We start from the raw sequence: 144179 nt of genomic DNA, 5'->3' as shown, positions 1-144179 counted from the left end.
TATCCTTACACCAGTTATATCTACAGACATACTCACATCCTCCGAGAAGGTGTTGGAGTCTGATGGCTCTCTTATGGACTGATCATCAATACAGGGATGGTCCCGGCTGGAGTTTTCCCATAGGCAGCTAAATTTTCCTGCTCTGGCACTCCTTTTTATAACGTGAGTCTGTCTATATCTACATGCTGTGCATGTACATGAAAGTGTTAACCCTCTTTTTCTTATTGGTCTGTGTCCCCTAGAAACATAATGGACCCTGAATTCTATAGGCTATGTAGGTTCTCTTTATTCTCATTAACTCTGAGGCACCACCTGCAGCCTGTGATTAAGACACATGTTGGAGACAAGATTCGCTATTACCACATTTTTATGATTTAAAATTAATTTTCTGGCTAAATTTTTGCAATATTACCACTTGGTGTCTCTTTCCCCATAATTTTAGGGCATCAGGTTATTCTTCGGTCTTTTACTTGTGTCAGCATTTCTTATCTCCAAGGCCTAAAATAGCTACGCTAACATCTTGCAGGCCTCAGACCTACAGGTTCTTGCATTTCAGCTTCTCTTACTTATATCTAAATATTGATCAGTCTTATACTTCTACATACAATGAAACTATATATAATATAACGTTGATTAATCATAACAGTACACAATAAATAGGTAATAAACTAAACTCGTTGGCTACACAATGGACTACACCCATTACTAAAGAGATGTAAAATTGTTAATAATGAGGCAGAAGTGTTCAATAAATATTTCTGTTCTGTACTCAGACAGAAGCAGGATGTAGTGCATGTGATGGATTTGGGGCTGCTATGTGATAGTTTTGAGCACTGTGGTTACCTGGTCATTGGGACGTTTACTGTATGAATATTTTGGTTTAGTTTAATAGCAGACTGTACAGAAAACAGAGAGGGCCTACATGTATCAGACAGATTTGATTTGAAAACAGAGGGTTGAGATGATGTCACCTTTAGGAAAGCACATTTTTTGTCTTTTATCTTTCCTGCAAAATGTCAGCAGAATTTAAAATTCAGAGCACCCAGTGCATAAGATAGCATAAGAGAGCAGAAACAGAAAGAGTCCTGTTGTCTTCTCCTTTCATATAAGAGCACAGGAGTGGTATGTCCTGTTTACATTTCAGATGTTACTCCTGTGCACTGGCAGGCTTTAAAGAGGATCCTTCTGCACTTTTGATAAGAGTAGGTGTGTTAACCCTGGAGTCCTGGCAAAATGCCCATATGGGTGACTCCTCTGTGCCTCCCTATATGCCCCTTGTGGATTCAGATGGAGGAAAGAATGAATCATCTGGTGGTTTTAGCATAGGAGTACCAGCCAGAGGCACTGGGCTATGTTCTCAGCTTGGTGGAGACACCCTGTGTGATTTTCAATGTCATTTTAATGTCTCTGCACCTCCATTTCCCCATTTGCAATATGGAGCTCATAGTAGTGATCCAGTCACAGGGCGGTTATGAGGCTTAATTCATTGTTTATCATGTATTTTGATAAAGGATCGAAGGTGTAACAACAGTGCAAAATATTGTGATCATTGAATGCAGTGATGAGTACCATTGAACTATTACTCAATAAAAACTATAATCAACATCAAAGATAGTATTTGCTCTCAGCTTTTCTCCTAACCTTTTGCATAGTATTGCTGTGCACTGTTACACAGCTTCCATATACCACCCCAGAACTGAATGCATTTCCAGTTATTGTAACAGATACAATTTGCAATGGACTTGGGGGGACAGGGGCTATTGAAACATACTATATGAAATAATTCTCTCTCCTTTTCCTGTCACAGAATCATAGAATTGTGGGACTGGAAGGTGTCATCAGACGTCACTGGTGTGGTGCTCTGCTCTGTTCAATGTTGATAACAGTCGGCCGCGTGCATGTGTTCCCTCTGTGTGCTGCCCTGGCTCTGCAGATCGCTGACACAGCAGACCCCGAGAGAACCCCCAATGACCAAAGACTCTGATAAGGTATGAAGGCACCTGTCCAGGTTTATTGTCAAACAAAGCACAGTAATAGTTCTCCGCAGACTCTACAGGACGTACGATGAATATGTGCCCCCTGACAATGGACCAGCTCAGTCAGTGGTGGGATTCTCCACTGCCCCCTAGGCCAGACAAAGACACCATTCCAGGGATGTATTCTTATACACAGGTACAAACAAGTTACACATCACTCCTGACGTATCAGGGTAGAACCCCTCTGCGTGTTGGGGGTGCTGCCTCTCTCCTGATACAGGTTGGTTTGAACAAAGAAGTCTATCCATCATATTATCCTTTTGACCCTGTCTTTAAGATGGGTCAGCTTGTTCCTCATTATCTCTGTGGAATGTGTTCATACCGGGGTGCTCTGGTGCTATCCTGGCACATGTATATGTGCAATTAGCAGCCTTCTTCTTGCCAACTTCTGAGAGCAGGGCCTGCCTCTGGCTCACTGCTTAACTTTGCTTTTTGTTAGCAAAGTCTTGACCATTACTTTAGTTCAGGCCTCATGTCTCATACTGGGCCTCAGGGCCTCATCTTACCACAGAAGGGATCTCGAGAGGTCATCTAGTTCAATACCCTCACTCATGGCAGGACTAAGTAATAACTAGATCATTCCTGACAGGTGTTTGTCTAACCTGCTCTTAAAAACCTCCAACCACAACCTCTCTAGGCAATTTATTCTAGTGCTTATCCACCCCATAGGTCATGTATTCTAGACCTTTAATAATTTTTTTGTTCTTCTCTGGACTTTCTCCAGTTCTCTGGACATCTTTCCTGAAACATGGTTCCGAGAACTGTATGGAGGAGAGTGGAAAATTACTTCTTGTTTCTTGCTTACAACACTCCTGTCAATACATCCCAGAATAATGATTGCCTTTTTTGCAACAGTGGTACACTGTTGACTCACATTTAGCTTGTGATCCACTATGACCCCCAGATCCCTTTCAGCAGTAGCCCTTCCTAGGCAGTCATTTCCCATTTTGTATGTGTGGAGCTGATTGTTCCTTCCTAAGTAGAGTACTATGCATTTGTCCTTATTGAATTTCATCCAGTTGACTTCAGACCATTTCTCCAGTTTGTCTAGATCATTTTGAATTTTAGTCCTACCCTCCAAAACACTTACAACCCCTCCCAGCTTGGTATCATCCGCAAACTTTATAAGTGTACACTCTGTGCCATTATCTAAATCATTTATGAAGATATCGAACAGAATTGGACCCGGGACCAATCTCTGCGGAACTCCCCTTGTTATGTCCTTCCAGCTTGACTGTGAACCACTGATAACTACTCTCTGGGAATAGTTTTCCAACCAGTTTTGCACCCACTTTATAGTAGCTCCATCTAGGTTGTATTTCCCTAGTTTGTTTATGAGAAGGTCATGCGAGACAGTATCAAAAGCCTTATTAAAGTCACATCTACTGATTCCCCCCATCCACAAGGCTTGTTGCCCTGTCAAATAAAGCTATTAGGTTAGTTTGACATGATTTGTTCTTGAAAAATCCATGCTGACTGTTACTTAGCATCTTATTATGTTTTAGGTGTTTGCAAATTGTTGCTTGATTATTTGCTCCATTATATTTCCGGTCACTGAAGTTAAGTTGACCAGTCTGTAATTCCCCAGGTGTCCTTATTTCCTTTTTTCTAGATGGGCACTATATTTGCCTTTTTCCAGTCTCTCCTATCTTCCATGACTTTTCGAAGATAATTGCTAATAGAGATATCTCCTCGGTCAGCTCCTTGAGTATTCTCAGGTGTATTTCATCAGGCCTTGCTGACTTGAAGACTTCTAACTTATCTAAGTAATTTTTAACTTGTTCTTTCCCTATTTTATCCTAGGATCCTACCTCATTTTCACTGGCATTCACTATGTTAGACATCCCATCGCTATTCACCTTTGTGGTGAAATTGAAACAAAAAAGGCATTTAGCACTTCTCCCATATCCACATTTTCTGTTATTGTCTTCATTGAGTAATGGGCTTACCCTGTTCTTGGTCTTCCTTTTGCTTCTAATGTATTTGTAATATGTGTTTTGTTACCCTTTATGTTTATTCTTATTTTGTGCCTTAGCTTTTCTAATTTTATCCCTACATGCTTATGTTGTTTTTTTATATTCATCCTTTGTAATTTGACCTACTTTCCAATTTTTGCAGGACTCTTTTTTGAGTTTCAGCTCATTGAAGATCTCCTGGTTAAGCCATTATCTTTACTCTGTTGTTTTACCTCCTGCCCTTCCTTAAAATCATGAAATCTATCATTTCATGATCACTTTCATTCAAGCTGCCTTCCACCTTCAAATTCTCAACCCTATTTGTTAAAATAAAATCCAGATCAATGGTTCCATGTCTAGTTGGCAACTGTATCAAGCGGAGTGCCCCAAGGGTCGGTGCTCGGGCCAGTTTTGTTCAATATCTTCATTAATGATCTGGAGGATGGTGTGGATTGCACCCCCAGCAAGTTTGTAGATGACACTAACCTGGGAGGAGAGGTAGATACGCTGGAGGGTAGTGATAGGATACAGAGGAACCTAGACAAATTAGAGGACTGGGCCAAAAGAAATCTGATGAGGTTCAACAAGGACAAGGGCAGAGTCCTGCACTTAGGATGGAAGAATCCCATGCACCGCTACAGACTAGGGACAGAATGGCTCGGCAGCAGTTCTGCAGAAAAGGACCTAGGGGTTACAGTGGATGAGAAGCTGGATATGAGTCAACAGTGTGCCCCTGTTGCCAAGAAGGCCAATGGCATTTTGGGATGTATAAGTAGGGGCATTGCCAGCAGATGGAGGGACATGATCATTCCCCTCTATTTGACATTGGTGAAGCCTCATCTGGAGTACTGTGTCCAGTTTTGGGCCCCACCCTACAAGAAGGATGTGGAAAAATTGGAAAACGTCCAGCGGAGGGCAACAAAAATTATTAGGGGACTGGAACACATGACTTATGAGGAGAGGCTGAGGGAACTGGGATAGTTTAGACTGCAGAAGAGAAGAATGAGGGGGGAATTTGATAGCTGCTTTCAACTACCTGAAAGGGGGTTCCAAAGAGGATGGATCTAGACTGTTCTCAGTGGTAGCTGATGACAGAACAAGGAGTAATGGTCTCAAGTTGCAGTGGGGGAGGGTTAGGTTGGATATTAGGAAAAACTTTCTCACTAGGAGGGTGGTGAAACACTGGAATGCATTACCTAGGGAGGTGGTGGAATCTCCTTCCTTAGAAGTTTTTAAGATCAGGCTTGAGAAAGCCCTGGCTGGGATGATTTAGTTGGGGATTGGTCCTGCTTTGAGCAGGGGGTTGGACTAGATGACCTCCTGAGGTCCCTTCCAACCCTGATATTCTATGATTCTATGGTAGCCTCTCCCCAGTAGCTTTCTCTACCATCGGAAATAAAAAAATTATCTCCAATGCATTCTAAGAACTTGTTGCATAATCTGTGTCCTGCTGTATTATTTTTCCAACAGCTGCTTGGGTAGCTGAAGTCCCCCATCACCACCAAGTCCTGGGCTTTGGGTGATTTTGTTAGTTGTTTAAAAAAAGCCCCATCCACCTCTTCTACCTGGCTAGGTTGCCTGTAGTAGACCCTGACCATGACATTATCCTTGTTTTTTACCCCTTTCATCCTTATCCAGAGACTTTCAACAGGTCTCCTTCCCACTTTCTATCTTGACTTCAGTGCAAGTGTACATCCCTGTTATACAAAGCCACACCTCCTCCTTTTTTGCCCTGCCTATCCTTCCTGGGCAAGCTGTACCAAGCTATACCAATATTCTGGCCCAGATTCAGGGGAAGGCAACACAGGGAACTGACTGGCATGCCAGGCTGTGGGCACGCTGGGCTCAGGGTGTTGTTTTGTTAGCAACAAAAAGGAAAATAGAATGTTTGAAGTAACTTGTTTCAGGTATTCCATATGTGGATTTATTTTTCACTGACTTAGAATGTTCTGGCCCTTTGTAGAATCTTGTGGAACCTTCCAGACTTTGAGAACTACGCTTTCCTTGACCCTCCTAGAACGTTGTCAGCCATGCTCTTGTGGATCTATAGAGGGCGGGGTGTCGCCAGTCAGTCAGTGAGCTATAATAACTATGTGAAGAGCGAGCCCAGCTGCAATATTGTGAACCTTGTTTTATTGTGTAATTGTACATGTGTTTTAAGACTTGAAGAGTGTAAGTAGAGACTCATAAAGGACGTATTTCATGAGACACCGGAGATGTCTATCGAACCCCTATTTATGTAACACTATGAAAGAAATGCTGTTACTTCTTGGCACAAATAAACGCAGATTTACAGACCCTGGTGTGAAAACGTCTTGTCTTATAGGACAGGGATAAATCATGCAAATTGTGCATCGAAGTTGTGAAATGGGTTACAAAGGCAATTAAAAATATGGTATTTAGAAATTTAACAAATGGAGCGGGGGCACCAGAGACACTCCTTGCCTGGGGTGCCATTTGGTCTAGGGCCAGCCCTTCCAATATTACAGTCATATGTATTACCCCACCAATTCTCTGCGATGCCAGCTGTGTCATGCATCTATTCCTGCTGCCCAGCAGGGGCAGCATTTACTAATACCGAAAAGCATTGAGATAAACATGGGCATTTGGGAAATCCAGAGTAAGCTGCCTGTAAACAAGGCTTTGCTGCCTCAGTAAGGAGGCCACCCTTCCCCAGACCCTCTCTTCTTTCCCTGGGCAAGGCGGGAGCTGTGTGCCTTGTCTGCACGTGTAGAATTCACGGTAGGACTGAGAGGAGCAAAGTGCTGTCCATGTACCCCGGGGACAGACACACATTGGCTTTGGAAACAGCTTCCCTGGCGAGTGTTTAATGAGAGGGGAGGATTGTGGGTTTTCTAGTGATGGGGTGGCTGGCTCTGAAAAGGCCCAGTAGGTGGCTGTACATTTTGTCCCTAAGGGACTCCAATCCTCCCCCCATCCTCACTGCACACCGTGCTGTCTGGAGACACTGCAGTCACTGGAAGGACAATCCGAAATAGGGAAAACCACAATGGGCCTTTTCATTGCGGTGCTTTTCTCCATTTGAAGTATATTGGTCCTTCCAGTGTGTAAGCGGGGGAATGGTCCCGCTATTGTGGGGAACTTTCCTGGCTTATACACTACACTGGTGGAATGGGCTAGCGAAAGGATCTGAGTCCTCGCTCCCGCTCCCTTTACCCAGAGGCCTGTCTGACCTCGAGGGCTCCCTCTCACTCTCCTGGGTGGCAGAGTCCTCGTAACCCCAACAAGGCTGGGCCCAGGATTCCTGGGGGGCTCGACCCCCACACACCTTGTTGTGGTCACGCAGGACAGGGGCTAGGGTGCCCCCACTCCGGGGTGCTCTCTGTGCTCTGGATGCTTCCCTGACCCACTGATCGTTCCATACAGTTCAAAGCAAATTCAATTTATTAAACAGCAACCAGTTCCAGCTCCAACCCCAGCTCCACTCTGCCTCAGCACGGCTCCGGCTCGGCCTCCAACGCAGCCCTGGGCTGCTCCTCTGGCTCCCGTTGCTGTGGCTCTGCTCCCAGCACTGGCCTGCTCCCTGGGCTGCTCCTCTGGCTCCCGTTGCTGTGGCTCTGCTCCCAGCACTGGCCTGCTCCCTGGGCTGCTCCTCTGGCTCCCGTTGCTGTGGCTCTGCTCCCAGCACTGGCCTGCTCCCTGGGCTGCTCCTCTGGCTCCCGTTGCGGTGGCTCTGCTCCCAGCACTGGCCTGCTCCCTGGGCTGCTCCTCTGGCTCCCGTTGCGGTGGCTCTGCTCCCAGCACTGGCCTGCTCCCTGGGCTGCTCCTCTGGCTCCCGTTGCTGTGGCTCTGCTCCCAGCACTGGCCTGCTCCCTGGGCTGCTCCTCTGGCTCCCGTTGCTGTGGCTCTGCTCCCAGCACTGGCCTGCTCCCTGGGCTGCTCCTCTGGCTCCCGTTGCTGTGGCTCTGCTCCCAGCACTGGCCTGCTCCCTGGGCTGCTCCTCTGGCTCCCGTTGCGGTGGCTCTGCTCCCAGCACTGGCCTGCTCCCTGGGCTGCTCCTCTGGCTCCCGTTGCTGTGGCTCTGCTCCCAGCACTGGCCTGCTCCCTGGGCTGCTCCTCTGGCTCCCGTTGCTGTGGCTCTGCTCCCAGCACTGGCCTGCTCCCTGGGCTGCTCCTCTGGCTCCCGTTGCTGTGGCTCTGCTCCCAGCACTGGCCTGCTCCCTGGGCTGCTCCTCTGGCTCCCGTTGCTGTGGCTCTGCTCCCAGCACTGGCCTGCTCCCTGGGCTGCTCCTCTGGCTCCCGTTGCGGTGGCTCTGCTCCCAGCACTGGCCTGCTCCCTGGGCTGCTCCTCTGGCTCCCGTTGCTGTGGCTCTGCTCCCAGCACTGGCCTGCTCCCTGGGCTGCTCCTCTGGCTCCCGTTGCTGTGGCTCTGCTCCCAGCACTGGCCTGCTCCCTGGGCTGCTCCTCTGGCTCCCGTTGCGGTGGCTCTGCTCCCAGCACTGGCCTGCTCCCTGGGCTGCTCCTCTGGCTCCCGTTGCTGTGGCTCTGCTCCCAGCACTGGCCTGCTCCCTGGGCTGCTCCTCTGGCTCCCGTTGCTGTGGCTCTGCTCCCAGCACTGGCCTGCTCCCTGGGCTGCTCCTCTGGCTCCCGTTGCTGTGGCTCTGCTCCCAGCACTGGCCTGCTCCCTGGGCTGCTCCTCTGGCTCCCGTTGCTGTGGCTCTGCTCCCAGCACTGGCCTGCTCCCTGGGCTGCTCCTCTGGCTCCCGTTGCGGTGGCTCTGCTCCCAGCACTGGCCTGCTCCCTGGGCTGCTCCTCTGGCTCCCGTTGCTGTGGCTCTGCTCCCAGCACTGGCCTGCTCCCTGGGCTGCTCCTCTGGCTCCCGTTGCTGTGGCTCTGCTCCCAGCACTGGCCTGCTCCCTGGGCTGCTCCTCTGGCTCCCGTTGCTGTGGCTCTGCTCCCAGCACTGGCCTGCTCCCTGGGCTGCTCCTCTGGCTCCCGTTGCTGTGGCTCTGCTCCCAGCACTGGCCTGCTCCCTGGGCTGCTCCTCTGGCTCCCGTTGCTGTGGCTCTGCTCCCAGCACTGGCCTGCTCCCTGGGCTGCTCCTCTGGCTCCCGTTGCTGTGGCTCTGCTCCCAGCACTGGCCTGCTCCCTGGGCTGCTCCTCTGGCTCCCGTTGCGGTGGCTCTGCTCCCAGCACTGGCCTGCTCCCTGGGCTGCTCCTCTGGCTCCCGTTGCTGTGGCTCTGCTCCCAGCACTGGCCTGCTCCCTGGGCTGCTCCTCTGGCTCCCGTTGCTGTGGCTCTGCTCCCAGCACTGGCCTGCTCCCTGGGCTGCTCCTCTGGCTCCCGTTGCTGTGGCTCTGCTCCCAGCACTGGCCTGCTCCCTGGGCTGCTCCTCTGGCTCCCGTTGCTGTGGCTCTGCTCCCAGCACTGGCCTGCTCCCTGGGCTGCTCCTCTGGCTCCCGTTGCTGTGGCTCTGCTCCCAGCACTGGCCTGCTCCCTGGGCTGCTCCTCTGGCTCCCGTTGCTGTGGCTCTGCTCCCAGCACTGGCCTGCTCCCTGGGCTGCTTCTCTGGCTCCCGTTGCTGTGGCTCTGCTCCCAGCACTGGCCTGCTCCCTGGGCTGCTCCTCTGGTTTTCTCTGGCTGACATGGCTCTGCTCCCCGGATCAGCCTGGGCCCCTCCTCTCTCCTTAGCTCAGTCCAACGCTGTCTGACCCAGGCAATTCCAGCTCACATGGAGGACAGGACCCCCCTGGTCTCCTGACTTCCTCATTAGCCTGCTCACCTTGTCAATCAGGTTGACCTGGAGCGTTGGCCTCTCCCCATTGCTCCTGGGGGTTCTGATTTCCCATCTTCCCTTCCCCTTCCTTTGGGTACTGGGAGATGGCCAACCAAAAACCACACTGAGTTTTAGCAAGGGGCCAACAGTCCCCTTACATGTGCAAACTCGCTGTTGCTGCTGCAGCAGCCAGGGCAGATGGGAAATACAAGGAACAATTAGAGGCCTCAGCCAAAGGCGAGCCCTGTAACAACACAACAGAGCCGCAGTGTCTAACCAGCAGAAGGCATGTGCTTTTATCTCTTTTTTCCCGTTGTAAAGGAAAAAATACCCTTTCAGTCCTAAGTAGGCTGCCGTTGTCCTTTTGAAGCGAGCAGCAGAGGTACCATTTGGTGTGTAGAGCAGTATGCCAAGTCTGCTCAGCTGAACTAAACCGGCCTGCGAGGCATGCATTTATACAGGGGCCAGGTGCACCTAGCTAGCAAAGCTCTGTGCTTCGAAGGGTTGGAAGTAGGGTTGCCAGGTGTCCAGTTTTCGACTGGAACATCCAGTCAAAAAGGGACCCTGGCGACTCCAGTCGGCGGCGCAGCAGGGCTAAGACAGGCTCCCTGCCTGCCACAGCTCCGTGTGGCTCCCAGAAGCAATGGCATGTCCCCGCTCCGGCTCCTAAGCGTAGGGGCAGCCAAGGGGCTCCGCATGCTGCCCCAGCCCCAACCACCAGCTCCACAGCTCCCATTGGCCAGGAACCATGACCACTGGGATCTGCAGGGCTGGCATCTGCAGACGTGGCAGTGCGCAGAGCTGCCTGAACACAGCTATGTGTAGGAGCTGGAGGGGGGACATGCCACTGCTTCCAGGAGCTGTTTGAGGTAAGCACTGCCCGGAGCCTGCACCCCTGACCCTCCCCAGAGCCTGCACCCCCAGCCAGAGCCCTCACTCGCTCCTGCACCCCAACCCCCTGAGCCAGCCCGGTGAAAATGAGCACGTGAGTGAGGGTGGGGGGAGTGAGCGACAGAGGGTGGGGGAATTGAGTGAACAGTGGCAGGGCCTCGGAGAAGGGGCGGGGCCTCAGAGGAGGAGCAGGGCAGAGGGCGGAGCAAGGGTGTTTGGTTTTGTGCAAATATAAAGTTGGCAACCCTAGTTAGAAGTGACCAAAAATCAAGAGCAACTGACGGCTTAAGTGGACTGTGGCAAATGAACTGGTTATCTCTGTGCAGGTGCCTGATCTGTGCTCAGCCAGGAGGCCAGAGGAGCAGAAGGGCTGAACACTGCTCTAGCACTGCCCTGTTCTGGGCATGGATGAGGCATGTTGGCCAGGGGCTGTGGTGAGGAGACTCTTGCCCTGCAGCTGTCAGTGCTGCATTGTCCTTATCCCGTGCCTAAGGAGCATTAGTCTTTAGGACGGTCCGCTTAAAACAGCACTGCATTCACCTTACCACTGTTGTCTTTGTACACAAGCCAGATCCTGGCTAGCTCCATTTCTGCCAATAGCTTGTGAGCAGAATCATTGAGTAAGTGCACAGACTAAAATCCTGTGCAGCATAAAGTGTCCTTGCTGTTCTCCTTCCCCTAAGCACCCTGTCCCAGATCTGATGGGGCTCCACGCCTACCACATTGCTGAGGGGAGAGCCAGCCACTGGATCCCTGGGTCTCTTAAGCTTCCATAGTCTGAACAAAGCCCAGACTCTGCCCCCATCTTGGGGTCCCTAGACACAGGCTCCAGGCGCAGATCTTCTATATGCCACTGTCATAAATATAAAGGGAAGGGTAAATCCCTTTAAAATCGCTCCTAGCCAGAAGAAAAATCTTCTCACTTGTAAAGGGTTAAGAAGCTAAAGGTAACCTTGCTGGCACCTGACCAAAATGACCAATGAGGAGACAAGATACTTTCAAAAGCTGGGAGGAGGGAGAGAAACAAAGGGTCTGTGTCTGTCTGTATGCTGCTTTTGCCGGGGACAGAACAGGAATGGATTCTTAGAACTTTTAGTAAGTAATCTAGCTAGGTATGTGTTAGATTATGATTTCTTTAAATGGCTGAGAAAAGAGTTGTGCCGAATAGAATGACTATTCCTGTCTGTGTGTCTTTTTTGTAACTTAAGGTTTTGCCTAGAGGGATTCTCTATGTTTTGAATCTAATTACCCTGTAAGGTATCTACCATCCTGATTTTACAGAGGTGATTCCTTTACTTCTATTAAAAGTCTTCTTGTAAGAAAACTGAATGCTTTCTCATTGTTCTAAGATCCAAGGGTTTGGGTCTGTGGTCACCTATGCAAATTGGTGAGGATTTTTACCAAACCTTCCCCAGGAAGTGGGGTGCAAGGGTTGGGAGGATTTTTGGGGGAAAGACGTGTCCAAACTATGTTTCCCAGTAAACCCAGATAAAGTTTGGTGGTGGCAGTGGAAATCCAAGGGCAAAGGGTAAAATTAATTTGTACCTTGGGGAAGGTTTTCATGCAGGTCCCCACATCTGTACCCTAGAGTTCAGAGTGGGGGAGGAACCTTGACAGCCACAATGTCCCAAGAGCTGCACGCATCCAGGCCCCTGCCCAATCTCTGAAACCAAGGCTGACTGCGCTGACTCCCTCAAGGCGCTTAAACACATCCTCTCCCGAACTCCACCAACAGTGTAAGCTGGCTTCAAGCCCTTGTCTACACTGTGGGGGATCGATCTAAGTTATGCAACTTCAGCTACGTGAATCACATAGCTGAAGTCGACATACTTAGATCGACTTACCATGGTGTCTTCACCGCAGTGAGTCGACGGCTGCTGCTCCCCCATTGACTCCACCTGCGCCTCTCGCAGCGGTGGAGTACAGGAGTCGACAGGAGAGTGCTTGGGGATCGATTTATCGCATCTAGACTAATCGCAATAAATCGATCCCCACTGGATCGATTGCTGCCCATCGATCTGGTGGGTAGTGTAGACATAAGGGGCATGTGGCAGGCGTAGCACAGAACACGCAGGCACTGCACAGAATTCTAATACATTACTGCTCTTTACTTAATCACAAAATAAATATGCAGAGCTATACAAATAAAATAAACCCTACATGGATACACAACACAGTGGCTTTGCATGATGCAGCAGTTTTATAATAATAACTGCATGGTAACTTCCACGTATCAGCCAGAATTCATAAGTTTCACACACAGCTTTCCAGAATCAATGCGCAGGGACAGTGCCTGGGCTCTGTTCAGACTGTGGGGGTTAAAACACCCAGGGAGCCAGCAGCCGGGTCTCCTCACAGCAATCTGGTGAGCCGCGAGCCGGGGGAGCCTGACTGGTGCTGTGACACACCCCAATTCTATCACCAGATGCAAGCTGCTGCTCCCCCAACCACTGCATGAGGGCTACACATCAACGAGCTGGTACCAGGATCCATTCCTTGCTGTTGAGCAGGTCTCCATTCATCACCATGCTCATCTACTCTGGCGGAAAGCTGTTGAGAAGGCTGTGGTGGGGCAGCATCAACAGTACTTGGACTTCCCCAACCTCCTTCAGCCTGGACACTAGATTCTAGCCCTGCGGCGGGCACAGAAACCACTCTGACTCTGGATTTCTTCTCGACATGAGATGAAGGACAAGAGATGAAGGATCAGCTTGGCTTAACAGTGAAATCCTTGCTGATCTTAAACACAAAAAAGAAGCTTACAAGAAGTGGAAGATTGGACAAATGACCAGGGAAGAGTATAAAAATATTGCTCGGGCAAGCAGGAGTGAAATCAGGAAGGCCAAATCACAATTGGAGTTGCAGCTAGCAAGAGATGTTAAGAGTAACAAGAAGGGTATCTTCAGGCATGTTGGCAACAAGAAGAAAGCCAAGGAAAGTGTGGGCCCCTTAATGAATGAGGGAGGCAACCTAGTGACAGAGGATGTGGAAAAAGCTAATGTACTCAATGCTTTTTTTACCTCTGTCTTCATGAACAAGGTCAGCTCCCAGACTGCTGCACTGGGTAGCACAGCATGGGGAGGAGGTGACTAGCCCTCCGTAGAGAAAGAAGAGGTTCGGTACTATTTAGAAAAGCTGGACGAGCACAAGTCCATGGGACTGGACGCACTGCATCTGAGGGTGCTAAAGGAGTTGGCGGATGTGATTGCAGAGCCATTGGCCATTATCTTTGAAAACTCATGGTGATCGGCGGAGGTCCCAAAAGACTGGAAAAAGGCTAACGTAGTGCCCATCTTTAAAAAAGGGAAGAAGGAGGATCCGGGGAACTACAGGCCTGTCAGCCTCACCTCAGTCCCTGGAAAAATCATGGAGCAGGCCCTCAAGGAATCAATTCTGAAGCACTTAGAGGAGAGGAAAGTGATCAGGAAGCATGGATTCACCAAGGACAAGTCATGCCTGACTAACCTAATTGCCTTCTATGACGAGATAACTGGCTCTGTGGATGAGGGGAAAGCAGTGGTCTTGTTATTCCTTGACTTTAGCAAAGCTTTTCACATGGTCTCCCACAGTATTCTTGCCAGGAAGTTAAAGAAGTCTGGGCTGCATGAATGGACTATAAGGTGGAAAGAAAGCTGGCTAGATCGTCAGGCTCAATGGATAGTGATCAATGGCTCCAAGTCTAGTTTGCAGCCAGTATCAAGTGGAGTGCCCCAACGGTTGGTCCTGGGGCTGGTTTTGTTCAATATCTTCATTAATGATCTGGAGGATGGCGTGGACTGCACCCTCAGCAAGTTTGCAGATGACACTAAACTGGGAGGAGAGGTAGATAGGATACAGAGGAACCTAGACAAATTAGAGGATTGGGCCAAAAGAAATTGATGAAGTTCAACACGGACAAGTGCAGAGTCCTGCATTCAGTATGGAAAAATCCCATGCACTGCTACAGACTAGGAACCGAGCAGCTAGGCAGCAGTTCTGCAGAAAAGGACCTAGGGGTTACAGTGGACGAGAAGCTGGATATGAGTCAACAGTGTGCCCTTGTTGCCAAGAAGGCTAATGGCATTTTGGGCTGTATAAGTAGGGGTATTGCCAGCAGATGGAGGGACATGATCATTCCCCTCTATTCGTCATTGGTGAGGCCTCATAGTAAATAGAGTAAATATGGCAGGTGACCAGCTTGGCTTAACGGTGAAATCCTAGCGGATCTTAAACATAAAAAAGAAGCTTACAAGAAGTGGAAGGTTGGACATATGACCAGGGAAGAGTATAAAAATATTGCTCGGGCATGTAGGAATGAAATCAGGAGGGCCAAATTGCACCTGGAGCTGCAGCTAGCGAGAGATGTCAAGAGTAACAAGAAGGGTTTCTTCAGGTATGTTGGCAACAAGAAGAAAGCCAAGGAAAGTGTGGGCCCCTTAATGACCTTCCCTTGGTGAATCCATGCTGGCTGTTCCTGATCACTTTCCTCTCATGCAAGTGCTTCAGGATTCTTCATAAATGATCTGGAGGATGGTGTGGATTGCACTCTCAGCAAATTTGCGGATAATACTAAACTGGGAGGAGTGGTAGATACGCTGGAGGGGAGGGATAGGATACAGAAAGACCTAGACAAATTGGAGGATTGGGCCAAAAGAAATCTGATGAGGTTCAATAAGGATAAGTGCAGGGTCCTGCACTTGGGACGGAAGAACCCAATGCACAGCTATTCCCCATGTTATGATGCCCAGTGCAGCAGTCTGGGAGCTGACCTTGTTAGTGAAAACAGAGGCAAAAAAAGCATTGAGTACATTAGCTTTTTCCACATCCTTTGTCACTAGGTTGCCTCCCTCATTCAGTAAGGGGCCCACACATTCCTTGGCTTTCTTCTTGTTGCCAACATACCTGAAGAAACCCTTCTTGTTACTCTGAACATCTCTGGCTAGCTGCAGCTCCAGGTGCGATTTGGCCCTCCTGATATCATTCCTACATGCCCGAGCAATATTTTTATACTCTTCCCTGGTCATATGTCCAACCTTCCACTTCTTGTAAGCTTCTTTTTTATGTTTAAGATCCGCTAGGATTTCACCATTAAGCCAAGCTGGTCGCCTGCCATATTTACTATTCTTTCGACTCATTGGGATGGTTTGTCCCTGTAACCTCAACAGGGATTCCTTGAAATACAGCCAGCTCTCCTGGACTCCTTTCCCCTTCAAGTTAGTCCCCCAGGGGATCCTGGCCATCCGTTCCCTGAGGGAGTCGAAGTCTGCTTTCCTGAAGTCCAGGGTCCGTATCCTGCTGCTTACCTTTCTTCCCTGTGTCAGGATCCTGAACTCAACCAACTCATGGTCACTGCCTCCCAGATTCCCATCCACTTTTGCTTCCCCCACTAATTCTACCCGGTTTGTGAGCAGCAGGTCAAGAAAAGCGCCCCCCCTAGTTGGCTCCTCTAGCACTTGCGCCAGGAAATTGTCCCCTACGCTTTCCAAAAACTTCCTGGATTGTCTATGCACCGCTGTATTGCTCTCCCAGCAGATATCAGGAAAATTAAAGTCACCCATGAGAATCAGGGCATGCGATCTAGTAGCTTCCGCGAGCTGCCGGAAGAAAGCCTCATCTACCTCATCCCCCTGGTCCGGTGGTCTATAGCAGACTCCCACCACTACATCACTCTTGTTGCACACACTTCTAAACTTAATCCAGAGACACTCAGGTTTTTCTGCAGTTTCGTACCGGAGCTCTGAGCAGTCATACTGCTCCCTTACATACAGTGCTACTCCCCCACCTTTTCTGCCCTGCCTGTCCTTCCTGAACAGTTTATAACCATCCATGACAGTACTCCAGTCATGTGAGTTATCCCACCAAGTCTCTGTTATTCCGATCACGTCATAGTTCCTTGACATCACCAGGACCTCCAGTTCTCCCTGCTTGTTTCCAAGGCTTTGTGCATTTGTATATAAGCACTTGAGATAACCTGTTGATCGCCCCTCATTCCCAGTATGAGGCAGGAGCCCTCCCCTCACAGACATTCCTGCCTGTGCTTCCTCCCGGTATCCCGCTTTCCCACTTACCTCAGGGCTTTGGTCTCCTTCCCCCGGTGAACCTAGTTTAAAGCCCTCCTCACTAGGTTAGCCAGCCTGCTGGCAAAGATGCTCTTCCCTCTCTTCGTAAGATGGAGCCCGTCTCTGCCCAGCACTCCTCCTTCATGGAACACCATCCCGTGTTCAATATCAGGATGATTGAAGTCGCCCATGAGAACCTGGGCGTGCGATCTAGTAGCTTCTATGAGTTGCCGGAAGAAAGCCTCGTCCACCTCATCCCCCTAGTCCGGTGGTCTATAGCAGACTCCCACCACGACATCACCCTTGTTGCTCACATTTCTAAACTTAATCCAGAGACTCTCAGGTTTTTCTGCAGTTTCATACTTGAGCTCTGAGCAGTCATACTGCTCCCTTACATACAGTGCAACTCCCCCACCTTTTCTGGCCTCCCTGTTCTTCCTGAACAGTTTATACCCATCCATGACAGTACTCCAGTCATGTGAGTTATCCCACCAAGTCTCTCTTATTCCAATCACATCATAATTCCCTGACTTTGCGAGGACCTCCAGTTCTCCCTGCTTGTTTCCCAGGCTTTGTGCATTTGTATATAGGCACTTGAGATAACCTGCTGATCGCCCCTCGTTCTCAGTATGAGGCAGGAGCCCTCCCCTCTCACACGTTCCTGCTTGTGCTTCCTCCCGGTATCCCGCTTCCCCACCTACCTCAGGGCTTTGGTCTCCTTCCCCCAGTGAACCTAGTTTAAAGCCCTCCTCACTAGGTTAGCCAGCCTGCTCGCAAAGATGCTCTTCCCTCTCTTCGTTAGGTGGAGCCCGTCTCTGCCTAGCACTCCTCCTTCTTGGAACACCATCCCACCGTCAAAGAATCCAAAGCCTTCTCTCTGACACCACCTGCGTAGCCATTCATTGACTTCCACAATTCGACGATCCCTACCCTGGCCTTTTCCTTTCACAGGGAGGATGGACGAGAAGACCACTTGTGCCTCATACTCCTTTATCCTCCTTCCCAGAGCCACATAAGTCCTCAGTGATCCGCTCAAGGTCATTCTTGGCAGTAGCATTGGTGCCCATGTGGAAAAGAAGGAAGGGGTAGCGGTCCGAGGGCTTGATGAGTCTCGGCAGACTCTCCGTCACATCACGAATCTTAGCCCCTGTCAAGCAGCAGACTTCTCTGTTTTCCCAGTTAGGGCGGCAGATAGATGATTCAGTCCCCCTGAGGAGAGAGTCCCCGACCACCACCACCCGCCTCCTTCTCTTGGGAGTGGTGGTCGTGGAACCCTCAACCTTATGACAGTGCATCTCATGCCTTTCAACTGGCGGAGTCTCCTTCTGCTCCCTTCCCCCAGACGTAACTTCTGGGCCACTCCCCGCAATGGTACCTGTGGAGAGAACATGAAAACGGTTACTTACCTGTATCTGCGTTGCTGGTACATGGACGCTCCCCTTTCTTCTTCTGGAGGTCATATGCTGCCAAATTTCTTCACCGTCCTCCTGTCCCCGCTGCGCAGCCTGCTCTGAATCTTCAGAACCTTGTGCCTGTAGAAGCATATCCTGATGTCTGTCCAGGAAATCTTCAGTTTCTCTTATGCAACGCAGGGTCAATACTTGTTGCTCCAGACATTGAACCTTCTCTTCCAATATGGAGACCAGCTTGCACTTTGTACAGACAAAGTCGCTTCTGTCCTGTGGAAGAAAGACAAACATGGCACATCCTGTGCAAGTAACAACAGCTGAACACTCCCCATCCATATTACCTTCCTACTATGAGCTTCCTCAGAAGATGCAGTAATTACTCAAAGAAGCCATTAGGGTGTAAGCCTCAGTGGGCTCACCCAAGGCGAACTCCCAGGCAAACTCCTTCTGTTTGCTGCTCTGCTGTCCCCCGCTGCTCAAGAGGATGGATCTAGACTGTTCTCAGTGGTAGCTGATGACAGAACAAGGAGTAGTGGTCTCAAGTTGCAGTGGGGGAGGTTTAGGTTGGATGTTCGGAAAAACTTTTTCACTAGGAGGGTGGTGAAGCACTGGAATGCGTTACCTAGGGAGGTGGTGGCATCTCCTTCCTTTTGAGGTTTTTAAGGTCAGGCTTGAGAAAGCCCTGGCTGGGATGATTTATTTGGGGATTGGTCCTGCTTTGAGCAGGGATTGGACTAGATGACCTCCTGAGGTCCCTTCCAACCCTAATAACCTTTTTCCATGGCCCATTGTTTTAATAGATGTGCCATTACCTTAAATAGTTAATCACAATATGCTGGCTAGACTGGATGTAAACTACTTTGTGTCTGTTACCCAGGAGCAAACACAAAGCCCTGGCTGGGATGATTTACTTGGGGATTGGTCCTGCTCTGAGCCGGGGGTGGGACTAGATGACCTCCTGAGGTCCCTTCCATCCCTGATATTCTATGATTCTGTGACAAAGGCCCAGTTACAGATTCAGCCAAGAGGAGAGAGAAAAGGGTGTGTCAACTACGCAACTCACTTTATTGGGGGCTGGACTCCAGCAAAAGTTACAGCCAGTTGCTGATTCTCCCACAGAGGCTTTTCCAGCAGCTGAGACCAGCTAGCACAGAAGAGGGCTCCACCCATGTCCATTATTAGATGGGTGACAGTAGGGTTTTGACAGGGCAGTCTGCCTCTTACAGGCAGTACTGCCTGCTGGTCAGTCCTCCCCAGCACGTGGCATGGCCCTTTAACCATTTGGGGGCTGATACACAAAGCGTGAGGAGCTATGGGGAGAGAGGAAAGAGGTCCCTGAAAGAAGTTACTGCATCTTTAAGGGCGCAAGACCTGGAGCCCTGCAGATAGGATGGGGAGGGCTCCTGTCTCACTCAGCCAATAAGGAATGAGCTGGGAGAAGGGGTCAGCATAAATGCTGCCTCCTTTTTTCATAGCAGAGCAGGTGCCTACATGCATGAAAGGAGTAAGAAGGCTCCTGCAGGGCCCTGAGTTAGCAGGGTGTAGCCAGGGAACCCTCTGAGGGCCAAGTGGAGCCAGCTGAGGGAGATAGATAAATTACAACCCAGCTCAAGGAGGTGTTCTGGGGCCTTCTGATAAGAAGAGGGATAATAATTGCTTGAGTTACCCAGCTGCAGCAGGAGGGCTGGGGACTCCTGCCCTAAGGAGAGACTAAAAGACAAAGAGAACCCTGAAGGGACTGGGAACAATGCTGAGAGGGCAGGCTGCAGCAGCAAGTTTTGTTTATTTGGCCCCTTTTGTCTGAGACTGTGTGACAAACAGGCCCTAATATTCTTCATATGATTGAGGCAAGAGTGGCTGAAGTTAGTGGCTTCCTGAGAACAGAAACAGAGGCAGGGAGTATTTGCAATGCCTCCCTAAGTACAAGGTGCTACAGGACAGATATGCCCCACATCAGAGGTATTTCTCTATGGACAGAACACAAAGGGGCTGAAGGCAGCAGAGAATGGGCCCAACACCTTAGAGCTGGGTGTGGTCTTAACCTGCCTTGCAGAGTCCCTGTTTTCCTTTCTCTGTTGTGGCAGTCGTGTTTGTGCAGAGTGGAAGTGCTGCTGATCAATATATTTCACTATAGGCCGGCGTTGCTGCTGGAGGCGGGGCACCTCACACCATCTAACAAAGGCAAAAATTAAACTCTGCAACAGAATTTCAGATATTCCAGTTTCCTGTGCCTTCACCAACTAAACTTCCCACAATCACCTTGGAGCTAACACACCAAACATTAAAACTTCAACTGTCCCCTCCCAAATTTTGCAGTGACCCATCACCTTTCGCAATAACCCAGGAAGACAGACGAGCTCACCAGTATGCCCAGAAAGCCGACAACTCGGTGTGGTGCAGCAGCTGTGTGCTGTATTATTCTAGAACAGTGGTTTTCAACCTGTGGACGCCTGGGGGTTTGCAGACTATGTCTAATATTTCCAAAGGGCTCTGCACCTCCATGTGAAATATTTCTAGGGGTCTGCAAATGAAAAAAGGTTTAAAACCTCTGCTCTAGCATGCTGCCTCAGGCATGGTAAATAACCCTCAGGGAGGCCAGTTAAAATTACTATAAAGCAAAAAGAAAAGGAGTACTTGTGGCACCTTAGAGACTAACCAATTTATTTGAGCATAAGCTTTCGTGAGCTACAGCTCACTTCATCGGATGCATACTGTGGAAACTGCAGAAGACATTATATACACAGAGACCATGAAACAATACCTCCTCCCACCCCACTCTCCTGCTGGTAATAGCTTATCTAAAGTGATCATTCTCCTTACAATGTATATGATAATCAAGTTGGGGGGGGGGTGAGAAAACCTGGATTTGTGCTGGAAATGGCCCACTTTGATTTTCATACACATTGTAGGGAGAGTGGTCACTTTGGATGGGCTATCACCAGCAGGATAGTGAGTTTGTGTGTGGGGGGGAGGGTGAGAGAACCTGGATTTGTGCTGGAAATGGCCCAACTTGATTATCATACACATTGTAAAGAGAGTGATCACTTTAGATAAGCTATTGCCAGCAGGAGACTGGGGTGGGAGGAGGTATTGTTTCATGGTCTCTGTGTGTATATAATGTCTGCTGCAGTTTCCACGGTATGCATCCGATGAAGTGAGCTGTAGCTCACGAAAGCTCATGCTCCAATAAAATGGTTAGTCTCTAAGGTGCCACAAGTACTCCCTTTCTTTTTGCGAATACAGACTAACACGGCTGTTACTCTGAAACCTATAAAGCAAAAGAACCTTGAAAATGGAGAGAAAGGAGCTTGTGTTTGGAGTAGAGCCTGGAGCATGGAACCTGGTGCAAGAGCTGAGGCCCCAAAGTCAGGCCATGGCTTAAAGCAGATGCACTGCCCAGTACATGAACTTGGGAAAGCTGTTATTAGTGTCCCAGGCACTAGGTATTTACGTAAGCATATTCCAGCGAGCAATATATCCCATTGTAGCACAGGATGGATGGTTTGTCCAAGATATCAGGAACAAGGGGCGGTAGCAGACAGATGTCAGGAAATATGTCTGGTGGTATCTATGTGTATGCTAGTGGTTTTCACCTTAATTCGTTGTGTGGCCTAGGGGATGGCAGAAACTCCCGCTGCCAGCTGAGCCATTCCTTGCTACTAGGCTAAGGTGCCAATATTTCCCAAAGGGAAAACGAGACACAGCACAGGGCTGGCCCGATCCCTGCCTGCCCCGCTGTGCGAGACTGGGGTCGCCAGTGTCCCCTGCACACATTCCTCCGCACCCCGCTTTTTTGACACCAGTGGTCATTTATCCCATTTACTCTTGCTAACTGACAAATGCCCATTTTTGCCAAAAAAGTTGGAACAGCTGGGACAAGGCTTAAAAAAGGGACTGTCCCGCCCACAGCAGGATGTATGGTCACCCTAATCCGGGCACTGACGTGTCAGTGTACCTGTAACAACAGAGCCAGGGCGCTGAGACTGTGTCTAGGGGCAGTGAACCTGGCCGAGTGCCTTTGTCGCTGAGCTGTGGCTGGGGTCTTTCTTCCTGAGTAACGCTGAAGAGCAGCAGGTCAGCAGGCTCTCTGCTCATCACGCTGAAGCTGCAAGGACAGAAGCACTGAGCAGCCTAAGCAGCGCTACAGGGGCAATAATATTCCAGCCTCCAGCACTTCCCCACACTAGGCAGTGCTGTCCACGTCTGCTGGGCCAACTCGCTGTGCAGGGCGGGACAGCACACGGCATGGACACACACGCAAGCCAGCTGGCAACACTGTTTGCCTAGTGGTTAATGCTGCCCACTGACCCAAGGGAGCTGTGGGCGTGATTCTTAGTCCTGGCCCCTCTTCCCCTGAGTTGCAGGAGTGGAAACTGGTTTCATTCCTAGCTCTTGTTGCTGGCTCTGAGGCTATCGGGGAGTGGGGATGGTGGTCAGACAGCACCACCAAGTGGGTGGAGTGTGAATTGTTGGTTTAGGAAAGACAAGTCTACACTAGAGACATAGTGGTGGAGAGGAGGGGAATTAAAACAAAAGGGCTCTGGGGGTTTCTATAAAGGAACCCCCTTGTATTGTCACTGCAATCACCTTGGACCTAGGGACAAAGACAGTGACAAGTCTCCTTTGGCTGAAAGGTCAAAAGGTGGCAGGAGGATGCAGCTAGGTACTGTGGTTCTGAAGAGAATCACCCACCTGTGCATGGAGCTGCTGTGCAGCTGAGAAGTGCATCTGTCTCCCCAGGAGAACCACAAGGGCTGTCACCGCTTAGCCCTTCACATGGCCATGTGGTTGGTAAAAGGACCAATGCTTTTCTATAGATCGTTTAATGCTGTCACACAACAGCTCCGGCCCCTGGGGCCCAGCACTCGGGCTTGTCTCCCCTCTGTAAGAGCCCTGCTTTTCTGCTGCAGCACTTCTTTGACTGCTGCAATTTTAGAAATGTTAAAAGTCTTTAAACCTTCACTGGGCACCAAAGAGCAGATTTGTCACGTAGCACTTGGTTATCGTGTTAGTAACCAGGCAGAGAGAGACTGTATGAAAAGAAAAAAGCTTTTCTCTTGCTTTCGCCAAAATGTCTGTTTTTATTAAATCACATCTTAAAACCTATAAACTTTCATGTATTTGAAACATGGTTATCATACACAAAGCAGCAAATAGTCCCAAAGAAACATGTGAACGTACCCAGTGGATATGGTAGATCTAGCCCACCTGGAAGGAGGCCGGTGTAACCAATCACAAACGGCATTTAAGGTTGTGGGGGGTGCTCAGAAAGATTCTTCTTTCAGCCTTTTGGCAGATCTGCCCTGCTGGCTCAGAGCCCAGGATCTGTCCTTTGAAACGCAGCTTGAATCCCCCACAGAGGCAAGACCCACACTTCAAAACTCTCCACTAATTTTGGGTGCTTCAGATCTTCGGTAGTCAACTTGTGCACCTGAGCTGTCTGACATTGGCACTCGAGAGCAGCAGTGGTCATTTTTGGAAATTTGGGGGTGAAGAGTTTGGAGCTCTCTGCATGGGATTGATCCAACTGTAATTTTCAGTTGAAATGGGATGGGAAAAGGAAAGATTGTTCCTCCCCCAAATCTATTGCCTGCCTGCTGAAATGAAATCCTCAGCTACTGCTATCTGCTTTGTTCAGTGCCGTGGTGAGGAGGCCACACAATGACTTAAACATGTGGGAAGCTGGATACATACACTCCTCCTCTGGAAAGGTTTGATTTTTGCAAGAAGCTGTATGCCCTCAACTCCCATGGAAATCAGTGGGAGTTAAGGGCACTCAGCACAATACAGAATTGGGTCCTACGCATTTGATCTTTTACATGGCATTGTCAAGTAAATGGTTATATATTAGATTTTGTTGCTTTCATTAACGCTGACAATTGTATTTACTTTTTCTCCTTCCTACTGGGAGAAAGGTAATTTGCCCACCTCCTCCATATTCCTAACAGATATACACAAATATAAAAGGACATAAGCTATGATTACTCTCTCTATTCTTTGTAGACCTGTGATTGTTTTTCCAATCATTGCTTGGGGCTTTTTTCTTTAAAGAAAATCAATGCCAGGAACCCAGGCTGTGCTAGCAGCTCTGATAACAAACTAGTCTGTGGTTTTGAGGGAAATAATTGGTTACAAGAAACAATGGCAGGATTCCATGTGTGTGTACACATGCATTAACTTATTTATACAGATGCATGTGTGTAGTTCTCCCCACTCACCAACAGTCCCCCTCTCCTACGCTAACCTGGGTCATTTTTATGACATCTCAAAGTTGAGGATTAATCTCTGGGGTGGCGTCCCTTGAAACCCTCACGTAAGAGTGACCAGGATGTTTGAAGAGGGATGCGACCTCTGTGTCAGAGTTTGAGTCAAAACTCCAGCTCCCCCATCTTCTATTCAATTGTGTGTAAATCCCAACACCAGCCATGGTTTAAGGGTTTAAAGCCAATTGCCAAAGGCCTGTCAATGCAATAACATTGAACTTTTCTCCCCATAGGGAGAGAGCTGGGTATATCAGTAGAACTCCACAAACTGATTTGCACAGCCGTAGGCGAAAGGTTACATTCAAAAGCCGAAAAAACATGTATATCATGTGGGGAATGGGAACTGTGGAGGAGAGACGGGCACATTATTGCTATATAAACTCCAGAAGGGGAGTCTCATGAAGGGCTCACAATTGTACACAGTAACAAATCTCTCCAGCAGCTGCTTGAGGTTCTATGCAAAAGTTTTCATGTTACTGAGACCCAGACACAGCTCCCGTTGAAGTTGATGGAGAGACTTCCAATTAGTTCAGTGACAGCTGGACTGGGCCCCAGCTGCAGAGGGAGCAGCCAAATATCGGGATCAGTTAAAGACACCATCACTTTGCAACATAGAACATAAGGAAGAAATGTGAGTGCTAACGGAATGGTAACCAAATGCCCTCAACTCCCATGGTATGGGTCTCTTACCAAAGGTAAGAGACTCATACACCAATCTTTTTCCTTTCATTGGCCAATTTTAAATATATTTTAATAGCAATGGAATAGCAATCATTATCTTTGAACTCTGACCTTTACTAAATATTTAAAGAAAATGCAATGTAATTTTCCTTCACATGGGTTCTTAGAACGTAATATCCATTATTTTCACCTCTAAATTCACTATTTCACATATTCTCTCCCATGTATCGTATGTCTGAATCAAAACTTCCAGTTGTGTCTCTCCAGCACAGGTAAGAGATTGCACTCTAGCTTTTATACCCAGGGCCCTGACTCCGATCTCACACAACTTATCATCACTGGTTTCACAGCAGGTTGACAGTGGTGTAACTGAGTTCAAAATCAGGCCCATCATCTCTAAGTCTCACATGTATGTATTAAACTCCCAGGAGCTAGACAAAGCTATCAGCAGTCAGACTGACCCATAGCTGTGGGTGAACTGGTTTCTGATTGCCGTTGGCTTGCACTTCCTCCTCCAACAGAACAGCTGGAGGAAAATTCGTACTAGACAATGGTGTCTCATTCAGCCCCCCGAATCTAAGGCTGTAGACCCCTGGCTGCCTGTCTCGCAGTGGGTGAACTCCCTGGTTTACTGCTTTGGGGCTGCAACAAACCTCGGCTTCAGCAGATGTTTGCTGCATCAGTCCAGGCCTCCTGTAACAAGTCCATCCAGCAGGGTTTGAATGAGGGACGTTCTGATTCTGATCACGAATGCTCATAGAGTTGAACAGTTATTTTAAGAGGCAAGGCAGGGACAAGATGAATAAACCATTTCTGGGATCACATGTGCATGTGCTACTCTAGTTTAGTGCCAAACTTTGTTTTCAGTGATCTTTGCCTCCTGTAATTTTTGTTTAACTGATGGGAAACAAATTCAAAATAGACACCAGCCAACACTAGGCCAGAAGGTGTTCCCATTTACACCTGTGCAACTCACCTGAACTCAAATGGGGATGAGGGGGAAGGGAGTCATTTAGATAGGATTTCACCCAGCATCCTCAAAACAAACAGATTTGTGATCCGGGAAGGAAGGGACTTCCTCTAAAATCTCTGATGCATGGTTCTGACAACTCCTGCCAATGCCATTCCTGTTATAGTGACCTAGAAGGGTTCATTATTGTGCAACAGGCCACCTTGTATTGGACCCCCAAACAGTGAATCCCAAAGAAGTGTTCAGGCCAAGATGGGCCTTGCTATGGTGGTGCGTGGTTAGTTAGGCTGAGTTAAGAAGAGGAGTTTGTGGATGTGTCTTCGTGTTTGCCTTTTCTGGAGACACATTACCATTCGGTGACTGGACAGTTATGCTGGAGAGGCCAAGGAGACACTAAGAGAACTCTTGCATTCTGCTGGGTGGAGCAGAGCAGATGGGAACAAACGGGAACATGCGTATCTCACACACAATTGGAGAGAGGCGGCCTGTCTACAAAAACACACATATAGTGTACACACCATCTCTCCCAAGGAGCATCACAGGAGGCAGAACTGGGTTCAGACAAGCCCCGAACAAGCAAGAGGGGAGACCCAGGCTGAGCTGAGCCAGAAGAATTCACTCGTTCCTGGAGTCTCACCCAGGGAAGCAGCAGCCCTTGGAGGCAAAGTGGGCTGAGTGCAGACTGCAGGGGATGTGGCTCAAACCACTCCTGAGGTCCCTGGGTAGGGGTGGGGGAGAGGAGGGCTCTCCTGTTCATGGGCAGGGGAACCCTCATGTGGCAGCAGGGCGGGTGGTTGGTCGGTTTCCCACACAGAAGTGTCACTGTAAGTGGAGTTGCACTGTAATGAGAGAGGGCCTGCCTGCCAACCCCCCTCCCCGCCCCATGAGGGGGGGCTGGTAGCTGCAGTGGGAGTGGGGTGGCTTTCTATGGAAACCCATATCTTGGGCTTTGTCTACACTACAGACTGTAGTGCTACAGCGGTACCCCGTAAGGTTTCCCATGGAGCCGCTCTCCCGCCAGTATCATTAAACCACCCCAACGAGCAGCAGTAGCTAAGCCAGCAGGAGAGCGTCTCCTGCCAACAGAGCACTGTCCACACCGGCACTTCTGTCGGTGAAACTGATACCGGGCGGGGAGGGAAGGGGGGGTTCACACCTCTGACTGACAAAAGTTTGACTGACAAAAGCGTTAGTGTCGACAAAGCCTTAGTTTTCTCTTGGAAGCAGCTTCTACAAGACTCCTCCCTACTTCTCCATCCAGGGCCCAACAAACTTTTCTCTTGCTCAGCCAGAGCAGAGGAGGAGGGAGAGATGACAATCCCATTAGAAAGCTGTACTGAACACTTACATGGGAACTGATAACTGTTGGATGCACACACGCTCACTAGAGTGGAGTGATGTTTCTCAATAAACTGTGTCTACCACATGCCGGTGTGTGATCTTTGTTAAAATTGCCAACCACTGCACTGGCCCAGGTGCACTTCCACAGAACAAGGACCAGAATAACCTGGATGCTGGCATTTTACCACTGTTTGATCACAGCAGGTCTAGACAAATCAGGTGTTAAAATCCCTGTGATTGGGTCTATACTAGCATGCTCCCTTCGGTGGGAAATCTTCACTAAAAGCTTGCTGCAGACACAGCTCTTAAGGGCCGACAGCCAAATGAAAAGTAGCTAAGCAATTAGGGACTTTCCCCTGAGTCCACTATAAACTGAGTTGCACTACAATCACATTTATTAGAAGTGGGCTCCACGAAAAGTTTCAAAGAGCAATTATAAATAAGAGGACTGTTAGAAAGGGGACCAATTTGGGGAACAGATTGCATGGCTTAATACAGATTTATAGCTAAAAAAAAATTTAAACTGAAAAGAACCATTTTATAGGTGCAATGACACACTTTAGGATGTGCACATAAGTCAGTAAACATACCTCTGGGATCTCATTGTGCTGCAATGGCTACACAACAGAGCATGCCAATACCTGGCCTATGCACCACCCAAAGCCCATTCCATAGAGCTTAGGTGGGCTTGAAGTGGCGCACAGAAATGAAGCTGGCCCCCTGCATAGGGTGAATTTCGCCTTGTGTGCATACGATATACTGACTGGTGAACGCAGGCCCCATTGTGTGCACCTGCTGACATGTTGATTCCAATGGAAGATGTCACATCTATGTTTTCCTCTGAGGCCTAAATAGCGACAAAGTTTTTCTGCATCCTATATCCTGCTGACTCCTTCCTGTTCCACCAGGCATTCTAAAGGATCAGCCAGTCTGAAGTCTGAAGGCTAGGACTATAACAGGGTTTAAAAGAGAACTGGATACATTCATGGAGGTTAAGTCCATTAATGGCTATTAGCCAGGATGGGTAAGGAATGGTGTCCCAAGCCTCTGTTTGCCAGAGGGTGGAGACAGATGGCAGGAGAGAGATCACTAGATCATTATCTGTTCGGTTCACTCCCTCAGGGGCACCTGGCATTGGCCACTGTCAGCAGACAGGACACTGGGCTGGATGGACCTTTGGTCTGACCCAGTCTGGCCTTTCTTATGTTCTTAGCCAGCTAGGAGTGGATGAAAACACAATTTCTTCCTTTCAGAATTAACTTCCAAAGTGATACTAGCACACAAGACTTTAAATGGTTGATAGGCAGGAGGTATAAAATTCCCATACTGTCCTTCCAATTATAGCTTTTAGAACATTTTTTCATCCCTTTAGTCAAATGATCACTGCAAATACAAGAATCTGCTCATGTCATAATACCATAAAACTACATGGGATAGATCTTTGGAAAAGAGAGAAATGCATTCATTATTTTCAATATACTATACTATACAGTCAATTGAACCAGTAAAACAGTCTGAAACATTCATTCAAACTTACATCTCCATATAGGATAGGTTATGCAACCGTACAATCTACCTTTCTACTGCAACTCTAGTTCTAGAAGTGCTCAATCATAATAGATATACAATAGTTATACAGATAAATGATCAAAGTGTATATATTAAAGGCCCTTTCAGAGTCACATAGTATTTTCAATAGTTTCCACAATGCTACATTTATGCTACCACATTCACTGAAGTGGGGCTTTACTTGAGACGAGAGAGCATTTTATCATTCTTCACTTAACATTGTAAGCAACAACCCAAATCACACACGCAAACTGGAAAGTGACAGAGTCAAATATGGATGTGTTTTTGCGTCAACATCTTAATGCCGTCACTGTCATTTCATTTCTAGGCTGTCACAGAATATCCAACTCCCACCTCCTCCTGAGGAGCAGAGAGATATTAACATGCCAAATGTTAGTTCAGTGACATATAGCTTTAAACAAATCTGCTATGACATTTTCTTCCAAAACCACTTATGGTGGTGCCAAGAACCCTCTTAGTCTGCAAATCTGAGCATAAATCAACTGGAAGAAGAATTGTGCCCCCAATGACCAGCAGCCATCAGAGCATCCTGGTGGCCGCCTGGAGAGGCAGAGCAATGTGCTCACCTTTCTCGACAGCTGGCTGCGCTGGGGCCATGTCATTCGCAAGCAGATATTGATGAACTATTTGGATCGTCATGGTGATTTCTAATGATCAGAAACTGTCTCCCTCTCCCCCACTTCTTACTGTACGTGGATTATTTCATAAAGATTTTACATAAAAGGTCATTAATGTACATGGGTCAGCAGTTTTAGCCAGTGGCCTGCTCCCCGGTATTAAAACAACACATGGGGCACGAAAGAGAAAGGGGATTTTCCACAGATCAGAATTAATGTTCTTTTTTTTTACGATTCAAAAGGTTTATACATTTTTTTTTCTGCACTGCACAGCCAGGTACTTTTACAAAAGAACACACCAGGAGCCCAAACTAACCCTCCATGGTTATTCTCCTGTATATTTTACCTCTCTGAAAGAGAAAGGATATAATTGCCCCAAATGGCCAGGGTGACCTGTGCAGACTACAGTAATATTTAGCCCCTAGACATTCAGGAGACTAGAAGACTAAAAAAAAAAAAGTCAATAAATTCCACAGTATATCCTTAAAGATATTCAGCACAAATCCAGATTTGAAAACCATAGCTACTCACAGATGAGAGCTGTATAAGCCGTGTGTCTCAGACAAAAATGATTTGGAGGGGAAAGCTGAGAACTACAAATGGCTCAATAAATTGCTGGAGAAAACTGTGGTTTGCAAGTCAACAACTGGCAGGTAGGTGAATGTGGGAAAGATTCAAAATGCTACTCACCAGTGCTACATACTTCAAGAAACATTTCATTCTATTAATTCAAACACCTAAACCCCCTCGGAGGATTTCTCATTCTCAAATAATCTTCTATTCCATCCTGCAGTCTGCAAGAAGAGCTCATCTTTCTAAAATGTAACAATATACTGAGTGAACAATTACCATAGCTATTAATTTCTACTTCATTGTTATATCTTAATGAAACTGATGAAGATTCCACTCAGTCATATACTGTATTTCTAACCTAAACTTACAGCAAAACTAAAACCATACAGTTTTGCAAGTAGCCGAGATAAAGTAACAAAGTTGTGTCTAATTGGAGGGGCAACATACATTCATAAGAGCACATACAATTAGTGTAACACAACTACTCTGAAATTAAAAATAAAACCAAAACCAAACAGGATTGATCAATGCAGCAGACATGCAGGGTCTGCTAAGTAACATTAAAATCATATTGCTGGTGATTAAATATGTCTACAGAAGATATATTACGATTTTGAATATATTTTCAAGCAGACTAAAAAATACCTCATCTATTGATTATTGATGTGTTATTTGTAACTAATTAAATATTGGGAGGGTTTTCCCCTCTGTGTATAAAAATTGCACTTATTTTCTATTAAATCAAAATACGTTAAACTTTAATTCTGTACTTCAGTGTGTGTTGACATTAGGTTGCTGAACCTTGCCTGTCAAAGCTTGCAGGATTAAGTATGGCGTTCCTTGCCTTCCAACATCCCTAGCACAGCCAAGAGAGCCGCTGGGGTGCACCCGTCAGTACAATGCCCTTCCTGCTCTGGGCTTCAAGTCACTGCTTTACTATAGTGCAAGGATTATTTATTTAAATTTTTTATAAGAAAACCTGAGCCTTAAATGTCTTTAAAAGGACCTGGAATTGATTCTGGCCCATCATGACCTGAAACAGCTCAGTCCTGCAAGGAAATTTCCCATTTGACACAGCTCCCTCTGAGAGACAAAGGCTCTGCGGGCAGTGTCTGCGGAGTCACATCATTCGCCTTCAAGTCTCTGTCTTTACCCAAAAGCCTTTTGTCCTGACAGCCCTTCCTTCCAGCTCTTCGGCACTGCTGCCTCCTGCAGGGCTCCCCGTGCCAATGAAAAAAGTCTCTGCCACAAGCATGACTTGTGAGACACTGGTGATCACCCTCCTCGTGCAATGGCTTCTCCAGCTCATAAAATGTCATCGTAATCCAACAGTTTGGAATGCTGGCGAGTCTTCCAGAGGCGGTAAAGGCGGAAGTCAAAGTAAGTTTCAATCATTTGCTTCCCTAGGATGAGAACCAGAACAAAGCACAGAGGTTACCCCAGTGACGCACTGGGTGAAGCAGAGACCAAGCAGCCTGCAGCAGCCAAAAAAGATCAATTCTCACTGTTTCATGGATGTGCACAGGAGAGTCTGTCTGAGAGTCTCAAGTAGGGACACTGCTGACAGCTGTCACTCACTCATGGCATCATTTGCCCAATCTGAAACTGCCCATAAAAGGTGTTGCCTTGACAACCCCAAAAATGGGTGATCATATTATTCATACTCAACATTGGAGAGCCCAGACAACAGCAAGGCAGGCTCCCCTCCTAACAGCCTGCCAGTGTGTACCCACCCGCACCCAGAAGGTGAGATACAGCTCTGTTTCCATGTCCCATTCTGTTCTTGGCCTCTCTGTACAGACTGCCAGCAAAGGTGACCATCAGTGGCTGCTGAGAGTCACAGTACAACTCACTCCAGCTCTGTAACTCCAGCTCTGGGAGACACTAGCGAGAATGACAGCAGGGAACTCAACACTGACCTACTGGAAAGTTATGGACCAAAAGAAGGTACAGTCAAACCTGTCAGGCAGTAACAGAGGCCCCTCTCCTTCATGCTTATGAGATCTTCAATCTCCATGGCTGCAGCAAGTTTGGTAAGGCAAAAGTTCACTTTAGCTACCCAGATCTGCCTTTTGCCATAGTGAAAAGTTCAGCAGAATACTTTGGAGGGAAATGTGGACTTGGGTGGTTTCGCTACTGGTGTGAATCCTTTTTGCACCTGGTTGACTGAAGTATTTCCCTAGGACAGTCACTTTACAGAAACCATGCAAGGGAGGTGGCCAGTATAGCTTCACAAAACCCAAATCCCCACAAAGCATAAGAAAAACAAACAAACGTAGATTCTAAAAAGCAAAACAGAGGGAGGGACTTTTCTCTTTTACAGCTGATTAAGATCAGTTTGAAATGTCTGCATGACAGGTAGCCAGGGATTAAAGTGGTTACATTGTGTGTCCTAGATTTATCGAGACGAAAAAATTGCAATGCATTCTCGAGCCCCGCTCTCCTGCAGAGCCAAGAACTGCTCTGCAGGGCACTACGTACAACAACATGTATTGTGTGTAGAAGACACAATCTTTTCTATTGAATTGATATAATTAACTCTCTGCACAAGGCCATGTGCCACTGCATGGTTTTGTTGTGGAACTTAGGCATGCACTTTGAAAATGCAGGGCCCCTCCTATGAGGTGCATAGTGCCTCTGGCAAAATGCTGAGGACCCTCAACTCAAGTCAGTGGGAGTTGAGGATGATCTTGTTAATGTCAAACAGAGTTAGGGTGCTTAGCTTCTTGCAGATTGTAAGCTATTCGAGGCAGGGACTGGACTGTCTTTTTGTTCTGTATTTGTACAGTGCCTAGATTCCTACGGGCTGCAGTAATACAAATAAATAGATCTAAAACACGTGGACACAGTACTACATAGTAAACTATTAGTTACATTAGGGAAGATGGGGATCATTACAAAAATTGTAAGGTGGATAAGGAACTGGCTAAAGGAGAGAAGGCAACAGGATACGCTGAAAGATGAAGTATCCGACTGGAGGGTGGTTAATAGTAGAATTCCTCAAGGATCAGTCTTTGGACCAATCTTATTCAATATTTTTATTAATGACCATGGCACAAAGAGTAGGAGTGTGCTAATAAAATTTGCTGAAGATTGGGAGGCGTTGTCAATACAGAGGAGGATTTTTATACAGGAAGATCTGGATGACCTTGAAGACTGGAGTGGCATTAATGGGATGAAATTCAATAGTACACATTGCAAGGTCATGCACTTAGGGTCTAATAAGAATTTCTGCTACAAGAGGAGGAGAGAGAGCTGGGTGTTGGGTCAATCGCAAGACTACTATGAGCCACCAATGTCATGCAGCTGGACAAAAGGCAAATGCAATCTTTGGATGTATCAGGTGAGGCATACGCAGTAGAGAGAGAAAAGTATTAATGCCATTGTACAAGGCACTGGTAAGACTTTGTTTGGAATACTCTGTACAATTCTGGTCACCCAAGTTCAAGAAAGATGAATGTGAACTGGAACAGGTGCAGAGAAGAACTACTATGATCAGGGGAATGGAGGACCGATCTTATGAGAGGAGACTGGAAGAGCTTGGCTTGTTCAGTCTAGCAAAAGGAAGGCCAAGGGGCATACGATTGCTCTCTCTAAATACATTAGGGGGGTAAATACTAGGGAGGATGAAGAGCTATTTAAACTAAAGGACAGTACTGGCACAAGAACAAATGGATATAAACTGGCCATGAACAAATTCAGTCTGCAAATTAGAAGATGGTTTCTAACCATCAGAGGGAGGTGGTTCTGGAACTGACGCCCAATAGTAGTTGTGGGGGCAAAGAACTTAATTAGTTTTAAGAAAGAGATGGACAAAATTTATGAGTGAAATTGTTTGATGTGGTTTCTTGCGATGGTGGGGGATAGGGCTCAGCAGCCCTGGGACTCACTTCTGGTTTTCAGCCAGCCACCGGCAGGGGTCAGGAAGGGATTTTTTCCACCCTCAGTGCATTTGGATTTATTTTAAACCTTCTTCCGCTGAAGTATCTGGGATGGTGACATCTGGAGATAGGACACTGGACAGGGAGCGCCAGGGCTCTGAGATGACATCAAACATTCTCTCTTTCAGGTGCTTGGCTAGCTGGTTCTTGCTTACATACTCAGGGTCTAACTGATTGCCATATGTGGGGTTGGGAAGGAATTTTCCCCCAGGTCAGATTGGCAGTGACCTTGGGGTTTTCTTTGCCTTCCTCTGCAGCATGTTGGTGCGGGTCACTTGCCATGATTATCTGGGTAGATCTCACTTAATCAGTTCCCTGCCATTGCAGGGACCTCAAGCACTGGTGCACCTCAGTCCCTGCTATTCTCTGCCTGTGGCACAGAAGTCTAGTCTCCTGAGGGCCGTAATATTTGGTCTCACTTTGGTTGATGGGTTGATTGTGCGGGTGCTGGGAGGTGTCAATGGCCTGGGATATCCAGGAGGTCAGATTAGATGATTTGATGGTCCCTTCTGGTCTTAATCACTATGATCCTTGCAATGGCAAACCACAGTGGATAACTTCAGCAAGGCCAACAATGCATCCCTTGTATCTGTGACTGTTTAAACTGTGAAAATCTACCAAACAGAGCAGGTGGCTAGAAGCCACAAACCAGATATCAACCATACAAGGAAAGAAAATGTGTCTACAGCCTCTAAAGTGTCTCAAACTATGGACAAGAAGAGACTATAAAAAGATGGTTTCCACTCAGCTTTCCTGTTAGCATGGGCAGTCTGTTCAGAACTAGTGTTGTTGTTTAGCATCCTCTGGAGGAGAAATACTCACATGCATCATTAAGGAAAAGATTCTACTCCCAGATGTGCATGTGCTTCTCTCCTATTGACCTCAGCGTGCTCTGGTAACTTACCGAATCTCCTAAGCTACCTCTGCCCAGAAGGGTCAGTATTAGTTCCACGTAGAACTGGGCAACATTTTTTGAAAGAAAAGTTTATTTGACAAAAAAAATGCAGTTTCTGTTGACTTGAAACATTTACAAATTTGACACAAAGCATCAGTCAGTCACAAAATAGCTAGAGGAAGAGGTGCCACTTTCCCACCCCTTAAGCCCAGTGGCTAGGGCACTCACCTCCTGTAGGAGCTCAAGGTTCAAGTCCCTGCTTTGGCACAGACCTGAAATGGACTTCTTTTGAGTCACCAAAAATTTGGAAATTTACAGATTCGGTTCAACACAAACTGAATTTTTTTTCAATTGTTTGGAACTGCCATCAAACCAAAACATGAATTATTAGCTCGGCTCTTGTTACAGGCCCTTTTTGTTGATCTGCATTAGCTCTGGAGAGCACTGTCCAGCTACAAACACAATGAAGGGTGCAACTGAAAGGCAAAAAGGGGAGGAAATGTGAAAGGGGAAAAGCCAGACCAGGAGGAATCCACCATACAATCAATGATAAGGTCATTACAAACAGGAGAAGGTTTCAGTGACTTGGCTTTTTGGGGCAGGGCTTCAGGAAGTTGAAGAGTGCTCCTTTGTGAAAGGGGCCCATGGAGGAGGCAGTGATGTTGGAGGAGTGCACACTCAAGTTTATAGCAGAAGAAATTACCTTGAGCTGAAAGTTCCAGTGGCGACTCAAAGACAACCCTATAAGGAGTCATTAGGTTTTTCAGATTCTGAAATAGCTGAAATGAGATGAGATTTAAAAGTTAGTAGCTGAATCAAAAGAGGAACTCCAGGTGCTTCAAATTAAACAACGGATGGGCAGGCACAGGGCAATGGAAAAGGAGAGAACTCAGCACTCTTCAGAATAGTCAAACTCAAACCTTTGGGTCAGCCCCTGTCAGGAGAACAGCTGGCTCCCAGCCTGGTCGCTAGGCAACCCAGCAAGCTCAGCCAGTCTTTGCCAAACGGCCATGCTTCCTGATCGGGCCGGGGAGCCAGCAGCCTGCTACTTGAGCCTTGCCGTGGCCGCAGCACAGTGGCTGCTTAAGGCATGCCATGCTGCAGCTGTGCTGGCTTCCACTTCCTTCTCTAGCCCTCGCTCCAGCCCCGGCTTCCAACCTGATCCTCCCCACTCCAGTCTGTGCCTGGCCTCCTTGCCCTAACCTTTGGCTTGGCTTCTTGACCCTGACTCCAGTGTTACCCTCTGACTGGTAGGGGACTCCTGGATCTGTGCTCACTAACATGCTGAACTGCCACCACAGCCACTAGGCAGGGTCCTGCTCCACCCAGGCCCCAGCGGCTCACAGCTCCTGTGCTGGACAATAGAGCCCACGCACACAACCACTGGAAGAATCCTGCCTATAATGGGCAGCTGAATACGGCTGTGATTTTCAAAGACACCTAAGGGAGTTAGATACCCAGCTCACGTTGACCCTAGCTCCCTCTGAAGATCCCAGGTTAACTCCATCAGCCCTTTTGGTTATTGGTAGGGACAGAAGGTGGGAAAACTCACTAGACAGTAGCACTGCTGAAAAGGATGTGTGGGTTATAGTGGATCACAAACAGAGTCTGAGCCACCAGTGTGATGCAGTTGTGAAAAAGGCTAATATCACGCTGGGTGCATTAGCAGGCGTGTTGTATGTAAGCCATGGGAGGCGACTGTCCCACTCAGCATGGGTGAGGTCTCCGCTGGAGAACTGTGTCCAGTGCGGGGCACCTACCCTATGGGCACGTTTAGTCTTGAGAAAAGAAGACTGAGCGGGGACCTGACAACCGTCTTCACACATGTGAAGGGTTGTTACAAGGAGAAGAATGATGAATTGTTTCCCACATCCACTAAAGGTAGGACAAGAAGTAATGGGCCTAATCTGCAGCAAGGGAGATTTCAGCAAGGTTAGTTATTAGGGAAACTTTCTATCTAGAAGGATGGTTAAGCACTGGAATAGGCTTCCCAGGAAGGTTGTGGAATCCCTGTCACTAGAGGTTTTTAAGAACACATTGGACAGACACCTGTCAGGGATGGGCTAGGTTTATTTGGTCCTGCCTCAGCACAGGGGCTGGAAGTGATGAGGTCTCGAGATCCCTTCCAGCCCAACATTTCTATGATTCTCTGACCTTTGTCTAAGGCTTCAAGGAAGGGGCTTGTGTTCCCATTCTTCACTTTTCCTGAAAGGCTCTCACAGGCCAAACTGAACAGTCCCCACCTGCCTATCTACTATATGGCCCACAGGGTGGCTCATCCTTTCAAAGGCACACACCAGCTGAGCTGCTCTCTCCCTGAGGTGGGATGTACAGCACATGTCTGCAAAGAAGGCAAATCCTTAGAGAAGAGGGGCTGGGGAAAGGGCAACATGCCCCTCAATATTAGAGAGGAAAGCCCTTTAATCAAATCTCCCAACTCTGTGACACACCAGCTGACCTGCCCATAGAGAGCTTCTGGCCATGGCCCAGGGCCGCTTACCTTCTCCCCATTGGGGTTTCCCAGAACATAGCAGCCCATGATGTGAATGACATTTGGCTCAGGGTTGATTTTGCTCATCAATCGGCTCAGCCGCTTCCAGAAGCTGGAAGTAATAGGAGAAAACAAAATTACCATTTAAAATCCACCCCCTCTGCAGTCAGGCACCCTGACAGTGGACACATGCTGTCCAGGGAGACCAAAGTGGGACCACCCTGCGGGAGACACAAGCCTCTCTCCCTGAGCTCATTTACAAGATTTCCCATGGAAATCCCCCCTGCCTTACCTGTTCCATGCCTGTAAGGTGGGTTGAACCTGCCTGCAGCACCATAGGGCACCTGCACTCACATGTGGTGGGTTGCTGATGCTCTACTGGGATGGCACAGTGGTGAGCTCCCAAAGCAGAGCTTGGCCAGTTGATTGTTGTGAATAATACTTGCTGCAAATGTTGGAATTTCCCCCCATAGAATAATTCTTTGAACTCTCACCCTCATCTCTGCCTCTGCCAAGCAGGGCAGCACAGTTGGACTCCTCTCCCCTCAATGCTGGTCCCAAACCTTTTACATTTTACATCTTCATAGTTCCCAGCATTTTTAGATTTGCTTTTCTTTTATCTTTTCCCTTCCGATTTCCTCTTTTCTCCCCTTCTCCCATTCCTGTCAATTGTGCTGCATGATATTACCAGCGTTAACATGTTTAAAAAGACAATGTAGCATTGGTTCATGCTGAGGGCAATAAAGCAGCAGAAAGCAGTTGTAGTGAGTAAAGACCCAGACAGACAATGCCAGTAGACAAAGTGAGAGACTCGAGGAGCTCAAGCTAGCCTGCTTAACAAAGAGAAGGTTAAGGGCTGACTTGGTCACAGCCTAGCTAGCTACGTGGGGAAGTAATATTTGATAATGGACTCTTCAGTCTAGCAGACGAAGGTGTAACAAGATCCAGTGGGTGGAAGCGGAAGCCAGACAAATCCAGACTGGATCTGAGGTGCACATTACAGTAGTGAGGGGAATTAGCCATTGAAACAATGTCCCAAGGGTCATGGTTGATCTCCACCACCGGCAATATTTAATTCAAGCTGGGATGTTTTTCTAAAAGCTCTGCTCCTGTTCAAACAGGAATTAATGCAGGGCAGCTTTCTGGCCCATATTACACAGGAGGTCAGACTAGATTATCACAATGAATCTATTAATAAAACTTTAGCCTGCCCACCTCCATCTACATTAAATAGACCAGAGAAAGGGCACCCAGGGTTGGGAAATAAAGCGACTCACAGGATCATATCTTCCTCCTTCTCCACTTTGGCAAAGGTGGCAACTTTATTCTTCAACAAATATAAGTGGCCAGGACCTCCCTGCATGGAGAAGAGAGAGAGACAGTAGCACACCATGGAGAAGAGAGAGAGATGGTAGCTGCCCTGGCCTCAGAGAAATGGACTGGCTTTTTCCATCTCTAGTGACTAAGCTTCTGCGGTACTGTTTGAGAAGCACTGGAGGGGGCAGAGCAGACACTCTCCAGTCTGTGAGTGACACTAAAGTCATAAAGCAGGTTGACTTTGCTCCAGGCAGATGGATAAACAGCCCTGGCCTCCACTTCTCACCTTAGGTGGGATCTTGGCCTCAGATGTTGGTTAACCGATTGGCAAATATAGTGGTCGGGGCCAGCTGTGTGGCTCACAGATGTGCAGCATTCTCACCATATGGTGATGAGGAATTCAAAGGGCACCTGTATCCGTGTCACAAATAAGTTTTCACTCTGTCCTTACTCAGGAAAAACTCCTATTGACTTCAATGGACATTTTCGTGAGTAACAGCTGAGTGAAAACTCAGCCAAGGCTTCAGGATTTGGCACAGTCTGCCCATCCCCCACCAGGAGCAGCATTGGAGGCAGTCTGCCTCAGCAAGGGACCCCCCGATCTCTCCCTGTAGATGGCCAGTCAGCTGGGAATGGAGCCCTGGCTCAGCCTACATTACACCCCCCTGGAGCACCAGGAATCCCGAGGGGAGCCATTAGAGAGCCATCCTTGTGCTCCCGACAGTGCTCGGGCTACAGCTGTGCCCAGCTCTTCCATGGCCACATGCAATGGGGAAGGCTCCTTATGGCCACTGCTTCCCCACTGTGCACCTGCAGCACAGCTGCACAGAATCCTGCCCTGAATTTGGTGTGAACTTGGTCCCGTTTTCAGCTGCCGTCTCATGTGAGAACCACACTGGGTTTCGGGAGCTCGGCCGTTACATTAGGAGTTGTTGAATCATTTTCAGCTTTTAGGTTGTCCACAAACTTTTAGCTTAGAATATTCCCTCTTTGCTATGCATGTGGAGTGATACAATTAACTTAGGCTTGAATAAAGACTGGGAGTGGATGGGTCATTACACAAAGTAAAACTATTTCCCCATGTTTATTTTTCCCCCTACTGTTCCACACACATTCTTGTCAACTGCTGGAAATGGCCCACCTTGATTATCACTACAAAAGATTTTTTTTCTCTCCTGCTGGTAATAGCTCACCTTACCTGATCACTCTCCTTACAGTGTGTACGGTAACACCCATTGTTTCATGTTCTCTGTGTATATAAAATCTCCCTACTGTATTTTCCACTGAATGCATCCGATGAAGTGAGCTGTAGCTCACGGAAGCTTATGCTCAAATACATTTGTTAGTCTCTAAGGGGCCACAAGTCCTCCTTTTCTTTTTGACTGGTATTGCTACTTTAAGGATCTCTGATGGTGTGGGGTTGGGAAATAATGGGCAAACAGAGTCAAGGAGGCATGGAAAACCATCATTACTCTAACTGTAGAAGACGCGAGGATTGGACATTTATATGGATAGTGAGAAAACCCACAGTTATGTCAGCAAGAATTAAAAACAAAAATCTCAAAAGTTTGGTTGGATTGCCACATTCCTGCTCCAGGGAATGAAGAGACTCAGCAGAAACCTCTCTTTGGGCACATAACTGCTTACGGCAAGTTCTGGTCCTGGCCATTGGCAAGGACTGGAACCCTGGCCTCATCCAGTATAGAAGTTCCTATGTTCCTGTATTAATGCTGCAGGATGCTTTATGAAAGTAATCAATAACTATCAAGCTCCAAATCCCCGCCCCTTTGTCTGTGAGCTTCCTTCTGAAGTCAGATTGCATGGATTTGCTAGAAAGCTGTTGAAAAGTTGCCAAACCCTGCATTTGCTGCACTAAGCCAAATTTCCTTTGCTGCCATCACAGTAAGGTGAGGATGCTCAAAGGTCGACAAATGAGAAATGGGAATTGAATAGATGCGATTGCTTTAATAAAAGCCTGCTGCAGGCTGGCTTTGGAATATTGTTTTCTGGAGTTAATTTGTCTCTGGAGAAAATACTGGCTTTTAACAAAGTGCCAAGGGCCTCAATGCCTTTCACATACCTGACAGAAAATCAACATTTTCCAAATCTTGCAGCCTTTCCGATAAATGTTCAGCTTCTTCTCTATTTCCTCTGCACAAAACAGTGAAGGGAAGATGAGTGAGCCACATAGAAGGTGAAACGCTGGCTCTTCTACGGAGATTTTCACTAGCTCTCATTTGTGTTTATTCTGTAAGGCATCATGGGCCTAACTTTCAGAGGCGCTGAGCACCCACAAGTCCCACTGATTTCAAAATAGGCCCCAGACTTTAGAACTTTGGGAGTCAGGAATCCATGGCTTCTTCCAAAGAACAGAACAGAACACTGGATTACAATGAAATCCCCCATGCACTCAGCCGCTGGAGAGCTACCAGTTACTGCTCACGTGAAACTCGGGGGGGGGGGAGGGGAGGGAGGGACAAAGAAAATAACACTCACGTACCTAGAATATCTTCAAAGGTGGCATGTTCGTGATCCTGGAACCGAACAGAAAGGGTGTTTCAAAACCTAGGGGCTGCTAGATCAGGGGTGGGCACACTTTTTGGCCTGAGGGCCACATCAGGGTGCAAAAGTGTATGGAGGGCCAGGTAGGGAAGGCTGTGCCCCCAAAACAGCCCTGCCCCCTATTTTTCCCCTCCCATTTCCCACCCCCTGTCTGCCCACCTCAGAACCCCCAACCCATCCAACCCCCCTGCTCCTTGTCGCCTAACTGCCCGCTCCCAGGACCCCCCCGACCCAATCCGCCCCCCAGACCTCACCTGCTATCTAACCCCTCTGTCCCCTGACTGCCCCCCCGACTCCTAACCACACCTCCGCCCCCTGAAAGGCCCTCCCGGGACTCCCATACCCTATCCAACCCCTTCTGTTCCCCGTCCCCCGACCGCACCCCCCCAGAACCTCCACCCCATCCAACTGCCCCAAATCCCTGTCACCTGACTGCCCCCCCAGGACCCTCTACCCCTTATCCAACCCCTCCCCCCCCGCCACCACCTCTGCTCCCTTACCATACTGCTCAGAGCAGCAGGAGCTCACAGCCGGAACCAGCCGCACTGTCCGCAGGGTGAGCTTAGGCTGCAGGGGAGGGGGGGACCGCAGGGGAGGGGCCAGGGGTTAGCCTCCCCAGCCAGGAGCTCAAGGGCCAGGCAAGGATGGTCTTGTGGGTTGGATGTGGCCTGTAGGCTGTAGTTTGCCCACCTCTGTGCTAGATACTCATCGTTTAAAGAGATTTCCTCATGCGACAGAACAGTGCTACACTAGGTAAGCACATACTTTGGGATTCAATTAAACCAACTGGTGGTCTCAGTCAACATCACAGGCAACATTGCCCTTATGTTAAGACCCATGTGTGACAATAAACATAACATTTGTAAGTTACAGGAAGTAGATGGACTTCAAAAAGTAAATACTGCACATTGTTTGTGTGTTGAATAGGGAAATGTGTTGGGTGAGCCCAGGACAGAGGTCCACTGCAGAGATACGTGGAGTCCTGAATTGTCTAGGAACGGGTCAAATGCAGCAAAGAACTTTGTAGCCTTCCAACACACAGAGCTCTGCTAATGTGCCTCAGTCCCAACCTGCAACCCTGACTATTCAACTCCTGGTGCCATACAGCACGGACGATGTTCCTCAGTCCCAGCTCGCAGCCTCCTTGTTATTCTCATCCCAGGTCCCTAGACACATGCTTCGGATGATGCCCTTCATCCTGTCCTGCAGTCACCCCACTATTCCAATCCTGGGCTCCCTACAGAGCTCTGCCAATGAACCTGCATCCTGACCTAATATGTCTGCTGCCAAAATTCTGGGCCTCTCTTGATCAGGTATTTGCCAGCTTTACCCAGTTGTGTGATGGTTCTTCTGAGGCATTCTGATGCCATCTAGGGACTAGGATACAATCACTAAACACATTTCCAATTGTGAGCCAACCCAGCATTCCAGTACCCAATGAATATGCAAAGAGCTAGGCTACTCACGTAGAGAATGGGGATGATGGAGGGGTCATCCCTGCGGATAATCGTCGGGATGTACTCAGCTTTGGGGACCTTGGAAGAAATAAGCTAGGAAGGGAAATAAGAAAAAGAAATGGGTCATGAGCAGAGATACAAAGGGACTGTGGGCAAGCACTGTACTCCGGGAGCGATGCTGTCTGCATCCTTTCTCCATAAGAAGTCTTCATAATCCCCCTGGATGCAAATATTTCTTCTTTCAGGTCAGAAATAAGCTGCTAAAAGAGGCTATTTCCATTCTCTCTCTGAACTTCAGAAAGCAAATAGCAGGGACCCTTCGCCCCGCTAGAAAACAGTGGTATGGCCAAAGGCAGCCAAAGACATTATGCAATACAGCTGTGATTACAGCAAGGGCCTTGGCTTAAAGGCACCCTCCTGACATGGTATCAACTAGACCCTCAAGCCAAAATTTATAACTGGTATCCATGGAAAGCTGGGATTCCTCCCCCTGCTGGTAACTAAAGCAAAATCCCTGTTCAGTCGGAATATCCTGGCCATTCCTCTGCTAGGCCTCCTGTAGCTCCTGGGCTCTTTGCCTGATCACTTCATCAGCCATACTAAGAAGCCCTCTCCACTCCTGGCCTGTCCTTTTGCACCCCAGCGGTAGCAAGGGAACAGCTCAGCAAGCCAGCCATCAACAGCACTGAGGGAGGCTAGTCAGCTTCACCAGTGAAATGTTAACTAAGGGAGTGCCTGGAGCATCAGCCCAGGGACAAAGCTCAGTGGGCGCATTTGCAGAAGTCAACAGCAGAGTGGGAGAACATGGCAAACGTACCATGTGCAAGGGGCCTCTTTTGGCCTCAATTGGGCATGAATTCTAAGGACAAGATGCCAGTTTCTGCTTGTTGCTACCAGTGCATCTGTAATTAGATACATTCTTCCAGCCGCATTCACGGTAGATGTCACACCCTGTCATGGCTCCGCTGACACAACTCAAGTCCCTCCTTACCTAGACCCAGACAGTAAGTTAAAGCATCAGGCCCCATATTTCCACTTCCTGTTAAACCGATGGGGAGATGTCTTTCCCTGACACCCCCACCCCTTGGACTAGGAAAATAATCTGCTTTGGTGGGGGGATTCCAGGGAAAGAATAAAATGGAGGAGTCCAAGAAAAGACAACCTCACTTAGTACCACTGTCCTCTGCATCAGCAACCCAACGGCATGCCAGAGCAGTGGCCCATTCAGATGAAGCATCAGCAGTGCCCTAATGGTTCTGCTGCCCAACTAGCCATTTGAGTAGGGGTCAAACCCAGAGTTCTGTACTCCATTTTTGCTCAGTCAACCGTTCTTTGCCTGAGTGGGGGCTAAGGAAGGATGTCAGGATTTGACCCTCCGTAAGGATATCACTAAACCAGACCAGCGAGAACAGAAGTAAAGAGGAGGGAAGGCTGAAGGGCCTAGCCTATAAGAACAGGTTAAAGTGCACAAAGGGCATTGTGGAGCTGCAGTGTACAAGTCAAATGAGGAGGCGAGAGTGTTTCTAACTGCCAGCCCTGCACACTTCCCCTAGGATGTGAGAACCAAGCTGGGTCATTTCCTTTCCATGCCTCATCACAAATGGCATCCTCTCTTACCCCCGAGTAGCCCCAAGAGAGATCTGAAGAGCTGTGAGGCAGAACTGGAGGTTCTGCCTTTCTTCCATGAATACCCTAATCAGCAGCTGTGAAAAGATGAACGAGGTTCATGGGCAAGGGTGAGAACATGGGAACAGCCCTCACCATTAGTTTTGGTGGAATAAAGTCATCTCCATCACACGCCATAGCTTCAAGTTCCTTCTCTGTTTCCCAGTTCAAGTCAAAGTCATCATCCAGAGCACAGCAGTAGTCCTGAAGATCATGGCCTGCCAGACAACAGCAGGACAGAAGCATTACACCAGGCACCAGGCCACAGAGCTTCTTGCATTCTCCACTCCTATCCTCCTGGCAGGGTGACTAACTTGTTCAATGTATCACACACCACCAGACTTACAACCTTCATTCCCAAAGTGACAGGTCACCACAGGGACCATTCCAAAGGGTTCAGTGCTTCACCCCCGACCTCGGGCCATTTAACCTGACCGATAATGACAGGGTCTCCCTGTGCTGCAACTGGGGGCTGCCTGCAGCATGCGCAGGCAGAGCCACGCTGGCCTGAATCTAGCTAGCAGGACTAAACATAGCAGGGAAGCCACGACAGCATGGGCTGCAGCGCAGCCTGGCCCAGCTCGTCTGGGACCCTGGGGAAGGACTCGGGGAACGAGCCCACGCTAGCGTCCATGCTGCTGCAACTTCACCGCTCTAGGTGCCCGAGCTAGCTCAATGGAAGCGAGTGTGGGGCTGTCTGCACATGCTGCAAGCCCACTCCTGACCGCGGTGCTGCCATACCCTGAGAAGGAGCAATAATGCCCAGAGCTCCCTTATTTCAGCGGCAGCTTGAGGGCCGTGCTCCCTGGGCGCTGCATTCAGTCACTCTGGAGTTACTCAGTCAGTGCTAGATTCAGCTCCCACATGCTACCCACATGGAGCTGGAATCCTGCGGTTCACGAAACCACGGAGTTTGAACTGGCATGTCGCAGGCAGGCTGTGGCAACGTGGCACCCCAGGATTCAGAGTTTCTTGGCAGGTCAAAGAAACTCATTGGACTTTTAGGCCCCACCAGACTGTAATGGTGCAGCCCTCTAAAGTCACCCAGCAGCTGTGCCCCGAAACCCCAGCGCTGCTACTAGAATCATAGAATCATAGAATATCAGGGTTGGAAGGGACCCCAGAAGGTCATCTAGTCCAACCCCCTGCTCGAAGCAGGACCAATTCCCAGTTAAATCATCCCAGCCAGGGCTTTGTCAAGCCCTGTCAAGCTTTGTTAAGAATCATCCTTCCATGGAGTGAGGGCTTGACTGGGGCTTGACAGCACAGCAGTGCCGGCCTCGATCTGCTCCCATAAATCACTGCCTCATGTTGTCTGATGCTCCTTGAGGAAAACATACTTCAAAATCAAAATCAAATAATCGCACACGAAAGGCTAAGAATGGTTCCTGAAGCCACCGACTGAGGCAAGAGAGCCAAGCTGCCAGTGCTGGCCTGTGGGAGCCAGAGAGACAGTGACAGGTGCAGAGGAGAACATACCCCTTCTGAAATGCCCCCTTTCCATTAGTATCAGAGATGGCTGGGGAAGGGGTAGAATTCAGATTGCCTTGGAACAATCAAGTCATGTTTTGAACTTGGTCCTTCTAGCACTTTCCCCACCCACCCTCTCCCATGATGCCCTCTGGGTTTGGAGAGTTGGTTTCTTGCTTATTAGTTTAACGATTACACAATATGATCCACCCCTAGAACAGGAAGGCCCAGGCCTACCTGATCATGAGAATAACTCCTCCACCCTGGAATACGTCAGTAATCTATAGGAATCCAAGGGTTTGCAGTGGTTTCACCACATTCTGGACTATTTCTAACATGCTGAGACAAAACAACAGCCCCATTATAAAGGCAGGGAGAGGACACTGGGGATCCCTGGGGACATCTGCACCCAAGCATCTGATCCCCTATGCAGAGCGTTTACACAGTGTGGGCGGGGTTACCTATGTGAATCCTCTGCAGGGCCATGGGAGCCCAGGTCCCTCCAGGAGACCATCTCTGCTGTAAAACTTTAAATCCAGACTGTGCCAGCTGCGGAGCTGTTAACCAAAGACACATCTCAAGGGTCACCTCTCCTGTGCTCCGAGTTCCTGCCAGCCTGGGATAGGTAGGCACTAAGTGCGGGGCCCGCATGTGCCCCAGCCTGCCTCACTGCAATCGACTGACCCCTGGAGTGCTGACTTGTGTGAACATGGCAGTGCAGTGCCGTGGTTGGCCCTCATGGAACACGGGAAGTGGCGACAAGTCTATGGGCCACACTTTGCTGGGCACTCATTCTGCAACCAAAGAGCATCAGAGTAAGGCGACGTGTGCATATGTGGAGCGTTAACTATTTCGCTCTAATGAAAGGAAGCAATCACAGGGGGCAAGAACGATGGACAGTTCACTCCTAGGAGATTCCAGTCCATGCCTTGGTTGGCAGCTCTGGCCATGGGAAGAAGCTCAAAGGTCTCAGAACTCACTTTCTCGAGAGTCATGGAAGGAATCAGCTTTGATGGGAGTTGGGTCACTCCAAGACCTGCTGAAGCTTCTCTCTCGCCGCTCACCAAATGCTAGGATAAAACGAAACCAGGACATTAACAGACTCCAAAGCCACCGCTGCTCTGCCAGCAAAACAAAACACCCAGCAGGGTTCCATCAAAGCTAAAGATCACAAACACCCTTGCTTATTTGTTCTTCCATGTGACAAACAAGTGCCCAGCTTATGGATGATGGCATGCAGAGGTGTTAATTTCTGCACACAAGTGCGTGCTGGTGAGTGAGACATAGAAGAGGAATTTGGTAATCTGCCCCTAAATGTTATTGCCCAAACTTGAATTTATTAATTATAGTTCCAACATCTCCAGGCACATGCACTATAGAGTATGAGAAGATCCTTGTTATGTGTTGGGGTGTTTCCCAAGATGTGGGGGGCACACCTTTGGGAGAGATGTAAAGGACTAGCTGGGAGGTAGAGGGACACATATAAGCTTTGCAATTGTTCTGCAGCCTCAGCTTTCATTTTTAAAACATATCCCTTGAAAACATGACCTGAGTGTCATCCGCAATGTTGTTTGCCTGAGTCTGCAGAGAGCCTGAAACAACAGCTCTGAGATGAGGTGTTCCCAATGCATTTCAAAGGGCGCTAACACTGTTCATTATTACACTACTTGTCAAAGGAAGCGTCTAGACGGCTATTGGGGCGTGACTGCAGTTTGACATGACACACTCAGACTACTTTAATCTGGCTAGTTCAGGGGCCGAAGCGGAGGAGCACGGGCTGGACCCTGGGTAATCTCCCGGAGGCTTAGGCAGTCTCATACAGCCCACGCCAACATGCATGTTGCTGTAGCTTCACTCTTCCGGTAACCGAGCCAGGTTAAAGCTAGCTCAAGTATGTCAGCTCATGCGGCAACTACTCACCAGGATGGCATGTGACATGCCCTCAGTGTGGACAAAAGGAGGGGAAGGGTCATATTGGGAAGACAGCGCCCCCCGGAGTGGTGGGTCATTCTCGGCAGGCCTTGGCCAGCAGCACAACAGCACCAAGAGGGAGCACAACTGGTATCACCTGCCTGAAGGGGAGCTCAGCTCTTGAGAGCTTAGTAAATCCTGGATGACTGTGTGCTGCGCACTCGATTCTTGCCCCAAAGGCAATGGCCTCCCTGGAGAAGCCCCCAGGAGAAAACTGGAGCAGGCCATCATGGGTGGCACACACATGCTGGGCTGAGAGCTGAGCTGCCCTTGCTGATAGGGCTTGTGGGCCGGGAGTAAACGGTTCACTGGCAAGAGAAAAATGTGGCAGTGTGACTGCAAAGGGCACCACTTCCCCAAGGATCGTCCAACGCTCCCCTCTGCTGCTGACTAGCTCACCAGCCCCTAAGACCAGCCATCTTTCATGGGGTTCCCCTCTTTTGCCTCCACCTCCTCCCTTCCACACATGGCCCATTTGGTCATGCTCCTCACATCTCTTTTCCTTCTGCATCCCTACCCATCTCACACCTCCCCATGAGGGGTTCTCCCTCTGGGTCCTGGTCTTGGAGGCAGCGAAAGAAGCAGGTGATTCGCGGAACCTGGGCTCAGCAGTGGCAACAGCTGGGAGGGTTGGTAGGAAAGCAGCCTTCTCTGTGGGGCAAGTGCTACTGGGCTCAGTGGTAGGGGAGAGGAGAGAGAAGGTACCATAGGGCTCAGCGCCGGCAGAAGGGATGGGGGAAGAAAGCTGGAAAGCAACTCCCTCTGAGTCTGGGGTGCGGGCGTTCGTGGGCCCCCACCACCATGGTGCGTATAAATGGCCACTACTAGGAAAAAGGAGGGTGAAAGAAGGGGCCAGGGGTCTGTGCCCAACATCTGAGCTGCAACTCAGATTGCCTTGATAAGTGCAGAGGGAACTGCTGGCCGCAGGACAGGGTTCCAGCCCATACGTTTGCCACCCCATCTGATGGCTGTCTTGTCACCAAGCCCTTCCCGTCACCCTCCAGGCCCCCTGGATGTAACTCTCTTTATTTAAGCACAAACTATCACACTCCCCAGCTGCCAGAGCCCACTAGTCACACTACAGTGGCAGAGCTGGATTTTCCTCTTAGCTTAAATTCGGGCAGGCAGGAGGTGAGGGCGTCAGGTGGGGAGCGGGGAGCGGGATGGGAGGAGAGAGGTGGAAAAGGGACAGCTCAGCCCTGTGAAAACACAAAGCCTCCTGGGTTTGTAGCTGTGCCCCATGAAGCAGTGAGAAGCCTGGCAGCCCTCATTACCTGCAGCATGTCTCTCAGAGTGACTTAATTAGGGAGTCTAACCCTGCAGTGCAGTGCAGCCCTCTTACGTACCCATCTCTAGCATTAGCGCGTACAGGAGACATATGCACCTGTGTCCCACACAGAGCTGCGGACCCCTTCCTGACTGCCCCTGCACGGCCCTAACAACAACATGGACTCTGCACGCTGGGGCTCCTACCCAGGCAGGGGAAGGGGCCTATGTCACGTCACGCTGCCTGCTATGCTATGCAAACACAGTTAAAGGCCAGTGTCATACATGGGGGGAGGGATAGCTCAGAGGTTTGAGCATTGGCCTGCTAAACCTAGGGTTCTCAGTTCAATCCTTGAGGGGGCCATTTAGGGATCTGGGGCAAAACTTGGGGATTGGTCCTGCTTTGAGCAGGGGGTTGGACTAGATGACCTCCTGAGGTCCCTTCCAACCCTGATATTCTATGATACATTGGTGTGTATGGAGGCTTGGGAGACCAGCTGGCCTTCTCTTCTCTACACACAGCAGTGTGAGGGAGGAAAACCCCTTCCCAGCGCCTGTGCCAGGTGCTTTCCAGTTCTCTGCTAACAACAGACAGCAAAACAATGACTAATTACAGAGGAATCTGGTTCCTCAGCACCTTTCTCCAGCCCCATGTCCCATCAGCATTAATCCTCTGCCTCCCACCTCCCGGCCACGCCTTGCAGCTTCTCACTCACTTTGTGCTTTCACCCGGCGGCTCCCCACCATGCGCAAATGCTTCCGAAAATTCCTGAAAGAAAAGGAACATAAACCCAGTGATCAGCGCTGGGGTCAGTAGCCAACTGGCCCGAGCAGTAGCAGCAGGGGGGGGGTCCCCTTTTCCAGGCATTTAAGTGCAGTCACGCACAGCAGAACTCCCAGAGCAACTCCAGCTACATTTGTTCAGTGGCCAGGGTGGGGCTCGTCTGCCAGCTGAGGGAAGCGGCTGTGTTCCCTTTCAATCCCGGTGCCACAGAGCTGCTGTGCATCAGCCATCCTCACACAGCTTCCTCTGGGCTGTTGCCTCCATTCTCCCTGAGTCACGTTTCCCCACCTATCTCCCCACAGCCCCAGAGCCCTTAGCTGGTAAAGGGCTCGAGGAGCTGCCAACTCTTCCCATCCACTTGGAAACCAAAGGCAGGTATTGCACTCCTCCCTGCCCCAGACACTGCAGCAGGAGTGCAGAGGTCCTCTTCACCCCCCATGCTCGCGCCATACTCACAGCTCTGTCCATTCCCAAAGCACATGTGGGGGTGCTTCCAGTGGTAACATTCACTGACATTAGTGACTTGAACGCTAGGCAGGTAGGTTTCTGCGCCGACCCCAGGGGCCTCTTCCGTCTTTAAATTCCACTCCAGGGTCAGGGCAGGTGGTGACAACCCCTCACTGGTCTGGATTGCCCCCAGAATGTGACAGTCATGAAGCAGGAAGGTTCCCTATGGGCAGGTGTTTTGCCTCTACTTGCTAATAGTGCCTCTCTCAGCATGTACCTTCCTGCTTGGGATTCACAGGCCAGGGGATGGGTGGGGATACAGAGAAAGCAGAGACCCCAGAGGTAAAGGATGCCACAGGATGGCATCTTGATACATGGCAACTTCCCCAAGGGGAAATCACCCCAGACTCAGTTCTACACGAATCAGACTTGAGTGTCAGCAGCTGCCCTGAGAGGATAGCTCCACAGCCCACGGCAGGGAGCCTCCCAGCACTGCATGATAGAGGGGCTCAGGCTAGCGCTCTTACTAGCTGTGTAGACAGCACTTTAAGCTACAGCTCGAGTGGGGGCTGAGTTTGGGAGCCCAGCCCCCTCCCCATGCTTCAGAGCTCAAGCCTCAGCTTGAGTCGCAACTTCAAGGCGCGGTCTACACAGCCATTGTCAGGGCTCTAGACCACTTCTATTGGCCCAGGTTGGGAGCTTGCTGCCGCGGTCTGTGTAAATACGCCCCGAGAGAGACCAAGGCTGAGGCCCAAACGCAGACGGAGCCCCGAGGGTATGCTGTGCCATCTCTAGGTTCCCCAAGACTGACACGGGCCCACTGAGGCTCTCACCTGCTCACCACAGTGAGCATGGAACAGTACGTCAGAGCTGGCTCCAAGGGGACTCAGCGGGTGTAATTCACACATGTGGGAGGGGGCAAAGAAAAGTCTCCATTCTACTTCAACTTGCTTCTCTGTCTGGCTCCTTGGTGTGTAAATTACTCTCATCTGGCACCTGGCAGGACTGATCAGCGTTACTGGGAGGTCACAATATTCACTATCCTAGGTCAGGCCACAGGTCCCTTTTAGATGGGTATCCAGTCCCTGGCTCTGACCTAGACTTGTGGCTTCCTAAACACATACTGCCCCTGGCTATTGTGCAGTGCTCTATATGGAGTGGGGGCAGGATTCCTTCCTGATCCCTGTGGCAACTGGCCAGTGCCTGGCCAGAGATGTCAGATCTGATTACACGTGAGATGTCAGTGTAACATGTCATTCTCAAAAGGAAATGGCCACATTTCTGGAAGGGAGCCCAGTAAAATGCAGCTTTCAAACCTACGTTGTACCAGGTTAATGCCCAAATGTTTGGCCTTCCCTGCCAGAGCTAACATGCACTTGAACCACTCAGTGCTAATCTCAACCACTCAGTCTGCTGTAACCAGCTGTGGCATTAGCAAAAACATTCCATCAAATGCTCAGCTCCCCTTGCAGGGTGGGCCCAGCCCCCTGGGAACAGGGCTTTGCAATATGATAGCATTCTCTCACTGTGCTGAAAACTACAAGGACAGCATGATCTGTCCCTAAGTGAGAGCTCTGGGCTGCGCTCCAGAGACATCCCCTGAGCAGTGCTGAGAGCAGCACTAACAGGCTCTTGTAGGAGCTATAGCCCACTCTCCAGAGCTGGAGGGAAGGTCACCATGACACAAAGCCCGTGGGAGATCAGGAGAGTAAATGTGGTAGTAAAAGGACCCCTTCTTCTGCCCCTCTAGAAAGAAATGCTCTGGAAAGGAGTGACATGATCCCACCTAGCTGCCTTCAAGGAAGCAGTCCGGGCCCCTCCATCCTTACTGACTTGTGCAAATGTGTCACTCTGTCTCGTGTCTGACCTCTGTCCTTATCCATAAGGAGCAGCCGAAGAGTCAAGGAGCAGCAGCATTTACCCTTGGAGGAGCGGAAGTCACCTGAGATATGATGAGCCCTACCCAGGCCTCGTGGTGTGGGCGCTTAGGGCGAATTATCAATACCTGCACTCACCAACACAACACAATCTGATCTTTTAACTTGTCAAAAATCTCTTCATCCATCCAAATGCAATAAGCAGCAGTTAAGTTAAAAATGGAAAGAGACGCTATTTGTTATTTCTCTTCCTAAATATAGCTGCCACTGCCAGCACCAACTTGCCACCACAGTCTCTACTGCCACAACTCCATACCCTGGGAGGCATTCCGTCCAACAGATTCTTGAGACAGATGCAGCCCATCCCAGGGTACAATTTCCTACACTACACAGCAGGCAGGTCTGTGTGGATTGAGGAATTTTCATAGAATCATAGAAGATCAGGGTTGGAAGAGACCTCAGGAGGTCATCTATTTCAACCCCCTGCTCCAAGCAGGACCAACACCAACTAAATCATCCCAGCCAGGGCTTTGTCAAGCTGGGCCTTAAAAACCTCTAAGGATGGAGATTCCACCACCACCCTAGGGAACCCATTCCAGTGCTTCACCACCCTCCTAGTGAAATAGTTTTTCCTAATATCCAACCTAGACCTCCCACACTGCAACTTGAGACCATTGATCCTTGTTCTGTCATCTGCCACCACTGAGAACAGCCGAGCTCCATCCTCTTTGGAACCCCCTTCAGGTAGTTGAAGGCTGCTATCAAATCCCCCCTCACCTTTTCTGCAGACTAAACAAGCCCAGTTCCCTCAGCCTCTCCTCATAAGTCATGTGCCCCAGCCCCCTAATAATTTTTGTTGCCCTCCACTGGACTCTCTCCAATTTTTCCACATCCTTCTTGTAGTGTGGGGCCCAAAACTGGACACAATACTCCAGATGTGGCCTCACCAGTGCCGAATAGAGGGGAATAATCACTTCCCTCAATCTGCTGGCAATGCTCTTACTAATGCAGCCCAATATGCTGTTAGCCTTCTTGGCAACAAAGGCACACTATTGAGTCATATCCAGCTTCTCGTCCACTGTAATCCCCAAAGTCCTTTTCTGCAGAACTGACACTTAGCCAGTCGTCCCCAGCCTGTAGCAGTGCATGGGATTCTTCCATACTAAGAGCAGAACCCTGCACTTATCCTTGTTGAACCTCCTCAGATTTCTTTTGGCCCAATCCTCTAATTTGTCTAGGTCAGTCTGGACCTTATCCCTACCCTCCAGTGTATCTACCTCTCCCCACAGCTTAGTGTCATCCGCGAACTTGCTGAGAGTGTAATCCATCCCATCATCCAGATCATTAATGAAGCCCCCAGGACTGACCCCTGGGAAACTCTGTTTGATATTGGCTGCCAGCTAGACATTGAGCCATTGATCACTACCCGCTGAGCCTGACGATCTAATCGCCTTTTATGATGAGATTACTGGTTCTGTGGATGAAGGGAAAGCAGTGGATGTATTGTTTCTTGACTTTAGCAAAGCTTTTGACATGGTCTCCCACAGTATTCTTGTCAGCAAGTTAAGGAAGTATGGGCTGGATGAATGCACTATAAGGTGGGTAGAAAGCTAGCTAGATCGTCGGGCTCAACGGGTAGTGATCAATGGCTCCATGTCTAGTTGGCAGCCGGTGTCAAGTGGAGTGCCCCAAGGGTCGGTCCTGGGGCTGGTTTTGTTCAATATCTTCATAAATGATCTGGAGGATGGTGTGGATTGCACTCTCAGCAAATTTGCGAATGATAGTAAACTGGGAGGAGTGGTAGATACGCTGGAGGGGAGGGATAGGATACAGAAGGACCTAGACAAATTGGAGGATTGGGCCAAAAGAAATCTGATGAGGTTCAATAAGGATAAGTGCAGGGTCCTGCACTTAGGATGGAAGAATCCAATGCACCGCTACAGACTAGGGACCGAATGGCTAGGCAGCAGTTCTGCGGAAAAGGACCTAGGGGTGACAGTGGACGAGAAGCTGGATATGAGTCAGCAGTGTGCCCTTGTTGCCAAGAAGGCCAATGGCATTTTGGGATGTATAAGTAGGGGCATAGCGAGCAGATCGAGGGACGTGATCGTTCCCCTCTATTCGACATTGGTGAGGCCTCATCTGGAGTACTGTGTCCAGTTTTGGGCCCCACACTACAAGAAGGATGTGGATAAATTGGAGAGAGTCCAGCGAAGGGCAACAAAAATGATTAGGGGTCTGGAACACATGAGTTATGAGGAGAGGCTGAGGGAGCTGGGATTGTTTAGCCTGCAGAAGAGAAGAATGAGGGGGGATTTGATAGCAGCCTTCAACTACCTGAAAGGGGGTTCCAAAGAGGATGGCTCTAGACTGTTCTCAATGGTAGCAGATGACAGAACGAGGAGTAATGGTCTCAAGTTGCAGTGGGGGAGGTTTAGATTGGATATTAGGAAAAACTTTTTCACTAAGAGGGTGGTGAAACACTGGAATGCGTTACCTAGGGAGGTGGTAGAATCTCCTTCCTTAGAGGTTTTTAAGGTCAGGCTTGACAAAGCCCTGGCTGGGATGATTTAACTGGGAATTGGTCCTGCTTTGAGCAGGGGGTTGGACTAGATGACCTTCTGGGGTCCCTTCCAACCCTGATATTCTATGATTCTATGATTCTATGATTTAGCCAGCTCTCTATCCACCTTATAGTCCGTTCATCCAATCCATACTTTAACTTGCTGGCAAGAATACTGTGGGAGATTGTATCAAAAGCTTTGCTGAAATCAAGGCATATCACGTCCACCGCTTTCCCCATATCCGCAGTGCCAGTTATCTCATCTTAGAAGGCAATCAGGTTGGTCAGGCATGACTTGTCCTTGGTGAATCCATGTTGACTGTTCCCAATCACCTTCCTCTCCTCCAAGTACTTCAAAATGGATTCCTTGAGGACCTGCTCCATGATTTTTCCAGGGACTGAGGTGAGGCTGACCAGTCTGTAGTTCCCTGGATTCCCCTTCTCTTTTTTAAAGATGGGCACTATATTTGCCTTTTTCCAATCATCCAGGACCTCCCCCAATCACCATGAGTTTTCAAAGATAATGGCCAATGGCCCTGCAATCACATCAGCCAGGTCCCTCAGCACTCTTGGATGCAGTGCACCCGGTCCTGGACTTGCGCATGTCCAGCTTTTCTAAATAGTCCTTAACCTGTTCGTTCACCACTAAGGGCTGCTCACCTCCTCCCCATGCTGTGCTGCCCAGTGCAGCAGGCTGGGAGCTGACCTTGTCTGTGAAGATCAAGGCAGAAAGAGCATTCTTCCGTTTTTTCCACATCACCTCTCACTAGGTTGCCTCCCTCATTCAGTAAGGGGCCCACACTTTCCTTGACTTTCTTGTGTTGCTAACATACCTGTAGAAACCCTTCTTGTTCCCCTTCACATTCCTTGCTAGCTGCAACTCCAGGCGTGCTTTGGCCTTCCTGATTACACCCCTGCATGCTCAACCAATATCTTTATACTCCTCCCTAGTCATCTGTCCAAACTTCCACTTCTTGTAAGCTTCCTTTTTGAGTTTAAGTTCACCGAAGATTTCTCTGTTAAGCCGAGCTGGTCGCCTGCCATATTTGCGATTCTTTCTGCACATTGGGATGGTTTGTTCCTGTGCTTTCAATAAGGCTTTTTTACAGACCAGCTCTTCTGGACTAAGCCCGACAATCCTGACATTTACCTGTGCAACCACCACGGACCCCTCCAATCCCCTGCAGTTGCTGCCTGAGGCAGTCTCTAGCCCCAGGGCTCCACTGCACATGCCCCTGTAAACAGGGACGTACAATGCCAAGGTGCAAGTCCAGCAGCCGCGGCAGTGTTTTTGCCCATGCACCAGACGCATTTTCATGGTTAGTGCAATGCTGGAGCTCCCATCCTTACACCTCCTCCTGACAGTAGAAAGGACTCTGGAGTGAGCCTCTGAGATGGAGGAGGGTCTGGGATTGAATAGAGAGCCCCACTTTATGGCACTGACCCCTTAGTTCCGGGCAGGCAGCATAGTTAGCCGGGGAACTAAGAGCCAGAGAGAACCACAGGGGCCTGGCTATGTCCTGCAGCCTCAGTAATGAATCTACTTTATTCATTGCAACCAAATCCTCTCTCTTCTCCACCACAAGAGAGAATGCAAACTAACTTGGACCCCACAACCTGCCCTGATCCTTAGGGTCTGTGGGAGGTAAGGAGATGCATTGCATACTCCCACAAAGACCGCATCACTCTACCCTCCATTTACTCTCTCCTCTAACTACTCAGGGTAGGGCCCAGTAACCGAATTACCTGACCTCTGTGTACATCCATGGCTGGTGCACAGCTCAAATACTGCCAGGCTGGGTGAACAGTGATGACTCTCTCTTTTCTAACACAGAAATATCGCCATCTAGAGAACTCTCAGCCATCTCCTTTTTAAAGAAACACTGTCTAGTCATTTATAGGGTCTGTAATTGTCTCTCATTTCTCTCCATTGCTGATAAAAAAGAAAATTTTAGACACTAGAAAATGCCTTCTCTTCCCTGCCAATTTCTTCCTTTTGTGTTGCAGAAACATTGATTTTTTTTCTCCCTCTGTTTTGAATAGAACTGCAGTGAATATGGCTGTTTTTCACAGCTGTCATTAATTCAGAGTCTTATCCTGCCCATCCAGTTGCCAAAAATACACACGTGCTGGTGCATTTGTGACATTAGAAAGCTCAAAAACTGTAAATGGAAATGACTCGCTAGGCATTTAACTGGCCATCATCACACAGTTTCTGTAGCAATATAATTCATTGTATCTGTAAGTTATGCACCTACATTGTTACATATCTGAGCCTTAAGATCTTGTCTGTTTCGATTTGGAGCTTAAAGTACTTGACAGTGTCCCTTTAAGAAGACTGGAGACTGGCTAACTTGCTTACTACAGACTCATTGCCCTGCAGACTTTCAGCATGGCCACCTCTAGCATCCTCACTAAAACAGCAACACAGACAAGGGACAACCACGTTCAACATTATCAAGCGTCACTGATGACACCCGACGGGCCCACGCAACGCCAGGCAAGGTTACAGGAAAACAGGCCCTACCTCTGAATAACAGCTGCCGAATCATTTTCTCGTTTCCGTCTCTTCCTCTCTGCGTAGCCCCTGAATGCCCTGGGAAACCATTTTAAGCCATTAACCAACTACACAGCTTTGAACTGAAGATGACATGAAACAGACAGACAGAGAGAGCAAGCTCTCACCAGACAACAGAGAGAGAGAGGCATGACCCTCCCAACACAACAGGCTGGCTCTGCGGAAGAGACCCAGGCCGCATGGAACCACACAGAAGTCAGAGACTGGCTGAGAGGAGACCATCAAACCATTGTGTACTGGTTAGTTACAAAAAGAAAAGGAGTACTTGTGGCACCTTAGAGACTAACCAATTTATTAGAGCATAAGCTTTCGTGAGCTACAGCTCACTTCATCAGATGCATCCGATGAAGTGAGCTGTAGCTCACGAAAGCTCATGCTCTAATAAATTGGTTAGTCTCTAAGGTGCCACAAGTACTCCTTTTCTTTTTGCGAATACAGACTAACACGGCTGTTACTCTGAAACCTGGTTATTTACAGTTATTACAGGAGGCTGGGAAGGTGGCTGCTCCCAAAGCTAGCACAAGGATACCCAAAGTATGGCCTGCAAAATGGCTGACACTAGCCCTCACTCTTAACATGGAGATTTGGACCTTAGAGACTACAGATCCAGCACGCAACACCCAGGGGTGCTGGAACAATTTGTAGGGGGCGGGGGGTGCTGAAAGCCACTGAACTAAACTGTAAACCCTCTGTATGATGGAATCCACTTCAAGCCAGAGGGTGAGGCAGCTCCCCCGAGCACCCCTAGATCTAGCACCTATAGCAACACCTGTTCTTGCCTGGATCAAGTTAGGACAGAGCATGCTGGGACCTGTAGTCTCCATGTTAGAGATGAGGGTGACTGAAATCTGTTCTATTTAGGCATCCAGGTGCAGCCATCAATCATCTGGCAAGCTGACCATGCAGCCTTAAAGCAGGGGAATCCCTAGAGAAAAATGAGATGGTGGGGGGTTCTGTCCAAGAGGTCAACAAACAAGGAAACAGAAACAAAGGCTGTACTTACGAGATGCTAGAGATCCCAGGAGAACCAGAGAAAGGAAAAGAGAAGAGACGTGCATTAGTGCTCAGCCACTGCTGGGCATTCTGCATATTGAATCCTCATTAGAGAGGGGCAAATGTTTCTGAGGGATGGGAGGAAATGGCCTCTTCAAAAGATCTCCAAGTCAGAGCCTGATTGTGAAATCTGGACTCTTGGAGACAGCACGTGACCTAGTCACCCCTGAACTGGCAGGGAAGAGTAAAATCGGGCCCAGCCAAGACCACCACATTCCCCTGGAGCCAGAACCATGCAGGGGAAACCCCCCATGCTCTGGGAGCAACAAGTCCCAGGTGGTGCCTTCCGCGCCTTCGCTATGTGGGCTGCAGAGAGGAGCCAGCCAGAGCCCCCAGCTGGTCAGTCGCCGGCAGAAGCAGCCGAAGCAGGGACCTTTGGACATTCTGAGAACTTCTGTGGGTTTGCCCAGACTGTCCCTGCCCTGTGCTGATTGGATGTTTGCTCCAACTGCCTTCCCTCACAGTCTCTTCACTCCACACCTGCCCCTCTTCTCCGCTCAAGGACCCTCTCGGCCTCTTCTCTTCCCTTTTCTTTCCAGTAACTGATCCCCTCATATGTCAACCCACCAAAAAATAAACCATGGCACTGCCATGCCATTTGCCATCATGTGATGGGTCAATCTGCCAGTGTGCTCTGTCCCTTCCCTGCCCAGTGTCTGCCTGGTGTGTTTAGAATTGTCAGCTCTGTCTGCTACTCTCGATACAGCACCTAGCATAATGGGGCCCCTTTCTTGGTTGGTCCTTAGGCAGTACTACAATAAACACATTAAATCATAGAATACCAGGGTTGGAAGGGACCTCAGGAGGTCATCTAGTCCAACCCCCTGCTCAAAGCAGGACCAATCCCCAATTTTTGCCCCAGATCCCTATATGGCCCCCTCAAGGATTGAACGCACAACCCTGGGTTTAGCAGGCCAATGTTCAAACCACTGAGCTATCCCTCCCTGCAATAAATAATAATAAAAATTAAGGCCCATAGGATGTGCTTACACCAGTGTGACACCTGAATGTGACCCATTGGGCTCAAGTGGCCGCTTCCCCACAAAGGGACGAAGGCATGTCCTGGCTTGCAGCGTTTATATTCTCCAGAGGAAGGCCAACATGGCTGTACTATAAATCTCACAGGTTACAGGAGCAGACAATGTGCGTATTACTCTAACACCACCGTCCTTGGAAATGGAGCCTGGGGACTCAGAGACATCTCTGGGATCTCCTTGGGTTTAAGGAACAGAGTTGAATACCCAGACATTTTAATCAACATAGCGCCACGCTTCCTTGGGTCCTTTCCAGAAAGGGTCCTTAAAGTAGCTTTCCTCACAGAAAGATGATTGATTCAGACTCTCACAGCTCCATTTCTAGGGTTCTGTTTTCAGAAAAGCTCGGAGGGGTCCCTTCTGACTCTCAGAAGTCTAACCATTCCCATGTCACGTAGCGAAGATGACTGGAGACAGTGGAGGATGCTCCCAGGGGCAGAGGAAATGCCTGCTTGCTTTGTGGGCATTTTGGTTTATTAGAGTAAGTCTGTGAAAAACAGCTTATTGCAAATATTTATCAATTGCTATTTGCAAACAGTGAAGTGAGAATCCATGAAATTAGCCTCTAAGACAGCACACTGGGGCTCCTTAAACCTGCCTATCTCTATCTATCTACCTATCTATCTAAGCTATTTCTAACATGCCCAGCCTGCCTGTGGCAGCAGCATTAGATGGCAGGTGGTGCTGAGGGGTTCCACGTGCCCTGCCTTCTCAGCCTTTAGAAGGGTCATGAAGGACGAGAAGGGCAAAGAAGCTGTATGAGGACAGGAGCATAGCAAAGGTGGCAGACACAGAATGAAGAAGCTCATACTCATCCCCTGGGATGAGTCTAGCATGCCAAAAAATGCAATCTGAACCCACCCACGGCTCTTAACCAGAACCTGCCAACCAGCTCTGATCAGGAAGTGTTTCCGCTGTGTAGGCTCATATGCCAGGCAAACGATGCAGGGCCCAGTTCAGGTGGTGGGTGAAAACTGTTCTCTGGTCCAGACCTCTTCCATACCTCAGCAACTCGTTCCTCCTGTACTGACCCTACTCCTCACCACTTCCTTGGGCATCTACCTGCCATCAGAGAGCTGGCCCCTGACATTTCTAATGTGGCTTCAGGAACATCCCAGGAAATGGCTTCTTTTCAGAGCTGGAATTAACCCCTCAGTACCGAGGTGGAGAAAGGATCAGGGTGCAAGGACGGGGCATGGGCAGGCATGCTTAATGATTAGAGTTGGGAGTCAGGGATCAGAGCCAGAGCCATAATCGGGGTCAAGCCAAGGGTTGGAGCCAGGGTTGGGAGCCAGGGGTGTGGCATAGGAGCAGGGACCTGGAGCGAGGCATGAAAGCAGGAACCAGGGGGAAATGCAGATGTGGGATAAGGACGGCAGGAATCAGGAACAGCCAGGAAGGCAGGCTCAGGAGTTAGGCCAATAGGTAGAGTTGTAGCGACTGGCAGCCAGCCAGGAATTCACCTAGTTGCTCAGACATCTTCCTGTGCCTCCTCCTGGTTAGTGTAGAGCATCCAGGCCAATCGGTGGGGCTGGACATCTCCTCCCAAACAGGAGCTTTGTAGGTGGAGCCCTTGGTGAGCTAGAGCTCCAGCTCCACTAGACCCTTTTCCAGTGAGATGCTGAGTTGCAGCAGTACTCTGAGCGCAGCCTGCATTCAAAACCCATGATCCCTCACATGGCCCCTCGCCCACCCCAGGTAGCAGTGAGACAGGTTTCCAGGGGCAATTTTTGTGGAAGGTATTGACCAGGTCAGGGGCATGGATGTTCTCCGCCAGTTCCCAGGAACTTTCTTCAGGATTGCAGCCTTTCCAGTCCACAAGATACCAGAGTCTCCCCACATCTGATTCTGGCCTCAAGCATCTCGTGGACAATATACTCATAGTGGCATTGAACACGTATGGGGGGGGGGCGCGTAGAGTGAGGATCGATGAGGGAATGGGTCCTGAATGTAGGGTTTCAGAAGAGATACAGGAAACTAGGTGTATTCAGAGGGAATGTGTTAAATTGAGTGATGTGACTGGATTAATTTGCAGGTGAGCTCAGTAAAAGCCAAGGAAGTGGAAGTCCAATTTTCTAGATAGCCTTCCGTGTGCAGGTTTTTCATTAAGAGCCACATCCTCTGGCCTACTGAAAACACAGGCCCTCCTGTCATCAACAGTCCCATATTATTTGTAGCTCTTGGCATCTTCCAGGTGAACATTTAGGTAATCTTGGGTTTGACATTTCTGTTGTACCCAATCCAGGGTTGCTGGGTTTGAGAAGTTGTGGTAGCTCCAGGTAAAACTGAGGGTGGAACCCACAGTTTGAAAATAAAGGGCTTTGTTCTCTAGAGCGGTGTTCTGCATTATGTACGTGAACTCTGAACATAACAGCATTTCAGCAAGGACCAGACATTCCGGTGGAAGTTTATGTAGCATTGAAGATACTGCTTCAGGATCTGGTTGGTTCTGTTTGACAGTTGTCTGGGGGTGATGGGCAGAGGAGAGACAGGAGCAGATGCCCAAAATCTGGAGAGCTTCTTGCCAGAAGCAGGAAATAAATTGAGTACCATGGTTAGAGATGATGTGCTCTGGGAGGCCCTGGAGGCAGACAACTTGATCCACCCAGAGCTGGGAGGCTTCCTGGGAAACGGTAGACCAATGCAGGGGACAAAAGGAGCCATCTTTGTGAAGTAGTCCATGACTATTGGAACAGTCATGAACCCACTGGACCCTGGTAGTTCTACTGCAAAATCTGGGGCAATGACTTTTAGGGGCCAGGTGGAGTCTCGAGGGTTGAAAGAGTCTGAGGGGATTATTGTGTGGTATCTTGGAGTGGATGCGAGTTGTCACATGCTTGTAGGGTTGTAGTCCTCAGAGGTCCAGGGGGAATGTATATATGACCTTTCACATAAGTTACCCCACCTTGGACATTGTGGGGTTCCCTAATTATGGCTGACCCTGATTGTGTGAGGGTTAAACAGGTCTTGGCGGGGAGCCAGGCACAGAAAGTTATGAGATTTGAGGATGCAGGAAGTTTTAGGGTTTGAGCCCTTTGGATCAGTATAACATTTTCCCTTCTGGGACAGGGCATTGACCTTGCTATTTTTGGGTCCTGTACAATAGGAGATTACAGAAGCACAAAAAGAATAAGGCCCACTGACGTTGTTGGTAGAGGGCCTTAGCCCTCTGCAAATAGTCCAGGTTCTTATGATCAGTGTACACCTGGACAGGGTACCGGTCCCCTTCTAGATAAGTGGTGCCACTCTTCAAAGGCAGACTGACCTACCAAGATTTCTTTCTCCAAAATTTCATAATTTTGCTCCATGTGTGACTTTCCTGGACTGAAAGTTGAGGACCATGTCTTTGGGATAGCACTGCTCCTATGGCCAGGTTGGAAGCATCATTTCTATTATGATGGCTTGCGCGGTATCAGGGTTGACCAATAAATGAGTGATGGTAAATGCGAGTTTTAATTGCTCAAAGGCCTGCTGGGCCTCGGGAGACCAGAGGAACCTAGTGTTTTTGCAGAGCAGAGTCATGAAAGGGGCAATCCATTTGAAAACCTTGGGATGAACTGCCAATAGATGTTTACAGCCCCAGAAAACACCGTAGGACTCAAATGTACCATGTGCTGCCCATGCGAAGACTGCCTTTACCTTGAACAGGTCCATTTCAGTATCAGTGGGGGATTGGATGAACCCCTGGAATTCTTTGGGGGGACTATCAAAGTGCAATTTTCTAGTTTAGCATAGAGGCCATGTTAGTGCAGCCTCTTCAGGATGGAACAGATGTACATGATGTGTTGTTCAGCATTGTCTGAAAAAATGTGTGTGTCATCCAGGTGAGCTACCACACATTGGCCCAGAATGTCCTGGAGTACGTCATTAATAAAATGTTGGAACATCGCAGGCATGCTTGTCAAACCACAGGGCACCACGAGATAGTCAAAGTGACTATAACAGATTTGAAAGGCAGTCTTCCATTCATTCCCAGCTCTAACATATGCCAGATTATATTCTCCCCAGAGGCCTAGCTTTGTGTACACCCAAGCAGTGCTCATGTAGTCCATTAGCTTGGGGATCAGTGGTAATGGAGATTGGTTTCTAATAATAAACGGATTCAGCCTCCAATAATCCATGCCTCGTCAGAAGCGACCACCTTTTAAATGCATGAGGTGGATTTATGAATAAACCCACGGCTAGGTTCTCCTAAAAGATAGCTGTGCAGAGCATATGGTTAGAGTTCAGACTTGGCATGTGTATGCCTGAACAGAACTCTTACCCTGGGCAATCACAGTCTCTGTGCTGGAGAAAGGTGTCTGCGTCTTTTTTTCTCATTGTAATCACTGTATTTGGGTTGGAGTTAAGGACTGGGATCCGCAGGGAAAGTTCTGTTTGCTGCCCATTTCCTGCGGTCAAGCAGTGCTGCTGGTAGAATTCTGAGAGAAAGCTGACTTTTAGTTCATGCCAGTGGATAAGGGGGTTGTGGAGAGCCAGCCATGAGATGCCCAGGATCAGAGGGAAGTGCTGGGAATGGATGGCACTGAACGGTAAGATCTCTCAATGCCTGTGGATAGGAACTTCGAGAGGGACAGTTTCGGTGGCCACTGGCATGGAGGATAAGACGGACCTGTCAGTTATTGCTACTAGGTCTGGACCACAGGGCAATCTGTAGTGACCTGGCGGCTTCTGCATTGATAAAGTTGTCTGCTGCACCCAAGTCAAAGAGGGCCCACAGCAGAGGAAGTGGTTGAGGGTGTCGCGGGATTTGTAACTCACGTGGTACTTGTGGGTACAGTGCCAGGCGCCAGGAGCCAGCACACATTCCTGTCAGGACCCCAGTTCAGGGATCAGGGGACCATTCTGCCAGGTGCCCAAGCTAGCCATCTTCACTTAGCCTGGGCTGGCTTGTTTCACAGATTGCTTCAGTCTCGGTTCCTCATGGGGCAACTGGAGATAGCATGGCCCAGCTTGACACAGTGGCATCACTTGCCATGCCTCTCTTCAGGGGTGAGTTGCCAGTGCACCAGGTCTACTTGGTCTAGAGAATACTTAGTCCTGCCATGAGTGCAAGGGACTGGACTAGATGATCTCTGGAGGTCACTTCCAGTCCTATGATTCTGTAACTCTACTTGCATGCATTCAACTGGCAGAGCAGAATCCAAAGGGGAGGGGAGGTGTGGTTGGAGCTGTCAAAAATGGTTGATATTGCCTACTGGAGGGCATCCCAGTTTGACAGAGGACTGCTGGCTACCAACAGGGTGGAGGCCCAATCCAACGCCTCCCCAGTCAGCAGGCTGACCACCTGGCCCACCTTGGCCTTGTCAGAAGAGTATGTCTGCGGATGAAGCAAGAACAAGAGCTCATGAAGTTCAGGAAGCCTCGAGATTTGGAGCAGTTCCCATCAAAGCACTCAGGCAGTGGAAGAGCAGGTCCCAGCCTGGGTGACAGCACAGCCAGGGGGACCCCGAAGCACAGGATTCTCTGCTTGGAGTTGATGGGCTTGCTCCCACAAGGCCTGATTCTCAGCAACCAGCTGCAAGTTCTATGCCTGCAATGCTCAGTTGCCTGTCCGGAGGCAGATCGCCTGCTTGTGCAGCACGGATGGCTCCGGGGGTCTGAGAAACTTCCGTAGGTCCATCCTCAGCTGGGCCCACTAGGGGGAGTGGATAGTGGCCTGAGCAAGCTGTCAGGACTGGGATAATGGGCGGCCAGGCGTAATGGATAGAGGTGGGAGCCAGGAACCGAACAGGCTGTCAGAGACAGAGTCAGAAGACAAGCCAAGGGTTGAAGTTGGAGTAAGAGTCAGGGGATGAGCTTGAGCTAAGCCAAGTGTCAGAGCTGGAGTTGGTAGCTGGGCCTAGGGCACAAGAGCAGGGACCTGGAGCAAGTCAGGAAAGCAGAAACCGCGGGTAGATGGGGATCTGGGATGAGGAGGGCAGGAACTGGCGGGAAAGCAGGGCTCAGAAGACAGGCTAGTAAGCTGGGTCCATGCTGGTAGCTAGCTTTGGATTCACCTAGTTACTCAGGCAACTTCCTGTGCCTCCTTCTGGCTTCAGTAGTGTGTCCAGGCCATTTGGTGACGCTGGACATCTCCCCTAATCAGGAGCTTTGTAGCTGGAGCCCTTGGTGAGCTACAGCTCCACTAGACCCCTTCTCCATGGGCTCTGGTGAGCTGCCAGGTGGCAACCGTGGTCTGAGCACTGCCTATGGACCGGGTTTGAGAGCTGCAATCCCTCACATAGAGAGGGGGAGAAATGGAGAGAAGAGGGAGCAATGGAGAGGGAAGAGAAGGGGACAGTGAAGATGGGGAATGCGCAGGAGGAGAGGGAGAAGAGCATTAGAGTGGGGAAAAGGCTCCCTCAGTTTCCCTCTCCATCACATGTCACTGTCACTGGAATACTCTTGTTATTTCAGCCTAATGGGAAACACTTCAGGGATTTCATTAAGGAAAGAAAAATGTTCCTGTCAATGGCCTTGATGGGAGCCAATTCCAGCTCTACTCGGCCTCCCAGTGGCAATTTCCTCCCAACACACAATAGTCTGGGGGCACCTGAGCCCAAGTGCAGGCGGGAAGGGAACAAAGCTGCTCCTAGTTCAGATCAGATCTCTCCACTCTGGGTAGTTTAAGTCTTTGTCTCTCTTGCTCATTCGCAGGCCTCGTGCCAGTGCTGTGGAACCCAGGGCCTCCCCCAGCAGTGACAAGAGCAAAAGCCACCTAGTCCCATGGCCTCAGCTGAGGTAGCAGCAGCAAAAGAAGCAACTGAGAAGTGCCTGGGCTGATACTCCTGCAGGAATAACATCACCGACAGCTCTCTCCACAGGCCACAAGCCAGGGTGTGTTGCCCACACATTAAGCAGAGGAAGCACATCATAAATTAGAGAGCTAATCAAGAAAGAAGTTAACCAAGGGGGGAATGAATGAGTCAGAGGGCGCGTCTACACTACCACTTAAGTCAATCTAACTTACATTGCTCAGGAGTGGGAAAAAGACACCCTCCCCCAAACCTAGCTTCTGCCTCTGGCCAAGGTGGAGTAATTATGCCGACGGGTGCTATAGTAGACCTAGTATAGTAGATCTAACGTAGACCTAACCTGAGTAAACAAGGGAGAGCGAATGAGTGACTGAAGTAGTGAACGAGCCTGAATAAGCAAGTAAGGGAAGACGGGAGAAAAAAAAGGACTGCGTTATGGTCTAGCTCCACACTCACCGCCCTGCCCACACAAACACACCATTGTGCCAGCCACAGAACTTGGCTGTCTGAAGCTTCGACACCCTCCGACGCTGTCGTGCACGGGCCCACCCTAACTATGAGAAAAAAGATCGGTGCAGCAACAGCCATTCCACTTACGCTTGCACAGTTGTAGTAGCAGTTTGAAAACTGAAGAGGTTCTCCTTGGGGAACCAGGTCCGTATGGGAACATCACCTGGAAGAGACAGAGCTAACACTGAGTGTCCACCAGACATAAATGGGTTTCACACAGATGTAGTTAGTGATGGGGACATCTTCCAAAACAGTCTCCCACTGCACTTCTTCTCAACAACCAAATATGCTTGAAGGCTGGCAATTTCTTTCCATTCATAGGAAAGAATCCTGAACACAATTTGCTACTTCTTCCATGCCAATAGAAATTATCTTTTACCTTCTGTAGTAATGTGAAAGACCAGCTGAGCTTGAAATACACATGAGCCTCACCAGTACTGTGCCCTGTGCTAAATGGGACACTAGAGATGTTTGTGCATGTGTGTCGGTTTGTGCACATGTAACTGCCATGTACTTTATGGACTGGACTGTACCTTCTCCAATGTGTTTGCCTAATGTGTTACTCTGAAGGGAAGCTATCCTAGGGAGACAGATGCCTCTTGAGATAGGAAAACTGGGAAGCAATGTCACCAGCTCTAGGCCATGTATATCTGGATTGTCCCCCCTTTAGAATTCAAATGGAACATTCGATAGGAAGACTGGAGGCACCCAAGACACCCCAGAACTCATTTGGCCCCCTCTGTGTATAAACTATCCTGCATCAACCAATGGCTGCTTTTTTCCCAGCTCCCTTGCAACAGGACATCAATCTCCACATCATTGCTAATGACGAAGAGCTTGAACAAAATCATTACTGAGCATTGAGTCTGCTTGTCCCAGACACACAGACAGAAACCAATGCAAAATGGAGCACAGATCTTAAACAGTTTATATCTGTTTGTGATCCTTAAACCCACAGCCATCAGGTGGGGTCCTGAATTCCTGCCTATCCCACGATTAGATGAAGAGCTCCTACTGAGTAGATGCCTCAGGGACTGGTAGTGTGATGGACTGTCATTATGCTATGGAGGCTTTCAGCTTGAGGTCACTGGTTCAGATTCAAACCAGGAAAACAGTCAATACCATCTGACAACAGGTCCTGGAATAGCCTGGATGAAGGGAACTGCTAGTCTCCATCTACTTCCCGGTAAACAGGTGTCCACATCACAAAAGACATTAATTGCCCCCACCGGTCCCCAGCCTCAGCAGAGAGAGTGAACAGGAGGATTGAGCTATACTTTCACTCCTAAGAATAGTTCCAGTATGTCAGGTTGAGGAGCAGTGGCATCCAGGAAGTGTCTGCTATCCTTGCTTGGTAATTAGAGAGTGGATTTCAGACTCCAAGGCTCATCTGGCAGGGTAAACTTTTTGTTTATAAGCATGAAGTTCTCCTTTTCTTAAAGCAGGTCATAATCCACCCAATCTGAGAGTTGCAGTGTAAACTGAGAGTTGTAAATATCAATCTAACCAAAAAACAACAGCGGTGCAGTGCTTCCTGGAGTTTAATGACCAGTTGCTATAAGCAGATGACCTAAATTGCAGCTGATGGATCCATTTAATTATTAACCCCCACAAAATGACTCTAGTCAGTGCAGTTGTTGCTACTGTACGGTGAAAATTGGAGGATGGTCACAGGCATAGGGAATTATTTAGGGGTGATGTTGTCTGAATTGGCAATGATGTCCTCAGGGAACGGATGGGTAGGATCCCCTGGGGGACTAACATGAAGGGGAAAGGAGTCTAGGACAGCTGGCTGTATTTCAAGGAATCCCTGTTGAGGTTACAGGGACAAACCATCCCGATGTGTCGAAAGAATAGTAAATATGGCAGGTGACCAGCTTGGCTTAACGGTGAAATCCTAGCGGATCTTAAACATAAAAAAGAAGCTTACAAGAAGTGGAAGGTTGGACATATGACCAGGGAAGAGTATAAAAATATTGCTCGGGCATGTAGGAATGAAATCTGGAGGGCCAAATCACACCATGAGCTGCAGCTAGCGAGAGATGTTAAGAGTAACAAGAACGGTTTCTTCAGGTATGTTGGCAACAAGAAGAAAGCCAAGGAAAGTGTGGGCCCCTTACTGAATGAGGGAGGCAACCTAGTAACAGAGGATGTGGAAAAAGCTAATGTACTCAATGCTTTTTTTGCCTCTGTCTTCATGAACAAGGTCAGCTCCCAGACTGCTGCGCTGGGCATCACAACATGGGGAATAGATGGCCAGCCCTCTGTGGAGAAAGAGGTGGTTAGGGACTATTTAGAAAAGCTGGACGTGCACAAGTCCATGGGGCCGGACGAGTTGCATCCGAGAGTGCTAAAGGAACTGGCGGCTGTGATTGCAGAGCCATTGGCCATTATCTTTGAAAACTCGTGGCGAACGGGGGAAGTCCCGGATGACTGGAAAAAGTAGGGCCCATCTTTAAAAAAGGGAAGGAGGAGGATCCTGGGAACTACCGGCCAGTCAGCTTCACTTCAGTCCCCGGAAAAATCATGGAGCAGGTCCTCAAAGAATCAATCCTGAAGCACTTACATGAGAGGAAAGTGATCAGGAACAGTCAGCATGGATTCACCAAGGGAAGGTCATGCCTGACTAATCTAATCGGCTTCTATGATGAGATTACTGGTTCTGTGGATGAAGGGAAAGCAGTGGATGTATTGTTTCTTGACTTTAGCAAAGCTTTTGACACAGTCTCCCACAGTATTCTTGTCAGCAAGTTAAAGAAGTATGAGCTGGATGAATGCACTATAAGGTGGGTAGAAAGTTGGCTAGATCATCGGGCTCAATGGGTAGTGATCAATGGCTCCATGTCTAGTTGGCAGCTGGTGTCAAGTGGAGTGCCTCAGGGGTCGGTCCTGGGGCCGGTTTTGTTCAATATCTTCATAAATGATCTGGAGGATGGTGTGGATTGCACTCTCAGCAAATTTGCGAATGATACTAAACTGGGAGGAGTGGTAGATATACTGGAGGGTAGGGATAGGATACAGAGGGACCTAGACAAATTGGAGGATTGGGCCAAAAGAAATCTGATGAGGTTCAATAAGGATAAGTGCAGGGTCCTGCACTTAGGATGGAAGAACCCAATGCACAGCTACAGACTAGGGACCGAATGGCTAGGCAGCAGTTCTGCGGAAAAGGACCTAGGGGTGACAGTGGACGAGAAGCTGGATATGAGTCAACAGTGTGCCCTTGTTGCCAAGAAGGCCAACGGCATTTGGGGATGTATAAGTAGGGGCATTGCCAGCAGATCGAGGGACATGATCATTCCCCTCTATTCGACATTGGTGAGGCCTCATCTGGAGTACTGTGTCCAGTTTTGGGCCCCACATTACAAGAAGGATGTGGATAAATTGGAAAGAGTCCAGCGAAGGGCAACAAAAATGATTAGGGGTCTGGAACACATGACTTATGAGGAGAGGCTGAGGGAACTGGGATTGTTTAGCCTGCAGAAGAGAAGAATGAGGGGGGATTTGATAGCTGCTTTCAACTACCTGAGAGGTGGTTCCAGAGAGGATGGTTCTAGACTATTCTCAGTGGTAGAAGAGGACAGGACAAGGAGTAATGGTCTCAAGTTGCAGTGGGGGAGGTTTCGGTTGGATATTAGGAAAAACTTTTTCACTAGGAGGGTGGTGAAACACTGGAATGCGTTGCCTAGTGAGGTGGTGGAATCTCCTTCCTTAGAAGTTTTTAAGGTCAGGCTTGACAAAGCCCTGGCTGGGATGATTTAGTTGGGGATTGGTCCCGCTCTGGGTAGGGGGTTGGACTAGATGTCCTCCTGAGGTCCCTTCCAACCCGGATATTCTATGATTCTATGATTCCTCTGCATTAGCCGGCCAGATTGCCTGAAATGTCTCAACATTTCTTTCAGTGGCAGCATCACATCAGCAGCTGCACAAGAGACAAGAGCCCCTAACCCCCGAGAATGGAGTTCAGATACCAAGGGGATGAGACTGGTTTAGACTGAACTGCGAGGCAGCACGATGATATTGCAGCATTAATTCACACCAGGAATCCCTACAGTGCAGGGCAAGAGCAGAACTAACATTCAAGCCTTTGGGGAAATGAGGGAATAGATTTCTTGCTTCCACCCGTTGCTAGGGGCACAGTTCCAATAACTTTTGCTCTTGCCCTGTGTGAATGATTTGCTATGCAACATTTCATGAAATCTGTTGCATTTCCACTCTGTAGCCCTGGGTTTGCCTTCGGCTGTAACACTAGGGTACAAGTGTGAAATTCAGCCTGCGAGGGCTACATCTACACTCCAGCACTTAGAGCAGCACAGCCGCGACGCAGCTTGTTGTGGAGATGCTCTAAGCCAGGGGTGGGCACACTTTTTGGCCCGAGGGCCACATCGGTGTTGCAAAACGGTATGGAGGGCTGGGTAGGGAAGACAACCCCCCCTGCTCCTTGTCCCCTGACCACCCCCTCCTGGGACCCCCGCCCCAACCGCCCCCCAGGACCCCACCCCCATCCAACCCCCCCTGCTCCTTGTCCCCTGACCACCCCCTCCTGGGACCCCCGCCCCAACCGCCCCCCAGGACCCCACCCCCATCCAACCCCCCCTGCTCCTTGTCCCCTGACCACCCCCTCCTGGGACCCCCGCCCCAACCGCCCCCCAGGACCCCACCCCCATCCAACCCCCCCTGCTCCTTGTCCCCTGACCACCCCCTCCTGGGACCCCCGCCCCAACCGCCCCCCAGGACCCCACCCCCATCCAACCCCCTCTGCTCCCTGTCCCCTACTGCCCCGACCCCTATCCACACCCCCGCCCGCAGACAGGCCCCCCCGGGACGCCCACGCCTATCCAACCCCCCCTGTTCCCTGACACCCCCCCCACCAGAACCTCCGCCCCATCCAACCTCCCCCTGCTCCCTGTCCCCTGACAGCCCCTCGCCCCCCTGGGACTCCAACACCTATACAACCTCCCCCTGATCCCTGTCCCCTGACTGCCCCCTGGGACCCCCAGCCCCTTATCCAACTCTCCCCCTCCCCCCGCTTCCTTACCATGCTGCTCAGAGCAGCAGGAGCTCGCAGCCACACCACCCGCACTGCTCAGCAGAAGTGGCGGGCCACAGTGCTGACTGCGCGGTGCACTGAGGCTGCGGGGGACGGGGGACAGCAGGGGATGGGACGGGGGCTCAGGAGCTGGGCAGGATGGGCCCACGGGCTGGATGTGGATCGCAGGCCGTAGTTTGCTCACCTCTGCTCTAAGCTGATGGGAGTGAGCTCTCCCATCGGTTTAATAACTTCTGCTTCCGCCAGAGGCTCTCTCACTGACATAGTGCTATCTATGCCAGGCTTAGTTCGGTGTAATTTACATTGCTCAAGCATATGGATTATTCACACCCATGAGTGACATAAGTTATACTGAAGTAACCTTTAGCCTAGACAAGATCTGAAAAAACTTTCAGGATGTGGTGCCAATATATATAATAGGGTTTGATCATTGAAGGTTTTGGCAAGATCATGATAAACTGTCAATTAAGAATCAACCATCAAAAACTAGGGGTGTCAAATTTCCAGAAATTTTGAAGGCAGGGGGGAAAAGCAGGTTTTTTCAGGGGAGTTCTGGAAAATAATAGAAATGTTGGGAAAAAACAAAATATGTGCAGTAGTTACTTGCTTATCAAAGCTAAACTTTATTTACTTTTTTAAGAATGAGAAATGTATTATCTATAATTTAGTTAGTACATCAAAAGTTCTGTTTGGTGTACTTACGTAAGCAGAGGCTGAATGAGCTCTCCCCTGACATCTAGTGGTGAGCTGTGGAAAAGGACTTCATGAGCTGATCTTGTTTGCCCACCCACCCTGCCTAGGTGCTCAGCATGATGGGATTGCTTGCCCAAATGGTCACTTTTGGCTGGTGTTGGATCCCCAGTCTCCTTCTTATTGGGGCAGGAGTAACAAAGGGTTGTTATCCTTGTGTGAATCAGGGGCAGCAGAACTGTACTTGGCATAGTGTGATTTAAGGACTCACTCTCAACTAAATGGCACTTGCTAGGCAGGATACATGGGGTCCAAAGCCCAGTGAGTGTGGATAGGTACTTGTGCTTGGTGGTATGGGCTCCAGACATCACTTGACCTTGCCTCTCTCCACTGTGTAATAACAGAGCTAATTTAGACTCAATTGAGAGTCTTGTCATACGCAGAGCTGAAATCACTGAGAGCTAGGTCTGAGCATTAGACCTGCTTTGGGACAGTGTCTCTGATGCAAGAGATTGCCCAGTGTGCACCAGCAATGAGGCTCCCCACTAACAGCTGGCATCACTGAGAGCTGTGTTAAGTTGTGGGACCTGAAGACAGCCAGGTGGCTTGGCAAGCGGCTGGCAGGGTGGCCAGCAGAGAGGTGTGGTGATTGGCCGGCAAGGCAACCAGTGGAGAGGCTAGCAGGGAGGCGTGGAGCACCGATCAGCAGGGTGGCTGGCAAAGAGGAGTGGCAAGTGCCCAGGCAGCGGAGCGAGTGAAGTGCCTTCTTATCCCCCCTCTACCCAAGGCAGGAGGTGAACTCTGCAGATGTACCTCTGGACTCTGGGTCTGCACTGACTTAGGACAACAACTGTGAATGGGGTGCAGAGAAGGGACAGGCATGTTATAGGTATCTTTGGTTGCTGAACTTAAGAACCTGATGGAAAAGGACACGCCCAACTTATTGGGGATCTGTCTTTTGCTTATGATGTATGTTTATGAACCCTGTTTGTGGTGTTTTCCCAAATTAATGCTGGGTTAGTTCCCTCCTTTTATTAAAAGTTTCTTTTCCACACACAGACTCTGTGCTTGTGAGAGGGGAAGTATTGCCTCTTAGAGGCACCCAGAGGGTGATATGTAATTGTCCCAGGTTACTGGGCGGGGGCTCGAGTGGGTTTTGTGTTATACTGTTGAAGAGAAACCCCTAGATATTGAACCCAACCCTTGTTGCTGCCAATTCCAACTGGCAGAAGGGTTACACTTTTTTATTTAATAAGTAAAATTATTTAGTTTTTATCTGAATAATAATGACAAACATATCTAGTATTAGGGATAGGGTTGCAGCTGCACACTAAGGTGAACAGAAAAAAATATATAAAAAATTGAAAATAGAAAGCCTCAATATTGTTGTAAACAAAAAGGAACGTCATGTTCTTTGGGCTCAGAAAAATGGATGTAAATAGCGCTCACCTGACATTATCATGCAGACACAGAAGAAATTCATATTTGTAGAGAAAAGCCCAGAAAACTAACGTTCATAATTTAGTTAAAATACAATATTAAGGACCAACAGTAAATTTGTATATATATCCAAACTTTATATTAGTAACACCAGATTCTTTAATAGTGCATTATCATATATGCCATAAGTGTTAAAATTGTAGACATAACGAGCCATCTGATGAACCAGTATAATATAATTTAAACAGTTGCTAATGTATTCTGGGAAATGCTAGCATAGCTCAGATTTTTCCTTCTTTCCTTTCTCTTTCAGTGGTCATTCTGAGAGAAACCTGGGCAGCAGTGACCATGAGATGGTCGAGTTCAGGATCCTGACACAAAGAAGAAAGGAGAGCAGCAGAATACGGACCCTGGACTTCAGAAAAGCAGACTTTGACAACCTCACGGAACTGAATGAAGGAGGCAACCTAGTGACAGAGGATGTGGAAAAAGCTAATGTACTCAATGCTTTTTTTGCCTCTGTCTTCACGAACAAGGTCGGCTCCCAGACTGCTGCACTGGGCAGCACAGCATGGGGAGTAGATGGCCAGCCCTCTGTGGAGAAAGAGGTGTTTAGAGACTATTTAGAAAAGCTGGACGTGCACAAGTCCATGGGGCCAGACGTGTTGCATCCGAGAGTGCTAAAGGAATTGGCGGCTGTGATTGCAGAGCCATTGGCCATTATCTTACAAAACTCGTGGCGAATGGGGGAAGTCCCAGATGACTGGAAAAAGGCTAATGTAGTGCCCATCTTTAAAAAAGGGAATAAGGAGGATCCGGAGAACTACAGGCCAGTCAGCCTCACATCAGTCCCTGGAAAAATCATGGAGCAGGTCCTCAAGGAATCAATTCTGAAGCACTTAGAGGAGAGGAAAGTGATCAGGAACAGTCAGCATGGATTCACCAAGGGCAAGTCATGCCTGACTAATCTAATTGCTTTCTATGACGAGATAACTGGCTCTGTGGATGAGGGGAAAACAGTGGACATGTTGTTCCTTGACTTTAGCAAAGCTTTGGACACGTTCTCCCACAGTATTCTTGTCAGCAAGTTAAAGAAGTATGGGCTGGATGAATGCACTATAAGGTGGATAGAAAGCTGGCTAGATTGTCGGGCTCTACGGGTTGTGATCAATGGCTCCATGTCTGGTTGGCAGCCAGTATCAAGTGGAGTACCCCAAGGGTTGGTTGTGGGGCCAGTTTTGTTCAATATCTTCATAAATGATCTGGAGGATGGTGTGGATTGCACTCTCAGCAAGTTTGCAGATGACACTAAACTGGGAGGAGAGGTAGATACACTGGAGGGTAGAGATAAGATACAGAGGAACCTAGACAAATTAGAGGATTGGGCCAAAAGAAATCTGATGAGCTTCAACAAGGACAAGTGCAGAGTCCTGCACTTAGGACGGAATGATCCCATGCACTGCTACAGATTAGGGACCGAGTGGCTAGGCAGCAATTCTGTAGAAAAGGACCTAGGGGTTACAGTGGACGAGAAGCTGGATATGAGTCAACAGTGTGCCGTTGTTGCCAAGAAGGCCAATGGCATTTTGGGATGTATAAGTAGGGGCATTGCCAGCAGATCGAGGGACATGATCATTCCCCTCTCTTTGACACTGGTGAGGCCTCATCTGGAGTACTGTGTCCAGTTTTGGGCCCCACACTACAAGAAGGATGTGGAAAAATTGGAAAGCATCCAGCAGAGGGCAACAAAAATGATTAGGGGACTGGAACACATGACTTATGAGGAGAGGCTGAGGGAACTGGGATTGTTTAGTCTGCGGAAGAGAAGAATGAGGGGGGATTTGATAGTTGCTTTCAACTACCTGAAAGGGGGTTCCAAAGAGGATGGATCTAGACTGTTCTCAGTGGTAGCAGATGACAGAACGAGAAGTAATGGTCTCAAGTTGCAGTGGGGGAGGTTTCGGTTGGATATTAGGAAAACTGTTTTCACTAGAAGGGTGGTGAAGTCCTGGAATGCGTTACCTAGGGAGGTGGTGGAATGTCCTTCCTTAGAAGTTTTTAAGGTCAGGCTTGACAAAGCCCTGGCTGGGATGATTTAGTTGGGGATTGGTCCTGCTTTGAGCGGGGGGTTGGACTAGATGACCTCCTGAGGTTCCTTCCAACCCTGATAGTCTATGATTCTATGAAAATATTCCAGGTAACAGTTTCTTTTCAATTTTTCCCATACAAGGCTTTTTTTGGGGGGGTGGGGGGGAGGGAGAGGGGAACAGAAAAAAACCCTATTTTTTCCCCAAATTTTTCTAGTTTTTCCAGACCCTCATCTCTCTATCAAAAACCTCTTACAAGGTGCATATGGAGCATGCTATTAATCCTATCACTCTCACACAGGACAGCTGTTGGCTGTTTACAGCAGGGCAGCATTTGATGTGAACTTTCAGGCTGTGAGACAAGTCACAGGACCCCTCTCTGCAAAGAACAGGAGTAGGTCTCTGAAATGCAGAATGAGAGACAGATGAGCGAGTGACTGAGGTTTCTGCCTGCCATTGAGAAAGCAGCACGAGCAGTGACAGAAGCCAACTGGCCTTCAATAAGCTCACATATAAGTGAGGAAAACTGATGCAGTTAATGTCAAGAAATGTGAAGTTGCTGTTTTTGCTGAGGTTTAAGAGCAAGGTCCTGTAAATCTCTTGCAGACTTGTGTAATTATTACTCTTGTAAGCAGTGCTACTCACATGAGAAAGCACTATTAATGTAAGGGTTTGCAAGATCAGGCCCAATGCCATGCAGTTGGTTCTAGTTTTTCTGCGTAAACAGTCTTATTACTTGTGGCACCTTAGAGACTAACCAATTTATTTGAGCATGAGCTTTCGTGAGCTACAGCTCACTTCATCGGATGCATACCGTGGAAACTGTAGCAGACTTTATATATACACAGAGAATATGAAACAATACCTCCTCCCACCCCACTGTCCTGCTGGTAATAGCTTATCTAAAGTGATCATCAGGTGGGCCATTTCCAGCACAAATCCAGGTTTTCTCACCCTCCACCCCCCCCCCCCCCCACAAATTCACTCTCCTGCTGGTGATAGCCCATCCAAAGTGACAACTCTTTACACAATGTGCATGATAATCAAGTTGGGCCATTTCCTGCACAAATCCAGGTTCTCTCACCCCCTCACCCCCCTCCCAAAAACCACACACACAAACTCACTCTCCTGCTGGTAATAGCTCATCCAAACTGACCACTCTCCAAGTTTAAATCCAAGTTAAACCAGAACGTCTGGGGGGGCGTTAGGAAAAAACAAGGGGAAATAGGCTACCTTGCATAATGACTTAGCCACTCCCAGTCTCTATTTAAGCCTAAATTAATAGTATCCAATTTGCAAATGAATTCCAATTCAGCAGTTTCTCGCTGGAGTCTGGATTTGAAGCTTTTTCGTTTTAAGATAGCGACCTTCATGTCTGTGATTGCTTGACCAGAGAGATTGAAGTGTTCTCCGACTGGTTTATGAATGTTATAATTCTTGACATCTGATTTGTGTCCATTTATTCTTTTACATCTTTTACATCTTTTACATAAACCAGTCGGAGAACACTTCAATCTCTCTGGTCACGCAATCACAGACATGAAGGTCGCTATCTTAAAACAAAAAAACTTCAAATCCAGACTCCAGCGAGAAACTGCTGAATTGGAATTCATTTGCAAATTGGATACTATTAATTTAAGCTTAAATAGAGACTGGGAGTGGCTAAGTCATTATGCAAGGTAGCCTATTTCCCCTTGTTTTTTCCTTCCCCCCTCCCCCCCCCCAGATGTTCTGGTTTAACTTAGATTTAAACTTGGAGTGTGGTCAGTTTGGATGAGCTATTACCAGCAGGAGAGTGAGTTTGTGTGTGTGGTTTTTGGGAGGGGGGTGAGGGGGTGAGAGAACCTGGATTTGTGCAGGAAATGGCCCAACTTGATTATCATGCACATTGTGTAAAGAGTTGTCACTTTGGATGGGCTATCACCAGCAGGAGAGTGAATTTGTGGGGGTGGGGGGTGGAGGGTGAGAAAACCTGGATTTGTGCTGGAAATGGCCCAACCTGATGATCACTTTAGATAAGCTATTACCAGCAGGACAGTGGGCTGGGAGGAGGTATTGTTTCATATTCTCTGTGTGTATATAAAGTCTGCTGCAGTTTCCACGGCATGCATCCGATGAAGTGAGCTGTAGCTCACAAAAGCTCATGCTCAAATAAATTGGTTAGTCTCTAAGGTGCCACAAGTACTCCTTTTCTTTTTGCGAATACAGACTAACACGGCTGTTACTCTGAAACCAGTCTTATTACTATTCTCATTCTCAGAAGTAAAGTTTCAGGAAGGCAGAGGCTATTTGTCTGTTTAGCAGAGGCCATTTCCCCTCACAAGGTTGCATAGCTGAAAATATCTCTCTTAAAGTCTAAGGAGGGAAAGTTTGAGAAGATCAAAATGAAGAATGGAATCTTCCAAGTACAGCATTTGTTTGGCTTTGGGGATTTTGGTTTTTTTTTTTTTTTCCAATAAGTGACATTGATAACTGCATTTTACAACCTACCATTCTTGGGGCTTTGTCCCATTGATTCATATTGATTAATCTGTAAGAGCTCCATTCCAGCAAAGTGCATTCTTTAATATTCAAAAAAATGGTTAAAGACATAAATATATCAAGTTTAAAATGTTACCCCTTTACCTTCCCAACTCAAACCAGCTCTGGCGGCTCACACTGGACCCAAATTATTAGCAGTGTACGCCCATTACTACCTACACAAAACCAAATCCCAAAGAGAATTTGGGCTCTCTCTCCGATAAGACCAGCCACAGAAACTACATTCTTATTGTGCTCTCACACAACCCTTCTCTCTTTGTCATTACACACAAAACAATCCTGTACCCGGGCAGAGTCACGTGTGACAAAAATGAAGGAAAACTCTTCTCATTTTTTGTATTGAAGAAACCGAAATAATAAATTAAGGCCAACGTTTTCAAATGTGGGGTTTAAGGTTAAGCATAGATACCGTATGATAATACCAAATAAAGGTGCCCTGGTTTTCACTGGCCATGGATAGTATTGGGAGCTGTGGTGTTCAGCACCTTGAAAAATCTGGGGATTTTTGATTTTTCTTTACAGTAGTCTACGTATGAATTTTGGTGCCTAACTTCAGGTAGCCAGGTTGGAAAATGTGGCCCCCACCTAACCCTCATGGCATTTTGCACGCACACCACCAAGGGCAGGATCCGGGGAAAAGTCATTGTTTGAGCTCCCTTATATTTTCTTCTCCTTGCAAACGAGGCCCGAGCCCTCCTGTAGTTAACTTGGCACCTGTCTCTTAAAGGCTGTTTGTAAAAACAGTCAAGAAAACAATGCCAGCACCTTTGCCACAGTCAGACATCTTCCTTCTTACTGACATAAACTAGAGAAAGAGATTGATGTACAAACATTGCATTAAATGTAACACACTGCGTACAAATTGAGGTGTAAAATGTGATTAGTTGAAACAATAGTAAAGAATAAAATTGTCAAACACATAGAAGAACATAAATTGTTGCGCAAAAGTCAGCATGGTTTCTGTAAAGGGAGATTGTGTCTTACTAATCTATGAGAGGTTTCAAAGTAGCAGCCATGTTAATCTGTATCCGCAAAAAGAAAAGGAGTACTTGTGGCACCTTAGAGACTAACAAATTTATTTGAGCATAAGCTTTCGTGAGCTACAGCTCACTCAGAGTTCTTTGTGGGGGTCAACAACCATGTGGACAAGGGGGATCCAGTGGACATAGTGTACTTAGATTTCCAAAAAGCCTTTGACAAGGTCCCTCACCAAAGGCTCCCGCACCAAAGGCTCTTACGTGAATTAAGATGTCATGCAATAAGAGGGAAGATCCTTTCATGGCTTGAGAACTGGTTAAAAGACAGGGAACAAAGGGTAGGAATACATGGTAAATTTTCAGAATGGAGAGGGGTAACTAGTGGTGTTTCCCAAGGGTCAGCCCTAGGACTAATCCTATTCAACTTATTCATAAATGATCTGGAGAAAGGGGTAAACAGTGAGGTGGTAAAGTTTGCAGATGATACTAAACTGCTCAAGATAGTTAAGACCAAAGCAGACTGTGAAGAACTTCAAAAAGATCTCACAAAACTAAGTGATTGGGCAACAAAATGGCAAATGAAATTTAATGTGGGTAAATGTAAAGTAATGCCCATTGGGAAAAAATAACCCAACTATACATACAATATGATGGGGGCTAATTTAGCTACAACTAATCAGGAGAAAGATCTTGGAGTCATCGTGGATAATTCTCTGAAGATGTCCATGCAGTGTGCAGCGGCAGTCAAAAAAGCAAACAGGATGTTAGGAATCATTAAAAAAGGGACAGATAATAAGACGGAGAATATCTTATTGCCCTTATATAAATCCATGGTACACCCATATCTTGAACACTGCGTACAGATGTGGTCCCCTCATATCAAAAAAGATATACTAGTATTAGAAAAGGTTCAGAAAAGGGCAACGAAAATGATTAGGGGTTTGGAACGGGTCCCATATGAGGAGAGATTAAAGAGGCTAGGACTTTTCATCTTGGAAAAGAGGAGAGTAAGGGGGGAAATGAAAGAGATATATAAAATCATGAGTGGTGTGGAGAAAGTGAATAAGGAAAAGTTATTTACTTGTTCCCATAATCTAAGAACGAGGGGCCACCCAATGAAATTAATGGGCAGCAGGTTTAAAACAAATAAAAGGAAGTTCTTCTTCACTCAGCGCACAGTGAACCTGCAGAACTCCTTGCCTGAGGAGGTTGTGAAGGCTAGGACTATAACAGGGTTTAAAAGAGAACTGGATACATTCATGGAGGTTAAGTCCATTAATGGCTATTAGCCAGGATCGGTAAGGAATGGTGTCCCTAGCCTCTGTTTGTCAGAGGGTGGAGATGGATGGCAGGAGAGAGATCACTTGATCATTACCTGTTAGGTTCACTCCCTCTGAGGCACCTGGCATTGGCCACTGTCTGTAGACAGGACACTGGGCTGGATGGACCTTTGGTCTGACCCAGTGTGGCCATTCTTATGTTCTTAGGAAAGCTTTAGATATTAAAGAAATCAAAGAATTTCTTAGCCCCAGATGATGACATGATATATCATTTTGCCTGAAGATGCTCACGGTGTGAGCAGCAAATAGAGCACTGAGGAGGGAAGAAGTACAATTGCATATCACTCTGTTGTGTCCAGAGAAAGGCACTATATGGTGTCATTCTGCAAGGAGGACTGAACTGTGTCACTCCACCCACAATAGTGTTTCCAGGGAAGCAGCATATTACAGAGTGTCTGCCCAAGGTAGCGTCCATCAAAGACGCTTTACAGCATCACCATGCAGAGTTTATGAGGTGGTGCAATAGGCTTCCTTATCGACCCTCTGCGGCATCAACTAGTGCTGCTGCTGCCAGGCTGGGGGCTGAGCCAACAGCAGGACTCCCACTGGTCACATCAGGAGCGTTTGAGGCTGGCCGCTATCCACTCCGAGGAGCTTGCTCCTGCTGCCAAACAGAAGATCCCAATTGTGCATCCTCCTGACTTATTCTATGCTCACTGTTTTGCCACCTCCCTCTGCCCAGTGCCGGCACCACATACTAGCAAAGCACTCAAGGGGAAGCCCAAGGGATACTGGTTCAAGTTCTCTAGGCCAATCACTGTTCCTGGAGATTCATTTCTGAAGCCAGGAGAGAGGTGCAGCAGTCCATGTCAATAGGAACCATTGTACCCTTCGTGCACACAGCATCCACACTCACTTACCAGACACTCGATCAATACTATACATCCTCTCCAGCTTTTTCCGACGCCATCCTGTCTCGCTGGGCTGGTGCTGCTCCAGGTCAAAGGAGTGCTGGGAGTGGGCTGCCAACCGAGCACAGGCTGGGCAGTCCTTGGAACCCTGCCGACTGCCTGCCCAGCCTTTGCAATGCCTGCCAATGTTGTGAGAGCTGCCAGCGCTCTGCAGGGGCTGGCCATGATGGCAATCCTCTCGGCCGGTGCCTTTCATCACCACCAGTTCCATGCTCTCGTTCTCATGGTCTGACAGCATCGGCCTCTCACCAGAGATAGTATACACCCGTGCCTTCGGCCCCTCACTCGGAATCTTCTCGGCCTGCTCCTCAGAGAAGCTCCTCTCAAACTTGCCATCTGAGATGACAGACAGCCTGCGCTTGTTCTGAGCTGCCTGCTGCATCTCAGGGGAGTCTTCATAGGAGTCCGCTAACAGGTGATCTGAAACAGAGGGTACACTTGGTATTTATCGCTTAGACCCTTGGCTTGCCCCAGGCCCTGACATAGTAGGTGCTTTGGAGCTGTAGCCTGTGTTATCTGTGTAGAAGGGGGAGAAAGAGAGGAGGGCAGATACACCTGTGAAACTAGGCAGTAGAATGTGTACCCATTGCCCTCGTAAATCTCGACAACTGGTGCTGAAACAAGAGGCATTTCTTGCAGTTATGCCTATTTTATTTCCTTGCAAACGTCCCAAACACAAGAAAGGGCTGGAAGCTGACAGCAGGGGAACCAACATCTTCATGATTCTGGTCTTGAGCTTGCAAATGCTTACTCCCTGGAACAGTTCTTACTCAACTGAGCAGGCCTATTAACTTCAACAGGGCTGCCCATCTAAATAGGGGCTACTTAGGTGAGGGAGGTTCGTAGGTATGGCCCCTGGCTTGAGGAACAAACACCAAAGGCATGCATGCACCCAAAAGCATGCCCAAACCTTTCAGCTATTCCCACAGAGCAGACCCCAGCAACGACCATGGGAGAGGGAGGAGAGTTGGAAGGGCATTCTGAATAATGGCATACAGATATGTACACACCATCCAACTTGGCTCTGGTACTGCCACAGTGCACATGGCTTCAGACTGTTCCCAGAAAGCAGGGATTGCCTAGGTCAGGTGTATAGACATGGGCATCCATATTTGCAGAGTGTATGTCCTCTGGACTCTGGGAACAAGCTATTGGTCTGGGCATTCTTCTTGCACTGAATTGTTTTCTGCATCTGTTATTTAAAAACAAACGGAAGGAGGGGGATGCATCAAAGATTTCAGGCCGATTTTCTGCATGCACAGCAAATCCAAAGAGGAGTCAATCCCCAGCTGCGATGGGAAGACCTTTTCTAGGTGACACCACCAGCAAGCAGTCATCATTGTTTGTAAACCATGTTTGCATCCTTACAGAAGCTGCACTGAAAGGAAGAAGCAATGACTCCTTGCATGGCATAAATGTAGCCAGAGCTGAGAGAGAGAGAAGCTCAGCATGTGGAGGGGAATTACAGATGTAATCTCCTTTCAGAGCACATGCAGTAAGTGAAATGCTAGGAAATCTCTGCATTATTCTTTGCACAGACCCAACAGCTGTCTCCACCCATCTGCCAGCCCCTTTCTTTTTTTTCCCCACAAGAGCTGTTTAATCATTTGGGGGGGGGGGTTGGGCAAAGAAGGTGCATTCCCTGCCAATTACTTTTTAATGAGTCCCCTAGCTGCTTCCCAACTGAAGGAAGGAGAAGCGCAAGGAGATATTAACATCTAACATGGACAATAAAAACCAAACCCAAACCTTTGCTTCATTAGACTTTTAATGAAAATGTTTCCTCTAGTGGCTGAGCTGTGATTAGAAAGAATCTCTAAAAGAGTTCAGGGCCGGGCCAGCCCCGTAACTACCCTCCAGAGAGTGCAGGAGCTGGCCTAGAGGAATGGAGTAGCCTTAGGACAAAGATTTGCTGTGGTGCATCTGCAAATAAGTCTGCTCCATTGAATCATCCACCCCATCTCCTCATCCCTACACTTGGCCCCACTTTCCTTCCCCCCATTGGGTCCCTCCATCTGACTGGGGGAGGTGGAGCAGCAAGACACCAGCGAAAGGAGCTCTTCAACTGCAGCCTTCCATTTCTTCTCCAGCTATCAAACAATAATAGAATACCATTTATTTTAAATATTTTTGGATGTTTACTACATTTTAAAATATACTAATTTCAATTACAATACAGAAAACAGTGTAAAGTGCTCACTTTATATTTATTTTTGATTATACATATTTGCCCTGTAAAAAAATAACTTTTTTCAATTCACCTCATACAAGTACTGCAGGGCAATCTCTTTCTCATGAATGCTGAACTTATAAATGTAGAATTATGTACAAAAAAACTGCATTCAAGAATAAAACAATGTAAACCTTTAGAGCCTGCAAATCCACTCAGCCCTACTTCTTGGTCATCCAGGCACTCAGAAAAACAAGGTTGGTTACAATTTGCAGGAGACAATACTGCCTGCTTCTTGTTTACAATGTCACCTGAAAGTGAGAACAGGTGTTTTCATGGCGCTGTTGTAGCCGGCGTTGCAAGACATTTACATGTCAGATACGCTAAAGATTCATATGTCCCTTCATGCTTCAACCATCATTCCAGAGGACATGCGTCCATGCTGATGATGGGTTCTGCTTGAAAAGGGTCCAAAGCAGTGCAGACTGACACATGTTCATTTTCATCAACCGAGTCAGATGCCACCAGTAGAAGGTTGATTTTCTTTTTTTGGTGGTTTGGGTTCTGTAGTTTCCACATCAGAGTGTTGCTCTTCTAAGACTTCTGAAAGCATGCCCCACACCTCGTCCCTTTCAGATTTTGGATGGCACTTCAGATTCTTAAACCTTGGATCAAGTGCTGTAGCTATTTTTAGAAATCTCACATCAGTACCTTCTTTGCGTTTTCTCACATCTGCTGTGAAAGTGTTCTTAAAATGAACATATACTGGGTCATCATCCGAGACTGCTATATCATGCAGAATGCAGGTAAAACAGAGCAGGAGTCAATTCTCCCCTCAAGGTGTACAGTCACAAATTTAATTGATGCGTTATTATTTTTAACAAGCACCATCAGCACGGCTGCATGTCCTCTGGAATGGTGGCCAAAGCACAAAGGGGCATATGAATTTTTAGCATACCTGGCACGTAAATACCTTGCAACGCCAGCTACAAAAGTGCCATGCGAACGCCTGGTCTCACTTTCAAGTGACGTAAATAAGAAGAAAAGGAGTACTTGTGGCACCTTAGAGACTAACAAATTTATTAGAACATAAGCTACAGCTCACTTCATCAGATGCATACAGTGGAAAATATAGTCAGGAGATTTTATATACACAGAGAACATGAAACAATGGGTGATCAGGAAAGGTGAGCTATTACCAGCAGGAGAGCGGGGTGGGGGTGGGGGAGAGGACCTTTTGTAGTGATAATCAAGGTGGGCCATTTCCAGCAGTTGACAAGAACAGTAGGAGGGGAAATAAACATGGGGAAATAGTTTTACTTTGTGTAATGACCCATCCACTCCCAGTCTCTATTCAAGCCTCAGTTAATTGTATCCAGTTTGCAAATTAATTAAGCAGTCTCTCCTTGGAGTCTGTTTTTGAAGTTTTTTTGTTGAAGAATTGCCACTTTTAGGTCTGTAATCGAGTGACCAAAGAGACTGAAGTGTTCTCCGACTGGTTTTTTAATGTTATAATTCTTGACGTCTGATTTGTGTTCATTTATTCTCTTATGTAGAGACTGTCCAGTTTGGTCAATGTACATGGCAGAGGGGCATTGCTGGCACATGATGGCATATATCACATTGGTAGATGTGCAGGTGAACGAGCCTCTGATGGTGTGGCTGATGTGATTAGGCCCTATGATGGTGTCCCCTGAATAGATATGTGGACACAGTTGGCAACGGGCTTTGTTGCAAGGATAGGTTCCTGGGTTAGTGTTTTTGTTGTGTGGTGTGTAGTTGCTGGTGAGTATTTGCTTCAGGTTGGGGGGCTGTCTGTAAGCAAGGGCTGGCCTGTCTCCCAAGATCTGTGAGAGTGATGGGTTGTCCTTCAGGATAGGTTGTAGATCCTTGATGATGCGTTGGACAGGTTTTAGTTGGGGGCTGAAGGTGATGGCTAGTGGCGTTCTGTTATTTTCTTTGTTGGGCCTGTCCTGTAGTAGGTGACTTCTGGGTACTCTTCTGGCTCTGTCAATCTATTTCTTCACTTCAGCAAGTGGGTATTGTAGTTGTAAGAATGTTTGATAGAGATCTTGTAGGTGTTTGTCTCTGTCTGAGGGGTTGGAGCAAATGCGGTTGTATTGTACAGCTTAGCTGTAGACAATGGATCGTATGGTGTGGTCTGGATGAAAGCTGGGAGGCATGTAGGTAAGCATAGTGGTCAGTAGGTTTCCGCTCTATGGTGGTGTTCATGTGACCATTGCTTATTAGCACCATAGTATCCAGGAAGAGGATCTCTTGTGTGGACTGGTCCAGGCTGAGGTTGGTGGTGGGATGGAAATCGTTGAAATCATGGTGGAATTCCTCAAGGGCTTCTTTTCCATGGGTCCAGATGATGAAGATGTCATCAATGTAGCGCAAGTAGAGTGGGGGCATTAGGGGATGAGAGCTGAGGAAGCGTTGTTCTAAGTCAGCCATAAAAATGTTGGCATACTGTGGGGCCATGCGGGTACCCGTGGCAGTGCCGCTGATTTGAAGGTATACATTGTCCCCAAATGTGAAATAGTTATGGGTGAGGACAAAGTCACGAAGTTCAGCCACCAGGTATGCCGTGACATTATCGGGGATACTGTTCCTCATGGCTTGTAGTCCATCTTTGTGTGAAATGTTGGTGTAAAGGACTTCTACATCCACAGTGGCTAGGATGGTGTTTTCAGGAAGATCACTGATGGATTGTAGTTTCCTCAGGAAGTCAGTGGTGTCTCGAAGGTAGCTGGGAGTGCTGGTAGCGTAGGGCCTGAGGAGAGAGGCTACATAGCTGGACAATCCTGCTGTCAGGGTGCCAATGCCTGAGATGATGGGGCATCCAGGATTTCCAGGTTTATGGATCTTGGGTATCAGATAGAATACCCCTGGTTGGGTAAATCTCCCCACTATATTTTCCACTGTATGCATCCAATGAAGTGAGCTGTAGCTCACGAAAGCTTATGCTCCAATAAATTTGTTAGTCTCTAAGGTGCCACAAGTCCTCCTTTTCTTTTTACGGATACAGACTAACATGGCTGCTACACTGAAACCTGTAAATAAGAAGCAGGCAGCATTATCTTCCTTCAATGTAAACAAACTTGTTTGTCTTAGCGATTGGCAGAATAAGAAGTAGGACTGAGTGGACCTGTAGGCTCTAAAGTTTTACGTTGAGGGCAGTTATGGAATCAAAAAAAAAATCTGTATTTGTAATTTAAATTTTCACGATAAAGAGATTGCAGTTCAGTACTTGTATGAGGCAAATTAAAAAATACTATTTCTTTGTTTATCATTTTTACAGTGCAAATATTTGTCATCAAAAATAATAATATAAAGTGAGCACTGTGCACTTTGTATTCTGTGTTATAATTTAAATCAATATTGAAAATGTAGAAAACATCTAAAAATATTTAATAAATTTCAATTGGTATTCTATTGTTATAAGTGCAATTAATCATGATTAAATTTTTTTAGTTAACTGCAGTTAATTGACAGCCCTAATCACATCCTTATGATATTAAATTAGTTATTTACACTTCATTGATAGGCCCACCCTGTGTGTCTGTCAGACAAGCCTGCATATTGGTGTTAATAGTGTGAATTTCTAAGCAGTCTCAAATTCTGCTTTCAGAACTTCAGTTATTGACACTGCAGTCTGTTGGGTTACTCCAGATTTACACCAGTGTAAATGACAGCAGTACTGGCCTGACATATGATTTAACCTGTAAATTGAAATAATTGTGGCATTAAAATTCCTGTGAAAACAGTCCTAGTTCTAACTTCTTAAAAAGTGTGATGGAATTTGTTAAAGTTGTAACTGGAGGGGTGAATGGATGGATTTTCCTACATCTGCTCCTTTTCCCTGATTAAAAAGTGATTTGACTTCTAAAGAGCAAGGAGTTTTCACACAGAAATATTGTACATCTCTATAGGCTACCCCCATGGGCTGCCTCTCTCAAGCAAACGGGTGGCTAATTATTTCTCTTCCTAGCCAAATGCTTAGCATCTTTCATAACTACATGTAGGAAAAACAATTTCATTTGCCAAGGGAATAGGAACATTCAATTAATTCTTTTTCAACTGAAAGTTTAAATCCACAAAGGAAAGTTAATAAAAATGTAAAAACTGGGGTTTTTTCATGCATCCATCAATTACATGAAATCACTGCCCTGCTCAGCAATGAATTCACGCTCATTACAGGTATGCTGAGTCTGTGTGCTGGATCATTCCTCCCACTATGAATCAGTAGTCCTGTGGCTTTGTGTGCCCATTGGGTGTTTGAAGAGTCCATCTTGCAACTGCAATCCCTTTACGTCTTCTCGTCTGCTCCTGTGACAAATGAGGTTCAGTTGCCAGGCAGATGAGCACTGTGGTGGCTTTGGCTTGGTTATGACAGAGTTCTGGGTTTATGGTTTGTTCTCCCAAGGGGAGCAGTCAGAGCTGACACAGGAGGCAAAGCTAATTCCCTCCAAAGCTGAATACAATATTAGCTGTGGTGATGTTCATGGCAGGGAGCAGAGAAGCAATAACTAGGAGCTTTTTTGGAACTGCCTTCTAAGAATTATCTGAAGCAGACCTCTGTTAACCCCCTTTTCATGGTCACTGCTGCTCAGTTTCATTTCATCTCCACATTGTTTTTGCCACCTCTCCTACAACCAGCTGCTCCGCCAACAGCTATGCCAGCCCCAGGGCAGTGACTCAGGAAACCTGATATTGTGCCCTCCTCTCTCTCTAGGCAAATGGGAATGGTGCAAACTGACTTGTTAATCACTCCTGTTCTCCCTGCTTTTTTCCCCCCACACAATAAACGCATGCCCGATAGAATCTCATCTACTTAATTACATTGGAGCAGGCAGATTAGGGCTCCTAGAGTGGATTCCTTTTCAGCCCGATTACTGCTCCCTTTGGATCCAGTTTGGCTGTCTGGTAACACTGACTGGTATGCAATGGCATGACACATGGAGTTTGAATCTCAGGGCCAGACCCCAGCTGCTGTTCATCAGCATCACTTCACGGCACTTAGCAGAGCGATACCAATTTACACCAACTGAGGACCTAGCCTTCCACCTCCATGTCTAGTCTGTGCTTGGCCACTCCTGCAGAGGTTGCTGACGCCAGGTAGTGTCAGTTGTGGTGGTCTTTTTAATGGGGACACTTGTCTACTGGGAACAGGAGACCATGAGGCTTCAGAACAGCTACCCACAGGAGCTGGATCTGAACAGGCCATCAAGAGGCTGAATATTCTGTGACGTTGCACCCCATAAGGATTTATGGAAATATGCCTATGAATGTATATATGACATAACTGGAATATGTTTTATGCTACATATGCCATGTAACATATCTCTGTAAAGGTTATGATCTACTGAATCTATTAATTCTATTTGTATGCATGTATCAATTTTGTATTCCAAGTTATGAATATTGGCTGTGTACTGGCTTGATTTTTAAGCAGCCTGTGTAAAGCATTTGGTCAGCTTCTTGAGAAAGGAATGTGCAAATTAGGTGCCCAATGAAGAAACACTTAAAGGACAATGAATCTTGTAAGGCTCCAATCCACACAAGAAATCTACCTGAGGACGTTCAAGGTAGCATGTAAGTAATGGCTGCTGCCTGTAAAAACTGAGTCATGCAGGAACATGTGACTTGCCCATGTGACTCCAAAACTCCATCTTGCAGCTGGATTCTACATAGGGGGAGGGAGGGGTGTCCACCCACAAGAGAAAGTCTATTTAAACTCCTGGGAGACCCCTCCATTTTGTCTTCAGCTGGTTAAGGAGATAGCCTCTCCACGCCCAAGGATACCCAAGACAAACTGGAACAAAGGACAGTAACTGCAGGGGGTGTGAGTGATTGCTGGACCCAGACTAGAAGGAGACTAGTCTGTAAAAGGAAGCTTTCTGGGTGAGGTTTTTATCCGTATTCAATTTTCTTAGACATAGACTTGCGTGTTCTATTTTATTTTGCTTGGTAATTCACTTTGTTCTGTTCAAACTTGGAACCACTTAAATCCTACTTTCTGTATTTAATAAAATTACTTTTTACTTATTAATTAACCCAGAGTATGTATTAATACCTGGGGGGAGCAAACAGCTGTGCATATCTCTCTATCAGTGTTATAGAGGGCGAACAATTTATTAGTTTACCCTGTATAAACTTTATACAGGGTAAAACAGATTTATTTGGAGTTTGGACCCCATTGGGAGTTGGGTATCTGAGTGTTAAGGATGGGAACACTTCTTAAGTTGCTTTCAGTTAAGTCTGCAGCTTTGGGGCATGTGGTTCAGACCCTGGGTCTGTGCTGGAGCAGACTGATGTGTCTGGCTCAGTGAGACAGGGTGCTGGAGTCCCAAGGTGGCAGGGAAAGCAGGGGCAGAAGTAGTCTTGGCATATCAGTTGGCAGCCCCAAGGGCTGTGATCCAACCCGTCACATGTTCAATATCCTCATTATCAGCCCTGTGATCCATCCAGTCTCCCAGCCCACTAGCGTTGGTTTATTCACTCCAACACCTTCCTCAGAAGCTTGGACATGACACTTCTTTCCATACTGGTTTTGCTCATTCCTACCTGGCAAAGAGCAGTCTTTCTTTTTCCAATTTGCATGGAGCACAGGCCCACACAGCTCTCACATCATGAGCATCACTGATTAGACATTGCCAATGACACCAGAATAATTATCTGAATAACATTTGTTAACCCATTTGTAATCCCTTGACTGGATACAGAAACAGAACAAAAATACTTCTGTCACTGTCAGCGCAGTTTGGATTTTCACCCGCTAAAAACCAGATACTTAGACTCCAGAGGACTCTCTTGGCATAAAATAATTTTAACCCACTATAGGTCAAACTGAGTGCATTGTCTGACCCAGTGACATATTCCTTTAAATTGATCCTCTAAATGCCCTTTTATTTGACAGTGTCTCTGTAAAAGCAGAAACAGCATTTCCTTGCTCTTGCACTGAGCACACTGTTGTACCGACTCAGGACCAGATTCTCAGCTGGCTGTCACCAATTTACATCAGCTGGGGAACTGGCCCCATATATCAGGCCAAACTCTGTTCTGTATCAGCCTCTGACTTCAGTGAAGTTGTACAGGTTCTATGTCAGAGCAGATTTTGGCCCACTGAGTGAGGACAGCAGGAGATAAAAGGGAGCAAATCTGTTAGCAACCAAACTGAGGATGAAAGTGTCCTGGATCCAGAATCCCAAACCCAGCACTGGAGACAAAGAAGAGATGGACATCTAGATAAACCCCACTGTTTTAGGGAGCAAAGAGGAAATAACTACCACCTCCAATTTCAAAAAATGTGTTTTTCCTTTTTTTGCAGTTACGCTTCTCTAGCTATTATAGTTCTCCAGCTATATTATAGCTTTGCCATTAAATGAAGGGACAGCTATTGCCTCTGGGCCCTTAACTTTGTGAGATGAGAAGGAACAGCAGGGTTTGAGAACTTAGATCTGCAGCTTCTTTCAAACATGCACCCATGCTGTTCATGTTAGGGCAAATGAATGTTCATGAGCTATGGAGATACATGCTGCATCTGAAAGAATCCGGCAGAGTGATGGGGACCAGTCAGAACCAGGCAGAATGTGAACTGAGCAAGTTTCCACTCAGAGAACTCTGGGAACACTCTTCAATCTTGTTTGACACACAATACCCCCTGCAATTCCAATCTTGAACCATCACACATCTCTGCTGAACTGCAACACCTGTGGTCATCCTCTTCTGGGCTCAGTGGTTTGAGCATTGGCCTGCTAAACCCAGGGTTGTGAGTTCAATCCTTGAGGGGGCCATTTAGGGATCTGGGGCAAAAATTGGGGATTGGTCCTGCTTTGAGCAGGGGGCTGGACTAGATGACTCCTGAGGTCTCTTCCAACTCTGATATTCTATGGTTCATAAATTTCTCAAGCTCTACCTTAAGGCTAGCTAGGTTGTTCCCCTACCACCCGTTGCTGGTTAGGAGGCTGTTCCAAACCTGCCTCCTCTGATGGTCAGAATCCTTCTCTTTCCCACCTAAAGTTATTCATGGCCAGTTTGTACCCATGTGTTCTTGTGCGAACATCTCAACCTGGGGCTCCAACGCTGCTGCTGTGTGAGTCCCAAAGGGAGTTCTGGGAAGTCTAGAGGCGCTCACCCCCCACAGAGTGGTAAGACTTGGAATGATTATTTCTTTACTACTTTCACGTGTGCAGCCTTTAAACATCTGCCTCTGTGAGTGACTGTCGGTTAACATATTCTTTCCCCTACTCTCCCTTGTAGATCATTACTCCAGAGGACAATCTATTCTGCACTAACTCCACTCCAGGGCTTCACATGAAAAGCCTCCAGCTGGTAGCAATGACCTCATGAGGGTCAGCGGGTTTTGAGGTTCAAAATGCTAGTGCAGCCCACAAAATGTTGCTCATCTTGGGAGTCTTCTTGTACCAGGTACCTCCTGACTGATCAGGATAATCCAGGGATGAGGTGGAGACAGGAAGAGGAAGACAGGTTGACAAAAGAAAGACACACACACACACACACACAACACGCATTATATTCTCAGCCATGAGGCTATGCATGAAGTTTACATTAGGTCAGCCAGCATGGGCCCAACCCTCCCTCATAGCATCCAAGGACCACCAGAAAGATATCTCAGTGGCCCACAGGGTTGCAGAACCTTCATCCTCTACCAATAACACATCATCTAATAGGACAGCTGGCCTATTGCAAAATGGCAGCAATAGTAGAAAAATGGCTCATGTTCCCATGCCTGCAATAACCAAATGCAGCATGGCCAGTTATTCCCATGAGCAACGTGACAGCTAAGACAAGCTGTCCAACAGCAGAGAAGACCCGCCTGCTCCCTTCTAAACCCACCTGGAAAAACACCTTCACAACAAGACACAAAGCAGGTAACATATACCTGGACTGCCAGTCACCCAAGAGCTCACTCTCATGAAGCTACTAAATCCCATGTTTAGTTAGCAGGGATCCACCTCCCAAAACAAAACCACTAACAAAAATGTTAAGTGGTAATAAACACTCTCCACTCCTCCAACAAAAATCGTTCTTGCTGAAGTTACACACTGCGGTACTCTGCAGAATCCTGTCTGCCGATACCTATGACGGGAATTTAATTCCACAGGGAAGGAGGAGTCTACCTACCATTCACAGCTTCAGTGCCTGAGGGCTGGGCATCTGTCAACTGCAGAAGCATTGCAAACAGCACCCCAACCAAAGCCTTCCAAATGAATCACAGCTTGCCACACCATCCAGAGAGTGGCAGCTGGCCCATCCTGCTGATATACAATTGGTTTGCAATGATCTATCGCACTCCCAGCTCCCTGCCCTATCACACACACACGTGAACACACTCACACTCTCCAGACACACACACGTGAACACACACACACACACACACACTCCAAAGGCAGAAGCTACCTCTGAAAGACAATAGATTATCAGGTCACTGGTGCAACACGAAGCAACAGTTTGGAACCGCCAAAGCCACAGGTTCAGCTGCTTTCCCGCCCCAGGCTCCGTCAACACAAAACCAAAAGGAAGAGTCAGTCAGACCGTGGGGTGGGATGAATTCAGAGGGTGTCAGTGCTGCTGGCATCTCAGGGGAGGAGCTCGTGTCTGGATGGGGAGTCTCTGGGGCTCCCGCCTTCTGCCTCAGAGTTGAAGGCTTAGCTGCACCTGGCAAAGGAAGAGGTGTCCTGGCTGGAAGACTCCTATTTGCTTGCCCTTCAGCATGAAGTCTGCACCATTGCCAGCGCTTCCTCCCTCAGAGCAAGAGGAAACCCTGTCCACAGTGCTTCTAGGGGAGAGGAGGTTCCTGCTATCCACGTGTCTACCCAGTAAGGCTTTTATCACTGCTGTATCTGAGTGCCTCTGGCTCCCCCTGACTCTAGTGGGAAAGGGCAGGACTAATCTGATCCTAGGGACATTTTCTTGCTCCTATCGTCTCCCTCTGCCCTCCTGGGACTCCAGCCAGGGTAGAGGGGAGTGAATTTAGGAGAGAGAAAGCAGGGCCGATTGGAGTGGGTGTAAAGATGGAACATAGGAGGAAGGTGACAGAGGAGCAATTTAGACTGAAGAAAGGGGGGCAGTTAAAACCCAAGAGTCCGGCAGGCAGAACAATAAAAACAGGGTGAATTACAAGAGGGAAGAGGAAGAAAAGGAAATTCAGGTGACACAATAAGTGAAAAATATAAATCTATAGAAAATCTAGACCCAAAATATTGCAGTGAAATACACATTCATGTTTCCTATAGCTGTCAGGAGCCAATGCTGTCTCTAACAGGGTTCCTGACATATATATGAAACATGAACGCGTATTTCAAATACTGCAAATACTTCAAGTCCTGCAAATAAACTCCAGTTTAGCCTTCATCTGATCCATTCTGTGATGTCACAGAATATCAGGGTTGGAAGGGACCTCAGGAGGTCATTTAGTCCAACCCCCTGCTCAAAGCACGGCCAATCCCCAACTAAATCATCCAAGCCAGGACTTTGTCAAGCCTGACCTTAAAAATTTCTAAGGAAGGAGATTCCATCACCTCCCTAGGTAACGCATTCCAGTGTTTCACCACCCTCCTTGTGAAAAAGTTTTTCCTAATATCCAACCTAAACCTCCCCCACTGCAACTTGAGACCATTACTCCTTGTCCTGTCATCTGCTACCACTGAGAACAGCCGAGATGTCACAACCATCCCCACAAAGTGACTGCTGTGTCATAGGCTCTGGCACTAGACAATAGGAGCAGGCTAGCGAGAAAGGAGGCAGTTTCTGATCAAACCCAACAATCTCAGTAACCACAAACAAATCAACACACAATCCTAGTAATCAGCACTCATGAGAAAGGGAGCAGAGACCAACCACACAGCTATTTCAGGAGAATGGATGAAAGATGGCAAAATGTGTTAGAGGTTCGCAAGCGCTCTTCAAAGAGCATGGACTGTTGGAGTCCATGCCTTAAGGGTGAGGCGTGGGCTGTATTTGGAAGAACGTATAGGCAGGAGGGCATTGAAAACTTTCTCTCCTGCAGAAAGAAGCTGCCAAATTCCCACCAGAGGAAACAAGTGAGGAGTATGGTTTGCAGATGGCAATAAATAAATAAATCTATCTACCTCCAAAGCCAAGACATACTTAGGCACTCCCATCCAGGAGAATGAGTCAGGGTGCTCAGGAGAGCTCTGCTGTGCAGGGAGGCCCCTCAACACAGCTGAAAAAAAATCTGTAATTGACTTGGTTGGGATTTCAATGGGTGATGAGAAGGATTCTCCTATTCTGTTAAGCAAGGGTTGAAAGAGCTGCCTCAGCTCTATCTCAACCTAGCACTGTGCTACTAAAACATCTATCCAGCAGCATGTGCATGGCTGTGTGAGTCCCCTTTTTGAAGGGCTACCCGGGTGGATTCATACAATGGGGCGAGAGTAGGAGTTTTGTGAAACAGTTTCTCTAAATTGAGGATTTATCATACATGTGGCCTCTCTTATAATTCCAAATCAGTCATGTCCCAATGAGTGAAGGAGTGTAAACAACAGCAATGCTGACTACTGTCACTTCAAGGAAATAGAATATAAATTCTCCCCACCATGGCTTCTCTCATCATAACAGCAGCGTTGGAAGTTAAGTGGTGACGCTGCACGCACAGCTAGTCTATGTAGCCAGGTGTTTCTACCACTGCCATACTGGTCCTCCCTACCCCCTTTCCCACACTTATTTTGTCCGTAGACTCTAAGTTAGGGACTGTCTTTCACTAGGCATTTGTGAAGTGCCTAGCACACTGCGCCTCGATTCTGATTGAGGTTTCCTATACTATCCCAGTATAAATAGTCAACAATGAAAAGAGCTGCCTATGGTCCCTTTTTAGAACCCTGGTTTTCACACTACAAAGCCTGCAGGTCTCATCAAGTGAAGACTCTCGGTGTGCCAATACGTATACGACACAGCCACACACCTAGTGCACACACACACGCTGTGCATTCACATACACATGAGGCTCAATCCTGCAAGATGATGAGCACTCTGGACCCAATCCAGCAAAGCAATAAAGTATGGGCTGGGGAACATGACTTATGAGGAGAGGCTGAGGGAACTGGGATTGTTTAGTCTGCAGAAGAGAAGAATGAGGGGGGATTTGATAGCAACTTTCAACTACCTGAAAGGGGGATCCGAAGAGGATGGATCTAGACTGTTCTCAGTGGTGGCAGATGACAGAACAAGGAGTAATGGTCTCAAGTTGCAGTGCGGGGAGGTCTAGGATGGATATTAGGAAACACTATTTCACTAGGAGGGTGATGAAGCACTGGAATGGGTTACCTAGGGAGGTGGTGGAATCTCCTTCCTTAGAGGTTTTCAAGGTCAGGCTTGACAAAGCCCTGGCTGGGATGATTTAGTTGGTGTTGGTTATGCTCTGAGCAGGCGGTTGGACCAGATGACCTCCTGAGGTCTCTTCCAACCCTAATCTTCTATGATTCTATGTGCTTCACTTTTAGCATTTAATTTATTCCATTGAAGTCAATGGGAATACTCATTATCTTAAAGTTAAGCACACAGTTTGGCTTTAATCCAGCAAAGCCCTCAGAGTGCTCAAGGATCAAACCCATAGAATGGAGAACATTTGCGGAAAGGCTGATATCTGACCTCTCTGCTTGTGGGGACAACGGAAACCTGTGGCCACATTTTGCACCCACAAAAGCCCTATAGAATTTAACAGAATAACCTTCCTACTGTAATGATTTTTGCTCCATCATATCCTACAGAATATGCTAAAATTATATAGAATTTCATAAGATGATTAACAAATCTATGGAAAAGATTGTATTCTCTATTACAGGGGCGGCCAACCTAGGGCTCCGGAGCCACATGCTCAGAAGCTAACATGCGGCTCCTTGTCTAGGCACCGACTCCGGGGCTGGATCTACAGGCGCCAACTTTCCAATGGGCCAGGGGGTGCTCACTGCTCAACCCCTGGCTCTGCCACAGGCCCTGCCCCCACCCACCCCTTCCCGCCCCCTGCCCTGAGCCTTTTGCACTCTCGCTCCCCCCCACCCGAGCCTCCTGCATGCCACGAAACAGCTGATCAGGAGGGGGAGGTGCTGATCGGCGGGGCTGCCGGTGGGTGGGAGGTGCTGGGAGTGCGGGTGGGGGAGCTGATGGGGGGCTGCTGATGTATTACTGTGGCTCTTTGGCAGTGTGCATTGGTAAATTCTGGCTCCTTCTCAGGCTCAAGCTGGCCACCCTTCTCTATTATATTCTACGGGCTTTTAGACCAATTTCTATTGAACCCTATTGATTTAGATCCTATTCAATTCTCTAAGGTTTTTCCATAAGGGCCGCAGGCACAAGTACATTTATTTGACCCTTTCACTGTCTGATCTGTGCCCACAGACAGATAGTTAGGTTCACAAGCACTCAGATTTTTCCCCTCAAGGCTAATATGGATCCAAGAACATGCACCACTGTAAGTACACATATACGTGTTACAGGTTCTGAGAATAACGAGCCTCCATTGGTTCCGTTTTCCCCCACGTGCAGTGATGCTGAGGATACTAACACCATCACTGCTTGTTGTTCCTGCTAGGTCAGTGTCAGGGCAACTGTGCTGAAGGCACTCGCCTGTTCTCCGTAGCATGCAGCCCCGAAGCAGACACTGATCACAACGGTACCTATGAATCATCGGCACTCCAGAGGCATTATTTTGTCTGAGACTATCATACCTAACAAATGCAAAGGGACATCACACTTCTTACCAGCACTTCAGCAGGCCGGCCAGTTCTGTAGGTTGTCAGCATTGGCTAAGCAGGGAGTTACCTGACTGTCTGGCAAAAGCGGATGTATTATTTCATACATTGGGGACAAAAGATAGTTCCCCACATGTGCAAAACGTCAGCTGTGTTGCTGAGGCCCCAAATTGCAAATGCTAGGGCTTTACGTCCTAGGGCTTTATGTCCTACTTCTGTAGGCCTTTATGTCCGTAGGCCTTTACGTCCCATTAAAAACTTCCTCCCCTGCAGAGGAGCCTGATGTCTTCATGGGGGCTTTTAGTGGCTGCGCTGCGAGTGAAATGTTTTGTATCTACAGCTCTGGAGTCTCTTGTCTTTCTCTACAGAACAGGGACACCCTAGGGAACAGCCGGGCAAGCTTCTCCCATCAAAATGCCTCAACACTGATCTGTAAGACTGTAGCAAAGGGGCGTGGCCTCCCTCAGAGACCGACCGCGAAGGAGAACCACACCCATCTACACGCTTACAAGGGACCACCTCTAGGGGTGTCTACACTACACAGGTGTCTTTTTATTTTAACACATTAGCTAACATGCTAAAATCCTAGTGGAGAGTAGGTAACTGTAATTTTAACACGTTGGTGAAGGTAAACCCGAGGAGCGAGCTTATCTCAACCAACTAATGTGGTTAACACTACAACTTGCCCTATTCTTACCAAGTCCACTGTGACACATGAGCACCATCCACACATCAGGATAAAGGACACACAAGATTTCTCTTACCTGAGCCGTTTCTGCCCTCAGGATGGTTTTGTGAAAGATACTCTCCAAAAGCCCTTGCTGCCCTGAAAATCCAAATGCCAGGGAACACACAGCGGCAGATACAAAAAGAGAGGAGTAAAGGTTAGTGTTGGAACAGCTATTTGCAATCACAAAGAGCATTTTAATGAGTGCTATTTCCCAGAAGTCCCCTTGTTCCTCCTTCTACTTCCAGCTGATGCCAGCACAAGTACACTATGATGGCTAAAAGAAAAGGAGGACTTGTGGCACCTTAGAGACTAACCAATTTATTTGAGCATGAGCTTTCATGAGCTACAGCTCACTTCATCGGATGCATTCACTTTTTGCGAATACAGACTAACACGGCTGTTACTCTGAAACCTGTCATTATGATGGCTAAGGGTGCCTCAACTTGTATCGGACTGGAACATCTCTAGGAGTGAGATGGAAGTGCAGCTCCATGGTTTGTTCAGCCTTTGGCCTCTCTGGTGAGACTGCAAACAAGGGAACCAACTGTTGTACAATATGGCCTTGTTTTTTATGACTTGGAAACTTGACCACTTGGAACTGGGCTGCACGGCCTCATTTCCGAGAGCTGCCAAATGGCCCTGACATGGTAACAGCTACCAGCTTGGGTCAAATTCAGAGTGGCAGCCTAGTGAAGAGAGCCTCTACATTCCAATCCCAACCAACCTTCTGATCCTTTTTCTTTATGTTCCAGCATGTTAGCAGCCCCAGCTCCTACAATATGAATAGCCATCCATTCACCTTACCCCAAGCTATGGGGCACCCATTACACTCCCCCTGGTGCTACGGAACAAGATTGTTTAAGAGGTCATTAAGACCAGTAAAAATAAACAAACACGCTCATGACAATAATTACATTTACAACAAGTAGGTAGCACAGCAGGAAGGTGAGCTGCAATGGGGACAGCTCTCTCTCGCTGCTGGAGTACTTTTGCTATCTTTCTCCTTCAAAGTGCTTGACCTCAGAGTAAGCCTCTCTGGCTCTCAAGGTGAAGCTGCAGGTGCTGCCATGAGAGGCTGCTTGTGAAAGCAACAGCACTTGTACTCAAATTTACACTTACTCTCAGCTCCTGACTTCCCTTCTATTCTGCCATTTGATGGACAAGACAGTGCAGCAGCCCTTCACCCATGCAGTCAGGAGTTTTCCTCACTGCACATATACACTATCTCCCCAGAGCGTATTCACGAGTGTGCCTGGCATAGGTAAGAATGAAAGGCCCATTTGTGAGCCGCAAACAATATGACACTGGAAATGGAGACTATCAGAGCAATAAAGAAGGGAAGTGATCTGATTTCCCAAGGACTAATAACTTTACCATTGCAGGATGCAAAATGTATTGAGCTGGAGAGCCGATTCCACTTGTGAAAGCAGCAGGGCTTTGGTTAGTTCTCTGCTTAGCTACACATAGCAAACGTAGCGTGCTAAGGCTTTGATATTGTCATGCATCCCACATGTCCAGTCCAAAGACAGAATGTTCCTTTGAGACAGGCTTGTTTTGGGGGCAGCATGCTCTCTCCCCTGTGCCTTTGTTACAGTGTGGGGTGGGGAGGGGCAGAGCTAGAGTCCCACCCCATTGTCAGGGTAGCCCCCCAAGGGGCACCAGCAGGAAGCCACCCTTGCACTTGGGATATTCCTAGATTTCAAGGCTGAAGGGACGATTGTGATCATCTGGGCTGACCTTCAGTATGGCACAGGCCAGAGACCTGCCCCAGAATTGTTCCTAGAGTAGATCTTTTAGAAAGACATCCAGTCTTGATTTAAAAATGGTCAGTGATGGAGAATCCACCACGATCCTTGGTATGAATGAGGTAGAGGTTTTTAAGGTCAGGCTTGACAAAGCCCTGGCTGGGATGATTTAGTTGGGGATTGGTCCTGCTTTGGATTAGATGACCTCCTGAGGTCCCTTCCAACCCTGACATTCTATGATTCTATGTGGTTCCAGTAGTTAATTACTCTGACTGTTAAAAAATTATGCCTTATTTCCGTCTGAATTTGTCTAGCTTGAAAATTTAGGAGGATGTAGGGGATGCTACTGTGACTCACCCATGCCTCAAGACAGGGGTGAAAGTATCATAAAAGGCTTATTGGTACGGGGGCCCTGCTCCAGGCCCCCAGAAGGGACGGGGCCTCAGGCAGGAGTGGTGGGGCTGGGGGACCAGCCTCCCGCAGCCAGCCCTTCCATGCTGCCCAGCCCGCACCACCCGGGGCTCTGGTAGTGATTTAAAAGGGCCTGGGGCTCCGTCCGCTGCTGCAGTAATGGTGGCCAGGAGCCCCAGGCCCTTTTAAATCACTGGGCCCTGACGCAGCTGCCCCTTTTGCCCCCGCCCCTCCGTTGGTGGCCCTGGGGGGCGGGGAGGAAGGGGCAGAGATGTTAAAACCTACCAGCAGGGCCACCAACCGGGGTGGGGGGGGAAGGAGGGGAAGGGGCAAAGATGTTAAAGCTTGAACTTCGGCTACGTACAGGCCCGTACCGGCAGTCACTTCCTACCAGTACACCTTACCGGCCCGCTTTCACCTCTGCATCAGAACATAAGAACAGCCCTACTGGGTCAGGCCAAAGGTCCATCTAGCCCAGTGTCCTGTCGTCTGACAGTGGCCAATGCCAAGTGTCCCCGAGGGAATGAACAGAACAGGTCATCACCAAGTGACCCATCCCCTGTCGCCCATTCCCAGCTTCTGGCAAAACAGAGGCTTCTGGCAAACCATTCCTGCCCATCCTGACTAATAGCCATTGATGGACCTATCCGCCATGAATGTATCTAGTTCTTTTTTTAACACAACCAGGGTGAAGGCTCCTTGTGCCCTCTCACCCCCTTGTGCACCCATCCAGATGTCAGCCACAATACGGCCCTTGCATTATACAAGTCCAAACTTAGGGGCCTGATCCCAGGAATCCTTACTTGTACAGGCAGTCCTTGTTCACATGGTGTCAATGGGTAACTCACATAAGCAAGGGCTACTTGTGCGAGTAAGGATTTGCAGGGTCAGGCCCCTAGGGTGCCATTCCTTTGTATACACATAATGAGCCTTCCACATGCATGAAATGAAGAGACTGCAGGGTTGGTTGGTTTGGTGTGTGTCAGAAATTCTTCCTCTGCCTCATTCCATGTAAATTATCTATGTGGAGAAATAAGAGCTTGTCAGCTCTCACACCAGTTGTTGTTATGCTACGTGTGCATGGGGTTTTATATAAATAAAGAATTTGGAATTATTTAGATTAACTTTCGTTTCCAATTTGTTCCAAAGATGTAAGTGCACCTCAATCCAATCAGTGTCCCAGAAACCTCTGCTGATGCCCAGTATGGATTGTCCATCTGCCCTAAAATCTGAGCTGGTCCCATTCTTTATTTTTTGAAGAATTTGCATACTATATGCTGAATGCCACATGTGGGAATATCCTGGAATTTTACCTCTTCACTTGTCAATTACAGTCTAGACAAATTCATCTCCATCATTCCTTAAGGCCCAAATTGTGAGCAGCCCCTGCACAGCTGCTGAGAGATGAATAACAACCTCCCCGCCCCTGCTGTTGCGTGGGGCCAATCTGGGGAACCATCCCTGTGCTGTGCTCCAAAGACCTCACCTCAAACATCTCACTATCTTCCCCAGCAGGAACAGAAGAGGCAACAGGATAGACCCCATGGTATCTCACATGAGAGAGCGATCAGGGCACATGCGTGATTACTCAAAAACCCCCTCTGAATGAATTACTCAAAATCTCACTCAAGAATGTTGCTGTCCACTCTGGGCTGGGTCTGCAGACATGTCAACAAAATGTCACCGTCCTTGGTATCAAGCACTTTGGACTGACCTAAAAGATCAGCATGGACACTTGACCATTGTCCATCACCAGATTATCGACCAGTGAGACTAGCACAGTATCAGTACAATATTCAACCATTTATATGCATACATTGCAACCAATTCCATTTCAAATTCCTGTCTAATTTGCTGTCCACACTAACACATTGGTATCCTTCTGCATTCCTGCTTTCTGGTATCAAATCCCTTCTCATTGTCTCAGAGAGTTTCAGATATTTTCCCCAGGTGTATTAGCTTGCAGTTTGCCAAGCTCCATCTCGTGTAGCTTATGTGTAATTTATCTATGCCATACCCTTTGTGTTATTTCTCTGCCCTCACCAGTTTTCACAGCTATTGCAGTTGAGCACCATCTGCAAATGACACTTATGCACTGGGTACTCCCTCCTTCAGACTGTTAATGGGGAAGTTAAATTAAACCAGACCTACCACCAGTCTCTGCCGCAGGCAGCCCACTCCTCAATACACTGCAGTTTATCATAACCCTTTCTTTATTTAGAGTCTGTGACCAATGCGCAATTATATATGGTAGTTTTCCTACCTAAGCCAATTTAAAATCACAACAGTTTCATAAGACACTACTGAATGCTTTACTAAAATCGAGCACATGGCAGCTACAGGGTTCTCATGCTCTAATTTTGTAATTCAAACAAAAAAAAACAATAAAGTTTTATTAGCAACATTTATTATTAATAAATCTTGTTTGCCCCACTTCCCCCACCCCTCAATTCTGGCACTATGAACACAGCCAACGTGGTTCCAAACCCACCAAAATTGTCCATGACCTGGACAGAAAACCCTTTGCAGTGGTGGACACCTTGGAGCACAGAGAGCAAGGGATATGCATTTAACTGTCAAGTATGAAAAAAGGAAACTTGCCTCAGGTAAATAATGTGACTGCAAAGAGCCTAAACATGTTGCCCCAACTCAGAGGTGTCAGAAGGCGTAGCCAGGGTACTATCAATGTCCAAGAGCAACAGACTCCTTCAGATTTTCCTCCACCTAGCCTAGACTGACAAAGGCAGAACTCATACAAAGTCTGTCACTGCTTCCTTTGGCTGGTTAAAACAGATTCCTTATTGCAGCTATTTGTTATTATAGGTACCAGCACTGGACTCAGCTCTTTAAAAGAGACATTGAAATGTTCAAAACAATATAGGAGATTTAGACAGGTTCAGCAGTTGGCAAGAAGCTGGCATGCTGTACAATACGGTGAATCTCGAAGGACTTTATATTATAGGATATTGTATCTCATGTAACCTCATAAAAGGGGTCTTGAGCATGGGAGAGGGTATCCAGTGTGCATGCCAGCAGCTGTGTAGAGGCAGCAAAGGGATGTTCATATGTATTGTGCCATAAGCTCATCGAATTGACACAGTTTTAGTGGGGAAATTTGTAAGAAAACATCATGAGATCCATGAACCCGCAGAAACTGGTATATTGTGAAGACTTCACTTGCAGCACAACAGCAAGCTGAGCAGGTGGGTCTGCTGTATGGCAAGTGAAGGACACGAGAGCTGGGCGTGGGAGCCACCGTCCACATGAAGAATAATCATCTGAGGCCACCTGCCATGCAACATAAATCCCTCCATTCTGTTCATATGTACTGAAAGGCCATATGCCATGGTACTGTATGCACCAAGACATGGCATGGGAAGACTTTATTCCCACTAACTGCTCTAACAAGGAATAGAGCAATATACTAATGATTCTATGTTACACTTATACAAGATATTTCATACATTATAAGTCTGAGCAACGCACCGGATCATTACACCGTATACTACAACTGCATCGGAAGAGGAGGTAATGTTGACCAAGAATGCCAGGGCAACCATCTGTTCTTATCAAGGTACTGGTGATGTCCATGAAGAGCAGATAGGGCCTTGGTTTTTAAACACTTGTTTAAAAGATCCAACATGCAGTAAATTGCATGGAAGTTAATGAATCCATCTGGGAAAGCTGAAGCACCGAGTCAAACCTGCTGGGATTTGAATTTACGGTTCAAGGGATTGCAGGGGTTTCAGACCTGTTGCTGAGACCACATTATCATGCTTGTCACACAACAGTAAACAAATTCTGATATTCTATGACTCTACGATACATAAAATCACAGGAGACTGGAGGCCCACATGGAGAGTCTCCTCCTCTCTGTGTGGAGGATAGTACAATCCACTACTGGGGCCCATCTCCTGCCCTGCAGAGGCCTCGCCCTAGATAAAGAGAGTATGGACAGGGGCCAATGATGGAGCTGGCGAACCAAGCATCATCCTCCCCTAAAGCCCTGTGGAAAAGGTGGCAGCGTGAAATGAAACTGGGAGCTGAATTTTCACTTCCTTGCCCCTCCATGCTGCAGAAATCCAGGGGGCAGCACTTGCTGTGGAAACCCCTGTTACACTGTCAGAGAACCACAGAACCAGGGCAGAGGAATAGAGGCCCCCCGCTATTGGTGATTGGTTCCAAAGGATTTGGGGGCAGAACCACTGCCACACAGAACACGCCTCCCCCCCATGGAGCAGTTCAGAAAGGATTCTGCAGGGGGATTGTCAGGAGGTTTTCTGCCCTCCCTCCCCACACATATGCCTTCAGTTTGGCATCTCTGCAGTAGGGGCAGTCCACGGGCCACAGCTACGAACAGCCAGTGCTGTGACCTGACTGGCTGAACACCCAGCACAGGCCCAGTCAGCTATGCTTCCTGATCCCAGCATGTGAACTGGAACTGATCAAGGGGCATCAAAGAGTTCCTACATAAGAATCACCACAGCATCTTGTCATACCTATACAGCAGGTGCCAAAGTGAGCAAGAGTCTCTTGGCCCGATCCTGGATTCCACAGTATTTGTATTATTTGGAAAAAAGAAAAGGAGAACTTGTGGCACCTTAGAGACTCACAAATTTATTTGAGCATAATGCATCCGATGAAGTGAGCTGTAGCTCACGAAAGCTCATGCTCAAATAAATTGGTGAGTCTGTAAGGTGCCACAAGTCCTCCTTTTCTTTTTGCGGACACTGACTAACACGGCTGCTACTCTGAAACCTGTATTATTTGGGTAGCTCCTATCTCCTCCAGACATGAAGTCACATACAGTGGCACCCCAAAATGATTCCCATACACCCAGCATTAGCCATCTGTCAAAAATCCATGCCATCATCTGAACCATTTGTGGGGAGGGATAGCTCAGTGGTTTGAGCGTTGGCCTGCTAAACCCAGGGTTGTGAGTTCAATCCTTGAGGGGGCCATTTAGGGATCTGGGGCAAAAATTGGGGATTGGTCCTGCTTTGAGCAGGGGGTTGGACTAGATGACCTCCTGAGGTCCCTTCCAACCCTGAGATTCTATGACCAAAGTTGTATTTTCCACAGTAAGACATCTACACTCCAGCTTCCTTCCTCTTGCTAAACTCACAGGGCTGTTATATGCTGAAGAGAATTTCATTTTCTTTATAGAGTATGTATATTTAAAAAGTATTCACTGTGCAATTTAGCCTCATACTGTGGGCAGACATTCCAGAAATCTGCCAAGGCCCTGATGCATTGAAAGCTTTGATGGACAGATTTCTTTATAAACTAAAATAATTAGGGCTGTTGATTAATCGCAGTTAAGTCATGCGATTAACTCAAAAAAATCAATCACAATTAATCGCACTGTTAAACAATAGACTACCAATTGAAATTTATTAAATATTTTGGATGTTTTTCTAAATTTTTAAATATACTGATTTCTATTACAACACAGAATACAAAGTGTACATTGCTCACTTTATATTATTTTTATTACAAATATTTTCATTGTAAAATGATAAACAAAAGAAATAGTATTTTTAGTTCACCTCTACAAGTACTGTAGTGCAATCTCTTTATTTGGAAAGTGTAGCTTCCAAATGTAGATTTTTTTGCCCAGTAACTGCACTCAAAAACAAAACAATGTAAAACTTTAGCGCCTACAAGTCCACTCAGTCCTACTTCTTGGACAGCCAATCGCAAAGACAAACAAGTCTGTTTACATTTATGGGAGGTACTGCTGCCTGCTTCTTATTTACAGTGTCACCTGAAAGTGAGAACAGGTGTGTGCATGGCACTGTTGTAGCAGGTGTCACAAGACAGTTATAGGCCAGATGCGCTAAAGATTCATGTGCCCCTTCAAGCTTCAACCGCCATTCCATGAGCCATGCGTCCATGCTGGTGATGCATTTTTTTTTAAATGAATGTTCATTAAAATTGTGACTGAACTCCTTGAGGGAGAACTGTACGTCTCCTGTTCTGCTTTACCCGCATTCTGCCATATAGTTCATGTTCTAGCAGTCTCGGGTGATGACCCAGCACATGTTGTTTGTTTTAAGAACATTTTCACAGCAGATTTGACAAAACGTAAAGAAGGTACCAATGTGAGATTTCTAAAGATAACTACAGCACTCGACTCAAGGTTTAAGAATCTGAAGTGCCTTCCAAAAATCTGAGAGGGGCGAGGTGTGGAGCATGCTTTCAGAAATGTTAAAAGAGCAACACTCTGATGCAGAAACTACAGAACCTGAACCACCAAAAAAGAAAATCAACCTTCTACTGGTGGCATCTGACTCAGATGATGAAAATGAGCATGCGTCGGTCCGCTCTGCTTTGGATTGTTATTGAGCAGAACCCATCATCAGCATTGGATGCATGTCCTCTGGAATGGCGGTTGAAGCATGAAGGGACACATGAATCTTTAGCGCATCTGGCATGTAAATATCTTGTGACGCTGGCTACAACAGTGCCATGAAAACACCTGTTCTCACTTTCAGGTGACATTGTAAACAAGAATCAGGCAGCATTATCTCCTGCAAATTGTAACCAAACTTCTTTGTCCGAGCAATTGGCTGGACAAGAAGTAGGACTGAGTGGACTTGCAGGCGCTAAAGTTTTACATTGTTTTGTTTTTGAATGCAGTTATTTTTTGTATATAATTCTACATTTGTAAGTTCAACTTTCATTATAAAAGGATTGCCCTACAGCACTTGTATGAAGTGAATTGAAAAATACTATTTTTTTTTGTTTTTTTTACAGTGGATATTTGTAATAAAAAATAAAGTGAGCACTGTACACTTTTTATTCTGTGTTATAACTGAAATCAATATATTTGAAAATGTAGAAAACATCCAAAAATATTTAAATAAATGGTATTCTATTATTAACAGTGTGATTAATAGTGATTAATTTTTTTAATTGCTTGACAGCCCTAAAATAATCTGAACTATATTGCCTTTTGCACTGTCCATTTCTAACCACATCACTTCCTCTCTTCTTACCCCACTATCACCAGGATTTAAAGCTGTGCCTTAGAGCTTCAGAGTGACAAGATGCCTTAAGTCGATTTGTCAGCACAGTCTCGACTGGGCTCTACAGAGAAGTCTGCTGTAATTTTTTCTAGCAAAAAGAGCCCCCCGGGCTCCTATGAAAAGTTCACTTCCTCCAATCTGCTTGTGAATGGCTACGACTGGGGAAGCAGCCAGTGCTACTAATGGACCTATTCCCTTTATGATTGTCCACATAATATCAGCCCAGCAGCCACCAAGAAACAAAAGGCAAATATCTCGAGAGGGCTGCAGCTTGCGGCACAGCAGGGATGGAGCCAGCTCTCTGCCATCGTCATGGCCAATGTTCCACAGTCAGTGTAAGATGTGAAGCTCATCTATATTTTTTTTTAAATCCCAAGTCCCATCAAGCAACAGAGACGTTTTTCAGGATCTCCCAGGAGCCATAAGAAAGGCCACACTGGGTCAGACCGCAGTGTCCTGTCTTCTGACAGTGGCCAGGGCCAGGTGCTTCAGAGGGGATGAACAGAACAGGGAATCCTCAAGAGATCTATCCCCTGTCGCTCATTCCCAGCTTCTGGCAAACAGAGGCTCTCCCTGCCCATCCTGGTTCATAACCATTGATGGACCTATCCTCCATGAACTTATCTAGGTCTTTTTTGAGCCCTGTTATACTCTTGGCCTTCACAACATCCTCTGGCAAGGAGTTCCACAGGTTGACTGCACTGTGTGAAGAAATACTTCCTTTTGTTTGTTTTAAATGTGCTGCCTATTAATTTCATTTGGCAACTCCTAGTTCTTGTGTTATGAGGAGGAGTAAATAACACTTCCTTATTTACTTTCTCCACTCCAGTCATGATTTTATAGACCTCTATCATATCCCCCCCAGTCATCTTTTCCAAACTGAAAATTCACAGTTTTATTAATCTTTCCTCATAAGTCTATCATATTAAAAGGTAACAGGGACGGGCAATATACACCCAAATTCTATAGCATGGACCAAGTACCAGGGCCAGCTCCAGTGTTTTTGTGGCTCCAAGTGGCAAAAAAAAAAACAAAACAAAAAAAAACCCTTGCCGCCAAACACAGAGGCGGAGTGATGGTGCGGGCGCCGAATTGCCACTGGTGACCGAAGAAGAGTAGCGTCCCCGCCGCTGAATTGCCGCCGAGCTCAAAATACACTGTGATGGAGTGGCCGCCGAAGGCACATTGCTGCCCCAGAGCCCGACGTCCTGCCGCTCCTTTACATTTGCCGCCCCAGGCACCTGCTTGGTTCGCTGGTGCCTGGAGTCGGCCCTGCCAAGTACCATGAAAAGAAAACCTTTCAAAGGGTAAATGTAATGGCCTGAGACATTCCAATAAATGGAGATATTTGGTAGGTTTGGCTTTTCACAGGATGGCGTTTTTATTACAGGGGGAATTGAAGATCACCTCACTGGGAAAGCTACCACCAGCCGTGTGGTCAGATATGCAGATAAGAACATAAGAATGGCCATACGGGGTCAGACCAAAGGTCCATCCAGCCCAGTGTCCTGTCTTCTGACAGTGGCCAATGCAAGGTGCCCCAGAGGGAGTTAACCTAACAGGTAATGATCAAGTGATCTCTCTCCTGCCATCCATCTCCACCCTCTGACAAACAGAGGCTAGGGACACCTTTCCTTACCCATCCTGGCTAATAGCCATTAATGGACTTAACCTCCATGAATGTATCCAGTTCTCTTTTAAACCCTGTTATAGTCCTAGCCTTCACAACCTCCTCAGGCAAGGAGTTCTGCAGGTTCACTGTGCGCTGAGTGAAGAAGAACTTCCTTTTATTTGTTTTAAACCTGCTGCCCATTAATTTCATTGGGTGGCCCCTCGTTCTTAGATTATGGGAACAAGTAAATAACTTTTCCTTATTCACTTTCTCCACACCACTCATGATTTGCACCGCTACCGACTAGGGACCGAATGTCTCGGCAGCAGTTCTGCAGAAAAGGACCTAGGGGTTACAGTGGATGAGAAGTTGGATAAGAGTCAACAGTGTGCCCTTGTTGCCAAGGAGGCCAATGGCATTTTGGGATGTATAAGTAGGGGCATTGCCAGCAGATCGAGGGACGTGATCGTTCCCCTCTATTCGACATTGGAGTACTGTGTCCAGTTTTGGGCCCCACACTACAAGAAGGATGTGGAAAAATTGGAGAGAGTCCAGCGGAGGGCAACAAAAATGATTAGGGGACTGGAACACATGACTTCTGAGGAGAGGATGAGGGAACTGGGGATGTTTTAGTCTTCAGAAGAGAAGAATGAGGGGGGATTTGATAGCTGCTTTCAACTACCTGAAAGGGGATTCCAAAGAGGATGGATCTAGACTATTCTCAGTGGTAGCAGATGACAGAACAAGGAGTAATGGTCTCAAGTTGCAGTTGGGGGAGGTTTCGGTTGGATATTAGGAAAAACTTTTTCACTAGGAGGGTGGTGAAACACTGGAATGCGTTACCTAGGGAGGTGGTGGAATCTCCTTCCCTAGAAGCTTTTAAGGTCAGGCTTCACAAAGCCCTGGCTGGGATGATTTAGTCGGGGATCGGTCCTGCTTTGAGCAGGGGGTTGGACTAGATGACCTCCTGAGGTCCCTTCCAACCCTGATATTCTATGATTCTATGATTTTATAGACCTCTAACATATCCCCCCTTAGTCTCCTCTTTTCCAAGATGAAAAGTCCTAGCCTCTTTAATCTCTCCTCATATGGGACCCGTTCCAAACCCCTAATCATTTTCGTTGCCCTTTTCTGAACCTTTTCTAATACCAGTATATCTTTTTTGAGATGAGGGGACCACATCTGTACGCAGTATTCAAGATGTGGGTGTACCATGGATTTATATAAGGGCAATAAGATATTCTCCGTCTGATTCTCTGTCCCTTTTTTAATGATTCCTAACATCCCGTTTGCTTTTTTGACTGCCGCTGTACACTGCATGGACGTCTTCAGAGAACTATCCACGATGATTCCAAGATCTTTCTCCTGATTAGTTGTAGCTAAATTAGCCCCCCATCATATTGTATGTATAGTTGGGGTTATTTTTTCCCGATGTGCATTACTTTACATTTATCCACATGAAATTTCATTTGCCATTTTGTTGCCCAATCACTTAGTTTTGTGAGATCTTTTCGAAGTTCTTCACAGTCTGCTTTGGTCTTAACTATCTTGAGCAGTTTAGTATCATCTGCAAACTTTGCCACCTCACTGTTTACCCCTTTCTCCAGATCATTTATGAATAAGTTGAATAGGATTAGTCCTAGGGCTGACCCTTGGGGAACACCACTAGTTACCCCTCTCCATTCTGAAAATTTACCATGTATTCCTACCCTTTGTTCCCTGTCTTTTAACCAGTTCTCAAGCCATGAAAGGATCTTCCCTCTTATCCCATGACAACTTAATTTACATAAGAGCCTTTGGTGAGGGACCTTGTCAAAGGCTTTCTGGAAATCTAAGTACACTATGTCCACTGGATCCCCCTTGTCCACATGGTTGTTTACCCCGCTCCAAAAAGAACTCTAATAGATTAGTAAGACATGATCTCCTTTTTCAGAAACCATGCTGACTTTTGCGCAACAATTTATGTTCTTCTATGTGTCTGACAATTTTATTCTTTACTATTGTTTCAACTAATTTGATGTTGGACTTACCGGTCTGTAATTGCCAGTATCACCTCTAGAGCCCTTCTTAAATATTGGCATTACAGTAGCTATCTTCCAGTCATTGGGTGCAGTAGCTGATTTAAAGGACAGGTTACAAACTATAGTTAATAGTTTTGCAATTTCACTTTTGAGTTCTTTCAGAACTCTTGGGTGAATGACATCCGGTCCCGGTGACTTGTTACTGTTAAGTTTCTCAGTTCCCAAACCTCCTCTTGTGACACTTCTATCTGTGACAATTCCTCAGATTTGTCACCTACAAAAGACAGCTCAGGTTTGGGAATCTCTCTAACATCCTCAGCCGTGAAGACTGAAGCAAAGAATTTATTTACTTTCTCTGCGATGACTTTATCGTCTTTAAGTGCTCCTTTTGTATCTCGATTGTCTATGCTTGCATGATGCAAACCAAACCAGGCAAACTCAAAGTATTTGCCATTTACAAGGACTGAAAGGATCCACTCTGATGACTAGCTCATTAAAACATTAAACCCCTGCCTCGGTGGGGTGGGCATTTGGCACAGGGCATATTGAGCAATACCAATTGATGATGCCAGCAGAGCTGGGGAATATGCCCTGGGTACAACCTTCACAGATGAATTAACTCTTTGAAGGTTGTTCATTTGAAAACAGTTATATGACACTTGAGAGAACTGCATGGTACAATCTTATGTGCTGGCATGTCAGACATTTAGAAGTGAACTTTCTGTTTTGCACAGTATAAGCAAATATTTATCATATATTAGACATTTTTCAAATATTTGCCATATGGCTATAGGTACTGTGTGTGTCAGCATTTCTAGAATGCAGAGGTACAATGTAGTTTCTATTGAACAATGTTCCTACTCTAAGTAGCCATTAGTTACATTCCCTACAGAAAGAAAAGGAGGACTTGTGGCACCTTAGAGACTAACACATTTATTTGAGCATAAGCTTTTGTGAGCTACAGCCCACTTCATCCGATGAAGTGAGCTGTAGCTCACGAAAGCTTATGCTCAAATAAATGTGTTAGTCTCTAAGGTGCCACAAGTCCTCCTTTTCTTTTTGTGGTTACAGACTAACACGGCTGCTACTCTGAAACCATTCCCTACAGAAGGATTGTTGAGAGAGACACATTATTTCTATTAGCTTAATGTACCCTTACTAAATGCAGTGTGAACTGCACTGTTCATTAGTCCTTGAGGTACTCACTCACACATACATTAACCAAAGGGACAGTACAAGATTTTGCCATACAGGGTGTTTCTGAGGAACACAAAAAGTTATGTCATTATATATGTAAAGTTCATATACCAAATGTGATTTCCTGATTGCAAATCAGTGCCATTAATTACTTGAGGTTTGTTTGTGTGTCCCCATGAGTGATTTTTTTGACAGGCCTCCCGCTAGGCAGATGGTTCCTTACACCTCATGTCATTTGCTATTTAAACCCACTGTAAAGCCAGAATAAAACTAAAAATAAATAAGCAGTATTCTCCACTGGAGCTTGCAGGTCAGCCAAAGATAAAGGGACCAAAGAAACCAGCATCACATTCTCTCCCAGCCCACACAAACAAGCCTGATTGTCTTGTCAGTTTAGTTTGCTTTGCAGAGATAATACTATGTGTGTCTGGAAAAACAATGAGGCATCTAAAATATTTGCACGTTCAAGCACCACTCACCTAGTGAATTTCACCAGAAGGAAAGAGAGGAGGCAAATGCAAACACCTGCAATACTGAGTCTCATTATGCCCCCCCACACACACACACACACCCTGCCCTCTGCAAATGCCCCAGTTTCTTCTATGCTGATATTGTAATGCAGTTAGCCCAACGTTTAGACTGCACACCCCATGCATCACATTGCATTTGCGTTAGCATTTCGTTTAGCAAGGCATTGTTTTCTTCCCAGCATGGCCAGAATCTTCTTGGGTAGTTATTTTTATCCCACCCCTGCCGCAACTTGTCTAGGCGGAGGTTATCACTCACCTGACTTTAGCTGCTACAGAAGACATAGCATCATTCCTCAGAGTCTTCCTTTTGGATACAGCTGTGCCCATATTCGCTGGGAGAAAAGCTTTGGAGGCAACATTCATTGCACAAAACCTCCGCCCATGACGCTGAGGGGAAATAACGGTAACAAAGAGACGGCACGAAGTCCTGCAGCGTGCCCCGATCCGCTGCTTTATTCCTCCTGCCGCGGAGCCATGTGCACTAGGATCCCAGGCTGGCAGTCAAGGGGCCAAGCCCCGCCATGGCACAGTGTCCGTACTGCCTCCTGCCATTCATCTCCTGGCAGCCTGGAGGAGACGCGCAACAGACCCGGCTCTCGCTAGTAAAACGCTTCCGCAAACCCGCTGCCTGGCTCCCCGCCGGCTGCCTGCGCAGGGATGGCTGCAGGGAGCTGGGTAATGGGAGGTCCAAGGGCGCCCCCTCTATATGCCGTGCAGGCTCCCCCCCCCGCACGCCCCCCGTGCTGACATCACGGGCGGCATGGGAAGGAGGGGAGACGGGGGCTCGTCTCCAGGGGAGGGGGCGCCCGCGGCGCGAGCGGGAGAACGGGAAGCTGGAAGCCCGGCTCCGGGAGAGAAGGACGCGGCTCGGGAGCGCGGCGCAGCCAGGGCACCTGCCGCGACCCCGGCCGCCGCGCGTCTCACTTCGCGGCGCGTGCTCCAGGCGCCTGGGGCCGCGCGCCTGCCCAGGACGGGGCGGGGCGCTCGCTGCCCGGCCGGGACTCCGCGCGCTGCCGTGGACGGGGCCCTGGGCCTCGAAGCTGGGACTTGGCAATGGGTGGCCGGAGCAGGGGTTTCAATCAGCCCATTAGAAAGCCGGGGCCAGGTGTGAAATCTGCCCCCAGCTCTCCCCGCGTGTTTCTCTCTGTGTGCAGGGCCTTTGAAAGGGGTGAGAGCCCTGCCTGCTTCCCCCCAGGAGCAGGCTTGGGGTGCTCCACTCATCCCTTATCTTTAAACAACCCCATTTTAAGGCCGTGCTGAAGTCATCCCCAAGTCAAAGTGGCCTGCGGAGCGGAGCAGAGCAGGTGGTCTGGCTGCTGCCTGGGGCCAGGGCTCCATCGCCAGCCTTTTCCCAGCCTGCAGGTCCCAGTCGGAGCGGGCCGTCCAGCTCCACACTCAGTCCTGAGAGCCAGCCCCTGGCCTTGAGGAGAAGGGGGAGCACAAGGGGTTCTCACAAACAAGCCCCTGAAACACCGTTAATATTCTAACCTATCCTGCTGCCCCTTTCTGCAGCTGCACCTCTTCAGTCCCACAGGGGAATTCACCTTCGCCCAGTGACTGTCACAGGCGCAAGCTGCACCTGCCCCATGCCAGCCTCCAACCACCTTACTCCTGGTGCTCTCTAAGGGTACGTCCGCTCTGCAAGGGGTGATGTGATCTAACAGTAGTGCTGGCCATGTGGCGGCCTGGCCTAGCAACCACAGTACATAGGCAGGGCCTCCGGCAGGTCGTACTCTCATTGCTAGCCTGAAGTCCATGTTGCCAAGTCTGTCTACACTACTTGTGTGACCTGTGCTAGCACAGATGTGTGTGCCTGCACTAGTCGCACCACCACTTCCCGTGAAGTGAAGTGCAGTTGCAAACAGAGGCGTGTTCTTACCTGGGGTTAGCTTTCGGCTGTGACCTGAGCTGCTAATTGAGATTTAAAAATGGAGTTTTGTGTCTTCATTACTATTTGAACTCAAGTTGGCTTCTTTTTTTCTTTTTCTTTTTTGCAGTGTAGACATACCACAAGGACAGCATTCAGTGCTGTCAACTCCCATTAAGTCCAAAGACAGCTAAGGGCTCCCAGCAGCGCAAGGGGAAGTGTGTGAGGCTTTCCTGGACAAGGGGCTGAGCTAATAGTGGCTTCCTCACAGTCACCCTTCAGCTGTTCCATGCCCCCTCCCACCTCAGCCATTCATAGAATCATAGAATATCAGGGTTGGAAGGGACCCCAGAAGGTCATCTAGTCCAACCCCCTGCTCAAAGCAGGACCAATTCTCAGTTAAATCATCCCAGCCAGAGATTTGTCAAGCCTGACCTTAAAAACCTCTAAGGAAGGAGATTCTACCACCTCCCTAGGTAACGCATTCCAGTGTTTCACCACCCTCTTAGTGAAAAAGTTTTTCCTAATATCCAATCTAAACCTCCCCCACTGCAACTTGAGACCATTACTCCTCGTTCTGTCATCTGCTACCATTGAGAACAGTCTAGAGCCATCCTCTTTGGAACCCCCTTTCAGGTAGTTGAAAGCAGCTATCAAATCCCCCCTCATTCTTCTCTTCTGCAGGCTAAACAATCCCAGCTCCCTCAGCCTCTCCTCATAAGTCATGTGTTCTAGACCCCTAATCATTTTTGTTGCCCTTCGCTGGACTCTCTCCAATTTATCCACATCCTTCTTGTAGTGTGGGGCCCAAAACTGGACACAGTACTCCAGATGAGGCCTCCCCAATGTCGAATACAGGGGAACGATCACGTCCCTCGATCTGCTCGCTATGCCCCTACTTATACATCCCAAAATGCCATTGGCCTTCTTGGCAACAAGGGCACACTGCTGACTCATATCCAGCTTCTCGTCCACTGTCACCCCTAGGTCCTTTTCCACGGAACTGCTGCCTAGCCATTCGGTCCCTAGTCTGTAGCGGTGCATTGGGTTCTTCCGTCCTAAGTGCAGGACCCTGCACTTATCCTTATTGAATCTCATCAGATTTCTTTTGGCCCAATCCTCCAATTTCTCTAGGTCCCTCTGTATCCTATCCCTACCCTCCAGCGTATCTACCACTCCTCCCAGTTTAGTATCATCCGCAAATTTGCTGAGAGTGCAATCCACACCATCCTCCAGATCATTTATGAAGATATTGAACAAAACCGGCCCCAGGACCGACCCTTGGGGTACTCCACTTGATACCGGCTGCCAACTAGACATGGAGCCATTGATCACTACCCGTTGAGCCCGACAATCTAGCCAGCTTTCTACCCACCTTATAGTGCATTCATCCAGCCCATACTTCCTTAACTTGCTGACAAGAATACTGGGGGAGACTGTGTCAAAAGCTTTGCTAAAGTCAAGAAACAATACATCCACTGCTTTCCCTTCATCCACAGAACCAGTAATCTCATCATAAAAGGCGATTAGATTAGTCAGGCATGACCTTCCCTTGGTGAATCCATGCTGGCTGTTCCTGATCACCTTCCTCTCATGCAAGTGCTTCAGGATTGATTCTTTGAGGACCTGCTCCATGATTTTTCCAGGGACTGAGGTGAGGCTGATTGTCCTGTAGTTCCCAGGATCCTCCTTCTTCCCTTTTTTAAAGATTGGCACTACATTAGCCTTTTTCCAGTCATCCGGGACTTCCCCGGTTCGCCAGGAGTTTTCAAAGATAATGGCCAATGGCTCTGCAATCACAGCCGCCAATTCCTTCAGCACTCTCGGATGCAACTCGTCCGGCCCCATGGACTTGTGCACGTCCAGCTTTTCTAAATAGTCCCTAACCACCTCTATCTCCACAGAGGGCTGGCCATCTCTTCCCCATTTTGTGATGCCCAGCGCAGCAGTCTGGGAGCTGACCTTGTTAGTGAAGACAGAGGCAAAAAAAGCATTGAGTACATTAGCTTTTTCCACATCCTCTGTCACTAGGTTGCCTCCCTCATTCAGTAAAGGGCCCAGCACTTACTTATTTCCCCCAGCACTCCCTTATACCACCACACACACAGGGTCCTGTGTGTGTGAGACAGTGTAGGGATACCGATGCCAGGGAGCACTTTTGGCCCCACAATAGCATAAAGGGATCTCAGCTGGGCACAGAATCTTCCCGAGTTGAACTCTTTGTTGTATTAGGGGCAGAGAGAGACACACTCAGACCCTAAGAAGGGAACCACCACTTCACAAGAATGGCTCCCAGATCCTCCAACCTCCTGAGTCACCTTCCCTGCCTCTTTTCATGCAAGGCCCTAACTGCCAACCAGTTACCTCTGTAAACACATTAGCCTATCACTGCTCAAAACCAGGAGCTGCCATAAGGTCTCGGAGTGCTGGTGGAGAGTTTTCAGTAGGAAGTTATTGTAAAAGTGGCATGTAGACCCAAATTATCATATTTAGGAAGGGTCAGTCTGGCCCCCAAGTTCTGCACCGTATCCCAATATCTATGTGTCTAATAATCACTGCTTTGGCTGTGTCTTTGGTCTGGTTGTGTGTTCCTCAAACAGTCCTCACTCCCAAATTCTGCCAATTATCCTTGCGCAGCAAGCCTCATTTAAATAGTAGAGTTGGGCCCAAACCAAATCCCTGGGTGCAAATGTCACAGCTTAGCCTCATCCACACGAAACAGAAATAAATTGATGTGTCCATTAACTGTATAAGAATGAAAAGATGAAAACCATACGGAGAGATTCTAATTGCCATCCAGACTTCTAACCCAGGACCTCCTGCTCTCTGTGCCCCCCAGGCCACACTCTTCACGCACCTACAAGATAAGCGCCTTGGGGTATGCACATTTTTCTGTAATTTGCATTATTATGACACAATCACAAAGAAAAGAACACATGCTCACTGTTAAAAACATCACCTGTTTATCTGGCCACAAAAAGACAAATCATTTTCCATTCCTGCCTGAAATTCTTCATACAAATTAACGGCAGTTTTCCATGCAACTAATCTGATTCTCCATTCACTCCCACCGGTTTTATACTTGTGAAACTCTGCTGGTGTTAATGGAGTTTCTCTCTCTTTAATCCACTGTAAGTGCAAGGAACATCAGGCTCAATGGTGGGAAACCACTTCAGCATTTTTCTCCTGCAAAATGGCCGTGTTTGTTGCAAAAACTGCAAAATTTCTCTACAAAATCAATAATTATTGCCATAAAAACATTTATTTCACTTGAAGGAAATGGCAACCCTTTACCCTCGGCTGTAATTCATGAATTTTCAGAAAAATATCAGCTTCTGCACATGAATTTACCCACAGGCAGTAATGGCTTCAAGTCTTGGGGGTGTAAATAAATCGATATTATGCCCTTCTGCAGCATATTTCTATGAGCTAGTTCAGTAGCAGTCACTTACATAGTAGGGAAGAATATTTCCCTCCATTGCAGGAATTTCTGGGTGAAATCCCATGGCCTCCAGCAGGTCAGATTAAATTATCAGAAAAATTCCTTCTGGCCTTAAGTTCTATGAATCTTTATATCATCTACATTTCTGAAGGGCTCTTTACAAACATTAACATCTGTCATTAATTCTCACACCCTCAAGCTGTGATGCCTGGGTAAATTTTGTTATCTCCATCTAAGAAACAAAAATGGGCTTGATTTGACAACATGCTGGGCACCCACAAAACTAATTGTAGCCAATTTAACTATCCACTAGGTGTCACTGTTTTAGTTAAGCTTTTGTCAGCGTTTCAGCCCATTTGTGTTGTATTTGCATCTCTCTGATCTGGCCCCTGAAAGGCTTGTGAGATTTACTCGTGGGGGCATTCTGTGCCAAAAGTATTAAAATTCTGCCCACAATATTTTAAAATTTTGCAAAATTCTGCAAATTTTATTTGTCAAAATAACACTACATAATCATGCCAGTTTCAGTTATTTTGGTAATTTATTTCAAAATACCTGTCAGCAAGTATGTCTGTAACAATACAAACACACACAAAAATTCCCCCAAGAGTAGAGAGTTAAAAACAACCCTATGACAACCCAGACCTGTTTCTCTGCCTCCTTCCCCCCCAGAGCCCAGTCAGGTGGCCAGACACCCAAAATCCCTCGCCCTCAGAGCCCAGCCATGAGGCCCATCCCAGCCAATACACCCCAACCCTCTCCCCTCAAGAGCCCAGCCGTGGGGGGCCCCAGTTCCAAATACCTGCATTCCCTCCTCCCCCTGAGCCCAGCCACAGGCCCCCCTGGCCCAGATACCCACACCCCCTTCCTCCCTAGAGCCCACCCATGGGACCCCCCAACCCAGAGACCCTTCCCCCTCCCCCGCAGAGCCTAGCCATGGGTCCCCCACTTGCCCAGATACCCGCACCTCCTCCCCTCCAGATCCCAGTCATGGGGGCCCCCTGGCCCAGATACCCGCACCCCCTTCCTCCTTAGAGCCCAGGGATCCAGAGGGAGATACAGCCTCATGTTTGGTCCCAGCCTTGCATGGAGTTTCCTGTGCACCACCCTCTCCTTTCCTGAGGACATGCTGGGAACAGCAGCTGCCAGGAATCCTCAGGCTCCCTCTCCCTCTCCGCCCAGCAATGACTTCTCTATGCAAACTGCGCTCTGTCAGGTTCAGTGGCAGCTAGCAGCACTGCAGCCAATTTCTGTGGGGGAAAGGAAATTCTGCACGCGCGGCGTTAATTTCTGCCAAATTCTGCATTGTGCAGCAGCGCAGAATTCCCTCAGGAGTAGAGATTTCCCCTTAGCACTTTGTTCCATTCTGGCCACCCCCATGGAGGGCTGCATACAGAGTTACATTTGGAGTAACTCAGTGCTGCTAGCTAGCCACTCCTGCTCCTCCCACTTATTGCACTGCTTCGCCTTTTCTCTTGATATGGGTCGTTCTCTTGTGATGATTAGGGGTCTATGCAGCATCACAAACCTCTTTTTTCCTTTTGGGTATTATTTATTGTTCCTTGTCTCTGTGTTTAACTACCTGATGACGGGTTTTGAAGCATTGTACACACCCAACAATCTGTGTTGAGATTAGATTCCAAGACATGGACCATTTCTCTCTGTTTGTTGGAAACAAATAGATAGCTGATGCATGGCATAGCTATGGTGAAGCTGAGCAGGAATCGTCAGTCTTTCTTCATGTTATGCAGAGAAACACAGACACAGATTATGGAGATACAGATACAGCCAAGCCAAGCAAGAGATTATAAAAGAACCTTTGAGGATTTTTAAAGGAAGGGTCGAGTGATCCTTCACTGGACAATTTTGAAGACTGTGCAATTTCCCAAATTGTACAAGATATTTAAGACATTTAAAAATAATTTTTAAGCAAAACCACCTGCCTGTGATTTATCTCTGTGCTTTAATATTTTGCTTCCTTTGAAATGCTGATAACACCAAAACCAAAAGAACTGCAGGCCTTCACCACTCTGGCCTGTTTCCTACCAGTCGCACACTGGAACATCCAAAAATGATTCAGAAACTCGGCATCACTGTTAAAAAAGCAAACACAACCCAACATAATACCAAAGCATCATACCCATTCCTGCACACAGGGTTGTGAAGCACCCATTCTGGTTCTTATTTACAAAACTCAACACCTCACCTTCATTGTACAGACTTGTGCCCCATAGGGTTCCTGCTTTATAAAATCAAAGTATGGTTGTATTTACACGTAACGGTCTATAAAAATATTTAAAAACTTTAAAACATCCAACTAGTTAAAGGCTGAGTGAAGCACAGCTTCGAGTGCTGCCGGCCCCAGATGATCAGAAATTAGGAGTCAGGCACCAGAAAATCATGAGATTGGTTAAAAATCATTGGATTTTTCAAAAGTAATAAATTTCGTGTTCTTTTTATTTGTCTTTTATTTACTGAGCCATTAAGCTACTCAGGTTGTCTTTCCCAGCTCTTCTCTGCAACCATGAGGGCTAGAAACGTGTTCTTTTTTAAAACGAAAAGCTGAGATTCTGTCATAATCACCATCTTCCAGGAGATGGGCTTTAAGAAAACTCCAAACATCCCAAGACTTACAATAAAACAGGAAGAGTTGGCAATACTGCGCATCTCCTTTCCATCACTCTGGTTTCATTGCTGCCCTGTCCCTTCATGTGCATGCTGTCTATTTAGATCAAAGTCCCCAGGGCAGGCACCTTGGCAGAGATGCTGTGCTGTGCCTCCAGGAGGTTCAGTACAGAAAGGCGCAGCCCGGGGAAGGCACAAGTGGCTTTAAACCACTCTTGACTCATCTCCTATTCTGGGCTGCTCCATGGTCCAAGGCAACCCTCAGCATAGCATAGCACAGTCAGGAGCTGCTCTATTTTACCACTTCCACCCCCACCACTCCCTTGCCTTCTTTGGGCTAGTCCCCAGCTCTGTCTCCTCCTGCTCCCAGCCCCAGGGGTGCTGGGACAACATATATAGTGGGGGTACTCAGAGCCATTGAACCAAACTGTAAATCCTGTGTGGGATGGAAACCACTTCAAGCCAGGGGGTGCAGCAGCACCCCTAGTTCCAGCACCTATGCCCAGCCCCATGCCCTCCCAAATTGAGGGCCCTGCACAGCTGTCCTACATAAGGCTTGTGCCAGGGAATTCTCACCTGGCAAAGGGGCATTTAAAGCCCCTGTACGCTGCCGTGGCACATAGCAGAACACCTCCCACTATTCCTGCCAATCTGTAAAGTGCATGGCACACAGATAATACAAATGATAGTGGTGTGCTGGACCGCTGAGGATTTTTCTGCTGTTTTCTAGTTCAAACCACAAATTACTGGGCTCAATAGTGGCACTTATATAGCAGGGAACGTGAGTTCTCTCCGCTGTAGGAAGCACTTGGTGAAATTCTAAGGCCTGTGATCTGCAGGAGATCAGATTAGATATGTGGTTCTCCATCACTGGATCTCCCCCCACTCCCCCATATTGGATAAATTAGGGAGGTCAACTTGTGAGCCGGGAACCTAAACCCTTATTTCCTATAGACCCATGGTACCTTTTTACATGATTTCTATTTACACGGTGTTTTTTCAAGAGCATAACCACCATGTAAATCAAGGCCCGACTCTACTCAATTTAGGAAGGAACAATCAGTTGCACACATACAAAATGGGAAATGACCATCGAGGAAGGAGTACTGCAGAAAGGGATCTGGGGCCATAGTGGACCACAAGCTAAATATGAGTCAACGGTGTAACATTGTTGCAAAAAAGCAAACATCATTCTGGGATGCATTAGCAGGAGTGTTGTAAGCAAGACACGAGAAGTAATTCTTCCTCTCTCCTCCACGCTGATTAGGCCTCAGCTGGAATAGCAAGTCCAGTTCTGGGTGCCACATTGCAGGAAAGATGTGAGTGAATTGGAGGAAGTCCAGAGAAGAGCAACCAAAATTATTAAAGGTCTAGAAAATACAACCTATGAGGGAAGATTGAAAAAATTGGGTTTATTTAGTCTGAAAAAGAAAAGACTGAGAGGGGACATGACCGTTTCCAAGTACATAAAAGGTTGTTGGAAGGAGGAGGGAAAAGAATTGTTCTTCTTATCCTCTGAGGCTAGGACAAGAAGCAATGGGCTTAAATTGCAGCAAGGGAGGTTTAAGCTGGACATTAGGAAAAACTTCCTAACTGTCAGGGTGGTTAAGCACTGGAATAAATTGCCTAAAGGGGTTGTGGAATCTCCATCACTAGATATTTTTAAGAGCAGGTTAGATAAATCAGAGTGTCTGTTGCGGGCACAGTTTGACTGTGTGCTTGATTGATTGTTTGAAAAGTGTGAATTGGGAGTGCTTTGTTCCAGGTGAGCCTCGAGTGGCCCTCACTGTTATAAAAAGCCAGTCAGCTGCGAACCAGCTGAGCGGCAAACAGCAGAGAGTGAAACAGAGGGAGTTCGCCCGGGAAGAGCCCACCAAGGCTTACATCTTGCCGGCTTCTTTGAGTAGTTACTACAACTCCTGAGTGAGCTCGTAGAAGGAAGGTAATATGGATGGGGGGTGTTCAGCTGTTGTGACCTGCACTGGATGTGCCATGTTTGTCTTTCTTCCACAGGACAGAAGTGACTTTGTCTGTACAAAGTGCAAGCTGGTCTCCATATTGGAAGAGAAGGTTCAAGGTCTGGAGCAACAGGTATCGACCCTGTGTTGCATAAGAGAAACTGAAGATTTCCTGGACAGACGTCAGGATATGCTTCTACGGACACAACATTCTGAAGATTCAGAGAAGGCTGCGCAGCGGGGACAGGAGGACGGTGAAGAAATTTGGCAGCATGTGACCTCCAGAAGAAGAAAGGGGAGCGTCCATGTACCAGCAACGCAGATACAGGTAAGCAACCGTTTTCATGTTCTCTCCACAGGTACTAATGCGGAGAGTGGACTAGATGATACGTCTGAGGGAAGGGAGCAGAAGGAGACTCCGCCGATTGGAAGGCATGAGATGCACTGTCCGAGGGATGAAGAAAAGGAGGACTTGTGGCACCTTAGAGACTAACAAATTTATTTGAGCATAAGCTTTCGTGAGCTACAGCTCACTTCATCGGATGCATTCAGTGGAAAATACAGTGGGGAGATTTATATACATAGAGATCATGAAACAATGGGTCTTACCATACACAGTGTAACCAGAGTGATCAGGTAAGGTGAGCTATTACCAGCAGGAGAGCGGGGGGGCAGGGGGGGACCCTTTTGTAGTGATAATCAAGGTGAGCCATTTCCAGCAGTTGACAAGAACGTCTGAGGAACAGTGGGGAGTGAAGGGGGGGAAAAAACATGGAGAAATAGTTTTACTTTGTGTAATGACCCATCCACTCCCAGGGTATGTCTACACTACGAAATTAGGTCGAATTTATAGAAGTCGGTTTTTTAGAAATCGGTTTTATATATTCGAGTGTGTGTGTCCCCACAGAAAATGCTCTAAGTGCATTAAGTGCATTAACTCGGCGGAGCGCTTCCACAATACCGAGGCAAGCGTCGACTTCCGGAGCGTTGCACTGTGGGTAGCTATCCCACAGTTCCCGCAGTCTCCGCTGCCCATTGGAATTCTGGGTTGATATCCCAATGCCTGATGGGGCTAAAACATTGTCGCGGGTGGTTCTGGGTACATATCGTCAGGCCCCCGTTCCCTCCCTCCCCCCGTGAAAGCAAGGGCAGACAATCATTTCGCGCCTTTTTTCCTGAGTTACCTGTGCAGACGCCATACCACGGCAAGCATGGAGCCCGCTCAGGTAACCGTCACCCTATGTCTCCTGGGTGCTGGCAGACGCGGCACGGCATTGCTACACAGTAGCAGCAACCCCTTGCCTTGTGGCAGCAGATGGTACAGTACGACTGGTAGCCGTCATCGTCATGTCTGAGGTGCTCCTGGTCGCCTCTGTGAGGTCGATCAGGAGCGCCTGGGCAGACATGGGCGCAGGGACTAAATTTGGAGTGACTTGAGCAGGTCATTCTCTTTAGTCCTGCAGTCAGTCCTATTGAACCGTCTTATGGTGAGCGGGCAGGCGATACGGACTGCTAGCAGTCGTACTGTACCATCTTCTGCCGAGCAGCCATGAGATGTGGATGGCATGCAGTCCTTCTGCACCGTCTGCTGCCAGCCAAAGATGTAAAAGATAGATGGAGTGGATCAAAACAAGAAATAGACCAGATTTGCTTCCCCCCCTCCCCTGTCTAGGGGACTCATTCTTCTAGATCACACTGCAGTCACTTACAGAGAAGGTGCAGCGAGGTAAATCTAGCCATGTATCAATCAGAGGCCAGGCTAACCTCCTTGTTCCAATAACAACGATAACTTTGGTGCACCATTTCTTATTGGAACCCTCCGTGAAGTCCTGCCTGAAATACTCCTTGATGTACAGGCACACCCTTTGTTGATTTTAGCTCCCTGAAGCCAACCCTGTAAGCCGTGTCGTCAGTCGCCCCTCCCTCCGTCAGAGCAACGGCAGACAATCGTTCCGCGCCTTTTTTCTGTGCGGACGCCATACCAAGGCAAGCATGGAGGCCGCTGAGCTCATTTTGGCAATTAGGAGCACATCAACCACCACACGCATTATCCAGCAGTATATGCAGCACCAGAACATGGCAACGCGATACCGGGCGAGGAGGCGACGTCAGCGCGGTCCCGTGAGTGATCAGGACATGGACACAGATTTCTCTGAAAGCATGGGCCCTGACAATGCATGCATCATGGTGCTAATGGGGCAGGTTCATGCTGTGGAACACCGATTCTGGGCTCGGGAAACAAGCACAGACTGGTGGGACCGCATAGTATTGCAGGTCTGGGACGATTCCCAGTGGCTGCGAAACTTTCGCATGCGTAAGGGCACTTTCATGGAACTTTGTGACTTGCTTTCCCCTGCCCTGAAGCGCATGAATACCAGGATGAGAGCAGCCCTCACAGTTGAGAAGCGAGTGGCGATAGCCCTGTGGAAGCTTGCAACGCCAGACAGCTACCGGTCAGTTGGGAATCAATTTGGAGTGGGCAAATCTACTGTGGGGGCTGCTGTTATGCAAGTAGCTCACGCAATCAAAGATCTGCTGATATCAAGGGTAGTGACCCTGGGAAATGTGCAGGTCATAGTGGATGGCTTTGCTGCAATGGGATTCCCTAACTGTGGTGGGGCTATAGACGGAACCCATATCCCTATCTTGGCACCGGAGCACCAAGCCGCCGAGTACATAAACCGCAAGGGGTACTTTTCGATAGTGCTGCAAGCTCTGGTGGATCACAAGGGACGTTTCACCAACATCAACGTGGGATGGCCGGGAAAGGTGCATGATGCTCGCATCTTCAGGAACTCTGGTCTGTTTCAAAAGCTGCAGGAAGGGACTTTATTCCCAGACCAGAAAATAACTGTTGGGGATGTTGAAATGCCTATATGTATCCTTGGGGACCCAGCCTACCCCTTAATGCCATGGCTCATGAAGCCGTACACAGGCAGCCTGGACAGTAGTCAGGAGCTGTTCAACTACAGGCTGAGCAAGTGCAGAATGGTGGTAGAATGTGCATTTGGACGTTTAAAGGCGCGCTGGCGCAGTTTACTGACTCGCTTAGACCTCAGCGAAACCAATATTCCCACTGTTATTACTGCTTGCTGTGTGCTCCACAATATCTGTGAGAGTAAGGGGGAGACGTTTATGGCGGGGTGGGAGGCTGAGGCAAATCGCCTAGCTGCTGGTTACGCGCAGCCAGACACCAGGGCGGTTAGAAGAGCACAGGAGGGCGCGGTACGCATCAGAGAAGCTTTGAAAACCAGTTTCATGACTGGCCAGGCTACGGTGTGAAAGTTCTGTTTGTTTCTCCTTGATGAAACCCCCCGCCCCTTGGTTCACTCTACTTCCCTGTAAGCTAACCACCCTCCCCTCCTCCCTTTAATCACCGCTTGCAGAGGCAATAAAGTCATTGCTGCTTCACAGTCATGCATTCGTTATTCATTCATCACACAAATAGGGAGATGACTACCAAGATATCCCAGGAGGGGTGGTGGAGGAGGGAAGGAAAATGCCACACAGCACTTTAAGCACAGCACTTTAAAAGTTTACAACTTTAAAATTTATTGAATGACAGCCTTCTTTTTTTTGGGCAATCCTCTGTGGTGGAGTGGCTGGTTGGCCGGAGGCCCCCCCACCGCGTTCTTGGGCGTCTGGGTGTGGAGGCTATGGAACTTGGGGAGGAGGGCGGTTGGTTACAGAGGGGCAGCAGTGGCAGTCTGTGCTCCAGCTGCCTTTGCTGCAGCTCAACCATACACTGGAGCATACTGGTTTGGTCCTGCAGCAGCCTCAGCATTGAATCCTGCCTCCTCTCATCACGCTGCCGCCACATTTGAGCTTCAGCCCTGTCTTCAGCCCGCCACTTACTCTCTTCAGCCCACCACTTACTCTCTTCAGCCCTCCACCTCTCCTCCCGGTCATTTTGTGCTTTCCTGCACTCTGACATTATTTGCCTCCACGCATTCGTCTGTGCTCTGTCAGTGTGGGAGGACAGCATGAGCTCGGAGAACATTTCATCGCGAGTGCGTTTTTTTTTCTTTCTAAGCTTCACTAGCCTCTGGGAAGGAGAAGATCCTGTGATCATTGAAACACATGCAGCTGGTGGAGAAAAAAAAAGGGACAGCAGTATTTAAAAAGACACATTTTATAAAACAGTCGCTACACTCTTTCAGGGTAAACCTTGCTGTTAACATTACATACATAGCACATGTGCTTTCGTTACAAGGTCGCATTTTGCCTCCTCCCACCGCGTGACTACCCCCTCAACCTTCCCCCGTCCCTGTGGCTAACAGCGGGGAACATTTCTGTTCAGCCACAGGCAAACAGCCCAGCAGGAATGGGCACCTCTGAGTGTCCCTGAAGAAAAGCACTCTATTTCAACCAGGTGACCATGAATTATATCTCACTTTCCTGAGGATAACACAGAGAGATAAAGAACGGATTTTGGTTGAATGCCAGCAAACATACACTGCAATGCTTTGTTCTACAGTGATTCCCGAGTACGTGTTACTGGCCTGGAGTGGTAAAGTGTCCTACCATGAAGGACGAAATAAGGCTGCCCTCCCCAGAAACCTTTTGCAAAGGCTTTAGGACTACATCTAGGAGAACCGCAAATGCCAGGGCAAAGTAATCCTTTCACATGCTTGCTTTTAAACCATGTATAGCATTTTAAAAGGTACACTCACCAGAGGTCCCTTCTCCGCCTGCTGGGTCCAGGAGGCAGCCTTGGGTGGGTTCGGGGGGTACTGGCTCCAGGTCTAGGGTGAGAAACAGTTCCTGGCTGTCGGGAAAGCCGGTTTCTCCGCTTGCTTGCTGTGAGCTATCTACAACCTCCTCCTCCTCATCATCTTCTTCGTCCCCAAAACCTGCTTCCGTATTGCCTCCATCTCCATTGAAGGAGTCAAACAACACGGCTGGGGTAGTGGTGGCTGAACCCCCTAAAATGGCATGCAGCTCATCATAGAAGCGGCATGTTTGGGGCTCTGACCCAGAGTGGCTGTTCGCCTCTCTGGTTTTCTGGTAGGCTTGCCTCAGCTCCTTCAGTTTCACGCGGCACTGCTTCGGGTCCCTGTTATGGCCTCTGTCCTTCATGCCCTGGGAGATTTTCACAAAGGTTTTGGCATTTCGAAAACTGGAACGGAGTTCTGATAGCACGGATTCCTCTCCCCAAACAGCGATCAGATCCCGTACCTCCCGTTCGGTCCATGCTGGAGCTCTTTTGCGATTCTGGGACTCCATCATGGTCACCTGTGCTGATGAGCTCTGCATGGTCACCTGCAGCTTGCCACGCTGGCCAAACAGGAAATGAGATTCAAAAGTTTGCGGTTCTTTTCCTGTCTACCTGGCCAGTGCATCTGAGTTGAGAGTGCTGTCCAGAGCGGTCAGAATGGAGCACTCTGGGATAGCTCCCGGAGGCCAATACCATCGAATTGTGTCCACAGTACCCCAAATTCGAGCCGGGAACGTCGATTTAAGCGCTAATCCACTTGTCAGGGGTGGAGTAAGGAAATCGATTTTAAGAGCCCTTTAAGTCGAAATAAAGGGCTTCACTGTGTGGACGGGTGCAGGTTTAAATCGATTTAACGTTGCTAAATTCGACCTAAAGTCCTAGTGTAGACCAGGGCTAAGTCTCTATTCAAGCCTAAGTTAATTGTATCCAGTTTGCAAATTAATTCCAATTCAGCAGTCTCTCGTTGGAGTCTGTTTATCAAGCATTCTTACAACTACAATACCCACCTGCTGAAGTGAAGAAACAGATTGACAGAGCCAGAAGAGTACCCAGAAGTCACCTACTACAGGACAGGCCCAACAAAGAAAATAACAGAATGCCACTAGCCATCACCTTCAGCCCCCAACTAAAACCTCTCCAACGCATCATCAAGGATCTACAACCTATTCTATCTCCCAAGAGGAGGAGGAGGGTGGTGGTGGTCGGGGACTCTCTCCTCAGGGGGACTGAGTCATCTATCTGCCTCCCCGACCAGGAAAACCGAGACGTCTGCTGCTTGCCAGGAGCTAGGATTCACAATGTGACGGAGAGACTGCCGAGACTCATCAAGCCCTTGGATCGCTACCCCTTCCTGCTTCTCCACGTGGGCACCAATGATACTGCCAAGAATGACCTTGAGCCGATCACTGCAGACTACGTGGCTCTGGGAAGAAGGATAAAGGAGTTTGACGCACAAGTGGTCTTCTCATCCATCCTCCCCATGGAAGGAAAAGGCCTGGGTAGAGACCGTCTAATCATGGAAGTCAATGAATGGCTATGCAGGTGGTGTCAGAGTGAAGGCTTTGGATTCTTTGACCGTGGGATGGTGTTCCAAGAAGGAGGAGTGCTAGGCAGAGACGGGCTCCAACTAACGAAGAGAGGGAAGAGCATCTTCGCAAGCAGGCTGGCTAACCTAGTGAGGAGGGCTTTAAACTAGGTTCACCAGGGGAAGGAGACCAAAGCCCTGAGGTAAGTGGGGAAGTGGGATACCGGGAGGAAGCACGAGCAGGAGAGCGCTAGAGGCAAGGGCTCCTGCCTCATACTGAGAAAGAGGGACAATCACCAAGTTATCTCAAGTGCCTATACACAAATGCAAAAAGCCTGGGAAACAAGCAGGGAGAACTGGAAATCCTGGCAAAGTCAAGGAATTATGATGTGATTGGAATAACAGAGACTTGGTGGGATAACTCACATGACTGGAGTACTGTCATGGATGGATATAAGCTGTTCAGGAAGGACAGGCAGGGCAGAAAAGGTGGGGGAGTTGCACTGTATGTAAGGGAGCAGTATGACTGCTCAGAGCTCAAGTATGAAACTGCAGAAAAACCTGAGTGTCTCTGGATTAAGTTTAGAAGTGTGAGCAACAAGGGTGATGTTGTGGTGGGAGTCTGCTATAGACCACCGGACCAGGGGGATGAGGTGGACGAGGCTTTCTACCAGCAAATACTGGAAGTTACTAGATCACAGGCCCTGGTTCTCATGGGAGACTTCAATCACCCTGATATCTTCTGGGAGAGCAATACAGCGATGCACAGACAATCCAGGAAATTTTTGAAAGTGTAGGGGACAATTTCCTGGTGCAAGTGCTGACGCAACTAAGGTCAGAGCAATAGTAAATAGTAAATATGGCAGGCAACCGCTTGGCTTAACAGTGAAATCCTTGCGGATCTTAAACACAAAAAAGAAGCTTACAAGAAGTTGTTTTGTTTTTTTTTAAGCAGAAAAAAAATTATTTGCGTAACACACTTACACAAATCACCAAAGAAGATAAAACAAAACTATGCAACAAAACAAAAACAAACGCAATGTATAACACAGCAGGCTTCAGGGGAGAGAAGTGTTCAAGCTTGCCTGGGCCCAGAGCGGGGGGGCTTCCTCGACACTCATGCTCTTCCACCCTCCTGAGTTACCTAGTGCCACGCCCAGTGTCACCAACTATTCCTCTCCTGAGAGTGACCAACAAGATGGGCAGGGCTGTGGGATGGGCAGTAGGGGGGTGGTGTGCACCCCCCTGTGAGAGGACCCCTCCTAGGTGATGGTGATGATGGTATCCACAGCAGCAGTGGCTGGGGCTGGGGTCTCTCACTCTTCCCCTCAATCAAAGGGTCAGACGGAGGGAACCGGATGGGGTCACTGAGCAGAGAACCTCGGACAGCGCCCACCGCTCCTCGAAGGCGTCAAGGGAGTGGGTGGACGCCGACCAGAGGAACTCTGCCCGGATAAGTGAGTGTACTGAGGATCGGAAAATGGCCCTACAGTTGCAGGAAGCTTCATCGGCCAACCTCCTCTCTCTGGTTTTATAGATGGCTGTTTTAGCTAGGGCTAGGAGGAGGTTAACCAGGAGATCCCGTGACTTTGTGGGGCCACGGATGGGCAGTGTGTAAATGAAAAGGTGAGGGGGAAAATGCAGCCAAAAGCATAATAAAATATTCATGAGGAGCCGGAAAAGGGGCTGCAGACTGGTACACTCTAAATATACGTGTGCCAGGGTTTCCCTCACATTCCAAAAAGAGCAAGTATCTGGGATGGGGGTGAACTGCGAAAAAACACGTCCGTGCTCACAGCTCCTTGAAGGAGCCACTAAAGCTTACAAGAAGTGGAAGATTGGACAAATGACCAGGGAAGAGTATAAAAATATTGCTCAGGTGTGCAGGAGTGAAAGCCGGAAGGCCAAATCACACTTGAAGTTGCAGCTAGCAAGAGATGTTAAGAGTAACAAGAAGGGTTTTTTCAGGTATGTTAGCAACAAGAAGAAAGTCAAGGAAAGTGTGGGCCCCTTACTGAATGAGGGAGGCAACCTAGTGGCAGAGGATGTGGAAAAAGCTAATGTACTGAATGCTTTTTTTGCCTCTGTCGTCACAAACAAGGTCAGCTACCAGACCCACTGGGCAGCACAGCATGGGGAGGAGGTGACCAGTCCTCTGTGGAGAAAGAAGTGGTTCGGTACTATTTAGAAAAGCTGGATGAGCACAAATCCATGGGGCCAGATGCACTGCATCTGAGAGTGCTAAAAGAAGTTGGCGGATGTGATTGCAGAGCCATTGGCCATTATCTTTGAAAACTCATGGCGATCGGGGGAGGTCCCGGACGACTGGAAAAAGGCTAACGTAGGGCCACAGTTCTGCGAAAAAGGACCTAGGGGTTAAAGTGGATGAGAAGCTGGATATGAGTCAACAGTGTGCCCTTGTTGCCAAGAAGGCCAATGGCATTTTGGGATGTATAAGTAGGGGCATTGCCAGCAGATGGAGGGACATGATCGTTCCTCTCTATTCGACATTGGTGAGGCCTCATCTGGAGTACTGTGTCCAGTTTTGGGCCCCACACTACAAGAAGGATGTGAAAAAACTGGAAAATGTGCAGCAGAGGGCAACAAAAATGATTAGGGGACTGGAACACATGACTTCTGAGGAGAGGCTGAGGGAACTGGGATTGTTTAGTCTGCAGAAGAGAAGAATGAGGGGGGATTTGATAGCTGCTTTCAACTACCTGAAAGGGGGTTCCAAAGAGGATGGATTTAGACTGTTCTCAGTGGTAGCAGATGACAGAACAAGGAGTAATCGTCTCAAGTTGCAGTGGGGGAGGTTTTGGTTGGATATTAGGAAAAACTTTTTCATTAGGAGCGTGGTGAAACACTGGAATGCGTTACCTGGGGAGTTTGTGGAATCTCCTTCCTTAGAAGTTTTTAAGGTCAGGCTTGACAAAGTCCTGGCTAGGATGATTTAGTTGGGGATTGGTCCTGCTTTGAGCAGGGGGTTGGACTAGATGACCTCCTGTGGTCCCTTCCAACCCTGATATTCTATGATTCTATGAAATCCCTGTTAGGGATGGTCTAGATAATACTTAGTCCTGCCATGAGTGCAGGGGACTGGACTAGATGACCTCTTGAGGTCCCTTCCAGTCCTATGAATCTATGATTCTGTGATCAGCGCTGGCATGAGCCCAACCTCTGGTGAAAGAGGTTATGATACTTAGAAAAAGTGAAATTGCCAGCCTTTACCTTACTTACCCCAAAAAATATTCCCATGATATATATTTCTAATTATCTGCCCACATTCTGATCTCTCTGATATTCAATTTGCTTCCATTCTGTGAAGGGTGTTTTTTTTTCCCTATGTTCTTCATGACTGAGATAGACTTAATTAGTTATCATTCTGGTTGAAATCGTGTACTGTATTCCCAACCAGATTGCTTGATCCGGATCCAGATATCATTAACAAAGTACAAGAGCAGCCAGAGCATAGAAATAATCCCCCACAATCAGAATGAAGGCTTCATAATTAAACCATAGTTATTATTTATTATATTGATATTATAGTTTGCAGTCAAGATTGGGACCCCATTAGGTTAGACATTGTACAAAGTTATATGGAGACATGGTCCCTGCCCTGAGAAGTCTGCTATCTAAAAAGATGAGCTAAACCTGAAGGCATGGAGTGAGGGCAGAAGGATATTATCAAACACACACAACTTTTACATGTATATGCCTTTCATATCTTTATAGGGAAAATTGCAGCTGTCTTCATCTTACCCTCTACTTAGCCAGCATAAATCATGCCACAGATTCATACATTTCAAACCAGAAGGGATCATTATGATCATTTAATTGGCCATAGAATGTCACTCAGTAATTGGCGACTCTTCTATTGGGCAAGGAGAGATACGGACAGTCTGGGAGGGTCTTGTGGTTCTTGCGACTTTTAATGGGACCAGCTGGGCATATCATAATATCAGTTAACATGCCAGCCTGCCCAGAGCAAGCTATATCATGAATCCCATCATGCCACCAGTAAGCAGAACTCGCACTGCCTGATGTGCCAGCAGATGGATCCAAGCTATCACACGCAAGTGTTTCCATCTCTGCCATTTGTAAGCAATGCATGGTGCAGATGATTTGAAGGCACTCTGTCTGAACTCAATGCAATGTTCCCAACTATGTCCCAGCTCCTGTTTTGCTTAATGCTTTACTGAGAATCCATTAGATTTCCAGCTTAACAGCTCCACACAGCAGGGGCTGGTTGATGACCCTGACATGACATTCACATCCCTGTACACATCCTACACTAAGACATTTGATCTGCCTATTTGTGGGGGGACCCCTTTGTGTGCACTGCTGCAAAAGCCAAGAAATAGTTTCTGAAACGATCTTCTCTTTAATGCTCTTTGCATACATGCCCATTACACATAATGGAACTCTGAATTGCCGCTGATTTGCTTTGAAAGAGGAGAAAACTGGATGAGACTTTCTTTGGACCACGAACAGAAGTTTCCAGATCACAGGCCCTGGTTCTCATGGGGGACTTCAATCATCCTGACATCTGCTGGGAGAGCAATACAGCAATGCACAGACAATCCAGGCAGTTTTTTGGAGAGTGTTGGAGTCAGCTTCCTGGTACAAATGGTGGAGCCATGCTCCTCTTGACCTGCTGCTCACAAACAGGGAACAATTGGTAGGGGAAGTAGCAGTGGGTGGCAACCTGGGCAACAGTGACCATGAGACGGTCGAATTCAGGATCCTGACAAAAGGAGATGTAAGCAGTGTCAGGATGAGCTCCACCCTGACATCTGGTGGTGAGGTGTGGCAAGTTGTGGAAAAGAACTTCAGGGGGCTGATCTCATATGCATAGGCACACCCACCCCGCCTAGAATGAGGCCATAGCTGCCCAAATGGTCACTTTGGCTGCTGTGGGATCCCCAGTGTCTCTGTTATTGGGGCAGGAAGAATAAATTGTTATTACCCTGATTATGGGAACTGTGCTTGGAACTGTACTTGGCCTTTTGTTAGGATGGAGGGACTCACCATCAACTAAGTAGCACTCGCTAGGCAAGGGTCATGGGTTCCAAAACTCTGTAAATAGAGAGAGGCTGGGGACAAGTATTAATACTTGGTGGCATGGGCCCCTGGGCGAGGGCCTTACATGCTAACTGCACTTCCTCCTTTCTCCACTGAGGAATATCAGAGCTAATGTTGATTCCGTTAGGAGTCTAGTCACAGGCTGCTGAGCTCACTTTGGGCTGACAGTGCACCAGCACTGAGGCTCCCCTACTACAAGCTGAAATCACCAAAGAGCTGAACGGACTAAGAGCTGAAATCGCTGAGTGTTGTGTTAAGTAGCGGGGGAGCCTGAGGCTATATTGTGGAGCAGTTTGTGGGAGGGCTGGAGTGCCTTGTGGACAGGCCCGTGGAGCGGTTCATAGGACGGCGGGAGCTGCTGGTGGGATGCGGAGCAGTTCGTGGACCAGCTGGTGGAGCAGTTTGTGGGACGGCGGGAGCTGTTTGTGGGCTGCGGAGCGGAGCGGAGCCGAGCGAAGCAGTTCGTGGGGCGGCTGGCGGAGCGAAGGCCTGTGGGGCGGTCAGCTTCAGATCATGTAAGGTGCCCCTTACCTCTCTCCTCCCCCCCCAATCTCCACCCAGGGTGGGAGGTAAAGCTCTGCAGATAAACTTTCGAACTCTGGGGCTGCCCTGACCAGGGACAGAGACTTTTGGGTCGTTGGACTTTTGGGACTTTGGGTGATTTGGGGATGCTGGACTCAAGAACCAAAGGGAAAGGACATGCCTCAATTTGCTTGGGGTGGGTTTTTTGCTCATGCGTTGTGTTACGAATCCTGTTGGTGGTGTTTCTCCAATATAATGCCTCATTGTTTCTCTCTGTTATTAAAAGGCTTTTTGCTACACTCAGACTATGTGCTTGGGAGAGGGGAAGTATTGCCTCTTGGAGGCACCCAGCGGGGGTGGTATATATTTGTCCCAAGTCACTGGGTGGGGGCTCGAGCCGGTTTGCATTGTGTTATTGGAATGAATCCCCTAGATATTGAACCCGGCCCTTGTTGCTGCCAACTCTGACAGGCAGAAGGGTTACAGAAGAAAGGAAAGCAGCAGAATACGGATCCTGGACTTCAGAAAAGCAGACTTTGACTCCCTCAGGGAACTGATGGCCAGGCTCCCCTGGGAGGCTAATATGAGGGGGCAAGGAGTCCAGGAGAGCTGGCTGTATTTTAAAGAATCCTTATTGAGGTTACAGGAACAAACCATCCTGATGTGCAGAAAGAATAGCAAATATGGCAGGCGATCAGCTCGGCTTAACAGAGAAATTTTCGGTGAGCTTAAACACAAAAAGGAGACTTACAAGAAGTGGAAACTTGGACAGATGACTAGGGAGGAGTATAAAAATATTGCTTGAGCATGCAGGGGTGTAATCAGGAAGGCCAAAGCACACTTGGAGTTGCAGCTAGCAAGAGATGTGAAGGGTAACAAGACGGGTTTCTTCAGGTATGTTAGTAACAAGAAGGTGCTCAGAGAAAGTGTGGGACCCTTACTGAATGAGGGAGGCAACCTAGTGACAGAGGATGTGGAAAAAGCTAAAGTACTCAGTGCTTTTTTTGCCTCGGTCTTCACAGACAAGGTCAGCTCCCAGACTGTTGCACTGGGCAGCACAGTATGGGGAGGAGGTGAGCAGCCCTCAGTGGTGAAAGAACAGGTTAAGGAGTATTTAGAAAAGCTGGACGTGAACAAGTCCATGGGTCCAGATCTAATGCATCTGTGGGTGTTGAGAGAGTTGGCTGATGTGATTGCAGAGCCATTGGCCATTATCTTTGAAAACTTGTGGCAATCGGGGGAGGTCCCAGATGATTGGAAAAAGGCAAATAGAGTACCCATTACGACTGTCAATTAATTGCAGTTACTCATGCTATTAACTCAAAAAAATAATTGTGGTTAAAAAATTAATAGCGATTACTTGCAGTTTTAATCGCACTGTTAAACAATAGAATCCTAACTGAAATTTATTAAATATTTTTGGATGTCTTCTACATTTTCAAATATATTGACTTCAGTTACAACACAGAATACAAAGTGTACAGTGCTCACTTTATATTATTATTTATTACAAATATTTGAACTGTAAAAATGATAAACAGAGAAATAGTATTTTTCAGTTCACCTCATACAAGTACTGTAGTGCAATCTCTTTATCGAGAAAGTGCAACTTACAAATGTAGATTGTTTGTTACATAACTGCACTCAAAAACAAAACAGTGTAAAACTTTAGACCTGACAAGTCCACGCAGTCCTACTTCTTGTTCAACTATCCGCTAAGACAAACCAGTTTGTTTACATTTACGGCAGATAATGCTGCCCACTTCTCATTTACAATGTCACCAGAAAGTGAGAACAGACGTTCACAGGAGACTTTTGTAGCTGGCATTGCAAGGTATTTATGTGCCAGATATGGTAAACATTCATATGCTCCTTCATGCTTCGGCCACCATTCCAGAGGACATGCTTCCATGCTGATGACGCTCGTTAAAAAAAATAACGCATTAATTAAATGTGTGACTGAACTCCTTGGGGGAGAATTGTATGCCTCCTTCTCTGTTTTACCCACATTCTGCCAAATATTTCATGTTCTAGCAGCCTCGGGTGATGACCCTGCACATATTGTTCATTTTAACAACACTTTCACTGCAGATATCACAAAACGCAAAGAAGGTACCAGTGTGATATTTCTAAAGATAGCTACAGCATTCGACCCAAGGTTTAAGAATCTGAAGTGCCTTCCAAAATCTGAGAGGGACGAGGTGTGGAGCATGCTTTCGGAAGCCTTAAAAGAGCAACACTCCGATGCGGAAACTATAGAACCTGAACCACCAAAAAAGAATATCAACCTTCTGCTGGTGGCATCTGACTCAGATGATGAAAATAAACATGCATTGGTCTGCACTGTTTTGAATCATTATCAAGCAGAACCTGTCATCGGCATGGAATGGTGGTTGAAGCATGAAGGGACACATGAATCTTTAGCAAACCTGGCATGTAAATATCTTGTGACGCTGGCTACAATAGTGCCATGCAAATGCCTGTTCTCACTTTCAGGTGACATTGTAAACACGAAGAGCATTATCTCCTGCAAATGTAAACAAACCTGTTTGTCTGACAGGTTTCATAGAATCATAGAATATCAGGGTTGGAAGGGACCTCAGGAGGTCATCTAGTCCAACCCCCTGCTCAGAGCAGGACCAACACGAACTAAATCATCCCAGCCAGGGCTTTGTCAAGCCTGACCTTAAAAACTTCTAAGGAAGGAGATTCGACCACCTCCCTAGGTAACGCATTCCAGTGTTTCACCACCCTCCAAGTGAAAATTTTTTTCCTAATATCCAACCTAAACCTCCCCCACTGCAACTTGAGACCATTAATCCTTGTCCTGTCCTCTTCTACCACTGAGAATAGTCTAGAACCATCCTCTCTGGAACCACCTCTCAGGTAGTTGAAAGCAGCTATCAAATCCCCCCTCATTCTTCTCTTCTGCAGACTAAACAATCCCAGTTCCCTCAGCCTCTCCTCATAAGTCATGTGTTCCAGACCCCTAATCATTTTTGTTGCCCTTCGCTGGACCCTCTCCAATTTATCCACATCCTTCTTGTAGTGTGGGGCCCAAAACTGGACACAGTACTCCAGATGAGGCCTCACCAATGTCGAATAGAGGGGGACGATCACATCCCTCGATCTGCTCGCTATCCCCCTACTTATACATCCCAAAATGCCATTGGCCTTCTTGGCAACAAGGGCACACTGCTGACTCATATCCAGCTTCTCGTCCACTGTCACCCCAGGTCCTTTTCCACAGAACTGCTGCCTAGCCATTCGGTCTCTAGTCTGTAGCGGTGCATTGGGTTCTTCCGTCCTAAGTGCAGGACCCTGCACTTATCCTTATTGAACCTCATCAGATTTCTTTTGGCCCAATCCTCCAATTTCTCTAGGTCCCTCTGTATCCTATCCCTACCCTCCAGCGTATCTACCACTCCTCCTAGTTTAGTATCATCTGCAAATTTGCGGAGGGTGCAATCCACACCATCCTCCAGATCATTAATGAAGATATTGAACAAAACCGGCCCCAGGACCGACCCCTGGGGCACTCCACTTGACACCGGCTGCCAACTAGACATGGAGCCATTGATCACTACCCATTGAGCCCGACAATCTAGCCAACTTTCTACCCACCTTATAGTGCATTCATCCAGCCCATACTTCTTTAACTTGCTGACAAGAATACTGTGGGAGACCGTGTCAAAAGCTTTGCTAAAGTCAAGAAACAACACATCCACTGCTTTCCCTTCATCCACAGAACCACAGAGTTATCTCGTTATAGAAGGCAATTAGATTAGTCAGGCATGACCTTCCCTTGGTGAATCCATGCTGGCTGTTCCTGATCACTTTCCTCTCATGTAAGTGCTTCAGGATTGATTCCTTGAGGACCTGCTCCATGATTTTACCGGAGACTGAGGTGAGGCTGACAGGCCTGTAGTTCCCAGGATCCTCCTTCTTCCCTTTTTTAAAGATGGGCACTACATTAACCTTTTTCCAATCATCCGGGACTTCCCCCATTCGCCACGAGTTTTGTAAGATAATGGCCAATGGCTCTGCAATCACAGCCGCCAATTCCTTCAGCACTCTCGGATGCAACTCGTCCGGCCCCATGGACTTGTGCACGTCCAGCTTTTCTAAATAGTCCCTAACCACCTCTTTCTCCACAGAGGGCTGGTCACCTCCTCCCCATTCTGTGCTGCCCAGTGCAGTAGTCTGGGAGCTGACCTTGTTCTTGAAGACAGAGGCAAAAAAAGCATTGAGTACATTAGCTTTTTCCACATCCTCTGTCACTGGGTTGCCTCCCTCATTCATTAAGGGGCCCACACTTTCCTTGGCTTTCTTCTTGTTGCCAACATACCTGAAGAAACCCTTCTTGTTACTCTTAACATCTCTTGCTAGCTGCAACTCCAGGACTGATTTGACCTTCCTAATTTCACTCCTGCATCCCTGAGCAATATTTTTATACTCATCCCTGGTCATTTGTCCAATCTTCCACTTCTTGTAAGCTTCTTTTTTGTGTTCAAGATCAGCAAGGATTTCACTGTTAAGCCAAGCTGGTTGCCTGCCATATTTATTATTCTTTCTATACATCGGGATGATTTGTCCCTGTAACCTCAGTGAGGATTCTTTAAAATACAGCCAGTTCTCCTGGACTCCTTTCCCCCTCATGTTATTCTCCCAGGGGATCCTGTCCATCAGTTCCCTGAGGGAGTCAAAGTCTGCTTTTCTGAAGTCCAGGGTCCGTATTCTGCTGCTCTCCTTTCTTCCCTGTGTCAGGATCCTGAACTCGACCATCTCAGTCTCAGCAGGATAAATAGTTGGAAAAGATGGAACAGTTTTGTCAACAGAAGCAACTGGTGAATTTTACCCTCATGAAAAATGAATATGTTTTTCCTTCCAGTCTATTTTTGTACTACACTGAATTTCATTAATATAGCTCTAAAAGCAGCAGCAGGCAGCCCCCCCCCCCCAACACCCTTTTGTAGTCCTCCCAAAGGACATTGCTTGGCTTTCTTGTGTCTTCTTTGAAGTGTATTTTACTTTGAAGGTCTCAGCACTTCTGCAAACATACCCACCAGCCACAAGACCAAAAGAAGGATCTCTCAACAGCCCCACTGCTAATGAGCTTCCAACAGGGGATGCATATACACTAGGGACCCCACTATGCAAGAGCAATTTTGTAAACATTTCCCATCATTGCTTACACAGATTTGGGAATGCTCAATACAGCACTTACAATGGCAGCAGCACCCGCTAGGGCCCTGTTTACACTAGGTCACCCAATCTTGTTAATACCAGTAGAAGTGAAATGGTGTTAGCAATACGGGGCGACCATTTTGAAAAGCTGCCCTAATGTAGACAAGTCCATTTCACGATTAAACACAGCAGCTAAGCATTGTCTAGTACCATTTGTTCCTAAAGTTATTCTTTATGGAAACATTAACCAGCCTGGTTTGTGTAAACTGGTACCGTGCAGCTGCACCCAATGTGGCTTTCAAACATGGCTGTGCCCTGCCTTGTGACTCCTAAGGTACAGCGCCATGCACACTGTAGAGTACGGACACTGCACGCCCCCTCGCATGGCTGGAAGGAGCAGTGTAGATGGGGAGGCACTGCTTGAGTGGGTAGAGTGAAAACACACCAGAACCGTAAGGTATCTACCCTATCCAGCTCTCTACTTCCCCAAGCAGTGCCTCCCACCTACACTGCTATTTTAAGCAGTGTTGTGTCCCGCTGGTGGAGTCTTTTCCCGCCATGGGGAAAAGCTCCAGCAGCAGGAAAAACCTTTGGCAGTGAGGAAGCAGCAGGGAAAAGCTCTGGGAGGGAGGAAGCAGCCAGGAAGAGCTCCAGCAGCTCCCTGTTCCCAGAACCTTTCCGCACTGCTTCTCCCTCCCCCATGCCAGAGCCTTTCACTGCCACTTGTAGCTACGCACCAGAGCGTGGACGTGGCTGGCTTTCACTGCAGTGTGTAGCTACATGGAAAAAAACAGTGTAGACAAGGCCTACATCACAAACCCAGGCGCAGCACCTGGGAGCAGGCAGGTGTGTGGTGTGATGGCAGGTGCACACCTGGCAGAAGAGTCTGTGCAGTTAAGACTGGCTGACACTTTCCGTTTTAAACCTTGTTTTCAGTGGCGCAGAACTTTGCCATATGTTAACTGTTTGGGCTGAATTTTCTCAGTGACAGTAGATTTGTGGGCCCCAGTTATTATAACCGGATACACAGGTGCAGGTAGGGGGAAGGCGGGTGGCGGGTGTAGGTAGGAGCCAGGGCCTGGGGAATCCATAGGAGCAGACAGGGAGGGAGGCAGGAGCCACGGGTGGAGTGGTTGAATCATAGAATCATAGAATCATAGAATATCAGGGTTGGAAGGGACCCCAGAAGGTCATCTAGTCCAACCCCCTGCTCAAAGCAGGACCAATTGAGTAGGAGCATGGGGAGGCAGCAGGATTCTTGGCGTGGGGGGCTGAGTAGGATTCAAGGTGTGGTGGGGAGGGTGCACAGAGGAGAGATGGAAGAGGGGAGGAGCTAGAGTGGGGAGTGCAGAGGAGCAGAGGGGGAGGGTGGCAGGAGCCAGGCAGTGGGGGTGGATAGAAGGTGTTCTCAGGCACACCGTCACTGACTTCACTATGAATTTTTCCTAAGTACAAATTAAGGCTCTCAGGAGCTCAGAATCTTGTCACCCCAATATACCCGTTGTACCCTTTGAAAGCTGAAGGGAGATATAATTTATTGCACCTTCTTATAGCACTGCCCACGCAGAATACTGCTGCAAACTCAGCATCTCTTGACACGTATGAATGCATTTGCAAAAGCATGTGACTAAACTACATTCAGACATAAAGATGCAGTTTTCAGTTTCCTAGCATGCCAGACTTGCACTAGCAAATGAAGCCTTGGGAGACTGCAAATGGTCAGCAAGGCCAGAGTCTCTGTCTCAGCACAAGGATCTGCATGTGTTATGTGGGCCATTCAGATGTATAGTATCAGGGGGTAGCCGTGTTAGTCTGTATCCACAAAAACAACAAGGAGTCTGGTGGCACCTTAAAGACTAGCAGATTTATTTGGGTATAAGCTTTCGTGGGTAAAAAAACCACTTCTTCAGATGCATGGAGTGAAAGTTACAGATGCAGACATAAATATACTGACACATGAAGAGAAGGGAGTTACCTCACAAGTGGAGAACCAGTGCTGACAGGGCCAATTTGATCAGGATGGATGTAGTCCACTCCCAACAATAGATGAGGAGGTGTCAATTCCAGGAGAGGCAAAGCTGCTTCTGTAATGAGCCAACCACTCCTAGTCCCTATTCGAGCCCAAATTAATGGTGTTAAATTTGCAAATGAATTTAGTTCTGCTGTTTCTCTTTGAAGTCTGTTTCTGAAGTTTTTTTTGTTCAAGTATAGCTACCTTTGATTGGTCCTGCTTTGAGCAGGGGGTTGGACTAGATGACATCCTGAGGTCCCTTCCAACCCTGATATTCTATGATACCTTTAAATAGCTGTTATAGAATGTCCTTATTAAAAGAATAAATGGACACAAATCGGACATCAGGAATGGTAACATACAAAAGCCAGTGACAGAACACGTCAATCTCCCTGGACATTCTATAACAGATTTGAAAGTAGCTATACCCGGGCGTTGGTGACTTTCCTTGCTGTTGCCTCTGGGGAGCTAAGATCTGGCTGATTCCCCAACTTACAGCATGTTTTAGTGACAACCATACCACACAATCTCATAACTTCATATCCATCAATGATACACATGTAGGGATAGAGAAATGACTTTCAGCAGATCATACCCTTTTTCTGGATATGTTACCAGGCATGCTTTACATGTAAGATCACGATTATATAAAAATGAGGAATATGGGGGTTACAAGACGCTCCCCCAAGGTATAGAATGTCACAGTGGCAGATTCACTGGGGCTCAGCCTTTAACCATTCTCCTGGGAATATCCCTTTAGTGTGTTGTACCCAGGGATCCACACATTGTTCCAAAGGGCAGACCAGTGGCCTCCACAGCTCCAAAACAGGGCCTTTGGACTCCAATCCCTGTCTCTCTCCATGGCTCCCTGCAGCAAGTCCAGCCAGACTCTTTCAAGAGATTCTTTTCACTCCTTTGGGGCACAGTGCTCTTGGCACCAGGCAGCCTTTTCAAAGCAAGGCAACAATGTATTAGTCACCTGGAGTACAGAAGCTGAATGTCTTTGGGTCGGCATGAGGGGGCAGGCTTAGGATATGCCTCCTATTGGAAGAAGCTGTGGCTTTGCCATTCCCTGCTTCCATAAGCCTCATCCTCACTCTACCCCCTTTATCAGTCCCAGGTGAGAGCTGTTGTGTCTCTGTGAGCCCTGTTCTTAGCAAACATTCATGACACCTGTGTGACCATTGTCCTTTTGCTGCAAAACCATGCTGGTCTCCCATGTGCAGCTCCCTGAGCTTCCCATTGTTAAGTGTCAATCGCTGGGTTGTTGGAATCCCATTGTCTTTTCTAGATCCTCCACTGAGATGTGTGTTGTTCTAGCCAGACCTCGATGGCTCATTCATATCACCCAAGACAGCTACAGGACACAAACTCCTCGTGCCACCTGGTCTGCACTAGGAGAACCATTTTAAGGTAGCAATACCAAGTCAAATGGGTCAACTGCCATGCACATAGATGCCTAGACTCATAGACTTTAAGTTCAGAAGGGACCATCATGATCATCCAGTGCACATTGCAGGCCACAGAACCTACCTCAGTCCTAAAACTACTGCAGAAAATCCGCACTGCCATCCCAGTAACCGCTATGGCACCAGTTGAGTCTCCCTACAGCCAAGACTCACAATGTTAATCACAACAGTCCCTGTCCATGCTGAGAGCTAAGTCATGTTTAACACCAGGTTAGTTAACACAGCTCCTCAGGGGCATGAGCTAACACTGGCTTTGTCTTGTGAAGATATGCCCATGGAAGTAATGAAAGGTCTTAACATGAAGAAGGCCTGCTCTGGAGATGCAGTAGGGTCTTGGTCTGATTTCCCTCTGCCCTTTTACCCAGTGTGGTGGTAGTTCCCTCGCAATGATTCTGCACTCCTCCAGCCTGCCTGTCCGCCCGGGAGCTGGGTGTGGGCCTGTGAGCTTTTACAGAACAACAGACACTTCTCTCTGTCTCGCTCCAGGATATTGGAGTCTGTCTTTCTTTTTCTTTCCTTCCTTCCTCAAATCTCTCCCTCATGACCAAGTTGTCTGTCATACTTTCTACACATATAAGGCAAACAACACGCTTTCCATCTGAATACACTACAAAGAAAAAAAAGAACAAATACAAAGTTTCTTTGAGAGGGCAAGCAGAGTGTTTCTCTCTCTTTAAGAGCCTGCATCCTGAATCCCCCTTACCTTGTGCAAGCAGGGTGCCTACATCTAAAGGTGCAGTGTGTTGTTAACACTCATGGTCTTGTCATGACTCTCAGGATAAATTATTGTTTCCTTAAAGCCCCAGCTCCTGGAGTCAAGTGGAGATGTGATG

At 47.7% G+C, this 144179-nt stretch overlaps 1 protein-coding gene across 4 annotated transcripts; it reads right to left on the bottom strand.

Moving 5' to 3' along the window:
- Window positions 1-23127: 23127 nt before the first annotated feature.
- NSMF (NMDA receptor synaptonuclear signaling and neuronal migration factor) lies at window positions 23128-113748 on the bottom strand. Of its 4 annotated transcripts, XM_084650477.1 has the most exons (15): window positions 113195-113748; window positions 98426-98487; window positions 81705-82175; window positions 66807-66882; window positions 57335-57403; window positions 49853-49905; window positions 46880-46969; window positions 44526-44647; window positions 42774-42857; window positions 41246-41279; window positions 40826-40896; window positions 38706-38785; window positions 37438-37540; window positions 35641-35716; window positions 23128-31504 (listed from the first exon to the last, which is right to left on the bottom strand). In XM_084650477.1, exons 1-15 carry the CDS (start codon window positions 113299-113301, stop codon window positions 31407-31409), a joined length of 1596 nt encoding a protein of 531 aa, XP_084506603.1. In that variant the 5' UTR covers window positions 113302-113748; the 3' UTR covers window positions 23128-31406. The 4 variants fall into 4 exon arrangements, with proteins under 4 accessions (XP_084506603.1, XP_084506604.1, XP_084506606.1 ...); XM_084650478.1 differs by lacking the exon at window positions 57335-57403; XM_084650480.1 differs by lacking the exon at window positions 81705-82175.
- Between the last annotated feature and the right edge of the window lie 30431 nt (window positions 113749-144179).

The sequence above is a fragment of the Lepidochelys olivacea genome (genome assembly GCF_965140295.1).
Source record: "Lepidochelys olivacea isolate rLepOli2 genome assembly, chromosome: 16".
In the NCBI taxonomy this organism is placed as follows: Eukaryota; Metazoa; Chordata; order Testudines; family Cheloniidae; genus Lepidochelys; species Lepidochelys olivacea.
This window is presented reverse-complemented; position numbering and strand designations above follow the sequence as displayed.

Bases quoted from the DNA above. Each gene is read 5' to 3' on its own strand.
- NSMF (XM_084650477.1), bottom strand. From the start codon at position 113,301: ATGAATGTTGCCTCCAAAGCTTTTCTCCCAGCGAATATGGGCACAGCT. The intron at 82,176-98,425 runs GTAAGAGAAATC...CCTCTGTTTCAG, and splicing joins TGAGGGCAGAAACGGCTCAG to ATCACCTGTTAGCGGACTCC. The intron at 44,648-46,879 runs GTGAGTTCTGAG...GTTGTCTGGCAG, and splicing joins CTTCCATGACTCTCGAGAAA to GCCATGATCTTCAGGACTAC.